At 43.4% G+C, this 144,179-nt stretch overlaps 1 long non-coding RNA gene, 25 other non-coding genes and 5 pseudogenes across 27 annotated transcripts; 25 read left to right on the top strand and 6 right to left on the bottom strand.

Annotated features, from left to right (window-relative positions):
- Nucleotides 1-40,736: 40,736 nt before the first annotated feature.
- On the top strand, nucleotides 40,737-40,809 carry trnar-acg (transfer RNA arginine (anticodon ACG)). Its single transcript has one exon. It is a non-coding gene; the product is annotated as a tRNA-Arg (tRNA).
- Nucleotides 40,810-53,510: 12,701 nt separating this feature from the next.
- LOC147263392 (uncharacterized) lies at nucleotides 53,511-66,290 on the top strand. 2 transcript variants are annotated; one of them, XR_015112623.1, is made up of 4 exons: nucleotides 53,511-53,634; nucleotides 53,863-53,976; nucleotides 54,120-54,192; nucleotides 65,977-66,290. It is a non-coding gene; the product is annotated as an uncharacterized LOC147263392 (long non-coding RNA). The 2 variants fall into 2 exon arrangements; XR_015112622.1 differs by lacking the exon at nucleotides 65,977-66,290 and having other exon boundaries at nucleotides 54,120-54,482.
- LOC147263413 (5S ribosomal RNA) lies at nucleotides 54,937-55,055 on the top strand. The gene has a single exon (XR_015113135.1). It is a non-coding gene; the product is annotated as a 5S ribosomal RNA (ribosomal RNA).
- Nucleotides 55,366-55,484, top strand: LOC147263412 (5S ribosomal RNA). The gene has a single exon (XR_015113224.1). It is a non-coding gene; the product is annotated as a 5S ribosomal RNA (ribosomal RNA).
- LOC147263411 (5S ribosomal RNA) lies at nucleotides 55,794-55,912 on the top strand. The gene has a single exon (XR_015115576.1). It is a non-coding gene; the product is annotated as a 5S ribosomal RNA (ribosomal RNA).
- On the top strand, nucleotides 56,641-56,759 carry LOC147263410 (5S ribosomal RNA; annotated as a pseudogene).
- LOC147263409 (5S ribosomal RNA) lies at nucleotides 57,070-57,188 on the top strand. The gene has a single exon (XR_015112985.1). It is a non-coding gene; the product is annotated as a 5S ribosomal RNA (ribosomal RNA).
- On the top strand, nucleotides 57,498-57,616 carry LOC147263408 (5S ribosomal RNA). The gene has a single exon (XR_015113607.1). It is a non-coding gene; the product is annotated as a 5S ribosomal RNA (ribosomal RNA).
- LOC147263407 (5S ribosomal RNA) lies at nucleotides 57,926-58,044 on the top strand. Its single transcript, XR_015114487.1, has one exon. It is a non-coding gene; the product is annotated as a 5S ribosomal RNA (ribosomal RNA).
- Nucleotides 58,355-58,473, top strand: LOC147263406 (5S ribosomal RNA). Its single transcript, XR_015115575.1, has one exon. It is a non-coding gene; the product is annotated as a 5S ribosomal RNA (ribosomal RNA).
- On the top strand, nucleotides 59,204-59,322 carry LOC147263405 (5S ribosomal RNA; annotated as a pseudogene).
- Nucleotides 59,634-59,752, top strand: LOC147263404 (5S ribosomal RNA). Its single transcript, XR_015113606.1, has one exon. It is a non-coding gene; the product is annotated as a 5S ribosomal RNA (ribosomal RNA).
- On the top strand, nucleotides 60,062-60,180 carry LOC147263403 (5S ribosomal RNA). The gene has a single exon (XR_015114486.1). It is a non-coding gene; the product is annotated as a 5S ribosomal RNA (ribosomal RNA).
- LOC147263402 (5S ribosomal RNA) lies at nucleotides 60,491-60,609 on the top strand. The gene has a single exon (XR_015115574.1). It is a non-coding gene; the product is annotated as a 5S ribosomal RNA (ribosomal RNA).
- Nucleotides 61,340-61,458, top strand: LOC147263401 (5S ribosomal RNA; annotated as a pseudogene).
- LOC147263400 (5S ribosomal RNA) lies at nucleotides 61,770-61,888 on the top strand. Its single transcript, XR_015112984.1, has one exon. It is a non-coding gene; the product is annotated as a 5S ribosomal RNA (ribosomal RNA).
- LOC147263399 (5S ribosomal RNA) lies at nucleotides 62,198-62,316 on the top strand. The gene has a single exon (XR_015113605.1). It is a non-coding gene; the product is annotated as a 5S ribosomal RNA (ribosomal RNA).
- On the top strand, nucleotides 62,626-62,744 carry LOC147263398 (5S ribosomal RNA). Its single transcript, XR_015113340.1, has one exon. It is a non-coding gene; the product is annotated as a 5S ribosomal RNA (ribosomal RNA).
- Nucleotides 63,055-63,173, top strand: LOC147263397 (5S ribosomal RNA). The gene has a single exon (XR_015115573.1). It is a non-coding gene; the product is annotated as a 5S ribosomal RNA (ribosomal RNA).
- LOC147263396 (5S ribosomal RNA) lies at nucleotides 63,904-64,022 on the top strand (annotated as a pseudogene).
- Nucleotides 64,334-64,452, top strand: LOC147263395 (5S ribosomal RNA). The gene has a single exon (XR_015115578.1). It is a non-coding gene; the product is annotated as a 5S ribosomal RNA (ribosomal RNA).
- Nucleotides 64,763-64,881, top strand: LOC147263394 (5S ribosomal RNA). The gene has a single exon (XR_015113309.1). It is a non-coding gene; the product is annotated as a 5S ribosomal RNA (ribosomal RNA).
- On the top strand, nucleotides 65,611-65,729 carry LOC147263393 (5S ribosomal RNA; annotated as a pseudogene).
- A 314-nt stretch (nucleotides 66,291-66,604) lies between the features above and the next one.
- Nucleotides 66,605-66,677, bottom strand: trnak-uuu (transfer RNA lysine (anticodon UUU)). Its single transcript has one exon. It is a non-coding gene; the product is annotated as a tRNA-Lys (tRNA).
- A 3,835-nt stretch (nucleotides 66,678-70,512) lies between these two features.
- Nucleotides 70,513-70,585, top strand: trnaf-gaa (transfer RNA phenylalanine (anticodon GAA)). Its single transcript has one exon. It is a non-coding gene; the product is annotated as a tRNA-Phe (tRNA).
- A 243-nt stretch (nucleotides 70,586-70,828) lies between these two features.
- On the top strand, nucleotides 70,829-70,901 carry trnak-uuu (transfer RNA lysine (anticodon UUU)). The gene has a single exon. It is a non-coding gene; the product is annotated as a tRNA-Lys (tRNA).
- Nucleotides 70,902-87,263: 16,362 nt separating this feature from the next.
- On the bottom strand, nucleotides 87,264-87,336 carry trnak-uuu (transfer RNA lysine (anticodon UUU)). Its single transcript has one exon. It is a non-coding gene; the product is annotated as a tRNA-Lys (tRNA).
- Nucleotides 87,337-90,018: 2,682 nt separating this feature from the next.
- On the bottom strand, nucleotides 90,019-90,091 carry trnaf-gaa (transfer RNA phenylalanine (anticodon GAA)). The gene has a single exon. It is a non-coding gene; the product is annotated as a tRNA-Phe (tRNA).
- Nucleotides 90,092-92,692: 2,601 nt separating this feature from the next.
- trnas-aga (transfer RNA serine (anticodon AGA)) lies at nucleotides 92,693-92,774 on the bottom strand. The gene has a single exon. It is a non-coding gene; the product is annotated as a tRNA-Ser (tRNA).
- Nucleotides 92,775-132,698: 39,924 nt separating this feature from the next.
- Nucleotides 132,699-132,771, bottom strand: trnaf-gaa (transfer RNA phenylalanine (anticodon GAA)). The gene has a single exon. It is a non-coding gene; the product is annotated as a tRNA-Phe (tRNA).
- A 2,592-nt stretch (nucleotides 132,772-135,363) lies between these two features.
- On the bottom strand, nucleotides 135,364-135,445 carry trnas-aga (transfer RNA serine (anticodon AGA)). The gene has a single exon. It is a non-coding gene; the product is annotated as a tRNA-Ser (tRNA).
- Between the last annotated feature and the right edge of the window lie 8,734 nt (nucleotides 135,446-144,179).

The following is a 144,179-nucleotide window of genomic DNA, read 5'->3' as shown; positions in this document are numbered from 1 at the left end:
GGAGATGATGATGTCAATAGTTTTAATTTCTAGAACTTTGGGGTTTTACTTTACAAGACTGAATACTTAAGAGTTTCCCCTGAAAAACTGGAGTTGTCAATATTGTAATATTTGGTTTGATAAGTTTGTTACTGTCCAATGTAATGTGATGTAATGCTGTAGTACCTTGATTCATATTTTTAAGTCTGCTACAATGTTCAACTCGGTCATCAAAGCAGATATGAAAATACAAAATAACAGTCATTAAAACCATCAGTCAATGAAAATGCCAGTTTGACAATGAGTTGGATTCATAGGATGGGACACAAATTCAAAAATAGTAAACCTTCTTCTTTATCAGTGTTTTTGTTTCACTGTTGTCCTTTGTAGTTTTGTTGAACTTTAACAGGAGCGCTTCTATGATGGAAAAGGGGGCTGAATATTTCTGTTCTATCAGACAAAGTCCAGGAGTGCAGTAAAACAGCCGGTCAAGGAAGCAACGGTGCTTCAAGCAAAAGGACCAGAGATCAGCAGCCATGTTGCCTCAGCAGCTTGAAGGTGACTCTTGTAGGGAGACCATTTCATTTCTTGTTCACTCTCCTGATGAAGCTGATGTGTTTCAAAAGATCAAGTTAGGAAGCAGCAAAATGCACCGAGTGACCTCAAGTTAATTTTAGGCTGGAGGAGCGGAGCTCTGGTTCCGCTGGTATCAGCCCGGTCCAGTGTTGTGGATTTCTCTCTCTTCTCTCTAACATTGTAGACCAGCAAAAGCAAGTTAAGAGCAAAAACAGGTTTCTATCTGGTCGTCTCTCTAAATGCTGCACGTCTGTGCTGATGAACGTCTCATGATAGTGGTTTGTCTCCACCGGACTCCCCCCTGCTCTCTATCAGCCTCTGACTCTGACTTTCACCAACTGTCCTCCCCTTCCTCCTGCTTCTACGGCTGAACAAAGATTTGTAGATTTGACACAAAAATACAAGCCTGTGGTGCAACGCTGCTTCTCACACAGAAATACATGGAAACACTTGGCCCTCAATCTGCTGGTCTGACCAACACATTCACTTGCAGGGTTCTTTTAACAGGCCTGAAATCACCAGTTCAGTTTCCCTGCTTTGAAATATGTGGTGACAATGTGTGAACATGACCAAGTTAAAGGTTGAAGTACTGCAGTTACTACAAGATAAGAAGTACCTGGATGATGAAGCCTCTTCAAGACATTCAAGCAAGTCCAGTTGCTTTTATCCTTTAAACTCAAATCTGATCCAGGATCAGTGAGTTGACACTCAGAACTATCATTAAAGTGAATTAACTTTTTTCCTGTCTGTTCTATTCATGATTCCTCTGGCAGGTTTGTGATTAATATTCCAGGAATGTGTGTCAGTTTTCAGTCTTTTTTTCCTGTTTCCTTCACAAAGATGGGGGATGAAGTCCTGAGTGACGATCAAGAAACTCCCTAAAAATGAGAAGTAACGACAGCAAGGAAATCACCTGAAGTCAGTAAAAGTGTCATTTTAATAAATGGATTTAAAAGTCAGATCAGAGATTTTGTCAGAGTTTACTTTTATGAAATGCCTGGGAAAAGCTTGCTTTCATCCTGAGCTCAGGAGGGTTCACTGTTTTGTTGTGCAGTGTTGTGTTTTTGCCTCTGGAATGAAATTTCATTCTTATGTACACTGCTTGTTCTCTCTCTCTCTCTCTCTCTCTCTCTCTCTCTCTCTCTCTCTCTCTCTCTCCTCTGACCTTCGTTAGCAGTCCAGTGAAACTCAGCTAATTTATCTGAGGACTTCACTTTGAAACCCTCTGTTTCAGACACGCTGTCGTCTGCCTCCTCAGATGCTGAAACTGTCAGAGGTCCTAAAAAATGTCTGGAGAATCATGGATGAGATTCACCTCTAGTAGGATTTAACAAAACATCTCTGTGTTGTTAAATGCAGTTGACATGAAATGTGTTAAGTTGGTCAGGCTTGTTTTATGAAGTAGGTGTCGTTTTACATCAGGAAACAGGAGATGTGGTGCTGACAATCTGATGCGTCTGCAGCAGTGAAGGAGAGGAAACTGCTCATCTGATCAGAAGATCATGAGTGTCGCAACTCTGATGTGGATGACGTGTCCGACCCTCAGCTTTATCTTTGTATCACTTCAGCACATCAGGAGCTGTTGACACGGACATGAAAAGCTGCACTTAAGAGTCCTGATGAGGAAATAAGAGTGAAGAAACTAGTAGCAGACGATCGGAGGAGCTTGACACTGGACATGGATGGCAGGGTGCTGCTGGTGCTGCTGGTGCTGCTGGTGCTGTGGAGCTCAGGTAGGCTTCCTGTTGGAGGTGTTGTTGATCTGCATGGTTCAGATAGACGTGTGTTTGAAACGGCTCAAATCAACTGGCTCATGTCCTGGAGGCAGCAGCTGCATTTCTGGATTGACTCCCTCACTGTTTGCTCCAGTCGGCCCTCAACTGCTCTGATGTTCTGTGTTCCGTATGTCAAGAAGTCAAATAAATGGACTGTTCTCCAGTTGTAGTGTGCTGGTACAAACACAGTAGTTCAATCACATGAGGTGGCTGAGCTGCTGCTAAACCCAGAGAGTGTCGGTCCTCCACAGTCTAACTAGTCTCAGCTTAGTTTCAGATCAACTTGAAAAATATTCTTTTAATTTACATGAAGCAGGAGAGACAAGATAACAGGAACGCTGAGAAAAGACTGAGTGTCAACAACTGAACCATGAAATAAGAGACAAGAATCAAAGACACTGAAGCCACATTTGCAGAAATTGTGTGTGTGTGTGTGTGTGTGTGTGTGTGTGTGTGTGTGTGTGTGTGTGTGTGTGTGGGGAGGGGGGGTCAGAACCAGAAAAGACTTTTTTGCCAATGTTGTGCATTGAGGAGCGATTTGGTCAAAATTATAATTGTCAATAATTATGAATATAATTTTTGATTATTGAATGAAATACAAATTAATATTGAATATTAAATAAAATAAAATGAATAAAAAAGAAATAAACTAAAAATAATTTCAACAAATCAATGATTCATTAATAATGAGAGACTAATATTGTGTCAGTGTTGTGTGTAAATTGATGGTGTGTGTGTTGTGTTCATTATCTTTGTATCTCAATCATATTAATAATGAATGATGAATATCTATCATGGTAGGCTGATGAATGACATCTGAAGAAGATCATTGTAAAAAGAAATAGAATAAATGAATGGGTAGAGAAATAAATCCTACTTTAAGGCCTTTTAACATTTGTAATTGAGAACCTCTGGTTTCTATCATACAGAAATATCAATAAAATATAATTCCACAATAATTTTGTACAGCAAAGAATAAACAAACACATAGGAGACAAAGAGTAGAAATATGTAATTAATGACTATCACCATAATAAGAAAAACAATAACCATAGTTGTGATATTAATATAAAGGTGATGTCATCATTAACAACGTTGTTAATGCCAGAACAATAATAGCAAGAGTAGTGATGAGAACCAGAAAACAGTGATGCCACAAAAACAGTGATAATAATAATAATAATAATAATAATAATAGTAATGAGAGAGAAGTGTCACATTTCATTAATAACTTGTGTTTGGTAATAATAATGGTGAATGAGGATAAATTGTTCATCTCTGGTTTGCTGTTCCTATTTTTTCCTCCTCCACTTGTAGAGATTCCTCATACAGGATTTGTAGCATTTCTACTGTCAAAAAATATATAAACAAGCAAGTGGACGAGGAGAAAGAGACCAGAACATAGTTATAATGTCTGAAATGATACATTATTAATAATAAAATAGAACAAAATATTGATTGAGTGAGAGTATTAATAATAATAACAATAATAATAATTTCATCATGCAGTAATTCTGTATTATTCAGAATCAATGGTATCCTTTTCAATGCTTTTGTTGTTATCACCACGATCAGTAGAAATGTTTCTAATACAGCAACAATAATATCAAATATAATATGATTATGATATTGTAATGAAAACAATAAATGTATGAACAAATAAAGACATTTGAAAAAGAATAAAGGGTGAATGGAGCTGGTGTGTGTGTGTGTGTGTGTGTGTGTGTGTGTGTGTGTGTGTATTGAATGTGTTGGGTGTTTGTGTGTTCAATGTCACTTTGAGGGTTGGAGGTCAGGCATCTCAGAGGTTCATTTATTGATGGTAGTGGACCAGGTTTTACTGAAGTTGGTGGTTTCATGGTTGATGGATGCAGACATTTTTCCAGGGATTTCTGCTCATCAGCAGCTTCTTCCACTGTAGGATGTTGAGGTTGTTTGGAGGTTTCCAGTCTAACAGGATGGACTTCTGGGTGATAGTGAGTGCTGGAGGGGAATGCTGGAAGATGGATGATGGAATGGTCGTTGCCTCCTGGCTCCAGTTTGAACTCTTCTCCAGTGCGACCTCCATCATTTTTCTGTCCTCAGTAACTGTGATAATTGTGTGTACGTGTGAGCATTTGACACCAGAAAAGACCACTGAGGCAGGTTCACTGGTCACCAGCACCTCTCCTCTCCTGTGACAGGTCTCCTGCTCCTCTCCTCCTCCACTGAGGGAGGGGGGAGGGGGGAGGGGGGGCACAGCCCCCTTCTATTTCCTTTAAGTTGGCTCATAGCACCGTAATTGAAAAGGTCCTGGAAACTCATCATGACACAGTTGTGAATCCAGGTCTGAGTGAACATGACCCTCTCAGAGTCTTGATACTCCAGTCTGGAATTTCAGTTTCTTTTTGGAGTCCTTTCTCTATAAACCCATCATGATACTGGTCCTCTTTGGTGATGTAACAGACTTAAATACTCTTGTAACTGTCATGTCCATGCATGTAGTGGTGTTCTTTGTTTGCCATGTGTCTATGTTGTGTCATGACGTCCTGTTTTATTTTGAAATTTAACCATCCTCCCAGTTTCTGGTAACTTCCACTTCCCCGTGGTGGATTTCCCACCAGTCTGATTGTCTTCCCCACCCCGACTGTGTCCTCCTGTTTCCGTCACCTCATGAGTTTATGTCGTCTGCATTTCTCTTTGTCTGGTGCGAGTTTGTCTTTTCCGTCAGTTCCAAACGTGCTACGTCATTTAATGCCTCATCAAGTTTGTGTTTTTGTTGAATCTTTGTCTAGTCAGGTTTTGTTTTCCATGCCATGCTCCTTACCTGATCTAACTTTGAGTTTCTTTGTCACTTTGTCGAGTCAGGTTCTCCTCAGTCGAGTGAGTTTGAGTTTTTGTAGTTTAGGCTTTTTTCCTCATAAGAGTGGTTTTGATTTGTACTTTAGTAATAAACTTTCTTCATCTGGCACCTTGCCTGGGATTCGTGGCTTTGGGTTCTCGTCCAAGCTCAAGTCATGACAGGAACAAAGATAAAGTGTGCACTTGATTTATTAGGTGGTACATAATTATTGAAGTGGTAAAATTGTTAAAATGTCAATAATCATATCATAAATCAAAATAATTCTTGGATAATATATCCTGGGAGACATGGTTGTGCAGTGGTCAGCACTGTTGCCTCACAGCGAAAAGGTTCCAGGTTTGAGCCCAAACTTGAGCACAGGATCTTTCTTTGTGGAGTCTGCATGTTCTCCCTGTGTCTGTGTGGGTTCTCTCTGGTACTCCAGCTTCCTCCCACAGTCCAAAGACATCAAGAGGGGACGAGGCTGATTGATACTCTAAATTGTCCGTAGGTGTGGCTTTGAGTGTGAATGGTTGTCTGTCTCTATGTGTTGGCCCTGTGATGGACTGGTGACCTGTCCAGGTTGAACCTGGCCTCTCACAGGAAGGCTGCTGTGATAGGCTCCAGCCCCCCGCCACCCTTAACAAGATAAGAGGTACGAAATTGATGGGATACATCAACTAACATAACGTGTTACTGTGACAGGTCTAATATACACTCGTAATTTTAGGAGGTGCACTTGTTCACCTGGTGCAATAAAAACATTTTCCACTGAATACTTACAAATAGCCTCGATGATGTATATTAAACATCAATTATAGATTCAAATTTGTCATTTTTCAGAGTACAAGTACTGACATGCAGCTAGCATCCAACCAGAAGTGCAAATCAACTGGAACGTGCAGATGAATCCAAGTATAAATGTGGAATAATGTTGTATTATACAGTTTAGGCAGGAGTGTCATGAGAATCACTCTATTAACTTGCTGTGTACATGAGGTTAGATCACATATAAACAAAGCTAGTATGTTTACTTCAAACCAGAGGTGCTGCCTGGAAATGTAGCATCAGTTTTTATGTATTTAGCTGCTTCTCAAGCACATTTTCTTCTCCCTCCCTGTTGGCTCCACCCTCCTCCAATTGCAGTACTTTTGAGTCCCAAAATGCTGAGGCAGGTGAAGGAAAAGTGCTCTCACTTGACTGGACCTGCAGTGAGCAGTAGAAAGTAAAATGTAAAACTCATCCAGGAAGGCCAATTAGAGGTTGGACTTTTTGGACCAGCAGAGTCTCCATTCTGGGCTCAGGTGTTCCAGTGTGAGGGCCATGAATCTTCCCTCCTGGACTGTGGACGCTCAGGGTCTGGAAACACCTGCTCACCTGGCAAATCAGTTGGACTCATCTGCTCAGGTGGAGCTTTGGTTCAGGTCCTCCTCCATCCTGTTGCATATTCATGTATTAATGATGCTCTTGTCTCTGCTCAGATGCTGATGATGTCAGGTTGGTGGGAGGACCAAACCACTGTGCTGGTAGACTGGAGGTGAAACACCTGGGAGAGTGGAGAGCAGCAGAGACAGACCGGTCCTGGACCCTGAAGGAAACAGCTGTGATATGTAGACGGCTGGACTGTGGTTCTGCTGTCTCAACACAGCAGAGAGACGAGTCCTCAGAACGACTCGTGTGGTTCATCGACTCTGAGTGTGTTCAGTCTACATCAACACTGAAGGAGTGTGTGAGATCATGGAACTCTCCTGGTTTCACCATCCTGGAAATCACCTGCTCAGGTAACATTATTGACACTAACAGTCATGTGACTGAGATCCAGGACAAGTTGTCTTTGGCTGTTTACATGAACACAAATATTCTTCTATTATTCTGACAATGATGATATTCCATTTTTTAACCTTTATTTAACCAGAAGAAACTCCCTGAGTGACTCACATTTGCAGCACCACTCTGATAATGTTCACAAAAACCAAATCAAGCTGCTCAGTTCATCTACTGAGGGCCTTGCTCAAGGGCACCTCAGTGGTGTTCATGAGGGAGGCAGCAGTGCTGCTTGTAGCTCAATCCTGGTGAGACAAAGGTGAAGTGTACTGATGTTTCCAGTAGCTTTTTAATCTGTTCAGCTTTCAGTTGTATTTTAACATAATTTACTGTCTCTCTGTTTCATTTTTGTGTTCAGAAAAAAACCTTCAGAGCTAAAAGACAGATAAATGAAATCAGTTCTGAATAAAAACACAAATTTTAAACGTCAGATGTGCAACATGAACAATCTTCAAAACAATGAATCACAAAAATGAGTCATGTTCACCCATAGTGTGCTCATGTGGTGAGGTAGAGAAGCTAACAAGACTGAGAAACAGTTGTGACCAAAGCTCATGGTTTTAGACTCCATTGGTTTCCATCAGTCTGCAGGTGAGCCCACTCACTGTCTCAGTCACACCCTCAACCTCGTCCTGTCGTATGGAATTGAAGCCGAATATCAAGTTGTATTTCCACAGAACTCTTTTTAATCCCCGTCCCAATCTGTCCATCAGTCTCTTCAACTTTCTCTCTGTCTTTACATCTGTCCCTCTCTTTCCTTCTGTTTATCTGTCTTCCTCCATTTTCTGTCTTGTCCTGCTCTCCTGCTCTCTTTCCCCCTGCTATTCAAAGCAGAAGGCCGTTCCTGTTGAGCCTGGATCTGCTCGACGTTCCTGCCTGTTAAAAGGAAGGCTTTTGTCACTGCTTTTGTGCCTGCTGATGGAGAATTGTTGGGTGTAGATTCATTGAAGAAGTTTGGTGCTGGACCTGCTGTACTTGTAAAGTGTCATGAGAGAACTTTTGTAGTGATTTGGCTCAATACAAATAAAAGTGACTTGACTTGACTGATGTCAGCATAGCCTTTACCTCAACACACAGATACAAAAACCCCACCCAAAACACAGAACATGGCATCAAACAGATCAATGACAGAAGACCTTGTTCTCATTCCAACTTGGCGCTTCAAAGTTTTGAATGATTCCTACATGTGAGTAGCCTCGACTAAAAAAGGCCTTAAGAAAATAAAAGCTCACAGAGTTTAACCTCAATAACAGCCTATCGGATTCATTTCCACTCCTTCTTCCTGCCTCTCCTGATGATTGAACTGACAACCCTCCCATCACAAGTTCACTTCTCTATGTGGTCAGGATGCTGATGTAAACCAGAGATTCCAGTTGAGTTCTCTGATTTAGAAATATGGGATATTAAATCCTGGGATATTAGGTTCAGTGAGAAATGAGCAGGAATATTGTTTCCCAGTTTCAACAATCACATGAATTTTTCCAAGGAGGATAAATTCCGAGGAAATCTTTTTTCCTGTCTCATTTACAGGATTTGCTAGTTAACATGTCAGAGGCATGAACAGGTGAGTTCATGTTGACATGAATTCATTCTCATCATGAATCTGCCTCTTGTTGTCTTTTTCAGAGTCTGTCAGGCTGGTGGACGGGTCGGACCTTTGCTCTGGCAGACTGGAGGTGAAATCTAACCAGCTGTGGTCCTCGGTGTGTGAAGAGGACTTTGACATGCAGGATGCAGAGGTGCTGTGTGGAGAGCTGAGATGTGGGACACCTTCAGTCCTGGAGGGGGCACTTTTTGGACCAGCAGAGTCTCCATTCTGGGCTCAGGTGTTCCAGTGTGAGGGCCATGAATCTTCCCTCCTGGACTGTGGACGCTCAGGGTCTGGAAACACCTGCTCACCTGGCAAATCAGTTGGACTCATCTGCTCAGGTGCAGCTTTGGTTCAGGTCCCCCTCCGTCCTGTTGCATATTCATGTATTAATGATGCTCTTGTCTCTGCTCAGATGCTGATGATGTCAGGTTGGTGGGAGGACCAAACCACTGTGCTGGTAGACTGGAGGTGAAACACCTGGGAGAGTGGAGAGCAGCAGAGACAGACTGGTCCTGGACCCTGAAGGAAACAGCTGTGATATGTAGACGGCTGGACTGTGGTTCTGCTGTCTCAACACAGCAGAGAGACGAGTCCTCAGAACGACTCATGTGGTTCATCAACTCTGAGTGTGTTCAGTCTACATCAACACTGAAGGAGTGTGTGAGATCATGGAACTCTCCTGGTTTCACCATCCAGGAAATCACCTGCTCAGGTAACATTATTGACACTAACAGTCATGTGACTGAGATCCAGGACAAGTTGATTTTGGCTGTTTACATGAACACAAATATTCTTCTATTATTCTGACAATGATGATATTCCATTTTTTAACATTTATTTAACCAGAAGAAACTCCCTGAGTGACTCACATTTGCAGCACCACTCTGATAATGGTCACAAAAACCAAATCAAGCTGCTCAGTTCATCTACTGAGGGCCTTGCTCAAGGGCACCTCAGTGGTGTTCATGAGGGAGGCAGCAGTGCTGCTTGTAGCGCAATCCTGGCCAGACAAAGGTGAAGTGTACTGATGTTTCCAGTAGCTTTTTAATCTGTTCAGCACTCAGCAGGATTTTAACATAATTTACTGTCTGTTTCATCCTTTTCTTCAGGAAAAACCCTCAAGTGCTAAAAGACAGATAAATGAAATTAGCTCTTTTTTTAAACGTCAGATCTGCAACATAAACAATCTTCACAACAACGAACCACAAAAATTAGTCATGTTCACCCATAGTGTGCTCACGTGGTGAGGTAGAGAAGCTAACAAGACTGAGAAACAGTTGTGAGAGAAGCTCCTGTTAGCATAGCCTTCATCTCAACACTCAATCAAGTTCATTGATTCCCATAAATTGACATCAAACAAATGAAACACAGAGTTCCTTGTTCCAGTTCCAGCCAGGAGCTTCAAATTGCTGCCTGCCAGATGTGCAGGAACTTAACTGGATGCTCTTCAATATAAAAGCCTCAACTCCTGAGAATTGCCTTAACAAAATAAAAGCCCACGGGAAATTTTCCCTCAGAAATGGACCGACATTAGAGTCATTTACACTGCTTCTTCCTGCAAATCCTGAGGATTGAACCAGCAACCTTCCAATCACAAGGCAATTTTCTTTCCTTTTGGTAACATGTTAGGGTTTAGGGTTGAGGATGGTGTGGGAGACCCAAATGCAGACAATTTTGGGGGGTGCACAAAAGAGGTTTATTGAAGCTGGGTGACTGGGGGCTGGACGTGGCGTGAGGGCGAAGGCTTGAGACGTGGCGTGAGGGCGGAGACGTGGCGTGAGGGCGGAGACAAGACGTGAGGCTGGAGGCTTGACCGGTGACTGATGAACTTGACAGTATACAAGACAGAACAATCAGCGACGACAGCGACATCATCAACAACGACAACATCAACAATGACCCAACAACCTAACAGGGGAAAACACACGGGTTAAATATGAGAGGGGAAACAAGACACAGGTGGTGCAATCAACCAGGTGAGACACATGAGGTAATCACAGGAGGGAGGTCAGGAAGACAGGACATGACTACAAAATAAAACAGGAAGCACGAGACAGGGATCGTGACATAACCAGTGCTCAATTTTGCAAGGGTCCAGAAGGTGATGAAAACCAGAGATTCCAGTTGTGTTCTCTGATTGACACATGTGGGATATTAGATGATATAAGATCATCAGGGCGGCTCTATGGGGAAGCAAGATCTGTCTCAAACAAATGTCCTGCCCCCTCAAATCAAAATTTTAGAAGTTAAAAAAAACACATTTTGATATACAGACAAGATTGATATATTATGAGTTGACAAAATTATCTGCAGTCGCGGAAAAAATGCAAAAAAAAGTGCGTGATACAGTCTCAGCTTCCTCTCATCTCCCTGTCACTCAGCTGCACGCACATCTGTATTTGTAGAGTCAACTGAGGACCAGCCCGTTGTTCTTCTCACTGTTTGACTCTGTAAGAGAAGTGTTTCTTTCTGGATCCCACAAGCACCACAGTGAGCTGGTCTGCTGCATGGAGCCAACTTGATTTTATTTATTTATTTATTTCCTATTGATCGGTTTTATTTTTCAAGACTTGGTGAAGGGATTTTTCTTTAATAACCTGGCCTACCCTTTTAGTTTTGTTGATATTGGCAATCATGATAAGTGTAATTGTTGGGTTTGAATATATTTGATACAGGCCATCCAATGAAGGTAGATGTCAAGATTTAGTTGTTGTCATCCGAAGAAATGTTTTTTTTTTTTTTTTAGTTTTTGTTCTTTTCTCTTTTTAATTTTGCCCCGAGGTATTGCCACCTCATCAGGGTCAGGGGGTTTGTGGGCCTCAGTGACCTGAAGAGTTACACCAGCAGAAGCTTAGCCTTCAGGTGGGACAAGTGGGACCAAGTGGGACCGGTCTTCGGGTAAAGGTCTGATAAAGAGCAATCAAACTACATGATAATATCAGTTATCCAGAGAACCACCTACCCCCCCCCCAACACCGCCACCACACCATTTCCCCACATCTGTTGCCGCCCTTTGCCCCCTTCACATTTCCATTTCATGGAAATCTATGTTTTCCTGTCTCATTTCCAGGGTTTGCTAGTTAACATGTCAGAGGCATGAACAGGTGAGTTCATGTTGACATGAATTCATTCTCATCATGAATCTGCGTCTTGTTGTCTTTCTCAGAGTCTGTCAGGCTGGTGGACGGGTCGGACCTTTGTTCTGGAAGACTGGAGGTGAAATCTAACCAGCTGTGGTCCTCAGTGTGTGAAGAGGACTTTGACATGCAGGATGCAGAGGTGCTGTGTGGAGAGCTGAGATGTGGGACACCTTCAGTCCTGGAGGGGGGACTTTTTGGACCAGCAGAGTCTCCATTCTGGACTGAGGTGTTCCAGTGTGAGGGCCATGAATCTTCCCTCCTGGACTGTGGACGCTCAGGGTCTGGAAACACCTGCTCACCTGGCAAATCAGTTGGACTCATCTGCTCAGGTGGAGCTTTGGTTCAGGTCCACTTCCGTCCAGTTGCATATTCATGTATTAATGATGCTCTTGTCTCTGCTCAGATGCTGATGATGTCAGGTTGGTGGGAGGAGCAAACCACTGTGCTGGTAGACTGGAGGTGAAACACCTGGGAGAGTGGAGAGCAGCAGAGACAGACTGGTCCTGGACCCTGAAGGAAACAGCTGTGATATGTAGACGGCTGGACTGTGGTTCTGCTGTCTCAACACAGCAGAGAGACGAGTCCTCAGAACGACTCATGTGGTTCATCGACTCTGAGTGTGTTCAGTCTACATCAACACTGAAGGAGTGTGTGAGATCATGGAACTCTTCTGGTTTCACCATCCAGGAAATCACCTGCTCAGGTAACATTATTGACACTAACAGTCATGTGACTGAGATCCAGGACAAGTTGATTTTGGCTGTTTACATGAACACAAATATTCTTCTATTATTCTGACAATGATGATATCCCATTTTTAACCTTTATTTAACCAGAAGAAACTCCCTGAGTGACTCACATTTGCAGCACCACTCTGATAATGGTCACAAAAACCAAATCAAGCTGCTCAGTTCATCTACTGAGGGCCTTGCTCAAGGGCCCCATGGTGGTGGTAGTGAGGGAGGCAGCAGTGCTGCTTGTAGCTCAATCCCGGTGAGACAAAGGTGAAGTGTACTGATGTTTCCAGTAGCTTTTTAATCTGTTCAGCTTTCAGTTGTATTTTAACATAATTTACTGTCTCTCTGTTTCATTTTTGTCTTCAGAAAAAAACCTTCAGTGCTAAAAGACAGATAAATGAAATTAGCTCTTTTTTTAAACGTCAGATCTGCAACATAAACAATCTTCACAACAACGAACCACAAAAATTAGTCATGTTCACCCATAGTGTGCTCACGTGGTGAGGTAGAGAAGCTAACAAGACTGAGAAACAGTTGTGAGAGAAGCTCCTGTTAGCATAGCCTTCATCTCAACACTCAATCAAGTTCATTGATTCCCATAAATTGACATCAAACAAATGAAACACAGAGTTCCTTGTTCCAGTTCCAGCCAGGAGCTTCAAATTGCTGCCTGCCAGATGTGCAGGAACTTAACTGGATGCTCTTCAATATAAAAGCCTCAACTCCTGAGAATTGCCTTAACAAAATAAAAGCCCACGGGAAATTTTCCCTCAGAAATGGACCGACATTAGAGTCATTTACACTGCTTCTTCCTGCAAATCCTGAGGATTGAACCAGCAACCTTCCAATCACAAGGCAATTTTCTTTCCTTTTGGTAACATGTTAGGGTTTAGGGTTGAGGATGGTGTGGGAGACCCAAATGCAGACAATTTTGGGGGGTGCACAAAAGAGGTTTATTGAAGCTGGGTGACTGGGGGCTGGACGTGGCGTGAGGGCGAAGGCTTGAGACGTGGCGTGAGGGCGGAGACGTGGCGTGAGGGCGGAGACAAGACGTGAGGCTGGAGGCTTGACCGGTGACTGATGAACTTGACAGTATACAAGACAGAACAATCAGCGACGACAGCGACATCATCAACAACAACAACAATGACCCAACAACCTAACAGGGGAAAACACACGGGTTAAATACGAGAGGGGAAACAAGACACAGGTGGTGCAATCAACCAGGTGAGACACATGAGGTAATCACAGGAGGGAGGTCAGGAAGACAGGACATGACTACAAAATAAAACAGGAAGCACGAGACAGGGATCGTGACATAACCAGTGCTCAATTTTGCAAGGGTCCAGAAGGTGATGAAAACCAGAGATTCCAGTTGTGTTCTCTGATTGACACATGTGGGATATTAGATGATATAAGATCATCAGGGCGGCTCTATGGGGAAGCAAGATCTGTCTCAAACAAATGTCCTGCCCCCTCAAATCAAAATTTTAGAAGTAAAAAAAAAACACATTTTGATATACAGACAAGATTGATATATTATGAGTTGACAAAATTATCTGCAGTAGCAGAAAAAATGCAAAAAAAGGTGTGTGATACAGTCTCAGCTTCCTCTCATCTCCCTGTCACTCAGCTGCACGCACATCTGTATTTGTAGAGTCAACTGAGGACCAGCCCGTTGTTCTTCTCACTGTTTGACTCTGTAAGAGAAGTGTTTCTTTCTGGATCCCACAAGCACCACAGTGAGCTGGTCTGCTGCATGGAGCCAACAAAGACCTTCAATGTTGTTGGTTGTCGAGATCTGGATGGATGTTTTATTTTATTCTTTATTTTATTTATTGAGTTATTTTCTATTGATTGGTTTTGTTTTTCAAGACTTGGTGAAGGGATTTTTCTTTAATAACCTGGCCTACCCTTTTTGTTTTGTTGACATTGGCAATAATGATAAGTGTGATTGTTGGGTTTGAATATATTTGATACAGGCCATCCAATGAAGGTAGATGTCAAGATTTAGTTGTTGTCATCCTAAGAAATGTTTTTTTGTTTTTTGTTTTTGTTTTTGTTTTCTTTTTTTAATTTTGCCCCGAGGTATTGCCACCTCATCAGGGTCAGGGGGTTTGTGGGCCTCAGTGACCTGAAGAGTTACACCAGCAGAAGCTTAGCCTTCAGGTGGGACAAGTGGGACCAAGTGGGACCGGTCTTAGGGTAAAGGTCTGATAAAGAGCAATCAAACTACATGATAATATCAGTTATCCAGAGAACCACCTACCCCCCCCCCCCAACACCGCCACCACACCATTTTCCCACATGTGTTGCCACCCTTTGCCCCCTTCACATTTCTATCTGCCCCCTTATCTGTGAGTGTCTAGAACCGGCCCTGTTGGATCACATGAATTATTTCAAGGAGGATAAATTCCTTGGAAATCTGTGTCTTCCTGTCTCATTTCCAGGGTTTGCTAGTTAACATGTCAGAGGCATGAACAGGTGAGTTCATGTTGACATGAATTCATTCTCATCATTAATCTGCCTCTTGTTGTCTTTTTCAGAGTCTGTCAGGCTGGTGGACGGGTCGAACCTTTGCTCTGGAAGACTGGAGGTGAAATCTAACCAGCTGTGGTCCTCGGTGTGTGAAGAGGACTTTGACATGCAGGATGCAGAGGTGCTGTGTGGAGAGCTGAGATGTGGGACACCTTCAGTCCTGGAGGGGGGACTTTTTGGACCAGCAGAGTCTCCATTCTGGGCTCAGGCGTTCCAGTGTGAGGGCCATGAATCTTCCCTCCTGGACTGTGGACGCTCAGGGTCTGGAAACACCTGCTCACCTGGCAAATCAGTTGGACTCATCTGCTCAGGTGCAGCTTTGGTTCAGGTCCTCCTCCGTCCTGTTGCATATTCATGTATTAATGATGCTCTTGTCTCTGCTCAGATGCTGATGATGTCAGGTTGGTGGGAGGAGCAAACCACTGTGCTGGAAGACTGGAGGTGAAACACCTGGGAGAGTGGAGAGCAGCAGAGACAGACAGGTCCTGGACCCTGAAGGAAACAGCTGTGATATGTAGATGGCTGGACTGTGGTTCTGCTGTCTCAACACAGCAGAGAGACGAGTCCTCAGAACGACTCATGTGGTTCATCAACTCTGAGTGTGTTCAGTCTACATCAACACTGAAGGAGTGTGTGAGATCATGGAACTCTTCTGGTTCCTCCATCCTGGAAATCACCTGCTCAGGTAACATTATTGACACTAACAGTCATGTGACTGAGATCCAGGACAAGTTGACTTTGGCTGTTTACATGAACACAAATATTCCTCTGTTATTCTGACAATGATGATATTCCCTTTTTTAACCTTTATTTAACCAGAGGAAACTCCCTGAGTGACTCACATTTGCAGCACCACTCTGATAATGTTCTTGAAAACAACACAAGCTGCTCAGTACAGCCACTGAGGGCCTTGCTCAAGGGCCCCATGGTGGTGGTAGTGAGGGAGGCAGCAGTGCTGCTTGTAGCTCAATCCCGGTGAGACAAAGGTGAAGTGTACTGATGTTTCCAGTAGCTTTTTAATCTGTTCAGCTTTCAGTTGTATTTTAACATAATTTACTGTCTCTCTGTTTCATTTTTGTCTTCAGAAAAAAACCTTCAGAGCTAAAAGACAGATAAATGAAAAAAATTTATCTCTTAGAAAAACAACAATTTTAAACGTCAGATGTGCAACATGAACAATCTACACAACAACGAACCACAAAAATTTGTCATGTTCACCCATAGTGTGCTCATGTGGTGAGGTAGAGAAGCTAACAAGACTGAGAAACAGTTGTGAGAGAAGCTCCTGTTAGCATAGCCTTCATCTCAACACACAATCAAGTTCACTGATTCCCATAAATTGATATCAAACAAATGAAACACAGAATTCCTTGTTCCAGTTCCAGCCAGGAGCTTCAGTGTCTTAAACAGGATCAGCACACATCAGGAAAACCCTGTTTAACCTCACTTCATTCTGTGAAGGCATCAAATTGCTGCCTGCCAGATGTGCAAAACAGGAATGTAACTGGATTCCCTTCAAAATAAAATTCTCAAATCCTGAAAATTACCTGAACAAATTAAAACCCCTCAGGAAATTTTCCCTCAGAAACAGACCTACATGAGAGTCATTTACACTGCTTCTTCCTGCAAATCCTGAGGATTGAACCAGCAACCCTCCAATCACAAGTTAATATTTCTTAACTTCAAGCCACCAGTGCTCAAATTTGACAAGGGTCAAGATGGTGATGAAAACCAGAGATTCCAGTTGTGTTCTCTGATTTACACGTGTGGGATTTCAGATGATATAAGAGCATGTGAATTATTTCAAAGAGGATAAATTCCTTGCAATTCTATATTTTCTTTTTCATTCTCAGGTTAAATTCCTTGGAAATCTGTGTTTTCCTGTCTCATTTCCAGGGTTTGCTAGTTAACATGTCAGAGGCATGAACAGGTGAGTTCATGTTGACATGAATTCATTCTCATCATGAATCTGCCTCTTGTTGTCTTTTTCAGAGTCTGTCAGGCTGGTGGACGGGTCGAACCTTTGCTCTGGCAGACTGGAGGTGAAATCTAACCAGCTGTGGTCCTCGGTGTGTGAAGAGGACTTTGACATGCAGGATGCAGAGGTGCTGTGTGGAGAGCTGAGATGTGGGACACCTTCAGTCCTGGAGGGGGGACTTTTTGGACCAGCAGAGTCTCCATTCTGGACTCAGGCTTTCCAGTGTGAGGGCCATGAATCTTCCCTCCTGGACTGTGGACGCTCAGGGTCTGGAAACACCTGCTCACCTGGCAAATCAGTTGGACTCATCTGCTCAGGTGCAGCTTTGGTTCAGGTCCTCCTCCGTCCTGTTGCATATTCATGTATTAATGATGCTCTTGTCTCTGCTCAGATGCTGATGATGTCAGGTTGGTGGGAGGACCAAACCACTGTGCTGGTAGACTGGAGGTGAAACACCTGGGAGAGTGGAGAGAAGCAGAGACAGACCGGTCCTGGACCCTGAAGGAAACAGCTGTGATATGTAGATGGCTGGACTGTGGTTCTGCTGTCTCAACACAGCAGAGAGACGAGTCCTCAGAACGACTCATGTGGTTCATCAACTCTGAGTGTGTTCAGTCTCCATCAACACTGAAGGAGTGTGTGAGATCACGGAACTCTTCTGGTTCCACCATCCAGGAAATCACCTGCTCAGGTAACATTATTGACACTAACAGTCATGTGACTGAGATCCAGGACAAGTTGTCTTTGGCTGTTTACATGAACACAAATATTCCTCTGTTATTCTGACAATGATGAGATCCTGAATTTGATGAGGGTCATGTTGATGATGTGAAATACGGAATCCAGATGTTTCACTTTAAGCAGAGAGACCAAGTTGTCTCAAATACGAGTGTGTGTGTGTGTGTGTGTGTGTGTGTGTGTGTGTGTGTGTGTGTGTGTGTGTGTGTGTGTGTGTGTGTGTGTGTGTGTTTTGGGGGTTCAGCCTCATCAAGCAATAACAAGAGGAAGGTGAGTCAGGAAGGGAAGTTTCATGGTTCTTGTTTTTTCCGATGAGTTTAAGCAGGATTAGTAGCTGAGAAAAATGGGTGAATATTAGAATGATGATTTCCTGATGTCTCCACAGAGTCTGTCAGGCTGGTGGGGGGGTCCAGTCTGTGCTCAGGCAGACTGGAGGTGAAGTCTAACCAGTCATGGTCCTCTGTGTGTGAGGAGGATTTTGGCCTGCAGGATGCAGAGGTGGTGTGTAGAGAGTTGGGGTGTGGGGCTCCGTCCCTCCTCCACGGGGGCCCGTATACAGACATGGAGACCCCAGTCATGGCAGCAAAGTTCCAGTGTGGTGGAGATGAATCTGCTCTGCTAAACTGTGGAAGGTCTGGCTCAGTGAGGAAGACCTGCTTACCTGGGAAAAGCGTTGGCCTCGTCTGCTCAGGTGAAGGTCATAGATCTGCTTCATCCCACTGCTTTGCTTCTACCACTCATGATTCCTGTGTCTGCTCAGAGCCTGATGGAGTCAGGATGGTGGGAGAGCCCAGTCGCTGTGCTGGGACCCTGGAGATCAAACACCAGGGAGAGTGGAGACCAGCGGCCCCTGGGGGTCCTGAATGGCTTTACCAGTCTGCCTCTGCAGTGTGTAGACGGATGAATTGTGGCTCTGCTGCTTTCACAAATAAAAGAAGGAACTCACGATCCAGGCCTGTGTGGTGGATCAGGTCTTCTTGTGTCCAGTCAGCATCTGGACTGCGGGAGTGTGTAGTGGAGACTGATGAAGTTCATAGTGCTACCAGTCTGATGGTGGTGTGCTCAGGTAAAACTGGACATTCCAAACAAGCTGCTGCTTCCTCGATGACACCAGCACATCTGCTGATTCAGCCTTTCTTCTGCTCCCCCCTCAACAGATTTGCTGGTCCAGCCAAACATCTCCTTCTCTGCCTTCACTGACGGCGTCTCTGAGGTGAGGCAGCAGGAGACTCTGCTGCTCCGGGGCTCCAACTTCACCATCAGTTGCTCTGTTGAACCACAGTACCCAGGAGGCCTGTTCCAGCTCATCTTCTCCACCTCCAGCACGGCACAGAACTACACCCTACCAGCGCTCAAGCACTCCGCCCAGTTCCTGTTCTCAGCAGCAGACCACACGCACCGAGGGAACTACAAATGTCTTTATCACCTGTCCCATGTTTTCCCCCATCACTTCTCCTCTGAGAGCCAGGAGCTCCACCTCATCATAGCAGGTGACAACAGGACCAGCTGGAGTCAGACAGAAGAATGTGACCCTGACTACATTTACATGCACTTTCTACTCCTCTGTTCTCCTGCTTCTTGTTTTTAGCCTGAAAATGACAACATTCTGATGAAGCTGTTTACATGACTATGGAAAATAGTCCAGCTAGCTAATTCTAACTAGCTAGGCTAGTCTGAGAGATGAAGGGCGGAGCTAAAGTTCACTGTCAAATTGATCATTTTCTTGATAGTCCAACAGGCTCCTTAAGAACAACTTTGGACTCAAATGCCCCGTTAAAAAAGAAATCTATAAGTCCAAGGAAACAAGCACCTTGGTACAATTCAGAAAGCAGACACCTGTAAAGTGTCATGAGATAACTTTTGTTGTGATTTGGCGCAATATAGATAAAACTGACTTGACTTGTCATTTGTTTGTCTCCCGTCCAGTTAAAGTGTCTCACACTGTGAGACTCTACAGTTTTAATTCCTCCTGAAGTTCATTCATGACAGAAAAGCCTCAAACCTAAATAATATTGGTCTGTCCTACGTTTTCATTGAGAAATGCTCAGTTTTGAAAACCCACCCAGAATAAACTCTTTCTAGAATCCTGATTAAATCTGGACTGTTGTCATTTTCAGAATAACAGTGGAACGATGGCGGACGTGTAAAAGTAGTCTGTGTTAAATGAATCCACCAACCTTCTGGGAAATATGCTTCTTGTCCATCATCCCCAGAACCAGACAAGGAGACAGAGACTCTTCTCTAGAGAGCTGAGACCCTCGTTAGTTAGCTTAGCACATTGAATTGTAGCGGTTGGGAAGTGTTAGCAAGTGTTAATAGTTTCTCCAGAAATATTTGTTCGTCCTATCATTTGCTCACGTGAAGGTCCCACTTCAAACTCAGTGTCAGAACGAACCTGACAGGAAACGATCTCGTTGCAAGAGGCCCCAGACTTGAACTGGACAGTTTGAACAAAAAGGAAACAAAGAGAGAGGAAACTGCATGAGGTTCAACACGTTGGTGAAATCAAACCAAGAATGTTGTAATTACATGTTCTGTGTGTCCATGAGGGAGCTGAGACCAGCAGAGACCAGCAGACCATGAGTTAGCTTAGCATAATGAATGGTAGTGAGTGGGAAGTGTTAGCATCAACTGTCTCAGGATCATGATGTTGGTTTGTCCTGCAGTCCTCCTCCTCCTCCTCCTCCTCCTCCTCCTCACCCTCTCTTCCAATGTCGGCCATGATCAGTAGCAGCAGTCGCTCTCCTGCTCCAACAAACATTTGGTTTTGGTGGCCAAATCACTGCTCCCAGTCAGGAAAGTAGTCCCAGCTATGTGTCTGATTCTAAAATTAGAATGTCTGTTAAAAGTGATCCACAAGCCCAGATATATGAATGCAGGTGTAGCGGCTCCAGACTGAGGGGTATCTGGACGCTACATGTGATACCCAGGATGAAGACTGAGGATCAATGAAGAGAGAAACGATGGATGAACGTCTTCTCAAGTCCGTTTGATATCTGACGCTTCGTTGGGCCTGTGGGAAAAATCTCTCAGCCTAACCCATGTAAGCGTCAGAGCTCCACCTACTGGTCAGGTGGAATAAATTCAAAAAATAGGGGGGTGTCTGTTTTATGTGAAAACACATTAAATAACATTTTCTGTCTGTTTATATTAAAACTTCTATTTTGTTTTTTTTTCAGTTCCTTCCACAGGCAACGACTGTTTGGGACTTTTATGCTAACACTTCCCACCTCCTACCATTCATTGTGCTAAGCTAACTAGCATGAGTCTCAGCTCCTAGAGAAGGGTCTCCATCTTCTAGTCTGGCTCTGGGGATGATGGACAATCAGAGACTTCTCCTAAAAGTTAGCGTGTTCCTTTAACATGCAGCCTTCCATCAAGAACCTTCAACCATCAACATGTCTGTGGTGGTCAGTGGTGATGTCATTGATCAAATGTGATGATTCTAAATGTTTTTCAGTGCCTTTAAGTGATTTCATCATCAGAGCGTCCATCCACCTTCTGATCCTGGGGTCATGTGCTGTCTTCTTCTACCGCTACTTCAAGGTAACACGACGTAGCTTCGTAGTCCTTGGCTATGAGCAGTTGTTTCAGCAGCAACTGGAGGTCTGAGCTGTCATGTCTTCCAGGCCAAAATGAAGCGGCAGGCAGGACACCAGGAGAACATTGAACTCAACGCTGGTGATGCTACAGAGGAAGGCTTGGTTGATGAAGAGGCTGGAGTTCACCACCAAGACACCACGGACGTGTGACTGCAGCGCCGCCACAACTGAGCTCCAGGCTTCTTCTGCTTTCACCGTGGTGATGTTTAAAGCAACAGGACGTCTCCTCATTGCAGTCTTGTGGTTTTTCTCATGTTTTCATGATCGTCCATCTCTGTTCTCAAGGTCAAGTCTCAGTTCTGGCCTGTTTTATCAGATAGATCAAAGGTTATTGAAGGTCCCTGAAATGAAAACTCCATGTTCTCAGTTCTGATCCTGCATCTCTGTGGTCATGGCTCATTTATCTCTCCACACATGACAAACCAAAAACTTTTACAGTGTTTTCACATCGAACTCCCGGTTTTTCTTTTTTTCTCTTCCTGTTAAAACAATCCAAACATTTGAGGACTCATCCTTCCCTCAGTGGTGTCGACTCATTTTCCATCCAATGGAAACCTCTCCTCAGATTTGGATGCCCCTCCCCCATCCACCACGTGATGCACTGTGGCCCCAAAATACTTTTTTCCCATAAACATCCAAGAAGAAGTGGCTGTAAAACATTGGATTCATTGTTTTAGTCTCTCCAGCCCAAACTGACTCGTTCCACTGACAGAATAAAACTGATGGAAAGTCTGAAGGGACCATGATTCCATTTTTGTACCCACTTTTGTTAGCAGCAAGCTAACCACAAGTAGCCAGAGCAGGTCAAGTGAACATGTTCTGCTGTGCAGGGGTGCGTTCACTGCTTCTGGCTCAAGTAGAGGTCACATCCTGTCACATGACCCATGAGGACAGAGGTTCTGTTCATCATCAGAACTGTTGAGGAGCTGTCTGAGCACATTTTGATGAAAAATAATCACAAAATCAACTTTAAACAAGTTCCCATCTACCAGCATAGCAGAGATCAGCTCATGGTCCAATACTGGGCCTCCTCCTGATTAGTAGGCTGGATTTTTACAGTGAACATTTGAAGTCACCAAATGAGAGATGGAAACAAAATGAAGTCCAGTTTGATGCTGGAAAACCACTTCTTTGACAAAACTGTGTTTTTCTCAGCTTTCGTTCAAAAAATGACAGTTTTTCATGAAACCATCCTTCATTCAGGTGTTGATGAAAAATATAATAGACTCACTGACAACAAATCTTTTGAAATGAAAACAGACACCTTGGTCTTTGTTCTGATGAGCTCTGATGTTGTTCAACTGTTGGTCTCTGAGCCTCAGCACCCCTGCCTGTTTGAAGGCGTATTCTGTCCAAGTAGAGCTCATGATGTGTTCATCTGACCAAAATAAAAATGGATGCAAATGTCAAGAACCTCCCTCCCAAATGTGATGTCTTCCACTGAAACACCTCTGGAACATTGAGAGGTTTCCTCCTCCAACAGTCCTGTCTTCTTACCAGCTTTGCTCTCTCACTGCTGTTTAGTGTTGGAGAGATTTTGTTCTGTGACACCTGTGAGGAAGAGACTTCTATTCTTCTTTATGATGTCATGACCTGATTTCTGGAGTGAAAGTAGTTAGTGTGATGTCATAATGAGCTCCATGATTTTCTGTTATTTTTGGTAAGAGTTTCACTGTTTCACCTGTACATGCGTAGTTACACCAGAAGGGGGCAGTTTAGCTCATAGAGTGCTTGGTGACATGAAAAATCTGTAAAAAAAAAAAGTGTTCTTTTTCTGCGGTGGTTCTGCTGATGCTTCCAGTTCTTGCCAATGCTGAAGTAATAAAAGAAGGTGTTGTCCAGCAATGCTGTCTGTCTTCATGGTGTCTCATTGACTCCTTCATCTACATATCAGGCCACAGCAACAGTGCTGTCCCTCACTACACAACATAGACACTGAGATTCCCACTAATGATGAGTCAGCACATCCTGACTGTTATGATGACCTCAGCCTGAATGCTCCTCCTTCTTGAGATGCCAGACCTCAAAGGACTCCAGTTTGACTCAGAGTCACTTCTTCTTCTCTTGGACAAATAAATGGATGAACAAACACTAACATATCAATCATGATTTAAACCCACTGGCAAAACCAATGTTTCCCCTTTGTTGATTTTTACAATTTCCTTTAATAAATACAAGTGGGTGGAGCCCAGATGGTCCAAACCTGTTTCCTGTCTCCTGTCATTGTGGAGAGTCTCTGTTCTGTCCTGCTGCTGTCCAGTTGTCTCAACTGAGCCAACTCAGACTCACACCCTCTTCTTCAAAACATGATGTTTGGTCGAGTCCTGTCACATCAACAGGTGACGTGGAGGAAGTCATCAGGAGACACGGCGATGTACAGCTATGTGACATCAGCAGAACTGTGGAAGTTTATACTGAGTCTCCTGATGACAAGTGGCAGTATAGAGATATTAAAGAGAGTCTGAGCTAAAACTGAACCTTGGGGAACTTCAACCTTTGATCTCAGAGTTTTGTGTTTGATCTTAGAATTCCTTCTTTGATCTCACCTTGATTTCTCAATGATTTCTTTGTGGACACAAATTGTCTTTGATCTCTCAGTCTTCTTCTGTAACCTCACCAGTTGAAGCTTTCTCACTGCTTGGATCTCATGTTTCTGACATCTCTGAGCTTGTTTCCTATCCCCCTGTCTCATATTGATGAGGTCATACAGCCTGATGATGTCTATGGTTCTCCTTTGAGTGGTTCCCTCTGGGAGAGTTCTCTCTCTGTAACTTGTGTGTGTGTTTGGTCGTATCCTGTTTCTCCTTGACAGCACTTTAGTGTTTTTACCACTGGTGTCTCATCTGTGATTCACCTTTTATTTTACTGTTTTGTCAAAGATGAAGGTGTGTTTGTTGTCATTCATTAATCATGTGATTGCTCATGTGACTGTGGTCACGTGTATGCCAGATGGCGCTGTTCTTTTCTTTTGCAGATGAAGCGCTTGTAACGTCTCTCACTCTGATCACTTCATGCTATTGAAGGTACTCAGATGTAGCCTAACTATCTCAGTCAGTAGAGCATGAGATGCTTAATCCCAGGATTGTGGGTTCAAGCCCCACGTTGGACGTTCATCTTGAACATCACTGCTTGTCCTCTCACTTTTTGCAGCTGTGGGAGCTTTGATTGTGAAAATTGATTCTGCAAAGACCTGCCGTGAGGCTGGGCTCTCCTCTGTATTTGGTTGCTAGGAACCTGAATCAGTCCTCAGTGGAGCGGTGCTGCTGAGGCTGAGTGAGGCTTGAGTGAGGGACTGAGCAGGAGCAAACAGGTTCAAGCAGGTTCAGGCAAACTCCACTCAGTCCACCAACATCAAAGCAGAGGAACTGAGTTCATCGAACAAAATGATTCATATCATCTCCACTTGGAATGCTCTGGAACTACAAGTACACTTAAAATGGCTGACTTATGACAACAGAAGGAACTTTGAAGTAGATTTGATTTATTTCAGTCAGTGACAGTTTTTTTTTCTTCAAGAATTTAGTTCAGGTAACTTCATTGTTTTACTAAGATGAGCTTTATGTTATAACATTGAAACAAGACATAAAATATAGTAAATATAGTGGAATATATTGGAAAATATCCTGCAATATATTAAATATTATATTTCCATCCATCCATGTTCTTCTGTCTCACACGTGAAAGCCACTGGGATAAGGGTTATTTTAAAGATCTAGAATATCTTGTGAATATCTGGAGCTTAATTCCAGCAGCAGACCTCCTCAGGTGATGGAATTTATATTTGACATGTTTAATGTTTACCATTAAATGAGACACATTTGCAGTCCATTGAAATCTACTTGTGTTCATGGTGAGTTGATTTCAAAACATGAGCTGACAGAATCTACATTTAGGTAGGAACCACCATATCCAGGGGTATGGAACTTTTTGTCGTCAGAGCCATCAAAGTAGCAGACATTAGCATTGAGAAGAAACTGACCAAACACCACCCTATTGCATTGTGGGAAATGCCAGCTTGGTTTGTGTCCATCGGTACACACCAGAAATTTGTCTCATGCTGCCGTGACCCGGATTTGAACCAGGGTTGCTGCAGCCACAACACAGAGTACTAACCACTATACAATCACGGCCTCCTCAACAGCAGCTTGAGCTTCCGTGTCTTTGTCTCAGGTGAGATCAAAGACAGATTTCTAAGATCAAACACAAAACTCTGAGATCAAAGGTTGATGTTTCCCAAGGTTCAGTTTTAGCTCAGACACTCTTCAAGGTGGAACCAGCAGAGGAGCTCAGTAGAGACAACTGGACAGCAGCAGGACAGAACAGAGGCTCTCCACAATGGCAGGAGACAGGAAACAGGTTTGGACCATCTGGGCTTCTGTCCACTTTAATGGTTTTTAAAACATTGAAGGAAATTGTAAAAATCAACATTGCGTTTTAATCATGATTTCTAGTTGAGAGTGTTTGCTCATCTGTTCCAGAAGCTTCTTCTAGAGTTGACACTGAATGAGTGGAGGGACCTTTTTGATCATCAGGACTGGTTTTTGATGCCCTGATGGTGCATCGGGTCATCATGGTCCTCCACCATCTGCAGGGGTTCCAGGACTGTTGTGGTGTTTGTGGGAACTGCAGGGAGAGGCTGAGACCTGGAGAGGAAGTCCTGGACACCAGCAGACCTCTCAACACCTGCAGCATTTTTTCAGCTCCACCAAACCCAACATTCACTGCCTCCTCATCATCTGGGCATCAAAAGCAGCTCAGACCTGCTGCAGCTCAGAGACCTCAGCCATTTTTAGGATGTCTCAATGATTCTCCTTCACATGATTTTCATTCAGAAACAATAGAATTGTCAAATACCACAACAGTTTTCAGCTTGCTGGTAAACAACACACACACACACACACACACACACACACACACACACACACACACAAATAGTTTGTGTTTATGAGAAGATTAAAAAAATCTACTGTGCTTCAATGAAGATAAATTGTTGAATATCAATCCTCTACTCATGTTAATGGGAGTGTAGTTGTTGTGGCCGAGTGGTTAAGGTGGCAGACTAGAAATCCTTTGGGGTCTCCCCGCGCAGGTTCGAGTCCTGCGAAAAACGATAAGCTCCTGTTCCAGAGGAGACAACATCTGCTCCTACTGTAGGTCCATGTGTCAAAGTTTTTCTTTCAAGGGCTGTAGCAGCTGATGATGAGGGAGAGAGAGAGAATTGGTCGCATGTTGTCTTGTCTCAACCATTCTGGTGTTGACCAAAATCTTTGTTGATACTCCAGTGGTGGTGAAGGTGATGGAAATGTTCCAAGTGGGACGGTTCCATGTTGAACCAGTTTCATCTGGAACTGAGGTGGAGCTTAGGGTTAAGTAGGAATTGGTTTGGTTTAGTCCCTGGGAATGTCAGTTGGTGTGTGTGTGTGTGTGTGTGTGTGTGTGTGTGTGTGTGTGTGTGTGTGTGTGTGTGTGTGTGTGTGTGTGTGTGTTACATGCAGACTTTCCCTTGTGACAGCTGATTTGGTTTGGAATCCATCTTAGTCAGGACATTTTGAGAAAATTCTATCATGTCGTTGTAGTTATTTTGATTTACAACACTGGAAAAAAAATCACCTCCCCTCCAAAAACCCTCCTCTTCAACTTTGTACCCAAGTTGTCTCCTCATCAGGCACCACAGGATCCAGTAGGTTCAGTTAAAACAAGTCATTAGAGATTTAAAAAATGTCCATCAAACACAAAATAAGGCTTCAAATAGGTTTCCAATTTCATTTCATGCTGACACATTTTGTCCATTTGACATCAGGACTGCTCCCAGATCATCTCAATGACCTCATTCCAGCACCAGAGTACGGCTTTCACCATGACAGTCAGACTCTTATCTGTCATTCATGTTCCCTCAAATGTGCAGTGTGGACCTCACACACTGAAATTTAGCCTGAAAACTCTTCATGAAAAGCAGGAGACTCAGAGTCTCTGTGGCTCAATCGGTCAGCGCGCTCGGCTGTTAACCGAGAGGCTGGTGGTTCGAGCCCACCCAGGGACGATGAACAGGCTCTACTGGTTCTTAGGACTCTGTTGATCAGCTGCTGAGTTGCTACTTGATGTCAACATTGGTCTGTTTCATCCTGAGTAGTTTGACCATAGCACAGTTGTTGCATCAATGATCTGAATGTGGACGGACTGATTGACCCTCCCCAGCAGATGCATGTGACAGACCTCTTGATGAGACACTTTGTGGTAAAGCCAGATTCTGCCAGTCCCACTGACATATTTCAGTCATACATGTTCAGAGATGATTTTGTTTTCCTGAATACATTTATTATTTTCTGATCACCTTGTGGATTTTTCATCATTCTCCTCATTACCATACTTTAGGTTGCAGTATGTACACCTGAGTTAGCCTTGGGTTGCAGAAATCATACAGCATTCAAATAATAGCAGGTTGAAACACATTTATTTAAAAGAATTTAACATGGTTACACACACACACACACACACACACACACACACACACACACACACAGCCTGTCTTTGGTATAAAATGGTCTGTCATGTTCTCTCACATTGCACAACAACAAAACAAACAAAGACGGCCATGTCCAGTGTGGTCCTGGATATGACGACTGGACTGCAGGGTCCCAGTATCACTGACAATTCTTTTACCAGCTATGACCTTGGACAAGAACTTCTCAGGAGGAAACTTATCATGGTGGCACAGTGAAGAAAACTGGACCTGAGCTGCCTGCTGAAATCTTGCAGGTGAAGGACAGAGCTCCACCTCTTTGACAGACACCACCACTGTTGGCTCATGTTGTCAGTTTTTGACACACACACATCTAAACACACACACATACACATGCATGTCCTTACACACAGAGACTTTTCCTCTGTTTTTGTTTTTTACTGGTTTTGAACCAGTAGTTGGTTTCTGTTGGTTTGACTTTCTTGACTGGTTGTTGTTTGTTTGTCTAGAGGCCCACATCAAAATATTCAAATCAATATTTCCATGGATAAGGAAGCCTAACAAGGTAACCAAGAGATGGGAAACAACATGGATGAAAGAAAATTGTTTTTAGTTTATTTGACAGCTGATTGAAGACGTGGGTCAAAACTGACCTGTTAACATCAGAGATGGGAACAGAAAGCTAACACAAGAGGAAGGTTGAAGCTATGAAAAAGGAGTTTGATAAAAATCTTGAACTGACAGTAGAAATATCCTTTTGTATGTTTACCTTTGTTGACAGAAGTCACTTTAGCTTGGCAGTGAAAAGAATCTCTGCTAGCTTGACAAATAAGTGGCACAAACTGGGTTCAAGCTGGACTTTGGACACTGGTATCTGCAACAACTCCCATCAACTCCTAATCTAGCATCTCTGCTGTGGTCAAACTATTTTACAGAACATTTGACAGACCTGTGGAGCAGTGAGGACAGACATTAGTTGATCCACATGATCCACTGAAGCACCATTTTACCCTGCCAATGAGGTCACCAACATGAGCTGGAGTTGGGAATCTTGAACTGAACCTGGTATCACAGCGACACCTACTGCTGCTAAATGGAACAGCAACATTGAACCCAATTACAGGATTGAAGGGAGACTGATGGTCGCTGTTTGGGTTTTTGAAGAACAAGGAGGGCGTTGGTTCAAGCTGGATTCTCAGAGACTATTTCCCCAACCTCTACATTGGCATCTACACTGTCATCCAGTCAGGTGACTGAAGTCATCCAGTCATGTGACTGAAGTCATCCAGTCATGTGACTGAAGTCATCCAGTCATGTGACTGAAGTCATCCATTCATGTCAGTGATGTCACTTGGCAGGACTGTCATTGCCGTCACATTCTAGAAAAGAATCCAGACTCCACATTTCCTCCTATCTATTATTGTGTCCCACCCTCCTGGTCCTTACTCTGAATTCTCAGAGTTTATATCCAGTTCAGTTCTCAAAACAGATGAAGTCATGAGTGTAGATAAATTTCCTTTTCTCCACTGATTATATGTCAAGGTTTGTGTGTGGGGGTGGAGCCTATCCAAGCAGCCTTTGGACAAGAGGCGGGGTTCATCCTGGATGTGTCACCAGTCCATCACAGGGCCAACACATAGAGACAGACAACCATTCACACTCACAGCCACACCTACAGTCAATTTAGAGTATCAATCAGCCTCGTCCCCTCTTGATGTCTTTGGACTGTGGGAGGAAGCTGGAGTACCAGAGAGAACCCACACAGACACAGGGAGAACATGCAGACTCCACAGCTGGGGCTCGAATCTGGAACCTTCTTGCTGTGAGGCCACAGTGCTGACCACTGCACCATTGTGTCCCCTGAAAATGCCACCAGATCGTTTGGATTTTCTATAAAATCAAGTACACATGAAGAGGTTTTCACAGGGCTGGTGGTGCAATGGATAGCATGACTGACTACTGTCAGAAGATTCTAGCTTCAACTCCTGGCTCGCTCACATAAAATTTTATACTGAGAAGCTTTCACACCTGAAGTGTGAACCACTGCTAAAAGTCCCTGAAATCCTCCAAGGTTTCCTCCTTGTCTGCTGTAAACATGAACACATGCATGGATCCTGCTACCTCTCACATGTTAAGCTGGCACTTGACAGTGACAGCAGGAGAACAAAAAATCCCAGTGTGTCATCAACATTTCCTGGAAACTAAATGATAGAAGCTGTTGAATTTCTGTATCAGAACAAGGAGAAAGGAGCCCCAATGAAAGAGTGATGATTCTTTATTTTGATTTTGTTCTTCACTCCTACACAAGAGAGGGAAAGTGTCGGCTGGCTGGGAGCAACTGCCTGCTTCAGAATGGGACGAGCCTCAGGACTTTCCAGTGAGAGCTGCAAAGCTTTCACTTTATCAATGGAATCATTGGGAAAAGAAACTCATCCTGTCAGATGAAGGCCAAATAGTTTTGCTTCACTGTGTTGAGGGAGGGTTTGTTCAGATGATTCTAGAAGAAGAAATCAAAACATCATCAATTAACATGAAGAAGAAGTGAATGCAGAGTTTTATTGATGGTTTCAGGAATCAGCCTCTGGGTTCGTGGTGCTCCAATCTTCAGACAACTGAAAGTGATGAAACCACCTGTGTTGAGTTGTCTTCCATCATGGAAAACTAAAAGGAAAAACTCACACAATTAAACATTCATTGGTTAACAGTTAGCTGAGCTACCAGTGGTCAAACCTGCAGCTGAGGGAACAAACAAGAGCAGGCTAACATTTGTATTTTAATTTTATGTATGCAAAGAATCAGAAAGACAGTTACAATGACATCATCAATACAAAACCTTGTGTTCACAAAGATGAAGTGAACAATTTCCACAATCAATCCCAAATTTAGGCCTGAAGTTAGAAAATAATATTAGCTAGCTAGCTAACGTTAGCTCGAAAATGTTAGCAAGCTGGATATTAAGCACCATCAAATAGTTCAAACAAGGTCAACAGCTGTTATAATGATGGTCACATGATTTAAAAGATTAAAAACAACTCTCTGTATCAATGTGAGATAGAGTTACATAAATGAATAGAACATTACTCACTGACTGAAAATTGAAAAAGCACCAGACTTTGGTCCAGAGCTTGGTTCTAACGTGACTTGACAGCACTTTTTAGGGCCTGAGCCAGAAGGAACTTCTGGCAAAGACTCCATTATTTTTTCCACTTTTTTTAGTTCTTGCAATCAACACTGCCCAGAGTTGATTTGAGGAAATAAGACTCACACATTTGATGAAGTTTGGTCAGACGGTGCAGACACACTTGACACCCAGAGAGGTGAGCAGGTTTTGGACCAAGTTGAAGCTTGTCAAGTATTTGAGACAGAAAATGACAGAAAGCTGTAGCTGTGTTCTGGTTCTGCATGTTTCAGATTTATTCCCCTCCCAGTAATGTCTTATTTCCAGCTCTGCTCTCCCTCAACTACTGTTTAGTGTCATATTTATTTTGCTGACTACTTCATTGACATGTGGTCAAAATGTCTTGTGTTTCCTGAAATTAACTGAGTGCTGCTCAGTAAAGTAGACATGACTTGAGATTCTATTCCTGCTTGGTCCATTTCAACATTCTTATCCTTCCTAGCATTGGAGATAAAGTATCAGTCAGGGCTGTACTTGATTAGTACTGCATATAGTACACATTAGTCACTGCCATTACACAGTGGAATGGAAGTTGAAATACTGTTGACCAGCAAGCTGAAAACTGTTGTGATATTTGACAATTCTATTGTTTCTGAATGAAAATCATGTGAAGGAGAATCATGGAGACATCCTAAAAATGGCTGAGGTCTGCTGAGCTGCAGCAGGTCTGAGCTGCTTTTGATGCCCAGATGATGAGGAGGCAGTGAATGTTGGGTTTGGTGGAGCTGAAAAAATGCTGCAGGTGTTGAGAGGTCTGCTGGAGTGCAGGACTTCCTCTCCAGGTCTCAGCTTCTCCCTGCAGTTCCCACAAACACCACAACAGTCCTGGAACCCCTGCAGATGGTGGAGGACCATGATGACCCCGATGCACCATCAGGGCATCAAAAACCAGTCCTGATGATCAAAAAGGTCCCTCCACTCATCCAGGGTCAACTCTAGAGGAAGCTTCTGGAACAGATGAGCAAACACTCTCAACTAGAAATCATGATTTAAACACAATGTTGATTTTTACAATTTCCTTCAATGTTTTAAAAACCCTCAAAGTGGAAAGAAGCCCAGATGGTCCAAACCTACAATTCTACAATTCTACAATTTAATTTAGCAGACGCTTTTGTCCAAAGTGACGTACAACAGGAAAAGTCCACAGGAAGCACAAAAGTGCTTCAGTTGTGATTTGGTCACAGCTACCGCCATCTAGTGGCAGAAGAAGTGTCGCCCCCCCCTCCCTTTTTTTTTTTCTTTTTTTTGAAAGATACAACATCACACAACACAGTTAGTGCTACATAATCACTAAGTGCTGGGTCTTGGACCCTCTGACTTATTCTACCCCACAGCACAAAGAGGAGAAGAGTCAGGTTAAGTGCCTCGGTGCTCTCTGAACAATTGAGTCTTCAATTGTCTCTTAAAAGTAGAAAGGGCTCGGTAGTTCGTTCCACCATTTGGGAACAACAGAAGAGAAGAGTCTGGCTAGGGATGGCAGTGTTGAGCAGGCGTCAGTCTGACAACGATGTCATATTAGTTTGTTATCACTTGACGAGACCCAAAAGTAGGCTCCAGGTGTCAGTTTCTTCTCAATGCTAATGTCTGCTAGCTTAGTCTGCTACTTTGATGGCTCTGACGACAAAAAGGTCCAGACCCCTGGATATGGTGGTTCCTCCCTAAACGTAGATTCTGTCAGCTCATGTTTTGAAATCAACTCACCATGAACACAAGTAGATTTCAATGGACTGCAAATGTGTCTCATTTAATGGTAAACATGTCAAATATAAATTCCATCACCTGAGGAGGTCTGCTGCTGGAATTAAGCTCCAGATATTCACAAGATATTTTATATCTTAAAATGAAGCATTTTTATATTTGATTTATTATTCATTAGCCTGCTTCATGTGGTGTGATTTTATGTGTCCTATATTAAATAGAACTTTGTAAACGATCGTCCCTGAGGATGTTGAATGATGTCAAAAAAGTGTTCTCTCAGCTCTCCTTTCCTCTAAATAGAGGAGTCTCTGCTGAGGTCGTTCCCTTTCAGAGTCCTGACGTCTATTCGGATGCACCGAGAGACTCAGGCAAACAGAAGACAAGGGCAAGTGAAGTAACCTGAAAATGAGAGGGGAGGTTCGACATCAAACTAAAACAGGAAGAACAGGACACAAATGGGATATCAAAATAAGAGAGACCATGAGACATGACCCCCCAGTTCCTGCTGCTTCCAACTCTTTATATTGAGCCCCTCGTACAGTGGTTGAGAGAGACCACAAATATTAAAGGTGTCTACATAAATGGAGAAGAACACAAGGTGGCGCTGGACGCTGATGATGTTTTAACATATTGAAGTGAGCCCCCTAACACAGGACCTGCATTAATAAAACTCTTTGAAACACTGGGAAGCTCTGCTGGATATTAATTCTCCGTTCTAAAACACAGGTTCTGACCTTTAATCACTCACCTCCAGAACACATGGAGGAAAACCTCCACCTGGATTGGGGCCAGAACTCCTTGAAGATGATAGAAGAAGATGGAACTCCATTTCCTTTCTGAGTCTGAGTCACAGGATTGATAGAGTAAAAATAAATGTCCTACCACAAGATCTCTTTCTAGTTCCAGGACCAACTGGAGAAATTGCCTTCAAAACCGTTTCTGAATTGAACAAAATGCTTTCCAGATTTATCTTGCAGGGGAAGAAACCCAGGCTCAAATTTAAACCACGACATGAATGAGCCCCAGTTCCTGCTGTACTGGCCCACCAAAATCTGGAAAAAATGTTTCCGTAATGTCCAAATCTCAATGAATAATTTGGAATGTTAACAGGAGAATATCACTACAAGTCATTTAATGATGTGCTTTTAATCCAGGGTTCAAGCCTCATGAAATGAACCCTAGATTTAAATCCTGGATTCAAAGAGAGTAACAACTTTCTACTCACTTGTGGAAAATGGAAATGTAAAAGATTTGAAAGCCTGAGAAGAGAATATCACTGAGAAAGTCGGACTTTTTAGAATCCTCTTAGGTGAGCAATTATTTTAGAACACGACATCAGAAATGAAACAGACTTTAATGATCCAATGCTGAAAATATTTTTGGCTGCCCATCAAGAAACAAGAAAAACCTCATATCGTATGTTGTTTTCCGTTTGACCTGATTCTTGGTTGTCAACTAACTGGCTCATTGGCTTTCTTGATGGAACAACAAAAGCAAAAGTTGAAGACTTTGAATATCCAGGCCTCTGGCGTGATTCTCAGCTGTCATTTAAATTTCACATGAACTCAGTGTCCAAGCAAATATCTGGTGGGCTAAAATTACTTTTGTCCTTCTGTTGACTTTTTCCACAAGAAGTATGGAAAAGTATTATCACACAGTTCATGTTCCCAATACTGGACTACGCTGGTGGTTTCTATGGGAACACTGGTGACGGCCCCAGGCCTGGGTCCTATGCAGCATGGTGTGTTCAACCTCCTGTTGGTGGGTGTTTTTGTGTCTTTGCAGGTCTGGTCATCAGGCTGACTGGGAGCACCGGGCCAGTGTTCCCAGTTAGGCCTGTTTAACCCCGCCTTCCCAGACATTTGTCTCCCTTCTGCGCTCAGCCGGCGTGCTGTTGTTGTCCTTTTGTTTTTCCTTGTTTTCCACCAACAACATGCAGCACACACTGACATCACATCACACACTCACCTCCACTGCTGACACTGACTTCCACACCTCACATGGTTGATTATTTACTTTAATAAATGGTGATTTGCTGCTACCAGGTTTTGCTGCACCTCTGAGCCGGTCCTAACACATTCAGACATCAATCTTTGTCCTCTCAATGTCTGATATAATAGTCTTTGTAGATTTGTGCTCAGGTGTTTGGATAGAACCCATCATTATTTAATGTAGGAGTCCCAAAGGCAACTCCATTGGTCAGTATTTATTTTCAAATGTGTCTACTTGATTTTCCCTTCATACTTGAAACAACTTTCAATTCCTTTCAGCTCACAATGCAACCTAGAGTGTAGAGATCATTTGTTTCTATGTCTGCCTAGAATCAGCAAAGAAACTGGTCATCGCACATTCATATTTTCCTCAAGTCAATTTTATCATTTGGAAACCATCTTGAGGACATTTGGAGAAAGTTCAATCATTCAGCTGCAGTTACAGTGACTTACAACACTGCAAAAAAAAAAAAAATCACCCCTCCACAAACACTCTTGTCCAACTTTTGTGCCCAAATTTTCTCCTCATGAGGCACCAAATCAAGTCGTCATTTTTATTTGTATGGAACCAAATCACAACAAAAGTTCTCTCATGACTCTTCACTAGTAGAGCAGGTCCAGCACCAAACTCCTTCAATGAATCTACACCCAACAATTCTCCATCAGCAAGCACATCCTGCAACAGCGGTGATGAAAACCTTCCTTTTTAACAAACAGGAATGTCGAGCAGATCCAGGATCAGTGGGGACGGCCTTCTGCTTTGACCAGTTGTATTTAAAGCCCCATCAGATTGGAACAACCTTTCCTCCTCACTTCGGTCTCTCACTTCCTTTCTCATCTTCAAATCATCAAGCATTTTCAAACATCTGCTCTTGTTTCTGATGCACCTCACCTTTTCTCTCCAGGATTCACTCTGTACTTGTTCTTGTTTGTTCTCTGTACTGTAAATATGTGGATATTTGTGTATGAATATGCATTGTGTACTTGGTGCATGTAAGCAGTATTTATTTAGATGGGTGTTTAAATGTTTGAGTATGGGTACACAGGCCCACTCCTATTTTGCAATGGGATCTCTGATCATACTTTGTATAATGCTGGATGGTGGCTCTGGGGAACATTGTTGACAGCATTCACCACTGGAGCCTACTTTGATTGCCAGTCAGGACAGGTGTAGTTCAGAATGGAAGAGATGACAGCTTTGGCAGGACAAGTTGCTCCACATTCACTTTCAGCCAAGCCAGGAGTTGAACCTAGAATCTTCTGAGCTGAAGTCAGATGCGTTGTCCATTGCACCACCAGCCCTACAGAGTGGAGGGGTCTTATACAAAAAGAGTCTACACATTCAGATGTATGACAGAAAATTTAAATGATATGGCGGCATTTTCTGTTTTGGTGCTGTCTGATTTTCTAAATATAACATTTATTATATATTTATTTATTTATAAATATTTGTAGGACGAAAATAAGAAAGGCAACCTGCATCATCACAGCCATGAAGACCTCAACACGGTTGAAGAGAAAGTCTTGGGTTGGATTCTTGTGTTTTGCAGCATCCTTGATGTGTCTGCATAGAAACATTGGTGTTGTGGACCCACATCCACAGAGAGAGGAACTCAACCAAAAATGCAAGTGGAGAATGTTTCTGGAGGAGCTGGAAATTCCCTGGTCAAGCCACACATTGAGGGAAGGGAACGGATGCCCCGAGACCCAGACGCTTCAGCCTTGCTCAGACGGCTGCAGAGCTCACCCAGCACTCCATCCATGCCATCAGCAACACAGAGCAACCACGCCAGCATCCTCCTCAGCAGCCCTGCCTCAACACCAACCAGAACAGCCACAGCCACAACCCACCAGATTCCAGAAGAAAGTAGGAGTCAGGTCTGCCCAAGCAGTCAGGACAGCAGGACAAACGGATTGTGGTTCAACTGCAAACGCACACACACGTTTTTGCACCAAGAGACTTTTCCTCAGTTTTTGTTTTTTACTGGTTTTGAACCAGTAGTTGGTTTCTGTTGGTTTGATTTGCTTGACAGGTTGTTTGTTTGACCTTGCAAATCCATATTTTGGGTTCTGGCTTGTTCTGCTTTTCATGTTGTGTTTGTATTAACGTTCTGTTGCTGAGAAAAAATATTTGTCTTTTTCTTGAAGTAAATATATGAGGGTGGAAACTGACTGTCACACCCCGGACACGGGTATGGGTAGTGCGAGACCCAGACATGAAACCATTGATGGCAAAACACGACAGAGTTGCATAAGTTGTAACAATATTTATTTCCCCAGTTGTGATACACAAATATAATAAAGCAGCTATATACAGAAGGGACCAGAGGTCTGTAATAAAAATCATCAAAACTAAATAACGAGCTCAAAACAAAAGCATAACTCAGATACAAAGTAATTTAGCAAAATGCAAATCAAAATATTTAACGTCGATCAAACGCGTACATTCTATGTTTTAGCAGTATACTTTCAACAAGAATAAATCAAATATGCATATTCTATGTTTTAGCAGTCACAATACTTTCAACAAGAATAAGTCAATGCACATATCAACCATGGTTTACTCTTAGCTTAATCAATAGAAAGAACATCATAACTTGGAAACAATAGAACTTTTGAGAAACAATATTCACCTCTGGACCTCTGCAATGAGGTCCCTAACCTAGCAGAGTTAACAGCAGACTGCCTTGTTAGCCCACTCTCATCCCTTATATACTCTCATGGCCCCTCCCACCAGACAGACCAAAGACCAGTTAAGGGGAGTTGTATTGTTTTCCCAAATTGTTCTGTGTACCTTAACATACAGCAAAGAAACACCATGTCCTTCAATGACCATATATATCTGCTACTTTGCAATAAGTAAATAAATGTCCAGTGTCCTTCATTGACCAAACCCATTCACATGTCCATGTACTGTTCGAGTTCCCCTGTCTCCGGACAGGGAATGGTTCGCCCCAATTTGGGCGTAGCCTTCGACGCCTACTTAATGGCTCCAGCCCCACCCTGACTCTTTTAGGATCCAGTTCAGAGCCCTGGTGAGGGAGAAGGCCGTAACCTGTTTGATGCATGGCCTTGCCGAACAAATGTCCTTCAACGTTGCTGGCCGTCTCCGGGTTTGTCCATGCCATCCCACCAAACAACTGTGCACTCATTGAGGTGGGCCAGGGACAAACAGTGACAGTGGGGTCTAGACTGTCACACTGACCCATAACACCATGGATGTTACAATAGTTAATAATATTAAAATGAATAATAAATCAAACCAATCCATGTCAGAGATGTGTTCTAACACCCCTCAGTAATGGTCAGGAAACACAACAACCTTTTGTTTATTTCTATTATTTTCTTGAGGTTCATTTGATAATTTTTTAAACTGAAATCGAGGGTTTACTGACAAAAAAAGGTCCAGAGGCCCACAACAAAATATTCAAATCAATATTTCCATGGATAAGGAAGCCTAACAAGGAAACCAAGAGATGGAAACAACTTGGATGATAGAAAATTGTTTTTAGTTTATTTTACAGCTGATTGAAGACGTGGGTCAAAACTGACCTGTTAACATCAGAGATGGGAACAGAAAGCTAACACAAGAGGAAGGTTGAAGCTATGAAAAAGGAGTTTGATAAAAATCTTGAACTGACAGTAGAAATATCCTTTTGTATGTTTACCTTTGTTGACAGAAGTCACTTTAGCTTGGCAGTGAAAAGAATCACTGTTAGCTTGACAAATAAGTGCACAAACTGGGTTCAAGCTGGACTTTGGACACTGGTATCTGCAACAACTCCCATCAACTCCTAATTTGTGTGTACAAAAAAATCATTGAGAAATCAAGGTGAGATCAAAGAAAGAATTCTAAGATCACCCAGGGACGATGAACAGGCTCTACTGGTGCTTAGGACTCTGTTGATCAGCTGCTGAGTTGCTACTTGATGTCAACATTGGTCTGTTTCATCCTGAGTAGTTTGATCATAGCAGAGTCGTTGCATCAATGAGCTGAATGTGGACGGACAGATTGACCCTCCACAGCAGACGCATGTGACAGATCTCTTGATGAGACGCCTCAGTCTTCAATTTAGTCGTCGTGTGTCATGCAGTGTTGAGGAGGCCGGCTGGCTGTGGGTAAAGTGGGGCTCAGAGTTTGTGGAGTCGGCTCTGGACTGAAGGGGGTCACTGATTTGTTCTCAGATGCTACAGCTCAGGTTAGCGAGGTGGTGGAGAAATGAGTGAGAACTCTGCCAGCTGGAGCCTCTTGGGTCCCGGGAGGCTTCACTCCTGGAGGTGGAAATGATGAGGAGTTTTAAAATCTGCTCCTCTTTCACGCTGACTTTTTTTTCTTGGGTTCCCTCTTTTATTCATGTGTGATTTTAATCTCAGCTCTCTAAACCTGAATGGAGCCAGAACCCATTTTAAAAGAGTTGCTCTTTTTAAACTCCTGGAGATCTAGAGGATCCCTGCCATGTTTGTCCAGGAGACCCACAGCACAACAGTCAGTGAATGGGGATGCAGGCAGGCTTTTAATGGAGGTCATTTGAAGTCCCAAGTCCAGTTGGAGCAGAGGGTGGAGTTTGATTCTCCAGGAGTTTTTTGTTGTTGTTTTTTCACCAGTTTCTTTTGATTTGGAGGAAATCGTTCCAGGTGTTTGAAAGAAGGTGAGAGCAACTTTGGAAAATCGAAGCGAAGTAAAATCTGGTCAACTGGACGTAAGTTTTAAACTACGGTACATAAACTTACGTCCAGTTGACCAGGTTTTACTTCGCTTCGATCTACGATGACCTGGATGAATGAGAACCTACACAGAAAACTTTGGAAAATGTTCAACTGGTGTTTTTAAATGTCTTTGCACCAACAAATGGTGGACAGGACAGCTTTTGAAACATTTTAATGCCACTGTTCAACACTGAATCTGCTGGTTTCCTGTTTTTAGGAGCTGATGGGAGCTGCACAGAGAAGCTCTTTTAGACAGGAACCATTCAGAGCTCCATCCTGCTTCTTCCAGCAGGATCCACAGATCCACCAACACACCAGCTGTTTGATGTGTGGAGGCTTTTTACCAGGATTCCTAGACAGCACAGCTGGACTCACTCAACAGCTAACTTGTTAGCACCGACGAGACAGGAGCGCTTCTATGGTTTTACTCAGTGGTTCAATATTTTTAAAAGATGTCCCATTCAGCCTGTGGGTTTTAGTGATCACTCTTCAGTCTCCTGTTCCGTTTTATTAAAATATTCATTTAAAGAGAGAGAGAGAGAGAGAGAGAGAGAGAGAGGGAGAGAGAGAGAGGGAGAGAGGATCAAACTGATCTCAAACTTGACTTCAAAATTCTCTGATTATAATAATTTGTACTCCTTGATAGATTCATCACTACAGTGTCATAGAGGGTCCATTACTATTGCAGTATATTAAAGAATATAAGAACGAGGTTTCCATCCATGGAAATATAATATTTCATGTATTGCAGTATATTTTCAAAGATATAACACTTTAATGTGAGACTTTAATGTCTGTCTTTGGTTTCTAAACTCTGACTCTCCTGTTATTGGTGCTGACTGAATTCTACCACCTGACAGACTGGGAAGGCTCATATTTGTGATGGATCCATCAACACATGAAGATCTTGTTTCAATTTTATAACATTAAAGCTCATCTTAGTAAAACAATGAAGTTACCTGAACTAAATTCTTGAAAAAAATGACTGTCACTAACTTAAATAAATCAAATCTACTTCAAAGTTCCTTCTGTTGTCTTAAGTCAGCCATTTTAAGTGTACTTGTAGTTCCAGAGCATTCCAAGTGGAGATGATATGAATCATTTTGTTCGATGAACTCAGTTCCTCTGCTTTGATGTTGGTGGACTGAGTGGAGTTTGCCTGAACCTGCTTGAACCTGTTTGCTCCTGCTCAGTCCCTCACTCAAGCCTCACTCAGCCTCAGCAGCACCACTCCACTGAGGACTGATTCAGGTTCCTAGCAACCAAATACAGAGGAGAGCTGAACCTTCTTGCTGTGAGGCCACAGTGCTGACCACTGCACCATTGTGTCCCCTGAAAATGCCACCACGTTGTTGGGATTTTCTGTAAAAGCAAGCACACATGAACATAGCAGCTTCTTCACAGGGCTGGTGGCGCAATGGATAACGCGTCTGACTACGGATCAGAAGATTCTAGGTTCAACTCCTGGCCAGCTCGCTTTAAACTTTATACTGAGAAGATGAAGTGAGAACCACTGCTAAAAGTCACTGACATCCTCCAAGGTTTCCTCCTTGTCTGCTGTAAACATGAACACATGCATGGATCCTGCTACCTCTCACATGTTAAGCTGGCACTTGACAGTGACAGCAGGAGAACAAAAATCCCAGAGTGTCATCAACATTTCCTGTAAACTAAATGACAGAAGCTGTTGAATTTCTGTGTCAGAACAAGGAGAAAGGAGCCCCAATGAAAGAGTGGTGTGTGTGTGAATGAGAGGACATTGTTCAGTCCACAGACCTGAGCATCGCTGCTCTGACTACCACGTTACCTCCTGGTTATCAGTGTGAAGTCAATGGTGAGGTAGTCAGTTGTTCCTTGAGTTTTATGCCAGAGGCCTGGTAGTTAAACGCTGAATTCAATAATTTTAATTCTTTACTTGAATTTTCATGCTGTTTTGCTGGAAATGTTTGACAACTTCTTGCATGTTGGTGCCCCATCACACAAAAAAGGTGCAGTTGTACTCTTTTCACCTCTGACCCACAAACATTCCACCAGTGAACGTCCAGAAATTGAAGCATAAACAGTTCAGCAACAACAAATTCTTCAAATCATCCTCTGAACCGAGAGCCACAGGCTCCTCCCAACATATGCAACACTGCCATTGAACTCTGCTTCAGTGTAACGGTGGTCGAAGGGTCAACATTGAACCTGTTGTATGACTTGAAAATTGTATCAGAGATCTGTGAGCAGGGCTAAATATATGAAAGTGTTGTCATTAACAGGTTGTGCATTTCTGTAGGTCCAAACATATCCTGGAGTCCACCAATGCCAGTTGTGACCTTGTGGGCTCCGGCTCCAGCGCTGTCAGTGAAAAATGACTGACAATCCATTGTCTCCTGGTGAGTCCTGCTGTGTTGGTAGGATGCATCAAATCACTGTGGGAACAAGAGACACAGTGACTGAACTGTAGCCCATCCATCCATCCATCCATCCATCCATCCATCCATCCATTTTCTTCCACTTATCCTGTTAAGGGTTGTGGGGTGGGGGGACCTGTCTCCCCAGCTTTCAGCGTGAAGTGGGTTCACCCTGGAGGGGTCGCCAGTCCATTGCAGGGCCAACACATAAAGACAGACAACCATTCACACTCACAGTCACACCTAGAGTCAGTTTAGAGTATCAATCAGCCTCGTCCTCATTCTCGTGTCTTTCCCACTGAAAAACTTTCACACCTGAAGTGTGAAGCATCGATAAAAGTGAATTTGACAGCACAACAGAAAATCCGAGTATATCACTGACATATTCTGTAAAAGAAATGATAGAAGCTGTTGAATTTTTAGAATGAGAAAAAATGTCCCCCAATGAAAGAGTGATGATTCTTTATTTTGATTTTGTTCTTCACTCCTACACAAGAGAGGGAAAGTGTCGGCTGGCTAGGAGCAACTGCCTGCTTCAGAATGGGAGGAGCCTCAGGACTTTCCAGTGAGAGCTGCAAACTTCCACCAGCGCCCACTGCCAGCACGTCTTCATGATGGAGCTGAGAAGAACACAACAACACAAGAGCACTGGAGAGGAGCACAACACTTCTTTGCTTCCTTGCCACTCTCATATCTGTCTGTACCACCTGGAGCTGGGGGGAGGAGCTTCACATGTTTTTTCTCTTGTTTTTTTTTCCAAAAGGGAATGACATGACTTCCTCTGTATATTAGTATATGAACTACTGAGAATGTTCATCCCCAGTTTTAAGTTAGAATTAAATGTTAAGTAGAAAAATCTTCCCTCTTCAATCCTGTCACTCAGTGTTGTAAACTGTTTCAAACAAATTCTACTGTTCAACAGTTCAAGTGTTTCTAATGAAGCTGAATGTGCTCTCTTCTACTTTCCTCAATTGTGTTTCTTTCATGTCCTCCTGAGATCAAAGACAGAATTCTAGGTACTGTCAAAGCCCTGATGACATCATCAGGAATTCTGACTTTGATCTGGAAACTCTTGCTTTAATCTGAATTTGATCTGACTGAAGTTTTAGTTTAGGTTGCATGAGACTGATGCCCCCCCCCCCCCCCCGTGACCCTTAAAGGATAAGAATAGAAAGTGGATGGAGGGATGGACTTAACACTGAAATCAGCTGATCTGATCCACATTCTAATTCTTCCTTTCCCTCTTTAGGAGTCATGGAGAATAGTAGTGTATATAATAATGTATATACAACCTTGGAGTATCTTTCCAAAGCTTTTAGTATTTCATCTTGTTTCTACTTGTAGTTTTAGTGTCTGGATCTTTTCTTTTTATATCCTGCTGACTGCTCTTTGCTTTTGGAGCTTCCTGCAACAACTACCAAGCCTCCTGGGTACTGTAGGAAACATGGTCAAGTTCTTCTTACTTTTGCAGTCACGTCCTGCTCACATTGGTCTGTCTTCATTTTGACTCCTCCCACTGCCACAATGACCAGCCTTTATACACTTGGTGACTGGGGCCCTGGTTGCTGCAGGCCTCAACACCAGCCTGTGGTTGTGAGCAGGGCAGAACAGAACTGACAGTATCTCACATGCAGGACCTGGGTCAGTGCCTGGTGCCAGCTGGGGCACCGCTTTAACCTGGACGCCCTGGAAGATCTTCTCCAGGAACTCGCCTTTTTGGTTCCATCAAGGCCTGTGAGGATGGTGAAGAGTGATCCACCACCAGGCAGCACAGTCAGCAGCAGCCATTTTGTTCCACTAAACTCATGTATGATAGTGAAAGACTGGTGAGTACTTGCTAACTAACACTTCCTGTTTTTATTGCTATTCTTCCATGAATGTGCTCATGTTGGCTTGTCCCCAACCACAGTTTCAAAGCCATGATGACATCTTTCATTAACAATCAGACTTATTTTTTCTCTATTTGGACAAATAAGGTTTCAACTGACACGGCTGGCCAACGTCCTGGAGTTAATTCAGCCTGTAGAACCAGGTGCTGGTTCCTTCTTTTACTAGGCAGGAACAGGCAGCAGATCCAAGATCAGTAGGCGAAGATGTCTGCTTTGACTGGTAGGAGGAAAGAGAGCAGGAGAGCTGGTCAGAGACAAAGACAGACAATGAAGAAGGAGTGCTGTATTCTGCTAGCACATGCTAGTCACAGTCAGAGATAATGAGTCTCAGCAGGTAAAGATTCATCACTGATTTCAGAAGATAATTGGACGTTCACTGGAAGATTATGAATGTTTGTGGGTCAGAGGTGAAAAGAGTACAAGTGCACCTGTTGTGTGTGATGGGGCACCAACATGCAAGAAGTTTTATACATTTTGAGCGAAAAAGCGTGAATCTTCAAGTAAAGAATTAAAATTATTTAAGTAACAATGAGGTCTCTGTAATAAAACAAAAGGGACAATGACTACCTCACCATTTCCACCCCTCTTTAACAGATTCACATTTCAAAACAACCAAGTTTATTTTATTCCCTTCTTTTAGTAGAGGATGGTTTTGATCCATCAACCTCTGGGTTCTGGGCCCAGCACGCTTCCTCTGTAAATCCATATTTTGGATTCTGGCCTTTTCTGCTTTTCATTTTGTGTTTGTATTAAAGTTCTATTGCTGAAAAAGTTTTTTTTGCCTTTTTAAACACACACACACACACACTTCCAGTGACTAATCCATATTTTCATCACTTAAACCACCACTGGAGTATTGAAAGAGATTCCACATGTTGGTCAACCAGAGAAGCTTCACCTGGTGACGCTCATCCAACCATGCATGAAGGTCAAGCTGCATTATCTGCTGTGCTCATTAGCAGGGGAATGAGCTGAAATGGTCAGTATCAGTAACAGGGTGACACTTTATCACAGCAGTGGACAAACATCAGCATTCATCACACAGCAGCTCCTCTGATCAACAGAACAAGCTGAAGTATTCTGGAGAATGAGGGCATTGATCCCTCTACCTCTCACATGCTAAGCTAGCACTCTACCATTGGAGCTAATTCCCCTGCTAATGAGCACTGCAAATAATGCAGCTTGACCTTCAGATTTGAGGGAAGAAAACCTTGAAACATTCATTCATCTTCTTCCACTTATTCCTGTTCAGGGTCTCGGGGGGCTGGAGCCTATCCCAGTGTCTACGGGCAAAAGGCAGCGTTCACCCTGGACCAGTCACCAGTCCATCACAGGGCCAACATACAGGGACCAACAACCATTCACACTCACATTCATACCTACAGTCAATTTAGAGAATCCAATCAGCCTTTTCCCCAAATTGCATGTCTTTAGACTGTGGGAGGAAGCCAGAGTACCAGAGAGAACCCACACAGGCACAGGGAGAACTTGCAGACACTACACAAGAAGATACTGCGCCCGAGCCGGTACTCGAACCCAGAACTTTCTTGCTGTGAGGCCACAGTGCTAACCACTGCACCACCGTGCAGCCCCCTTGAAACATGATGATGTTATTATTTATGTCTTTAATGCACCCAAACCTTTATTTTTCTGGGGTTTTGAGTGGTTCTGGGTCATGAATCAAAATTTGAATTGGACAAAAATTTCATGCAGGGTCACTGGGGCCACAGGTTTCATGTTCTCAACAGATTAAAACTGTAGAGTGTGTGACATGTGGTGTGTTTGTCAAGTTCATCAAGGACAGTAAACATGAGCAGGTCTAGATTCACCTCCATCTTTGGAGGTTGTTGAATTTCCTCCTGAGGACCGTCAGGCTGTTTCCTTACTTTGCTGTGACACAACAGCAGACAGCAACAAGGACTGCTGTAGTGCACTTGGAAAAATCACCATCTGTAGACTGGACCAATATGCTGATGTGATCCTTTGATTAGTTTCGGATCAGTCAGAGATCAAAGACTGAAGCAGGAGATTAATGCTCAGAATTCAGAGATCAAAGACTCCTGGAGCGTTGCCCTCTCTTGTCTTTGGGCCTGGATGTTAATGAATGTTTTACACATTTCTTTTGAAGAAAAAACTTGCATGACATTTCAAGGAGTTTTTCCTGCCAATACAGGACAACACCCACTCACAAACCAGTGCTGGACAAGTTCCTTCAAAGCTGTAATGCCTTATTTCTTACTTGTTACTGTCATTGTAAAATAATTGGTTCCATTACGATTGTGTCTGCCAGTTCTTGGTGACTGTACAGGAGGTCTGTGGACCGCAGGGCCACAACAAGCCCATTTCCTCAACTCTCCATTTAGTACAGAGGTCCCCAAGTATGGACCAGTGAGGATAAATGTGATCGTGGAGAAGTCTGTTTGTTCTTCAACTTGTCCAACTTGATGGTGAGATCTGTGACGCCATCTTGTGATAGTGGATTCATTCATCTGCTATTTCAACACATTCAAGTTCATTATCCCTACATGTCAAAACACATTTGGTGTGGAGTTTTAGTTTCTGGCCTCAATCATAATGTGTGCATTTATTCTTCATGAACATTTCTCAGCTTTGTAAGTTTATGATATTTTGTCTTCCTCTGTTTTCTATTCCATTGTTGTTGATGATTCTATTGCAGGTTTGAGTTCCCTGTTGACTGAAGCAGAAACAGGAACAAAAAGCTGGAGGTGGTCAGAGCTCCAAGTTGGGACGCTGATATTAAAGTAGGAGATGAACACATCCAGGTTAGCCATCACTCTCAGAACCTGCTACTTTACCTCTTCAGAATGTAGCAGCATAGCATAGCTTCATCTCACCAGTTAGTGGCCCACTTTGATGTCTGGGATATGAGGTTAAAGGTTCTTTACAGCTCTGAATGAAGGGTTTATAAAGTGTTTACAATGCCATGAATAACACAAGCATTCAGTAATTAAATAATTAATTAAATAAGTAGTAATAGTAATATTACTAATATTACTATTATATTAATAGTAAATAATAGTAATTAAATAAGGCATGACAGCTTTGAAGGAACTTGTCCAGCACTGGTTTGTGAGTGGGTGTTGTCCTGTATTGGCAGGAAAAACTCCTTGAAATGTTTTTTTCTTCAAAAGAAATGTGTCCTTCTCATGTTGAGCTGTGGACATCAGCTGACTGCTTTTCTTGCCACTGCCTTGCTGGCAGGAAAAGCCTGAGCAGAAATGAAGAGTGAGTTCAAGGCAGTAGATTTCACTCCATAGTTTAGGCCTTCATCCAGCAAGGAACCATAAATGATGATGTCAGCACTCCTCCAGCACTGCGATGCAGCTTAGAGAGGTCGGAGAATCACATGACTTCTCTCACTGGTTATTGATGTTTATCTGTGTCTATATATAATTTATGTCATGTATATATTTGTATATTAATGTTATTCATGTTACATAAAACATGTTAAACACGGAACGGCGTGGACAACAAATGAGCTGGTTCAGAGACACGAGGCAAAAAAAGCTGGATGAACTCTTCTTCATTCCAAAAATGACTTCACCCTTGAACACTGACGTCAGGTCATTTTATAGGGTCCTCCATTTTTTCAATTATGTGACGTTGCATATTGGGAAATAATTATAAAAAAAATATATATTTTGATGAAAACTATATTTGATCAGGAAAACTACATTGGGTCAAATAAATCCATCGTTCGTGACGGTGTTACTAATTTTAACTTTAGTGCTCTGGTGCTGATTGCCTCATTAAGATCTTCATGAAGAAATAAACTGAGATTTGTAAAAATGTTTTTTTTTTTTTTTTTTTTACAGAGTTGGCAGTTTGAGCATTGAATCTTTCTTTGTGTTGAGAACAAACCCTCAAAGCCTTCATGTTTCAGTTTGCTTCACAGCTAACAGACAAACACCTCTTAGCCTGGTTCTGGTAGTCCAGGTTTAAACACCAACACAAGGATTTTATGCTGATTTCTTCACATGCAGCTGAAATCTAGACTTCAAGTGTTCATGTGAGGTTACAGCTTCATGCCTATTTAGTTTTCAACAAATATTACGTCACTTTTATGCATTGAGCTTACTAACGAACTTTAGTCTGAGTAGCTGAATCTGTTAGGGGGAAGGCAGTGTGGACCGGCAGGAGCCTCCTACAAAATGCAATGGAGAGAAGAAGAAATCCTGAGGAGTCGCTATGAGATTGAAGTGTTAAAGACGTGGCTCCTTTGGTGGTGATAGGATTTGAGCTATTGACTCTATTTTTAGTTTATTTCAATGTTATTGCAAACATCAGCTGCTCACTTATCAGCTAGCAAGTAAACAACAGTATTGTTCAGTGTGCTAGCTGAAGTAGACCGAGCGGTCAGTTGAGTCTTTATTTCCATGTGTGCTCATGGTAGCAGGGGTTTAGATTTCTAAATGTAACCCTTTTACCACCGGCTCCAATATTAAAACCCACCTTAGGCTTACAGGGAACACTTTAACTCATTTCAAATATCTTGTATGGTAAAAGTCCCATCTGGAATAATTAATATCAATCTCGGGCAATGTATGATTCTCACTCTTAAATATTCAAATGGGGGCTATGGGGAGTACACTTGACCTTTAAACTCTGCTGTAAAGCTTCAGTAACAACACACAAATTCAATGAAACAACACAAGATTTCAGTTTAGAAAATGTATTAAAAGCTTGCAGAAAAACACATTCAACAAACAAGACTATAGAAAATAAGAACCCCGGGGTATATTGTTTGTCTTTTTTTCAACTGTCTAATTTTATTTCGAGTGCACTCTTGTTTACTTTCGTTGGCCCGCTTTAGTTGGAGCTCATGATGGAAACCTTTACCAGATCCCCCCGTGTGTCGGTGAAGTCAACAATACTGGACCGCAGCCGATGAATCCCTCGCTCGTTATGGCAGCAACCGTCCCGCTCGCAGCAGCCCGCAGCAACAGACCTCCGTGACTCGGCAGCAGCGGCACATCCTCCGGCTCCGTCGGCAGCAGTGACGCGTCCTCCATTAACGACTCTCTCCCGAGGCGACTATCCGAAGCTCCTGTCCCGTCCGTGCAGCGTCGTCTCCCTTCAGCGTGGACAGCGTTAGCCTAGCTCCCGCTAGCTTCTGTAACTGGACTTGCCTGGTGCTCAAAACACAATCGGTGGCGGAGAATCCGACTCACGCACTCCGATCACGTCGGTCAATTACAGTTCACAGTCCGTTACCGATAAAAACTCCTCTCCGACGACACAGTCTCCAAACTCCGATAACGTTACGCCATTCACACGATGCTCCTTCCTCGCGCTCGTTTCTCCCGGAAGTGTAAACACTAAAGGTCATGAACTCACGCACGTAACCTAACGTAAGAGAATTACTTTAACATTTTTGAAAGACATTCACACCCCATGAAATGATGTTTTTTTGAAAGTTACTAATTTTAAACAAATTTTATTTACATTTTAATATCTTCTTCATAATACTTATTTATGTAAATTTTATCTTAACCATGAACTGGCATTTTATTCTTAACTTATTCCTATAAAATCATGAAATAAGTACCACTGATTTCTCAGAGTATTACATCAACCTAGGATTAAATTAAAGCTGCAGTCAGCATTGTTTGGGCCTGAGCCTCCTCCCGCCCACCGGGGCCGAGTAGCAGGGGTCGTCCTGAATCCAGTGATGAATTTTATGAAAGCGGTGGGACTTGTAAATTTACAGCAATTGCTTGCAGTGTACTACAAGATTTCAATAGTATCACCGTTTATAAAAATACAGTACTTTGCCATTAATTCTAATAGGAATCTGTTAAATTACACCCCATGACTGTTTAACAGAACTATGCTGTAATGCTAAAATACAGTACTTCACTGTAAATAAATCAACAGTATCATGCAGTATCTTTGCCTTATGGACGCAAGGAGAATCTCCTGAGCTGCACGTGAGGCCAGAGCCTTGGTTATCATCCATCTCAATCACAGTCATTTGGTGAGTAGCGATTGCATTTATTGTAGACACTGGCGCAAAGTCTGTAGGCCAGTGGAGGCTAAGTGAAGTTTCCAGTTTGTGTGGCGACACACGAGTGGGGGGTGCACTTATTAAAATATAATAGTGACCAAAGCCGGACAACGCCACCTTAGGAATTTCGCCCAAGGAAATAGTTAACGTACCGACCAAAAGGCACTCACAGGTTCATTTACTAATTGGCAGGAGACGTGGTTCCATGACAAAAATTTATTGTAAACAGGCCAGCAGATTAAAAAGAGAACAAGAATAAATCTAAACAACTCTGGAGCTTACCAGTGGGGGTGAGGGATCCCAAGGCAGAAGACACCCTGATCAATTGGGACATCACATTTAAAAAACACACATGATTAAAGCAAAACAGGGGTGCACAGCACACAAGAGGAAAAGCGACGCCAGGACCGTGAGCTCCCAGTACCTGAAACGAAATGACAAGAATTATAATTTAACACCAAAACTAAAAAAAAAAAAAACACAAAAACCAGAACCAAACCAAAATTTAAAAATTAATTCGAGAAACAAGATTTAATTAACACAAATTAGCAAGGAAAAATAATACAACCCAAAATAACCAGAAACGAGTTCATTTCTCCATTGCTAGACCAGGGAGCTAACAGATAGCCGTCCAGCAGCTTGCTGCACCCTGAAGCCCAAGCGGAGGAATGGGAAACAATGCAGATCCAAACCTTCAGAGCACCATGAAGTACAGTTCAGTGGCGCCACACGGTGGACATCAGGATCTGGCAGACCCTGGTTAAACAAGGTGAATTACTGAAACAACCTCCAGTTCAACACACAGCGGATTCCAATTCGTTAACACAGAAGCAGAGCACTCCAGTGAACACAGTAAACAGTGAACAAACAAACAAGCAAAACATGTGTAGATGGCCAGTAGGTCGCAGAACAGGCTAGTAGCAGAGCAGGAGCCTGTAACAATGCAGGGTAGTCTGTAGCAAAACAGCAGCCAGCGCAAAGCAGGGTAGTCCTTAGCAAAACAGTAGCCCGAGCAAAGCAGGGTAGTCCTTAGCAAAACAGCAGCCAGAGCAAAGCAGGGTAGTCTGTAGCAAAACAGCAGCCAGAGCAAAGCAGGGTAGTCTGTAGCAAAACAGCAGCCACAGCAAAGCAGGGTAGTCTGTAGCAAAACAGCAGCCACAGCAAAGCAGGAGCATCTAGCAAAGCAGGGTAGTCTGGCAAGACAGCGCCCGGTAGCAAAGCAGCAGCTAGTTCTTCCTCAGTGTCACGGCTCACCAGCTGTGCCAATCAGGTGTAGATCGCACGCATGCAGAGCAAAGGGTTTCACAGCTAGTATGCTGTGGCAAACAGCCTCTGCACGTCAGATCGGGGGGGGGGGGGGGGGGTTTCCCCACTAGCGGCGATTAAGGGACCGTGTCCCAAAAGCCGGACGCCTACAATTAAACACGTGAACATGAAAAACTTGCATGATCAGCATGCAACACGAGCTACAGGGAGCTACTGCTACATACCAGCACAGACGGTGGCGAGAAGGCAGGCGTGAGGCGATCAGAGGCGGAAGCGATGTGACCAGGAAGTGGGAGGACCCCGAACCCCAAGAGCAAGAGATTGACCAGGTAGATGCTGCCCCTATTTATAGAGCAGCGCCACACACTGGTTGGCTAATGATGGTACAAGCCAAGTCAGGCATCACCAACCAGTCTCACTGCTAGGGTGGGACCTCTCATCCTGCCACATTTGCATTGATAATTACACTCGGTGCACATCATGCTAGCCAGATTTAGCAGCTAGCCAAAATGTTGAAAATGCTTGCAAATTAATCCAAAAAACACAGAGAGTCGACTTTACTTTTTACATCTCGAGCCTCCACAAATTAATGTGTGCGACATCTGTATTTTGCCTGTGAATTCATGAAGCTTTATGATAGACTGAACCATTTTACAGTACACACAATATACGTGTCACACAACAGTTAAGTCGGTTCATATTAAGATGAGTGCACACTGACTGTGTTTACATGCAATTACGTTCCTCCATCTTGTGCTAGGCTACTGCTCTGGCATGAGTCTGTCTGATGGCATGATTACAGTGTAGTTAAGGCCATAGAGCAGAAGCTGTGGTTGTATTTGTTTAAAAAAGAGTGGTTTTAGCATCGTTCAAGTGCCTGCTCATTTGTGTTGATTTTTCTTTGTCTCTGATATTGCCTACAGATGCAGGAGCCTATTTTCCAGCTGCCCTGATCCTAGTAAGTACTTGCCTGTCCATCACATTTCACAGTTAATCAGTTATTTTTTCAGACCTCAAACATTGAAATAGACAACTATGTTATCTGGTCAAAGAAGCTGTTTTTTTCTTCTTCTTCTTCTCTTCTCTTTTCTCCCTGTTTTCTTGGATCTCCAACACTACATCTACATGTATATATTTGATGGCTTATAATGTCTCATTCATCTGAGTTAGTTCCAACACTCCTTTTTTAGGCGCTTCATTGGAATAAATCCTGAGAGTGTCTGCATGTTTTCCCTGTGCTGGTTCTCTCCAGGTACTCCAGCTTCCTTCCACAGTCCAAAGACATGCAAATGGAAATGCAACTCTAAATTGACCGTAGGTATGGCTGTGAGTGTGAATGGTTGTCTGTCAATATTTGTTGGCTGCGGTGGACTGCGATGGACCACTGACCTGTCCAAGGTAATGTCCCCTCTGGGATAGGCTCCAGCCCCACCCAGTGACCCTTAACAGGATAAGCGGAAAAAATGGATGGATGGATGGATGGATGGACGAATGGATAGATGGATGGATGGATGGATGGATAGATGGGTGGGTGATCACTCACAGGACTGTGAGTCTCTCACTCTGACCGCTTCATGCTATGGGATTTACACTGACGTAACCTGATTAGCTCAGTCAGTCGAGCATGAGACTTTTAGTCTCAGGGTTGTTGGTTCAAGCCCCATGTTGGGTGTTGATCTTAAACACCACTGCTTGTCCTCTCAGTTTTGAAAGCTTTGTTTGTAAATTGTCAGAAAAATCAATGAATAAACAATACAAACTTAGGCTTTGTCAGAAATTCCATGCTTCCAAACTAACCAATATGAAAAAAACAAGAGGTGAGACTTTTTCGTGCATTCGAAAAATTTGTATGCGCTTCATTGTATCCGCTTTCTATACTTCCATGCATCCCAGCTTATTTCTGTTAAGGGTTGCAGGGGGAGGCTGGAGCCTTTCCCAGTGGCTTTCAGGTGAGAGGCAGGTTTCACCCTGGACAGGTAGCCAGTCCATTGCAGGGCCAACACAAATAGACAGACAACCCATGCAGACACGGGGAGAACATGCACACACCACACAGAAAGAACCTGTGCTCGAGCCAGGACTTGAACTTGCTTTTAGGCGACACTGTTAACCACGGTACCACCGTGCCACCCATTGACTGTGACACATTGTAAACAATATACACTCTTGTTATCATACAACACGTAGCCCTGTAAAAAAATCAAATAAATTACATAGCATAAAAAGCATAAAAGATGTGTTAAAAAGTTCATAAATAAATAGAGTTCATAATCGTTAAAATTGGTTATAATGTGAGCAGGTTGAAAGCATAAATATAATATGTAACATTTAAAAAGTAAAACTATTTACAGTTAAAAAATAAATTCATATAAAGGTCTTTAAGTTCTCTGAGTCTGGAAAAGATCAGTGATCTGAGAATAAGGAGAGCGGAAGAAGCCGTGTTTATATGTAACCTCAATTGTTACCTGTCAATCATTTCATTCCTGTCTTATCTTTGGGTGTATTAGACCGCAAAAGCCAATCAGAGGAAAGTTCCTGTGTAAGGGGTGGGACTAGTGGCGCAGGTTTGTGAGGTGAGTAGTTAGCGCGCATGGGGAGAGAAACAGAGGCAATGATCAGAGAGTTAAGAGGGGAGGCATCATTTGTGTGGAGAGCATTTAAGTTTATTTTGGAGGTCGACGACTGGTGGTCCTGATGTAAACTTCTGTGTGACCTTCGAGAGGTGAATATTTATGCCTGTATTTGCGCTTTATCTAACTGTTATAGTGAAAAGAGACTGGATGTGTACATGGTTAGCGACGTGCTAGCTAGGGATATCATTCCGTGCTAATGTGCATGCAAATCGTAGCTTTAGCGTTGTAATATTTTTGGAGCTAAAGTAAAGGTAATGCGAATTCGACACGAGATAATGTTTGATAATTGCGGCTAAATTAAGATAATATGCTTGAAGGAGACGGACATTGGAGAGAGAGAGACGGGTTTCCATCCGATGGCTCTGCTGTTCTGCTGTGCCTTGTCCTGCTGTGTTTTCTTCTTCGTGACTTTCGCTGTCCCGCCATTGCTTGTGAGTGTTTGGATTGTGACTGCCACCGCCATTGCCATTACCATTCAGACTCTCATCCTCCATTCCCGTTCTCCCCCTTCTAATAAAACCCTGGATTTGTGAGGACTAACATACACATGCACTTGCTTTTATTGTGTGCTCAGCTGCGAGTGAAGCGGCCATTACAGTTGTGAAGCCCCGACCGCACACGAGCTTCAATAAACAGGCCTGAAACAGGTAAAAATCAAATTTAAGGTGTTTCATATGAATGTGTGTGTGCCAACAGGTAAAATATTGAGTTTTAGTTGTTGTAAATTAAAGAATACCGTTTTAGAAAGTAACTTAAGGATTCTGAAAGGGATTAAATATGATGTATATTTAAAAAAAACCAAAAAGGTTATCTTTTGTAGAGTAAACTTTTTTCCTTACAATTGAGGTGTTAAGGATGACTTGAGGGTATTTTATGTGAAACTATCTAACTAAAAAAGATTTTTATTTTCAGTGAAACGAAAGTTCAGAACCAAGAAAGACACTGTTTGTTTTGTTTTGAAAATCCTCTTACTCATTGCTAATAGTTTTGTTAATTGGATTTTTATAATTCTAGAATATATTCAATTTTTATTTCATCCATCTCTGTGAACAAGTACCTGTGAAGGATTAATTTGCAATTCTTTTAACTTCAGCTTGAGGAAAGGGCAGCTTTGAGTCTTTGGGGACCAGCATGAGCGAGCTTCCCTCACACACCTTTTCTTGAAGCGCCTTTCCGCAGCTTTGAAATTGAATGTCATGCAGCGTGTAATTTAAAGTACACAGATGGCAGATGCAGTACTTTTCTCTAGATGAAATCAACATTCTTTTCTTTTATTGACAGGACACCTATTTGGTGTGTGAAAAGACCGTGAGGCTGTTGCACATCACTTTTTTTCTGAGGTTGTAAAGTGAGTGAAATGGATATAGAGCCCATGTGTGTCAGAGTCAAGGGCTTACGGCCATACCACTCTGGACACGCCTGATCTCGTCTGATCTCGGAAGCTAAGCAGGGTCGGACCTGGTTAGTACTTGGATGGGAGACCGCATGGGAATACCAGGTGCTGTAAGCTTTTTTGTTTCATTGTGAGGAAAGGGCAGCTTTGAGTGTTTGGGGACCAGCATGAGCGAGCTTCCCTCACACACCTTTTCTTGAAGCGCCCTCCACAGCTTTCGAATGGAATGTCATGCAGTGTGTAATTTGAAGTAGACAGATGGCAGATGCAGTACTTTTCTCTAGATGACATCAACATTCTTTTCGTTGTATTGACAGGACAACTATTTGGTGTGTAAAAAGACCGTGAGGCTGGTACACATCACATTTTTTTTGAGGTTGTAAAGTGAGTGAAATGAATATAGAGCCCATGTGTGTGAGAGTCAAAGGCTGACGGCCATACCACTCTGAACACGCCCGATCTCGTTTGATCTCGGAAGCTAAGCAGTGTCGGGCCTGGTTAGTACTTGGATGGGAGACCGCCTGGGAATACCAGGTGCTGTAAGCTTTTTTTTTTCATTGTGAGGAAAGGGCCGCTTTGAGTCTTTGGGGACCACCATGAGCGAGCTTCCCTCACACACCTTTTCTTGAAGCGCCCTCCGCAGCTTTGGAAAGGAATGTCATGCAGTGGTTAATTTGAAGTAGACAGATGGCAGATGCAGTACTTTTCTCTCGATGACATCAACATTCTTTTCTTTTATTGACAGGACACCTATTTCGCGTGTGAAAAGACCGTGAGGCTGTTGCACATCACTTTTTTTCTGAGGTTGTAAAGTGTGTGAAATGGATATAGAGCCCATGTGTGTCAGAGTCCAGGGCTTACGGCCATACCACTCTGAACACGCCCGATCTCGTCTGATCTCGGAAGCTAAGCAGGGTCGGGCCTGGTTAGTACTTGGGTGGAAGACCGCCTGGGAATACCAGGTGCTGTAAGCTTTTTTGTTTCTTTGTGAGGAAAAGGCAGCTTTGAGTCTTTGGGCACCAGCATGAGCGAGCTTCCTTCACACACCTTTTCTTGAAGCGCCTTTCTGCAGCTTTGAAATGGAATTTCATGCAGCGTGTAATTTGACGTAGACAGATGGCAGATGCAGTACTTTTCTCTAGATGACATCAACATTCTTTTCTTTGTATTGACAGGACACCTATTTGGCGTGTGAAAAGACCGTGAGGCTGTTGCACGTCACTTTTTTCTGAGGTTGTAAAGTGAGTGAAATGGATATAGAGCCCATGTGTGTAAGAGTCAAGGGCTTACGGACATACCATTCTGAACTCGTCTGATCTAGGAAGCTAAATAGGGTCGGGCCTGGTTAGTACTTGGATGGGAGACCGCCTGGGAATACCAGGTGCTGTAAGCTTTTTTGTTTCATTGTGAGGAATGGGCCGCTTTGAGTCTTTGGGGACCAGCATGAGCGAGCTTCCCTCACACACCTTTTCTTGAAGCGCCCTCCGCAGCTTTGGAATGGAATGTCATGCAGTGGTTAATTTGAAGTAGACAGATGGCAGATGCAGTACTTTTCTCTCGATGACATCAACATTCTTTTCTTTTATTGACAGGACACCCATTTGGTGCTTGAAAAGACCCTGACGCTGTTGCGCATCACATTTTTTCTGAGGTTGTAAAGTGAGTGAAATGGATATAGAGCCCATGTGTGTGAGAGTCAAGGGCTTACGGCCATACCACTCTGAACATGCCCGATCTCGTCTGATCTTGGAAGCTAAGCAGGGTCGGGCCTGGTTAGTACTTGAATGGAAGACTGCCTGGGAATACCAGGTGCTGTAAGGTTTTTTTTTTTCTTTGTGAGGAAAGGGCAGCTTTGAGTCTTTGGGGACCAGCATGAGCGAGCTTCCCTCACACACCTTTTCTTGAAGCGCCTTTCTGCAGCTTTCAAATTGATTTCATGCAGCGTGCAATTTGAAGTAGACAGATGGCAGATGCAGTACTTTTCTCTAGATGACATCAACATTCTTTTCTTTTATTGACCGGACACCTATTTGGCGTGTGAAAAGACCCTGAGGCTTTTGCGCATCACTTTTTTTCTGAGGTTGTAAAGTGTGTGAAATGGATATAGAGCCCATGTGTGTCAGAGTCAAGGGCTTACGGCCATACCACTCTGAACACGCCCGATCTCGTCTGATCTCGGAAGCTAAATAGGGTCGGGCCTGGTTAGTACTTGGATGGGAGACCGCCTGGGAATACCAGGTGCTGTAAGCTTTTTTTTTTCATTGTGAGGAAAGGGCAGCTTTGAGTCTTTGGGGACCAGCATGAGCGAGCTTCCCTCACACACCTTTTCTTGAAGCGCCCTCCGCAGCTTTGAAATTGAATGTCATGCAGCGTGTAATTTGAAGTAGACAGATGGCAGATGCAGTACTTTTCTCTCGATGACATCAACATTCTTTTCTTTTATTGATAGGACACCTATTTGGCGTGTGAAAAGACCCTGAGGCTGTTGCGCATCACTTTTTTTCTGAGGTTGTAAAGTGTGTGAAATGGATATAGAGCCCATGTGTGTCAGAGTCCAGGGCTTACGGCCATACCACTCTGAACACGTCCGATCTCTTCTGATCTCGGAAGCTAAGCAGGGTCGGGCCTGGTTAGTACTTGGGTGGAAGACCGCCTGGGAATACCAGGTGCTGTAAGCTTTTTTGTTTCTTTGTGAGGAAAGGGCAGCTTTGAGTCTTTGGGGACCAGCATGAGCGAGCTTCCCTCACACACCTTTTCTTGAAGCGCCTTTCTGCAGCTTTCAAATTGATTTCATGCAGCGTGCAATTTGAAGTAGACAGATGGCAGATGCAGTACTTTTCTCTAGATGACATCAACATTCTTTTCTTTTATTGACCGGACACCTATTTGGCGTGTGAAAAGACCCTGAGGCTTTTGCGCATCACTTTTTTTCTGAGGTTGTAAAGTGTGTGAAATGGATATAGAGCCCATGTGTGTCAGAGTCAAGGGCTTACGGCCATACCACTCTGAACACGCCCGATCTCGTCTGATCTCGGAAGCTTAATAGGGTCGGGCCTGGTTAGTACTTGGATGGGAGACCGCCTGGGAATACCAGGTGCTGTAAGCTTTTTTTTTTCATTGTGAGGAAAGGGCAGCTTTGAGTCTTTGGGGACCAGCATGAGCGAGCTTCCCTCACACACCTTTTCTTGAAGCGCCCTCCGCAGCTTTGGAATGGAATGTCATGCAGTGTGTAATTTGAAGTAGACAGATGGCAGATGCAGTACTTTTCTCTAGATGACATCAACATTCTTTTCGTTGTATTGACAGGACACCTATTTGGCGTGTGAAAAGACCCTGAGGCTGTTGCGCATCACTTTTTTTCTGAGGTTGTAAAGTGTGTGAAATGGATATAGAGCCCATGTGTGTCAGAGTCCAGGGCTTACGGCCATACCACTCTGAACACGCCCGATCTCGTCTGATCTCGGAAGCTAAGCAGGGTCGGGCCTGGTTAGTACTTGGGTGGAAGACCGCCTGGGAATACCAGGTGCTGTAAGCTTTTTTGTTTCTTTGTGAGGAAAGGGCAGCTTTGAGTCTTTGGGGACCAGCATGAGCGAGCTTCCTTCACACACCTTTTCTTGAAGCGCCTTTCTGCAGCTTTGAAATGGAATGTCATGCAGCGTGTAATTTCACGTAGACAGATGGCAGATGCAGTACTTTTCTCTAGATGACATCAACATTCTTTTCTTTGTATTGACAGGACACCTATTTGGCGTGTGAAAAGACCGTGAGGCTGTTGCACGTCACTTTTTTTCTGAGGTTGTAAAGTGAGTGAAATGGATATAGAGCCCATGTGTGTCAGAGTCAAGGGCTTACGGCCATACCATTCTGAACTCGTCTGATCTCGGAAGCTAAGCAGGGTCGGGCCTTGTTAGTACTTGGATCGAAGACCGCCTGGGAATACCAGGTGCTTTAAGCTTTTTTGTTTCATTGTGAGGAAAGGGCCGCTTTGAGTCTTTGGGGACCAGCATGAGCGAGCTTCCCTCACACACCTTTTCTTGAAGCGCCTTTCTGCAGCTTTCAAATTGAATGTCATGCAGCGTGCAATTTGAAGTAGACAGATGGCAGATGCAGTACTTTTCTCTAGATGACATCAACATTCTTTTCTTTTATTGATAGGACACCTATTTTGCGTGTGAAAAGATTCTGAGGCAGTTGCGCATCACTTTTTTTCTGAGGTATTAAAGTGTGTGAAATGGATATAGAGCCCATGTGTGTCAGAGTCAAGGGCTTACGGCCATACCACTCTGAACACGCCTGATCTCGTCTGATCTCGGAAGCTAAGCAGGGTCGGACTTGGTTAGTACTTGGATGGGAGACCGCTTTGGAATACCAGGTGCTGTAAGGTTTTTTGTTTCTTTGTGAGGAAAGGGCAGCTTTGAGTCTTTGGGGACCAGCATGAGCGAGCTTCCCTCACACACCTTTTCTTGAAGCGTCTTTCTGCAGTTTTGAAATGCAATGTCATGCAGCGTGTAATTTGAAGTAGACAGATGGCAGATGCAGTACTTTTCTCTAGATGACATCAACATTCTTTTCGTTGTATTGACAGGACACCTATTTGGCGTGTGAAAAGACCCTGAGGCTGTTGCGCATCACTTTTTTTCTGAGGTTGTAAAGTGTGTGAAATGGATATAGAGCCCATGTGTGTCAGAGTCCAGGGCTTACGGCCATACCACTCTGAACACGTCCGATCTCTTCTGATCTCGGAAGCTAAGCAGGGTCGGGCCTGGTTAGTACTTGGGTGGAAGACCGCCTGGGAATACCAGGTGCTGTAAGCTTTTTTGTTTCTTTGTGAGGAAAGGGCAGCTTTGAGTCTTTGGGGACCAGCATGAGCGAGCTTCCCTCACACACCTTTTCTTGAAGCGCCTTTCTGCAGCTTTCAAATTGATTTCATGCAGCGTGCAATTTGAAGTAGACAGATGGCAGATGCAGTACTTTTCTCTAGATGACATCAACATTCTTTTCTTTTATTGACCGGACACCTATTTGGCGTGTGAAAAGACCCTGAGGCTTTTGCGCATCACTTTTTTTCTGAGGTTGTAAAGTGTGTGAAATGGATATAGAGCCCATGTGTGTCAGAGTCAAGGGCTTACGGCCATACCACTCTGAACACGCCCGATCTCGTCTGATCTCGGAAGCTTAATAGGGTCGGGCCTGGTTAGTACTTGGATGGGAGACCGCCTGGGAATACCAGGTGCTGTAAGCTTTTTTTTTTCATTGTGAGGAAAGGGCAGCTTTGAGTCTTTGGGGACCAGCATGAGCGAGCTTCCCTCACACACCTTTTCTTGAAGCGCCCTCCGCAGCTTTGGAATGGAATGTCATGCAGTGTGTAATTTGAAGTAGACAGATGGCAGATGCAGTACTTTTCTCTAGATGACATCAACATTCTTTTCGTTGTATTGACAGGACACCTATTTGGCGTGTGAAAAGACCCTGAGGCTGTTGCGCATCACTTTTTTTCTGAGGTTGTAAAGTGTGTGAAATGGATATAGAGCCCATGTGTGTCAGAGTCCAGGGCTTACGGCCATACCACTCTGAACACGCCCGATCTCGTCTGATCTCGGAAGCTAAGCAGGGTCGGGCCTGGTTAGTACTTGGGTGGAAGACCGCCTGGGAATACCAGGTGCTGTAAGCTTTTTTGTTTCTTTGTGAGGAAAGGGCAGCTTTGAGTCTTTGGGGACCAGCATGAGCGAGCTTCCTTCACACACCTTTTCTTGAAGCGCCTTTCTGCAGCTTTGAAATGGAATGTCATGCAGCGTGTAATTTCACGTAGACAGATGGCAGATGCAGTACTTTTCTCTAGATGACATCAACATTCTTTTCTTTGTATTGACAGGACACCTATTTGGCGTGTGAAAAGACCGTGAGGCTGTTGCACGTCACTTTCTTTCTGAGGTTGTAAAGTGAGTGAAATGGATATAGAGCCCATGTGTGTCAGAGTCAAGGGCTTACGGCCATACCATTCTGAACTCGTCTGATCTCGGAAGCTAAGCAGGGTCGGGCCTTGTTAGTACTTGGATCGAAGACCGCCTGGGAATACCAGGTGCTTTAAGCTTTTTTGTTTCATTGTGAGGAAAGGGCCGCTTTGAGTCTTTGGGGACCAGCATGAGCGAGCTTCCCTCACACACCTTTTCTTGAAGCGCCTTTCTGCAGCTTTCAAATTGAATGTCATGCAGCGTGCAATTTGAAGTAGACAGATGGCAGATGCAGTACTTTTCTCTAGATGACATCAACATTCTTTTCTTTTATTGATAGGACACCTATTTTGCGTGTGAAAAGATTCTGAGGCAGTTGCGCATCACTTTTTTTCTGAGGTTGTAAAGTGTGTGAAATGGATATAGAGCCCATGTGTGTCAGAGTCAAGGGCTTACGGCCATACCACTCTGAACACGCCTGATCTCGTCTGATCTCGGAAGCTAAGCAGGGTCGGACTTGGTTAGTACTTGGATGGGAGACCGCTTTGGAATACCAGGTGCTGTAAGGTTTTTTGTTTCTTTGTGAGGAAAGGGCAGCTTTGAGTCTTTGGGGACCAGCATGAGCGAGCTTCCCTCACACACCTTTTCTTGAAGCGTCTTTCTGCAGTTTTGAAATGCAATGTCATGCAGCGTGTAATTTGAAGTAGACAGATGGCAGATGCAGTACTTTTCTCTCGATGACATCAACATTCTTTTCGTTGTATTGACAGGACACCTATTTGGCGTGTGAAAAGACCCTGAGGCTGTTGCGCATCACTTTTTTTCTTAGGTTGTAAAGTGAGTGAAATGGATATAGAGCCCATGTGTGTCAGAGTCTAGGGCTTACGGCCATACCACTCTGAACACGCCCGATCTCGTCTGATCTCGGAAGCTAAATAGGGTCGGGCCTGGTTAGTACTTGGATGGGAGACCGCCTGGGAATACCAGGTGCTGTAAGCTTTTTTTTTTCATTGTGAGGAAAGGGCAGCTTTGAGTCTTTGGGGACCAGCATGAGCGAGCTTCCCTCACACACCTTTTCTTGAAGCGCCCTCCGCAGCTTTGAAATTGAATGTCATGCAGTGTGTAATTTGAAGTAGACAGATGGCAGATGCAGTACTTTTCTCTCGATGACATCAACATTCTTTTCTTTTATTGATAGGACACCTATTTGGCGTGTGAAAAGACCCTGAGGCTGTTGCGCATCACTTTTTTTCTGAGGTTGTAAAGTGTGTGAAATGGATATAGAGCCCATGTGTGTCAGAGTCCAGGGCTTACGGCCATACCACTCTGAACACGTCCGATCTCTTCTGATCTCGGAAGCTAAGCAGGGTCGGGCCTGGTTAGTACTTGGGTGGAAGACCGCCTGGGAATACCAGGTGCTGTAAGCTTTTTTGTTTCTTTGTGAGGAAAGGGCAGCTTTGAGTCTTTGGGGACCAGCATGAGCGAGCTTCCCTCACACACCTTTTCTTGAAGCGCCTTTCTGCAGCTTTCAAATTGATTTCATGCAGCGTGCAATTTGAAGTAGACAGATGGCAGATGCAGTACTTTTCTCTAGATGACATCAACATTCTTTTCTTTTATTGACCGGACACCTATTTGGCGTGTGAAAAGACCCTGAGGCTTTTGCGCATCACTTTTTTTCTGAGGTTGTAAAGTGTGTGAAATGGATATAGAGCCCATGTGTGTCAGAGTCAAGGGCTTACGGCCATACCACTCTGAACACGCCCGATCTCGTCTGATCTCGGAAGCTAAGCAGGGTCGGGCCTGGTTAGTACTTGGATGGGAGACCGCCTGGGAATACCAGGTGCTGTAAGCTTTTTTGTTTCTTTGTGAGGAAAGGGCAGCTTTGAGTCTTTGGGGACCAGCATGAGCGAGCTTCCCTCACACACCTTTTCTTGAAGCGCCCTCCGCAGCTTTGGAATGGAATGTCATGCAGTGTGTAATTTGAAGTAGACAGATGGCAGATGCAGTACTTTTCTCTAGATGACATCAACATTCTTTTCGTTGTATTGACAGGACACCTATTTGGCGTGTGAAAAGACCCTGAGGCTGTTGCGCATCACTTTTTTTCTGAGGTTGTAAAGTGTGTGAAATGGATATAGAGCCCATGTGTGTCAGAGTCCAGGGCTTACGGCCATACCACTCTGAACACGCCCGATCTCGTCTGATCTCGGAAGCTAAGCAGGGTCGGGCCTGGTTAGTACTTGGGTGGAAGACCGCCTGGGAATACCAGGTGCTGTAAGCTTTTTTGTTTCTTTGTGAGGAAAGGGCAGCTTTGAGTCTTTGGGGACCAGCATGAGCGAGCTTCCTTCACACACCTTTTCTTGAAGCGCCTTTCTGCAGCTTTGAAATGGAATGTCATGCAGCGTGTAATTTCACGTAGACAGATGGCAGATGCAGTACTTTTCTCTAGATGACATCAACATTCTTTTCTTTGTATTGACAGGACACCTATTTGGCGTGTGAAAAGACCGTGAGGCTGTTGCACGTCACTTTTTTTCTGAGGTTGTAAAGTGAGTGAAATGGATATAGAGCCCATGTGTGTCAGAGTCAAGGGCTTACGGCCATACCATTCTGAACTCGTCTGATCTCGGAAGCTAAGCAGGGTCGGGCCTTGTTAGTACTTGGATCGAAGACCGCCTGGGAATACCAGGTGCTTTAAGCTTTTTTGTTTCATTGTGAGGAAAGGGCCGCTTTGAGTCTTTGGGGACCAGCATGAGCGAGCTTCCCTCACACACCTTTTCTTGAAGCGCCTTTCTGCAGCTTTCAAATTGAATGTCATGCAGCGTGCAATTTGAAGTAGACAGATGGCAGATGCAGTACTTTTCTCTAGATGACATCAACATTCTTTTCTTTTATTGATAGGACACCTATTTTGCGTGTGAAAAGATTCTGAGGCAGTTGCGCATCACTTTTTTTCTGAGGTTGTAAAGTGTGTGAAATGGATATAGAGCCCATGTGTGTCAGAGTCAAGGGCTTACGGCCATACCACTCTGAACACGCCTGATCTCGTCTGATCTCGGAAGCTAAGCAGGGTCGGACTTGGTTAGTACTTGGATGGGAGACCGCTTTGGAATACCAGGTGCTGTAAGGTTTTTTGTTTCTTTGTGAGGAAAGGGCAGCTTTGAGTCTTTGGGGACCAGCATGAGCGAGCTTCCCTCACACACCTTTTCTTGAAGCGTCTTTCTGCAGTTTTGAAATGCAATGTCATGCAGCGTGTAATTTGAAGTAGACAGATGGCAGATGCAGTACTTTTCTCTAGATGACATCAACATTCTTTTCGTTGTATTGACAGGACACCTATTTGGCGTGTGAAAAGACCCTGAGGCTGTTGCGCATCACTTTTTTTCTTAGGTTGTAAAGTGAGTGAAATGGATATAGAGCCCATGTGTTTCAGAGTCAAGGGCTTACGGCCATACCACTCTGAACACGCCCGATCTCGTCTGATCTCGGAAGCTAAGCAGGGTCGGGCTTGGTTAGTACTTGGATGGGAGACCGCCTGGGAATACCAGGTGCTGTAAGCTTTTTTCTTTCTTTGTGAGGAAAAGGCAGCTTTGAGTCTTTGGGGACCAGCATGAGCAAGCTTCCCTCACACACCTTTTCTTGAAGCGCCTTTCTGCAGCTTTGAAATTGAATGTCATGCAGCGTGTAATTTGAAGTAGACAGATGGCAGATGTAGTACTTTTCTCTAGATGACATCAACATTCTTTTCTTTTATTGATAGGACACCTACTTGGCGTGTGAAAAGATCCTGAGGCTTTTGCGCATCACTTTTTTTCTTAGGTTGTAAAGTGTGTGAAATGGATATAGAGCCCATGTGTGTCAGATTCCAGGGCTTACGGCCATACCACTCTGAACACGTCCGATCTCGTCTGATCTCGGAAGCTAAGCAGGGTCGGGCCTGGTTAGTACTTGGGTGGAAGACCGCCTGGGAATACCAGGTGCTGTAAGCTTTTTTGTTTCTTTGTGAGGAAAGGGCAGCTTTGAGTCTTTGGGGACCAGCATGAGCGAGCTTCCTTCACACACCTTTTCTTGAAGCGCCTTTCTGCAGCTTTGAAATGGAATTTCATGCAGCGTGTAATTTCACGTAGACAGATGGCAGATGCAGTACTTTTCTCTAGATGACATCAACATTCTTTTCTTTGTATTGACAGGACACCTATTTGGCGTGTGAAAAGACCGTGAGGCTGTTGCACGTCACTTTTTTTCTGAGGTTGTAAAGTGAGTGAAATGGATATAGAGCCCATGTGTGTAAGAGTCAAGGGCTTACGGCCATACCATTCTGAACTCGTCTGATCTAGGAAGCTAAGCAGGGTCGGGCCTTGTTAGTACTTGGATCGAAGACCGCCTGGGAATACCAGGTGCTTTAAGCTTTTTTGTTTCATTGTGAGGAATGGGCCGCTTTGAGTCTTTGGGGACCAGCATGAGCGAGCTTCCCTCACACACCTTTTCTTGAAGCGCCCTCCACAGCTTTCGAATGGAATGTCATGCAGTGGTTAATTTGAAGTAGACAGATGGCAGAAGCAGTACTTTTCTCTCGATGACATCAACATTCTTTTCTTTTATTGATAGGACACCTATTTTGCGTGTGAAAAGATTCTGAGGCAGTTGCGCATCACTTTTTTTCTGAGGTTGTAAAGTGTGTGAAATGGATATAGAGCCCATGTGTGTCAGAGTCAAGGGCTTACGGCCATACCACTCTGAACACGCCTGATCTCGTCTGAACTCGGAAGCTAAGCAGGGTCGGTCTTGGTTAGTACTTGGATGGGAGACCGCTTTGGAATACCAGGTGCTGTAAGGTTTTTTGTTTCTTTGTGAGGAAAGGGCAGCTTTGAGTCTTTGGGGACCAGCATGAGCGAGCTTCCCTCACACACCTTTTCTTGAAGTGTCTTTCTGCAGTTTTGAAATGCAATGTCATGCAGCGTGTAATTTGAAGTAGACAGATGGCAGATGCAGTGCACTGTGCTTCTCTCCACTCCTCTCTCTCCTCCTATATGTGTCATACATTAATTATACTCATAGGTATTACTAACTTGTCTCCTTCTCAGGAGCCTTTTAGGCTCCCCTCATTCCAGATCTGGGTGCTGCTGGAGGAGGCTGCAGAGCTGAAGAGGCTCAAGCTGCCACCCGTAGCTCCACCTACTCACATCACCGTCTGTCCATCAGTCTCTCTCTCTCTTTATCTCTGTCCCTCTCTTTCCTTCTACATAGCCGTCTTCCTCCATTATCTGTTTTGTTCCTGTTCTCTTTCCCCCCAACCGGTCAAAGCAGAAGGCCGTCCCCATTGAGCCTGGATCTGCTCGATGTTCCTGCCTGTTAAAAGGAAGGTTTTTGTCGCCGCTGTTGCAGGATGTGCTTGCTGATGGAGAATTGTTGGGTGTAGATTCATTGAAGGAGTTTGGTACTGGACCTGCTCTACCTGTAAAGTGTCATGAGATAAGTTTTGTTGTGATTTGGTGCAATATGAATAAAATTAACTTGACCAGTGTTATTTGTGGTCTTTCGTTAATTGCATGCCACATGAAATTATTATTAGTCACTTTTATCTCACATTTGACCTGCAGCTACAGTCTCACAGTGGCAAGATGAGAACACTTCTACTTCTGATGATAACAGTTTGTTCAACAATGAACTTCATCCAGTACCATGTTGTTAAACACTGGAACACCAGCACAGCACCTGAACAGGGACTTGAACCCTGGACCCTCAGATTAAAAGTCTGATGCTCTACCGTCTGAGCTACTCAGGCTCTTCCTACAGCATTTAGACAGGAAAAGAAACACCTGTGAAGGTCAAACTGCTGCTTTCTTGACTTGTTCAATCCTCCATGTTCAAGTCCACCATGCTTTTGATTGGCTCTGATTCTCTGTGGCAAAATCCAGCAAGAGGCTCCAAAAATGTCTTGAATGTCATCAGAATGCACAGGACAAGATGTTCGTTTCCTTCATGTCTGCAGTTCCTCCACTGTAAAGTAAAGTCAATGCTGTTCCTCTGCTGAAACCTGGGATCGGACCAGGGACCTTTAGATCTTCAGTCTAACGCTCTCCCAACTGAGCTGTTTCAGCTCTGAGTGAGGGCCCTGCTTCTCTCATTTTATAATCTCTTCCACTCTCACTAGAACTTAGAGAGGATTTGAGCTTCTGAAGTCATGACACATTGAACAGTTCTACAGGACCATTTTTGATGAATGTCTGAATCACACAAGCCTCTTTTGTTTGTCTTCTTCCCAGTTGCCTCAACATTGTGAGAGCCAATAATTCCACATCTGTACCAGACACACCTCTTGTTGGTGGGTTTTCTGGATCTTTCTGTTCTAAGAGTGTCTTTTATCTTAAATATGCCACTTTCACATGAAAACATCAATAACAGGACAATATCGATACTATTATTGCTGCTGTTGCTGTTGCTGTTGTTGGTTGTCTGTCTGTCTTCCATCCCCCTGTCTTTCTCTCTGCTTGTCTTTCACCCTCATCTTGTTCCCATCTTTTTGTCATTCTCTCCCTCATTTCTCTCTGTCTTTTGTCTTTTCTTCTCTATATTTGTCTTCTGCTGCCCCAGGATCAGCTTCTGTCACTCAGTGGTCCAGAACCATTCTGAAGCCTGATCATGAATGTGAGCCCAGCTCTTGGAACAGGCCTGCTGCCACCACAACTAAGATCCTGCAGGTCACTAGAAACTCCAGTGTCCAGCTGACAAGTGGACTTTCCTCTGATCTGTGGTGGTGCTGAGTTTAGCAAACATCTCCAACAAGAAGATGAAGGAGGCCATCAACTCCTCCAAGCTCAACATCTATGCTGGCTTTACTGGGAGATCAGGAGGTCAAAGCAGATCTTCACCCTCCACCTCAGATGGTTTCTACTCACAGAGATGAGGGACCAGTTCAAACCAGTTACCTGGAGCTCCCTTAAGCCATTGTCCCGTCTCCCCACCCCCCCCCCCCCACCCCCCCCCACACACACAGCCTGTCTTTGGTATAAAATGGTCTGTCAGGTTCTCTCACGTTGGAAGATTTCTCTGACTCCATTGTGAATAAAGAGATTCTTCATCTGACACCTGAGTCTTGATCCACTGATTCCTCTGATCCACCTCTTTCTGCTCCAACAAGGCTGACATGGATCAGGTGGGTCCATGTCATCCAATCAGTAGGTTTCTCTTCTCAATTAATTTTCTACATCCCAGTTTTGATTGATTCTTCTCAGCCTCATGAAGGAGCATCTGATCAGGTGTTTGACTACTTGTTAGTTGTAATTCCATAGATTTTAATCTCAGGTTTTATTGAATTAATAAGAACATCTTAAAGACCTTTGTCCAACACTTGAAACTCACCTGTCTGTCGAGGCCCAACTGGCCTTTGGTAGTGAGGTGGTGGATGCATGTGAATGAAATGAGGCTCTGTTGCTGTGAGGAGCCACTAGAGGGAGACACCTGTCGTTCCTCCCAGCTGACAATGAGGCTTCACAGCTGCATTTGAAGCTGTCCTTTATTAGTCACAACTGTCTTGAGCTCAGGAGCCAAACTCACCAAAAACACTTCATCTTGGTCATGTGGTCTGTTTGTCAGGAGATTCCAAATCCAAAATTGTTGACACACAAGAGAAGAAAACACGTCAAAGTTTGTTCATTTTTATGAATCAAACTGAAAATGAACAGAAGAGTGACAATGAAAATGGATTCAAAAATAATAAATAACAATAAATAATGAATAAATACTCAGAATTTACTGGCATTTGACTGCATTTTGTGGTTAATACGTAGATAAAAGAGTAACATATATATTCTATACATGTGAGAAACGTACATGGCTTTGGACAAAAGCATTTGCTCAATGAAATTGTAGGATATTAGAATTCTATAAATATAGAATATAATTGTATAAATGCTCTCTATCACCACCCCAACGTCTGTGCCAGGGTCTCTGGCCAGTTGTCAATGGCTCATATCACCTGCCCAGGATGGATCAAGCTTGCTTGTCTTTGTAATTCTGCACTTATTAGAGACCTGGAAACAAAGGAATGCTGAAAAAGAGAAAATAGGACCTCACACAAATGGGCTTGTGACAGAAATTAAGATAATTTTGTGAATATCCATCCTCTACAAATGTGTGTCAATGTGGTTGTGGCCGAGTGGTGAATGCGATGGACTAGAAATCCATTAGGGTCTCCCTGCTCAGGTTGGAGTCCTGCCAACAATGTTAAGCTGTTGATGTTCTATGTCAGGGTGAACGTCATACCTGTGCCTGATTCAGTGTGGTGGCTCATACCTGAATTTATCCAAACCAGCTAACTTCTTAACGCCAATCTACACAGTTTCAATCATCCAAACTGCAGTAAGAAATTTTCAATTCTCTCATCCACCAACAATCCTCATCAATAAAATCTGGAAGATGGAACCGCAGAAAGTCTGCGGGAGAACGTAGACGAGTGCTACCACTGACCCGTCATGGGTAAGACCGGTAACGCGGCCACCCCACTTCCCAAAAGAAGCCGACCGTCCAGCGCACCCTGATCACCCAATAAGGACCTCGGGGACATCCTGGACTCAATTGAAAGGGAAACTAACAAGTTTCCATGCTGGACTCTCTCGTGGAAATCCTCCACAAAGAGCCTCCATGAGTCTCTGGGACTCAGCCAGCAAAAGGTGGCTTCACTGGCCGCTAAAAATCAAGCCCTTAAAGCCTCCAGCCTCCCATCACTGTTTCCTCCCTCTCAAATATGTATCCTTAAATATACATTTGAGTCTTTAGATGCTGTAACGTCCAAAGATCATATTCTTATTGACCCTCCCCCTTCTTTGTTCCACCATGGAAAGAGGAGAACTTTATTCTAGTTTAGTGGATGAACATAGAGGGACTACACCTGGATCTCTGTGTTTAACAAATAATTGTGTTAAACATCAGGAGTCATGAGTTTGCTCAAAACTAATGACTTGGAGTGAGTTCAATGAGTTTATAGCCTACAATTCTCCATCAGCAAGCACATCCTGCAAAAGCAATGATGACAATTTTCCTTTTAAAAAGCAGGAACGTTGCGCAGATCCAGGATCAGTGGGAACGGCTGTTTGCTTTAAACGGTTGGGGGGAAAGAGTCGATTTATTGTTGAGTCAATGTTATTTATATTGTGCCAAATCACAACAAAAGTTATCTCAAGACACTTGACAGGTAAAGCAGGTCTAGAACCACACTCCTTCAATGAATTCACGTATGTGAAGATGTTCAACTGATGTGACAAATTCTCATGACAATGAGTCCAGAGAACCTGTCAGTGTTGACATTCCCCTGGTGTCAGTGAAGTCATGTCAACGAACCTGGGGCCTGTAGTTGGTGTCCATCCTTGATATCCTCCAAACAGGTCATCAAACTTGGCCCTCGTCAGCTTGAAGGACAGCTGGAAACGGCCTTCGTCCAGGCACAGTTTTTGGAGAAAGCGAGTTAAGAAGTTTAGAGTTCCAAGAAGCTTCTTCAGTTCATTCAGTTTCGTCCTGTAGAACTGTTCAATGTGTCGTGACTTCAGAAGCTCAAATCCTCTCTAAGTTCGAGTGAGAGTGGAAGAGATTATAAAATGAGAGAAGCAGGGCCCTCACTCAGAGCTGAAATAGCTCAGTTGGGAGAGCGTTAGACTGAAGATCTAAAGGTCCCTGGTCCGATCCCAGGTTTCAGCAGAGGAACAGCATTGACTTTACTTTCCAGTGGAGGAACTGCAGACATGAAGGAAACTACCATCTTGTCCTGTGCATTCTTATGACATTCAAGACATTTTTGGAGCCTCTTGTTGGATTTTGCCACAGAGAATCAGAGCCAATCAAAAGCCTGGTGGACTTTAACATGGAGGATTGAACAAGTCAAGAAAGCAGCAATTTGACCTTCACAGGTGTTTCTTTTCCTGTCTAAATGCTGTAAAAAGAGCCTGAGTAGCTCAGATGGTAGAGCATCAGACTTTTAATCTGAGGGTCCAGGGTTCAATTCCCTGTTCAGGCGCTGTGGATGTTCCAGTGTTTGACACCATGGTACTGGATGAAGTTGAGTGTTGAACAAACTGTTATCATCAGAAGTAGAAGTGTTCCTGTTTTTCCACTGTGAGACAGTTAGTAGAAAAGTGACCAATAATAATTTCATGTGGCATGCAATTAACAAAACACCTACATTAATGGTTGCAGGGGGGCTGGAGCCTATACCGGCATCTACAGGTGAGAGGCAGGGTTCACCCTGGACAGGTTGCCAGTCCATCACAGGGCCAACAATACAGAGATGAAAAACCATTCACAAACACATTCATACCTACGCGCAATTTAGAGTGTCCGATCAGCCTCTTCTTTGGACGGTGGGAAGAAGCCTGAGTACCTGGAGAGAACCCACGAATGCATGGGGAGAACATGCAGACTCTACACAGAAAGATTCTGCACCCGAGCCTGGACTCAAACCCAGAACCTTCTTGCTGCGAGGCAACAGTGCTAACCACTGCATCATCATGCCGCCGTGGTCTTATATACTTTTCTCAATTGTGTTTCTGTCATGTCCTCCTGAGATCAAAGACAGAATTCTAGTTACTGTCAAAACCCTGATGACATTATCAGGAATTCTGACTTTGATCTGGAGACTCTTGCTTTAATCTGAATTTGAGCTGACTAATGTCTTAGTTTCGGCCACCTAATTTCTCCTGATGGACTGGTGACCTGTCCAGGGTGAACCCTGCCTCTTGCCCAATGTCACCTGGGATCGCCCCCCCCCCCCCCCCCTGTGACCCTTAAAGGATAAGAACAGAAAGTGGATGGAGGGATGGACTTAACACTGAAATCAGCTCATATGATCCACATTCTAATTCTTCCTTTCCCTCTTTAGGAGTCAATGAGAATAGTAGTGTATATAATAATGTATATACAACCTTGTAGTATCTTTCCAAAGCTTTGAGTATTTCATCTTGTTTCTACTTGTAGTTTTAGTGTCTGGATCTTTTCTTTTTATATCCTGCTGTCTGCTCTTTGCTTTTGGAGCTTCCTTCAACAACTACCAAGCCTCCTGGGTACTGTAGGAAACATGGTCAAGTTCTTCTTACTTTTGCAGTCACGTCCTGCTCACATTGGTCTGTCTTCATTTTGACTCCTCCCATTGCCACAATGACCAGCCTTTATACACTTGGTGACTGGGGTCCTGGTTGCTGCAGGCCTCAACACCAGCCTGTGGTTGTGAGCAGGGCAGAACAGAACTGACAGTATCTCACATGCAGGACCTGGGTCAGCGCCTGGTGCCAGCTGGGGCACCGCTTTAACCTCGACGCCCTAGAAGATCTTCTCCAGGAACTCGCCTTTTTGGTTCCATCAAGGCCTGTGAGGATGGTAAAGAGTGATCCACCACCAGGCAGCACAGTCAGCAGCAGCCATTTTGTTCCACTAGACTCAAAATATGACAGTGAAAGCCTGGTGAGTGCTTGCTAACAAACACTTCCTGTTTTTATTGCTATTCTTCCATGAATGTGCTCATGTTGGCTTGTCCCCAACCACAGTTTCAAAGCCATGATGACATCTTTCATTAACAATCAGACTTATTTTTTTACTATTTGGACAAATAAGGTTTCAACTGACACGGCTGGCCAACGTCCTGGAGTTAATTCAGCCTGTAGAACCAGGTGCTGGTGTAGCTGAGTAGATAACCAATTAAAAAAAAGAAATTGTTTCACATTATATTATTTTGGTGAACCTTCTCAAAACCTGTCTTGCAAGAGTAACTCTTTCAATGTGCCTTTATCCTGTCATGTGATAGATTTTTGGTTATAGATTATTTCGTTCCGCATCACTTGTCACTGGCAGTGTTGCATATACTGGGAGGAGCCTGTGGCTCTGGTTACACTGTGCCCATGTTGTTGGTTTGAAGGCAGCTCAGCGTTACCGCACATTGTTGTTTTGGAGAGTTCAAGATGAGGAGAACTCCTCAAGTTCAGGACATTTTCTTCCCACGAGTGATAAAAGCAGCCAACCCCTCCAGCACAGAGAGGCTGTGAGAGACCTGCCACACCTCTCCAGTGACCTAGGATACGATGGCAGTGGTGGGATTTGAACCCACACCTCCTCAGAGACTAGAGCCTTAATCCAGCGCCTTAGATCACTCGGCCACACTACCTCACTGAGCTGTTTAGTGAGTTGGTCTGTGAAAGGCATGTTGAAGCGGAAGTAACAATGCTATAAAACTTATTCTGAAGGGGGACCCCTTTCCCTCCCACTGTCACAGGAAGTGACGACAGCGCTGCCAGAAGCAGCCAGGAAAGAAATGGTAAAAGGACTCAATTTGTACAGCTCCTTTCTACCTCAGCAGGCCACGCTAGCAAACCCCCTTTTTTTTGTTTGGTTGTTGTTTAGTGACTGTGGATGAACACACAGGAGAAGTTGTGCATGAATTTGTGTTCCCTGTTCACTTGAATATATGCAGGAGTATGAGGTGGAAATAATACTGTTTATTTTTGTTCTTATTTCAGAACTGTTGACACAACAGTGTCAGATTAAAGCATCTTCACCTTCCAGATGCTGGTCTCCTTCTGGTGTCCTGACTGACACCCATCTTGTGTTCTGGATCCACCTGAACGAAGCAGCTCCAGATCCCTGAACTCCCTTACAGGTAAAGAAAATGGATGGCTGGATGGAAGTCCCCCAACTGTGGCTGTTCTGAAACTCTTCTCCTCAATCACTCCTGAGTTGACACTCTGAGATGGGAAACTCTGAGTATCTGGTTCCAGAACAGCTGATCTGAGTTGCTTCAATCAACTGTGAGTACGTTCACCTTGAGTTGCACACGTGCACAACCACGACAAAATGCCATCGTCAATGGAGCCCCGACACCACGAGTCACCATGACAACCACAAACAAAATAACAAGTTATCTCACACGAATTCATTGAAACAAGACCTTCCTATATTGATGGATCCATCACAAATATGAGCCTTCCCAGTCTGTCAGGTGGTAGAATTCAGTCAGCACCAATAACAGGAGAGTCAGAGTTTAGAAACCAAAGACAGACATTAAAGTCTCTCTGATAAAACAAAAATATAGTGTAATATACTGGAAAAGAATATTGCAATATGTTAAATATGATATTTCCATGGAGGGGCAGTTTTACATTTTTATTCTTGGATGCATTATATTTTAGAATCAGAAAGGCAGTTACAATGACATCATCAAGACAAAACCTGGTGCTGACAAAGGTGAGGTGAACAATTTTAACAATCAATCCCAAATTTAGGCCTGAAATTGGAAAATAATATTAGCTAGCTAGCAACGTTAGCTAGTTAATGTTAGCAAGCTGTCAATATTTAGCACCATCAAATAGTTCAAACAAGGTCAACAGCTGTTATAATGATGGTCACATGATTTCACCTTCCTCCTGTGTGACCTGTTTGGAGGTTTTAAATGCATCAAAGAAGCACATGAATTTGTTCATTGCTTTTTGACTTTGTCAGGAAGCTCCAGTTCAAAAAAATAAAGCAAAACAAATTTTGTCACTAAATTATAAAAGAGTAAGTGTGAAATAATTTATGTTTGTGAGAAGATTAAAAAAATCTACTACTATCCTCTACTAATGTGCACGGGAGTGTAGTTGTTGTGGCCGAGTGGTTAAGGTGATGGACTAGAAATCCATTGGGGTCTCCCCGCGCAGGTTGGAGTCCTGCTAACAACGTTAAACTGCTGTTCCAGAGTGTGTGTGTGTGTGTGTGTGTGTGTGTGTGTTTACATGCAGACTTTCCCTTGTGACAGATGATTTGGTTTGGAATCCATCTTAGTCCGGACGTTTTGAGAAAATTCTATCATGTAGTTGGAGTTATTTTGATTTACAACAATGGAAAAAAAATCATCTCCCCTCCAAAAACCCTCCTCTTCAACTTTGTACCCAAGTTGTCTCCTCATCAGGCACCACAGGATCCGGCAGGTTCAGTTCAAACAAGTCATTAGAGATTTAAAAAACATTTTGTCCATTTGACATCAGGACTGCTCCCAGATCGTCTCAATGAGCTCATCCTTGCACCAGAGTACCGCCTAAGTTCATCAAGGACAGCAAACATGAGCAGGTCTAGATTCACCTCCATCTTTGGAGGTTGTTGAATTTCCTCCTGAGGACCGTCAGGCTGTTTCCTTACTTTGCTGTGACACAACAGCAGACAGCAACAAGGACTGCTGCAGTGCACTTGGTAAAATCACCATCTGTAGACTGGACCAATATGCTGATGTGATCCTTTGATTAGTTTAGAATCAGTCAGAGATCAAAGACTGAAGCAGGAGATCAATGCACAGAATTCAGAGATCAATGCACAGAATTCAGAGTTCAAAGACAGAATTCAGAGATCAAAGACTCCTGGAGCGTTGCCTTCTCTTGTCTTTGGTCCTGGATGTTTCTGAATGTTTTACACATTTCTTTTGAAGAAAAAACTTGCATGACATTTCAAGGAGTTTTTCCTGCCAATACAGGACAACACCCACTCACAAACCAGTGCTGGACAAGTTCCTTCAAAGCTGTAATGCCTTATTTCTTACTAGTTACTGTCATTTTAAAATAATTGGTTCCATTACGATTGTGTCTGCCAGCGCTTGGTGACTGTACAGGAGGTCTGTGGACCGCAGGGCCACAACAAGCCCATTTCTTCAACTCTCCATTTAGTACAGAGGTCCCCAAGTATGGACCAGTGAGATAAATGTGATTGTGGAGAAGTCCTTTTGTTCTTCAACTTGTCCAACTTGATGGTGAGTCTCCTTTTATCAAGGATTACTGAATGCTTGTGTTATTCATGGCATTGTTAACACTTTATAAACCCTTCATTCAGAGCTGTAAAGAACCTTTAACCTCATATCCCAGACATCAAAGTGGGCCACTAACCGGTGAGATGAAGCTATGCTATGCTGCTACATTCTGAAGAGGTAAAGTAGCAGGTTCTGAGAGTGATGGCTAACCTGGATGTGTTCATCTCCTACTTTAATATCAGCGTCCCAACTTGGAGCTCTGACCACCTCCAGCTTTTTGTTCCTGTTTCTGCTTCAGTCAACAGGGAACTCAAACCTGCAATAGAATCATCAACAACAATGGAATAGAAAACAGAGGAAGAAAAAATATCATAAACTTACAAAGCTGAGAAATGTTAATGAAGAATAAATGCACACATTATGATTGAGGCCAGAAAGTAAAACTCCACACCAAATGTATTTTGACATGTAGGGATAATGAACTTGAATGTGTTGAAATAGCAGATAAATGAATCCACTATCACACAACAAGATGATGACCCACTACCACAAGATGGCGTCACAGATCCTGATGCTCTGTGCAGGAAACACCGAGCAAAACATGACTAAAACGCTCCTGCTGTTCCCTCCATGAAAAACTGTGGCACTGATGAGAAGAAGGATCCCAGCGTCCTCTGAGGAACCATCGCCGCACCATTCGGTAGAAGGATGATAGGGTCGGCACCAGGAGAAACCCTTGTGTCTCCGATGCAGGAAAGGTGGAGCACTGAAGAGGCCACATTGTGGCGTCCTGAAGAGGACATTTGGTGGAGCCTGAGACAGCAAACATCATGCCACCCTTCATCAGAAGAACCACAGCACTTCAGTCACGTGACTGAAGTCATCCATTCATGTCAGTGATGTCACTTGGCAGGACTGTCATTGCCGTCTCATTCTAGAAAAGAATCCAGACTCCACATGTGGCTCCCATGATAACTGATGGACCTCTGGTTGGAGGCTGGACGATGATGTTTGGTCTGGGGGGGTTAAGATTGTGGGGGCTGTTTCAGTTCTAGTGCTGAAGGCTTTCACCATGACAGTCAGACTCTCATCTGTCCTTCATGTTCCCTCAAATGTGCTGTGTGGACCTCACACTCTGAAATTTAGCCTGAAAGCTCTTCATGAAAAGCAGGAGACTCAGAGTCTCTGTGTCTCAATCGGTCAGCGCGCTCGGCTGTTAACAGAGAGGCTGGTGGTTCGAGCCCACCCAGGGACGATGAACAGGCTCTACTGGTTCTTCGGACTCTGTTGATCAGCTGCTGAGTTGCTACTTGATGTCAACATTGGTCTGTTTCATCCTGAGTAGTTTGATCATAGCAGAGTCATTGCAACAATGATCTGAATGTGGACGGACAGATTGACCCTCCACAGCAGACGCATGTGACAGATCTCTTAATGAGACACTTTGTGGTAAAGCCAGATTCTGCCAGTCCCACTGACATATTTCAATCACACATGTTCAGAAATGGTTTGTTTTCCTGAATACATTTATTATTTTCTGATCACCTTGTGGATTTTTCATCATTCTCCTCATTACCATACTTTAGGTTGCAGTATGTACACCTTAGTTAGTCTTGGGTTTCAGAAATCATACAGCATACAAATAATAGCAGGTTGAAACACATTTATTTAAAAGAATTTAACATGGTTACACACACACACACACACACACACACACAGAGCCTGTCTTTGGTATAAAATGGTCTGTCACGTTCTCTCACATTGCACAACAACAAAACAAACAAAGACGGCCATGTCCAGTGTGGTCCTGGATATGACGACTGGACTGCAGGGTCCCAGTATCACTGTGACAATTCTTTTACCAGCTATGACCTTGGACAAGAACTTCTCAGGAGGAAACTTATCATGGTGGCACAGTGAAGAAAACTGGACCTGAGCTGCCTGCTGAAATCTTGCAGGTGAAGGACAGAGCTCCACCTCTTTGACAGACACCACCACTGTTGGCTCATGTTGTCAAAAAATGAAGTGTGTCAGTTTTTGACACACACGCATCGAAACACACACACATACATACACATGCATGTTCTTACACACAGAGACTTTTCCTCTGTTTTTGTTTTGTTCTGGTTTTGAACCAGTAGTTGGTTTCTGTTGGTTTGATTTGCTTGACTGGTTGTTGTTTGTTTGACCTTGCAAATCCATATTTTGGGTTCTGGCTTGTTCTCCTTTTCATTTTGTGTTTGTATTAAAGTTCTGTTGCTGAAAAAGAGACTTTTTTTCCTTTTTCTTGAAGTAAATATATGAGGGTTGAAACTGACCCATAACACCATGGATGTTACAATAGTTAATAATATTAAAATGAATAATAAATCAAACCAATCCATGTCAGAGATGTGTTCTAACACCCCTCAGTAATGGTCAGCAAACACAACAACCTTTTGTTTATTTCTATGATTTTCTTGAGGTTCATTTGATCATTTTTTAACTGAAATCGAGGGTTTACTGACTAAAAAAAGGTCCAGAGGCCCACAACAAAATATTCAAATCAATATTTCCATGGATAAGGAAGCCTAACAAGGTAACCAAGAGATGGGAAACAACTTGGATGATAGAAAATAGTTTTTAGTTTATTTTACAGCTGATTGAAGACGTGGGTCAAAACTGACCTGTTAACATCAGAGATGGGAACAGAAAGCTAACACAAGAGGAAGGTTGAAGCTATGAAAAAGGAGTTTGATAAAAATCTTGAACTGACAGTAGAAATATCCTTTTGTGTGTTTACCTTTGTTGACAGAAGTCACTTTAGCTTGGCAGTGAAAAGAATCTCTGCTAGCTTGACAAATAAGTGCACAAACTGGGTTCAAGCTGGACTTTGGACACTGGTATCTGCAACAACTCCCATCAACTCCTAATCTAGCATCTCTGCTGTGGTCAAACTATTTTACAGAACATTTGACAGACCTGTGGAGCAGTGAGGACAGACATGAGTTGATCCACATGATCCACTGAAGCGCCATTTTCCCCTGCCACTGAGGTCACCAACATGAACTGGAGTTGGGAATCTTGAACTGAACCTGGTATCACAGCGACACCTACTGCTGCTAAATGGAACAGCAACATTGAACCCAAGTACAGGATTGAAGGGAGACTGATGGTCGCTGTTTGGGTTTTTGAAGAACAAGGAGGGCGTTGGTTCAAGCTGGATTCTCAGAGACTATTTCCCCAACCTCTACATTGGCATCTACACTGTCATCCAGTCAGGTGACTGAAGTCATCCAGTCATGTGACTGAAGTCATCCATTCATGTCAGTGATGTCACTTGGCAGGACTGTCATTGCCATCACATTCTAGAAAAGAACCCAGACTCCACATTTCCTCCTATCTATTATTGTGTCCCACCCTCCTGGTCCTTACTCTGAATTCTCAGAGTTTATATCCAGTTCAGTTCTCAAAACAGATTCAGTCATGAGTGTTGATAAATTTCCTTTTCTCCACTGATTATATGTCAAGGTTTGTGTGGGGGGGTGGAGCCTATCCCAGCAGCCTTTGGACAAGAAGCGGGGTTCACCCTGGACGTGTCACCAGTCCATCACAGGGCCAACACACATAGACAGACAACCATTCACACTCACAGACACACCTACAGTCAATTTAGAGTATCAATCAGCCTCGTCCCCTCTTGATGTCTTTGGACTGTGGGAGGAAGCTGGAGTACCAGAGAGAACCCACACAGACACAGGGAGAACATGCAGACTCACACAGCTGGGGCTCGAATCTGGAACCTTCTTGCTGTGAGGCCACAGTGCTGACCACTGCACCATTGTGTCCCCTGAAAATGCCACCAGATCGTTTGGATTGTCTATAAAATGAAGTACACATGAACATTAAGAGGTTTTCACAGGGCTGGTGGTGCAATGGATAGCATGACTGACTACTGTCAGAAGATTCTAGGTTCAACTCCTGGCTTGCTCACTTAAAATTTTATCCTGAGAAGCTTTCACACCTGAAGTGTGAACCACTGCTAAAAGTCCCTGAAATCCTCCAAAGTTTCCTCCTTGTCTGCTGTAAACATGAACACATGCATGGATCCTGCTACCTCTCACATGTTAAGCTGGCACTTGACAGTGACAGCAGGAGAACAAAAAATCCCAGTGTGTCATCAACATTTCCTGGAAACTAAATGACAGAAGCCAGTGGTGGCACGTGAAAAAAATTCTTGGTGGGGCTGGTGTGCCAAAAACATTTCCGTGCCTAGTCTAGTATAATCATTCAAAAAGAGCAGCCGGACAATTATTCAATGTTTTAAAATAGTATTTACTTTCCTTCTTAAAATCGACAGTTTCAAAGACAAAAAAAAACAACAACAATTTACAACTACAGTAAATTTTATGCGATCAAATATTATACAATGATGTTAACTTTACAGAAGGTGATTTGAGCTCAATCTATACAATACAAATCAACAATGTGTGTGTGTGTGTCTCTCTCTGTCTCTCTCTTTGTTCATCTGTGTCTGTCTCTGTCTCCTTCTCTGTGTCTCCGTCTTTGTGTCCTTTTCTCTGTGTCTCTATCTCTGTTTGTCTGTCTCTTAGTGTGTGTGTCTCTCTCTGTCTCTCTCTCTTTGTGTCCGTCTCTCTTTCTCTCTTCGTCTACCTGTCTCTGTCCCTCTGTCTCTCTGTCTATTTGTTTCAGTCTTTCTGGGTGTGTGTTTGAATTCAGCAGTTATTTGTACAGGAACTTTGCTCGTCTCTCTTTCTGGGAGGCAAATTTCTCAATGACCCTGGTGTTGAAACCAGGAATGTTTCGTGTCAGTTTTTTCTCAGTGGAGAGCATAGCCAGAGCGTTGAGCCGATCTTGTGCCATTGTATTTGTAAGAAAAGTTTTTATCCTCTTCAAAGTCGAGAAGCACCTCTCAGATTCTGACGTTGTCATTGGTGTGGTGATGAGGATGTTGAGCAGACTTACAGTTTCAGTGAACGTGTCTTGAAGGTTATTTTCCATCAAAACCTGATAGAGAGCCAGCGCACCACTGCAACTCTGAAACTCTTCGTTCCCGTAGATCAGAGACAGCTCTGTTTGAAGTCTGGCCTTGTCCAATGAGGGATAGGCTTCCACTGTGGTTTTCAGTGCTGAATCTGGGAACTTTCGGCTGTGCTGTGGGAACAGGTCTCCTTGCAGGAGTGTGGCGCTGACAAGATGCTTGGTGAAACTAAATCTCTCCTTGGCATGGCTCACAATGGTGTCACATACCTATGCAATGATATAATTATACAAAATAGGAATTATTGCATCTTCACTTGTCTTCATACATTGACCTGATGAGCTAGCCTATATTATGTAATAAACATACTGTAATGATTCATATCATCATAAAACAATATACATTTAAGTCTGGACCACTGTATCATATGGCCAACATCTTATTTTGATTTTATTTAATAATGTGATTCAAATCACACTAAGAAGCAAGTTCTTACCTCCAGTGCCAAATGGTGCAGTGTGTCTTCTCCCAAGGTTCTGCGTCTCTTTGCGGGTGGCTCCTGAGCAGGTCCCCTGAACTCCTCATCCTCAGCCAGAGTAGGCACATCCTCCCTGACCCAACACATAAGTTTCATGAGTAAGTTCTAAAAACTGGTTAGGGATACATTAACAAAACCAAAGGTGGATATCATTACTGTCAATTATATTATACAGATAAATCAATGCTTTAAATAAGGTGATATATAAGCATTTAAGTCTACATATACAGAGAAATTTAGGTTAGGCTACAAATTAATTAATTTAGCATACCTGATAGCCTGCATGTGGTCAATGAATGTCTGGGTGACTCCTGCCATGTAGACAGCATCAATGTTTCTCTTCTGCAGCTGGTTGTAAAGGATGTCCACATGTGGCATGATTTTGTGGAACAGGGCCAGTAAAAAACAAAAAGTTTCATCTTCCAGCATTCTCACATAGCCACCAGCTTCTCTCTTTGTCTGGCTATCAAACCCTTCACTGTTCCGGATAGCCTGAAAGCAATTCACCAGATCCTTCTTGTGCTCATAAACTGTGTTAACACGACTGTTGAAGTTCCAACGTGTTGATGATGCACTTGGAAGTCGGTGCGCAAACTTCTCATCAAGCACTGCAGTTCTCTTGCTTGACTTAGAGAAAAGAGAAGCAAATCCCCCCATGTCAGAAAAAAAGTGACTGATCTGAGGGATGTGGGAGGTTGCTTCCTGCAGTATCAGGTTTAACTGATGGGCATAGCAGTGAACATAGTGAGCGTTTGGATAGATGTCTTGTACCTTTCGCTGCACTCCTCCTTTGGCACCCCTCATCACAGCTGCCCCATCACAGGCCTGGGCAATCAGCTTCTTTTCTTGTCCCTCAGAAAGGATGCTGTGCAGCCTCTCCAATAAGGCACTGGCTATTGCATCCGCACAGGTGTTGGGCAGTTTCAAAAATTCAAAGAACCGCTCTTGAATATTGTGGCGGTCGTCAATGTATCTCAGAACTAAGACTAACTGACACTGTGTTGAAACGTCAGTAGTTTCATCAGCCTGGATCGCTAAAAAGTCTGCCGATTTAACTTCATCCAGGATCTGTTCTCTCAAAACTGCCAGCATACAGTCCACGAGCTCGTTCTGTACTGTCTTCGAGGTGCCTTTAAAAACGGTTGCATTTTCAAGGTGCTCCCTCAAGTCCCGATCAATGGATGCCATCAAGTCAACTGGACCTCTGAATATTCCAGCGTTGTCAGAGGAATCACTTTCGTCATGTCCCCGCAGAGCCAGTTCAAAAGCACCACAGAATTTAACAGTTAATTATCTTAGATAAGATGTTACGGTTCTTATCTACGTCATCATTGTGCTTCCTTACAGCGATGCGGTGACTGTCATCGAGCTGCGTTGCTATGCTAATCTTCCCAAGAACCGCTAGCTTCACGCAGTTTTCCATGTGAATTTTCGCTCTTTCGTGTTTCTTAATCCGCTCGGAGAGGTGCTTTAGGTCAGTGATTCCTGTCTGTGTCCATGCTGAATCACACCGGTCACTCCTGAAAGGGATGCCACTTGCCACTGTGAGACTGTCACTAGAACTGTCACCCTGTTCAGGTACTGTGGATGTTCCACTCAGAATTCAGAGTAAGGACCAGGAAGGTGGGACACAATAATAGATAGGAGTAAATGTGGAGTCTGCATTCTTTTCTAGAATGTGAAGGCAATGACAGTCCTGCCAAGTGACATCACTGACATGAATGGATGACTTCAGTCACATGACTGGATGACAGTGTAGATTCCAATGTAGAGGTTGGGGAAATAGTCTCTGAGAATCCAGCTTGAACCAACGCCCTCCCTTTTCTTCAAAAACCCAAACAGCGACCATCAGTCTCCCTCCAATCCTGTACTTGGGTTCAATGTTGCTGTTCCATTTTGCAGCAGTAGGTGTCGCTGTGATACCAGGTTCAGTTCAAGATTCCCAACTCCAGCTCATGTTGGTGACCTCAGTGGCAGGGGAAAATGGCACTTCAGTGGATCATGTGGATCAACTCATGTCTGTCCTCACTGCTCCACAGGTCTGTCAAATGTTCTGTAAAATAGTTTGACCACAGCAGAGATGCTAGATTAGGAGTTGATGGGAGTTGTTGCAGATACCAGTGTCCAAAGTCCAGCTTGAACCCAGTTTGTGCCACTTATTTGTCAAGCTAGCTGAGATTCTTTTCACTGCCAAGCTAAAGTGACTTCTGTCAACAAAGGTAAACACACAAAAGGATATTTCTACTGTCAGTTCAAGATTTTTATCAAACTCCTTTTTCATAGCTTCAACCTTCCTCTTGTGTTAGCTTTCTGTTCCCATCTCTTATGTTAACAGGTCAGTTTTGACCCACATCTTCAATCAGCTGTAAAATAAACTAAAAACAATTTTCTATCATCCAAGTTTTTTCAGTTAAAAAATGATCAAATGAACCTCAAGAAAATAATAGAAATATACAAATGTTGTTGTGTTTGCTGACCATTACTGAGGGGTGTTAGAACACATCTCTGACATGGATTGGTTTTATTTATTGTTTCATTTTAATATTATTAACTATTGTAACATCCATGGTGTTATGGGTCAGTTTAGACCCACATATATTTACTTCAACAAAAAGGAAAAAAAGTGTCTTTTTCAGCAACAGAATTTTAATACAAACACAAAATGAAAAGCAGAACAGGCCAGAACCCAAAATATGGATTTGCAAGGTCAAACAAACAACAACCAGTCAAGCAAATCAAACCAACAGAAACCAACTACTGGTTCAAAACCAGTAAAAAACAAAAAAAGAGGAAAAGTCTCTGTGTGTAAGAACATGCATGTGTATGTGTGTGTGTTTAGATGCGTGTGTGTCAAAACCTGACACATTTTTTTTTGGACAACATGAGCCAACAGTGGTGGTGTCTGTAAAAGAGGTGGGGCTCGGTCCTTCACCTGCAAGATTTCAGCAGGCAGCTCAGGTCCAGTTTTCTTCACTGTGCCACCATGAAAAGTTTCCTCCTGAGAAGTTCTTGTCCAAGGTCATAGCTGGTAAAAGAATTGTCACAGTGATACTGGGACCCTGCAGGGGGGAGGGGGCCCTGGGCTCTGGTGCCGGGGATTCGCGCCGGTCCCCCGGTGGGGTCCTGCGGTGGGGTCCTGCTGTGGGGGGGCTGTGGTCGCCAGGTCACCGGGCACTGGCGGGGCGTGCTGGGGCCTGCCCTGGCGGCTGGGGCATATTTGCCCCCAGACGATGGGAGGAGGGTGGGGAAGGAAGGTTAGGTGGGGTTTGACTGGGAGGGGGGTCGGGGGGGGAGGGGGAGGGGGGTCGGGAGGGAGGGAGGTAAGGGGCTGGAGAGTGAGGTAGAGGTGGATTGCTTGGCGCCTGGGACTTGCTGGCCTGGGGCCCTGCCGCTCCCCCGGGGGGGGGGGGGGTCGCACCCACATTTGGGAGGGGTTTGCTAACCTCGGCCCATCCTCGGGCGGGCTGGGCCCTGGCGCGGTGTCCTGGACTGCCGCCACTCCGGACAAAGGGAGGATGCTGGGGGACGTCTGAGGGATGGGGGCTGACCTCCTTGATGCTGATCGAACTGGGGGCACTGACCACGGGCTGCTGGCTGGGGGTTCTGCTGTGCACTGGGGGCCTGGGCCCTCCCTGCCCTTGCACTGCACGGTGGTGGGCCCTCTGCCCAGATCTCCGGACAGTGCCCCTTGGTGCTCCAATCTGACCCCTGGACCAGGGAGGCTAGACTCCCTTTCGGCTGGTTGCAGTGGTGACGGGGTGGTCAGCGGGGCCAGTCTGGAAGTTGGCCCCCTGCAGGTCTGGCCCATTCCTCAGCTCCTCTCATTGCCTCTCTGTCCCATCACATCACATCTTATGTATCACTAGGCCTTGAGGGGCTGGACCCCCCAATTTTAATCACATCGTAGACATTTAGGGCTTGGGGGAGTGCATGAGGATGTACTGGGAAACTCTGCCGTCTGCAACCGGCGGGGCTCCCATGCCCTGGGTGCCTCCGCCAATTTTAACTACATTCTAGTCATCCACATCATCACATCTACATTCCCATGCACAACACGCACCCTGCACCATGTTGGGATGGGGGGGCAGCTGTGGCAGGGAGTGGGTCCAGTGCTGCCTCCTTTGCTAACTGCACCATTGCAGGCCTGGGGGCCTGGCCGGGGCTCTTTGGGGGGGGTGGTCCTCTGTTCGGAGGCGGTGGGCCTGGTCGTTGTGGTGGGCTGTGGCTGCCCCGCCTGGGTGTGGGGTGTGGGTGGGTGTCGGCCTCGCCGCTGGCGGACCTCTTGGGGGGCTCTGGTCGGGTCTCGGGCCAGAGGGGCCCTGTGCCCCTGGGCTCTGCTCATGCTGTGTGTGTGTGTGGGGGGGGAGCCCGGCGGGAACAGGGTCATCTCTGCCCCGTCTCTCTGTGGGTTGCTTCTGAGTGGGGGTTGCTGCTCCTATGCTTTCCTATGGGTCCTGGCATGGGTTGGGCCTGTGGCTGTTTCCTGGGGAAGGGGTGGCCGGGGGCTCCCCATGTTCTGGGGGTTTCTGGGTGCTCTGGTGACCTGGTCCTGACCTACCTGCTATCCTGGACTGGGGGTGCGAATGTCCTGGCCCCTCACATCAGCTACAGCCAGCCATGCACAGCATCCAAGACAAACCGTAGCACACACACATACACATACACACGCGTATACACACGCGTATACACACGCGTATACACACGCGTATACACACGCGTATACACACGCGTATACACACATACATGCATGGAGCGCACAACTGACCCATAAACACACACTCAGACATTTATCTTAAAATTATATTAAACCAAATGGTAAGCCTGCACCGGAAATTCTGCAACCAATGTTTTTTCTTTCTTTTTCTTTTGTTGTTGTTACTTTTTCTTTGTTTGTTTATTTGGTTTTTGTTTGTTTTTTGTTAGTTTTTGTTTGTTTGTTTGTTTTGTGTTTTTTTATTGTTGTTTTCTGCTATTGCTGTTGTTGTTTTTGTCTCCCCCCTCCCCCTTATCTTCGCTGTCCTGTCCCTGTTCTCTCTTCCTGTCCACTCCTGAGCCTCAGTCCGGTAGCTTTATCAATGAACCAACACCATTCCTAATAAAATTAAACATAAATGGCGATAGGAGGAGTTTATCAGATTCCTCCTATGCAGAATAAAACTGCTTCAGTACAACAAGGCACCAGGAACACTGATGCTGCTTGCCTCAGCTACTGAACAGGACAGGTTAAAAAAAATTTTGAAAATAAAAAATAAACAGTATTATTTCCACCTCATACTCCTGCATATATTCAAGTGAACAGGGAACACAAATTCATGCTCAACATCTCCTGTGTATTCATCCACAGTCACTGAACAACAACCAAACCAAACAAAAGGGGGTTTGCTAGCGTGGCGTGCTGAGGTAGAAAGGAGCTGTACAAATTGAGTCCTTTTACCATTTCTTTCCTGGGTGCTTCTAGCGGCGCTGTCGTCACTTCCTGTGACCGCGGGAGGAAAGGGGTCCCCCTTCAGAGTAAGTTTTATATCATTATGTTACTTCCTCTTCAACATGCCTTTCACAGACCAACTCACTAACTAGCAAATTGAGGTAGTGTGGCCGAGCGGTTTAAGGGGCTGGATTAAGGCTCCAGTGTCTGAGGAGGTGTGAGTTCAAATCCCACCACTGCCATCATATCCCAGGTTACTGGAGAGGTGTGGCAGGTCTCTTACAGCCTCTCTGTGGGGGAGGTGTTGGCTGCTATATTCACTTGTGGGAAGAAAATGTCCTGAACTGGAAGAGTTCTCTTCATCTTGAACTCTCCAAAACAACAATGTGCAGTCATGCTGAGCTACCTTCAAGCCAGTTTGGTACTGGACCTGCTCTACCTGTAAAGTGTCATGAGATAAGTTTTGTTGTGATTTGGTGCAAAATAAATAAAATTAACTTGACCAGTGTTATTTGTGGTCTTTTGTTAATTGCATGGCACATGAAATTATTTTTGGTCACTTTTCTAGTGACAGTCTCACAGTGGCAAGACAAGAACACTTTTACTTTTGATGATGACAGTTTGTTCAACACTAAACTTAATCCAGTGCCATGTTGTCAAACACTGGAACATCCACAGCACCTGAACAGGGACTTGAACCCTGGACCCTCAGATTAAAAGTCTGATGCTCTACCGTCTGAGCTACTCAGGTTCTTTCTGCAGCACTTAGACAGGAAAAGAAACACCTGTGAAGGTCAAACTGCTGCTTTCTTGACTTCTTCAATCCTCCATGTTAAAGTCCAGCATGCTTTTGATTGGCTCTGATTCTCTGTGGCAAAATCCAACAAGAGGCTCCAAAAATGTCTTGAATGTCATAAGAATGCACAGGACAAGATGGTAGTTTCCTTCATGTCTGCAGTTCCTCCACTGGAAAGTAAAGTCAATGCTGTTCCTCTGCTGAAACCTGGGATCGGACCAGGGACCTTTAGATCTTCAGTCTAACGCTCTCCCAACTGAGCTGTTTCTGCTCTGAGTGAGGGCCCTGCTTCTCTCATTTTATAATCTCTTCCACTCTCACGAGAACTTAGAGAGGATTTGAGCTTCTGAAGTCATGACACATTGAACAGTTCTACAGGACCATTTTTGATGAATGTCTGAATCACACAAGCCTTTTTTGTTTGTCTTCTTCCCAGATGCCTCAACATTGTGTGAGCCAATAATTCCACATCTGTACCAGACACACCTCTTGTTGGTGGGTTTTCTGGATCTTTCTGTTCTAACAGTGTCTTTTGTCTTAATTATGCCACTTTCACATGATACAAACACAAAATGAAAAGCAGAACAAGCCAGAACCCAAAATATGGATTTGCAAGGTCAAACAAACAACAACCAGTCAAGCAAATCAAACCAACAGAAACCAACTACTGGTTCCAAAACAATGACAATGAGAGGGAGGTTCGACATCAAACTAAAACTGGAAGAACAGGACACAAATGGGATATCAAAATAAGAGAGACCATGAGACATGACCCCCCAGTTCCTGCTGCTTCCAGCTCTTCATATCGAGCCCCTCGTACAGTGGTTGAGAGAGACCACAAATATTAAAGGTGTCCACATAAATGGAGAAGAACACAAGGTGGCGCTGGACGCTGATGATGTTTTAACATATTGAAGTGAGCCCCCTAACACAGGACCTGCATTAATAAAACTCTTTGAAACACTGGGAAGCTCTGCTGGATATAAATTCTCCATTCTAATCACTCACCTCCAGAACACATGGAGGAAAACCTCCACCTGGATTGGGGCCAGAACTCCTTGAAGATGATAGAAGAAGATGGAACTCCATTTCCTTTCTGAGTCTGAGTCACAGGGTTGATAGAGTAAAAACAAATGTCCTACCACAAGATCTCTTTCTATTTCCAGGACCAACTGGAGAAATTGCCTTCAAAACCGTTTCTGAATTGAACAAAATGCTTTCCAGATTTATCTTGCAGGGGAAGAAACCCAGGCTCAAATTTACACCACTACATGAATGAGCCCCAGTTCCTGCTGTACTGGCCCATCAAAATCTGGAAAAATGTTTCCGTAAAGTCCAAATCTCAATGAATAATTTGGAATGTTAACAGGAGAATATCACTACAAGTCATTTAATGATGTGCTTTTAATCCAGGGTTCAAGCCTCATAAAATGAACCCTAGATTTAAATCCTGGATTCAAAGACAGTAACAACTTTCTACTCACTTGTGGAAAATGGAAATGTAAAAGATTTGAAAGCCTGAGAAGAGAATATCACTGAGAAAGTCTGACTTTTTAGAATCCTCTTAGGTGAGCAATTATTTTTGAACACGACATCAGAAATGAAACAGACTTTAATGATCCAATGCTGAAAATATTCTTGGCTGCCCGTCAAGAAACAAGAAAAACCTCATATCGTATGTTGTTTTCCGTTTGACCTGATTCTTGGTTGTCAACTAACTGGCTCATTGGCTTTCTTGATGGAACAACAAAAGCAAAAGTTGAAGACTTTGAATATCCAGGCCTCTGGCGTGATTCTCAGCTGTCATTTAAATTTCACATGAACTCAGTGTCCAAGCAAATATCTGGTTGGCTAAAATGACTTTTGTCGTTCTGTTGACTTTTTCCATGAGACGTCTGGAAAAGTATTATAACACAGTTCATGTTCCCAATGTTGGACTACGCTGGTGGTTTCTATGGGAACACTGGTGACGGCCCCAGGCCTGGGTCCTATGCAGCGTTGTGTGTGCAGGGTCCTGTTGGTGGGTGTGTTTGTGTCTTTGCAGGTCTGACGTCCTCAACAGTCAGGTTCCTTCATACCTGACAGAGCTCACAGGTGAACCCCGCCTCTCGCCCGTAGATGCTGGGATAGGCTCCAGCCCCCCTGCAACCATTAATGTGGGGGTTTCGTGAATTGCATGCCACATGAAATTATTTTTGGTCACTTTTCTAGCAACAGTCTCACAGTGGTAAGACAAGAACACTTCTACTTTTGATGATGACAGTTTGTTCAACACTAAACTTCATCCAGTACCATGTTGTCAAACACTGGAACATCCACAGCACCTGAACAGGGACCTGAACCCTGGACCCTCAGATTAAAAGTCTGATGCTCTACCATCTGAGCTACTCAGGCTCTTTCTACTGCATTTAGACAGGAAAAGAAACACCTGTGAAGGTCAAACTGCTGCTTTCTTGACTTGTTCAATCCTCCATGTTCAAGTCCACCATGCTTTTGCTTGGCTCTGATTCTCTGTGGCAAAATCCAACAAGAGGCTCCAAAAATGTCTTGAATGTCATAAGAATGCACAGGACAAGATGTTAGTTTCCTTCATGTCTGCAGTTCCTCCACTGGAAAGTAAAGTCAATGCTGTTCCTCTGCTGAAACCTGGGATCAAACCAGGGACCTTTAGAGCTTCAGTCTAACGCTCTCCCAACTGAGCTATTTCAGCTCTGAGTGAGGGCCCTGCTTCTCTCATTTTATAATCTCTTCCACTCTCACTAGAACTTAGAGAGGATTTGAGCTTCTGAAGTCATGACACATTGAACAGTTCTAAAGGACCATTTTTGATGAATGTCTGAATCACACAAGCCTCTTTTGTTTGTCTTCTTCCCAGTTGCCTCAACATTGTGTGAGCCAATAATTCCACATCTGTACCAGACACACCTCTGGTTGGTGGGTTTTCTGGATCTTTCTGTTCTAACAGTGTCTTTTGTCTTAAATATGCCACTTTCACATGACACAAACACAAAATGAAAAGCAGAAGAAGCCAGAACCCAAAATATGGATTTGCAAGGTCAAACAAACAACAACCAGTCAAGCAAATCAAACCAAAAGAAACCAACTACTGGTTCAAAACCAGGAAAAAACAAAAATAGAGGAAAAATCTCTGTGTGCAAGAACATGCATGTGTGTGTGTGTGTGTGTGTGTTTAGATGCGTGTGTGTGTGTGTGTGTGTGTGTGTGTGTGTGTTTAGATGCGTGTGTGTCAAAAACTGACACACTTTTTTTGACAACATGAGCCAACAGTGGTGGTGTCTATAAAAGAGGTGGAGCTCTGTCCTTCACCTGCAAGATTTCAGCAGGCAGCTCAGGTCCAGTTTTCTTCACTGTGCCACCATGATAAGTTTCCTCCTGAGAAGTTCTTGTCCAAGGTCATAGCTGGTAAAAGAATTGTCACAGTGATACTGGGACCCTGCAGTCCAGTGGTCATATCCAGGACCACACTGGACATGGCCGTCTTTGTTTGTTTTGTTGTTGTGCAATGTGAGAGAACGTGACAGACCATTTTATACCAAAGACAGGCTCTGTGTGTGTGTGTGTGTGTGTGTGTGTGTGTGTGTGTGTGACCATGTTAAATTCTTTTAAATAAATATGTTTCAATCTGCTATTATTTGTATGCTGTATGATTTCTGAAACCCAAGACTAATTAAGGTGTACATACTGCAACCTAAAGTATGGTAATGAGGAGAATGACGAAAAATCCACAAGGTGATCAGAAAATAATAAATGTATTCAGGAAAACAAAACCATCTCTGAACATGTGTGATTGAAATATGTCAGTGGGACTGGCAGAATCTGGCTTTACCACAAAGTGTCTCATCAAGAGATCTCTCACATGTCTGCTGGGGAGGGTCAATCTGTCCGTCCACATTCAGATCATTGATGCAACGACTCTGTTATGATCAAACTACTCAGGATGAAACAGACCAATGTGGACATCAAGTAGCAACTCAGCAGCTCATCAACTGAGTCCTAGGTAGAGCCTGTTCATCATCCCTGGGTGGGCTCGAACCACCAGCCTCTCTGTTAACAGCTGAGCGCGCTGACCGATTGAGCCACAGAGACTCTGAGTCACCTGCTTTTCATGAAGAGTTTTCAGGCTAAATTTCAGTGTGTGTGGTCCACATTGCACATTTGAGGGAACATGAAGGACAGATGAGAGTCTGACTGTCATGGTGAAAGCCTTCAGCACTAGAACTGAAACAGCCCCCACCATCTTAACCACCCCAGACCAAACATCATCGTCCAGCCTCCAACCAGAGGTCCATCAGTTATCATGGGAGCCACATGTGGAGTCTGGATTCTTTTCTAGAATGAGACGACAATGACAGTCCTGCCAAGTGACATCACTGACATGAATGGATGACTTCAGTGCATCCAATTACCAAGTGCACTGCAGCAGTCCTTGTTGCTGTCTGCTGTTGTGTCACAGCAAAGTAAGGAAACAGCCTGACGGTCCTCAGGAGGAAATTCAACAACCTCCAAAGATGGAGGTGAATCTAGACCTGCTCATGTTTGCTGTCCTTGATGAACTTGGGTGGTACTCCGGTGCTGGGATGAGGTCATGGAAACGATCCGGGAGCAGTCCTGATGTTAAATGGACAAAATGTGTCAACATGAAATGAAATTGGAAACCTATTTGAAGCCTTATTTTGTGTTTGATGGACATTTTTTAAATCTCTAATGACTTGTTTTAACTGAACCTACTGGATCCTGTGGTGCCTGATGAGGAGACAACTTGGGTACAAAGTTGAAGACGAGGGTTTTTGGAGGGGAGGTGATTTTTTTTTCCAGTGTTGTAAATCAAAATAACTCCAACTACATGAGAGAATTTTCTCAAAATGTCCTGACTCAGATGGATTCCAAACCAAATCAGCTGACACAAGGGAAAGTCTGCATGTAAACACACGCACACACACACACACACACACACACACACACACACACACACACACACACACACACACACACACCAACTGACATTCCCAGGGACGAAACCAAACCAATTCCTACTTAACCCTAAGCTCCACCTCAGTTCCAGATGAAACTGGTTGAACATGGAACCGTCCCACTTGGAAAATTTCCATCACCTTCACCACCACTGGAGTATCAACAAAGATTTTGGTCAACACCAGAATGGTTGAGACAAGACAACATGCTACCAATTCTCTCTCCCTCATCATCAGCTGCTAAAGCCCTTGAAAGAAAACCTTTGACACATGGACCTACAGTAGGAGCAGATGTTGTCTCCTCTGGAGCAGCAGTTTAACGTTGTTGGCAGGACTCGAACCTGCGCGGGGAGACCCCAATGGATTTCTAGTCCATCGCCTTAACCACTCGGCCACAACAACTACACTCCCATGAACATGAGTAGAGGATTGATATGCAGCAATTAATCTTCTACACAGCACAGTAGATTTTTTAAATCTTCTCACAAACACAAACTATTTGTGTGTGTGTGTGTGTGTGTGTGTGTGTGTGTGTGTGTGTTGTTTACCAGCAAGCTGAAAACTGTTGTGGTATTTGACAATTCTATTGTTTCTGAATGAAAATCATGTGAAGGAGAATCATGGAGACATCCTAAAAATGGCTGAGGTCTGCTGAGCTGCAGCAGGTCTGAGCTGCTTTTGATGCCCAGATGATGAGGAGGCAGTGAATGTTGGGTTTGGTGGAGCTGAAAAAATGCTGCAGGTGTTGAGAGGTCTGCTGGTGTCCAGGACTTCCTCTCCAGGTCTGAGGGCTTCTCCCTTTAGTTCTAACAAACACCACAACAGTCCTGGAACCCCTGCAGATGGTGGAGGACCACGATGACCCTGATGCACCATCAGGGCATCAAAAACCAGTCCTGATGATCAAAAAGGTCCCTCCACTCATTCAGGCTCAACTCTAGAAGAAGCTTCTGGAACAGAAATCAGAAATCATGATTTAAACACAATGTTGATTTTTACAATTTCCATCAATGTTTTAAAAACCATCAAAGTGGACAGAAGCCCAGATGGTCCAAACCTGTTTCCTGTCTCCTGCCATTGTGGAGAGCCTCTGTTCTGTCCTGCTGCTGTCCAGTTGTCTCTACTGAGCTCCTCTGCTGGTTCCACCTTGAAGAGGGTCTGAGCTAAAACTGAACCTTGGGAAACTTCAACCTTTGATCTCAGAGTTTTGTGTTTGATCTTAGAAATCTGTCTTTGATCTCACCTGAGACAAAGACATGGAAGCTCAATCTGGTGTTGAGGAGGCCGTGATCGTATAGTGGTTAGTACTCTGTGTTGTGGCCTCAGCAACCCCGGTTTGAATCCGGGTCACGGCAGCATGAGACAAATTTCTTGTGTGTAGTGATGGACACAAACCAAGCAGAAATTTCCCACAATGCAATAGGGCGGTGTTTGGTCAGTTTCTTCTCAATGCTAATGTCTGCTAGCTTAGTCTGCTACTTTGATGGCTCTGACTACAAAAAGGTCCAGACCCCTGGATATGGTGGTTCCTCCCTAAACGTAGATTCTGTCAGCTCATGTTTTGAAATCAACTCACCATGAACACAAGTAGATTTCAATGGACTGCAAATGTGTCTCATTTAATGGTAAACATGTCAAATATAAATTCCATCACCTGAGGAGGTCTGCTGCTGGAATTAAGCTCCAGATATTCACAAGATATTCTAGATCTTTAAAATAACCCTCATCCCAGTGGCTTTCACGTGTGAGACAGAAGAACATGGATGGATGGAAATATAATATTTAATATATTGCAGGATATTTTCCAATATATTCCACTATATTTACTATATTTTAGGTCTTGTTTCAATGTTATAACATTAAGCTCATCTTAGTAAAACAATGAAGTTACCTGAACTAAGTTCTTGAAAAAAATGACAATGTCACTGACTGAAATAAATCAAATCTACTTCAAAGTTCCTTCTGTTGTCATAAGTCGGCCATTTTAAGTGTACTTTTAGTTCCAGAGCATTCCAAGTGGAGATGATATGAATCATTTTGTTCGATGAACTCAGTTCCTCTGCTTTGATGTTGGTGGACTAAGTGGAGTTTGCCTGAACCTGCTTGAACCTGTTTGCTCCTGCTCAGTCCCTCACTCAAGCCTCACTCAGCCTCAGCAGCACCGCTCCACTGAGGACTGATTCAGGTTCCTAGCAACCAAATACAGAGGAGAGCCCAGCCTCACGGCAGGTCTTTGCAGAATCAATTTTCACAATCAAAGCTCCCACAGCTGCAAAAAGTGAGAGGACAAGCAGTGATGTTCAAGATGAACGTCCAACATGGGGCTTGAACCCACAATCCTGGGATTAAGCATCTCATGCTCTACTGACTGAGCTAGTCAGGCTACATCTGAGTAGCTTCAATAGCATAAAGTGATCAGAGTGAGAGACGTTACAAGCGCTTCATCTGCAAAAGAAAAGAACAGCGCCATCTGGCATACACGTGACCACAGTCACATGAGCAATCACATGATTAATGAATGACGACACACACACCTTCATCTTTGACAAAACAGTAAAATAAAAGGTGAATCACAGATGAGACACCAGTGGTAAAAACACTAAAGTGCTGTCAAGGAGAAACAGGATACGACCAAACACACACACAAGTTACAGAGAGAGACCTCTCCCAGAGGGAACCACTCAAAGGAGAACCATAGACATCATCAGGCTGTATGACCTCATCAATATGAGACAGGGGGATAGGAAACAAGCTCAGAGATGTCAGAAACATGAGATCCAAGTGGTGAGAAAGCTTCAACTGGTGAGGTTACAGAAGAAGACTGAGAGATCAAAGACAATTTGTGTCCACAAAGAAATCATTGAGAAATCAAGGTGAGATCAAAGAAGGAATTCTAAGATCAAACACAAAACTCTGAGATCAAAGGTTGAAGTTCCCCAAGGTTCAGTTTTAGCTCAGACCCTCTTTAATATCTCTATACTGCCACTTGTCATCAGGAGACTCAGTATAAACTTCCACAGTTCTGCTGATGTCACATAGCTGTACATCGCCGCGTCTCCTGATGACTTCCTCCACGTCACCTGTTGATGTGACAGGACTCGACCAAACATCATGTTTTGATGAAGAGGGTGTGAGTCTGAGTTGGCTCAGTTGAGACAACTGGACAGCAGCAGGACAGAACAGAGACTCTCCACAATGACAGGAGACAGGAAACAGGTTTGGACCATCTGGGCTCCACCCACTTGTATTTATTAAAGGAAATTGTAAAAATCAACAAAGTGGAAACATTGGTTTTGCCAGTGGGTTTAAATCGTGATTGATATGTTAGTGTTTGTTCATCCATTTATTTGTCCAAGAGAAGAAGAAGTGACTCTGAGTCAAACTGGAGTCCTTTGAGGTCTGGCATCTCAAGAAGGAGGAGCATTCAGGCTGAGGTCATCATAACAGTCAGGATGTGCTGACTCATCATTAGTGGGAATCTCAGTGTCAATGTTGTGGAGTGAGGGACAGCACTGTTGCTGTGGCCTGATATGTAGATGAAGGAGTCAATGAGACACCATGAAGACAGACAGCATTGCTGGACAACACCTTCTTTTATTACTTCAGCATTGGCGAGAACTGGAAGCATCAGCAGAACCACCGCAGAAAAAGAACACTTTTTTTTACAGATTTTTCATGTCATCAAGCACTCTATGAGCTCAACTGCCCCCTTCTGGCTTAACTACGCATGTACAGGTGAAACAATGAAACTCTTACCAAAAATAACAGAAAATCAAGGAGCTCATTATGACATCACACTAACTACTTTCACTCCAGAAATCAGGTCATGACATCATAAAGAAGAATAGAAGTCTCTTCCTCACAGGTGTCACAGAACAAAATCTCTCCAACACTAAACAGTAGTGAGAGAGCAAAGCTGGTAAGAAGACAGGACTGTTGGAGGAGGAAACCTCTCAATGTTCCAGAGTTGTTTCAGTGGAAGACATCACATTTGGGAGGGAGGTTCTTGACATTTTCATCCATTTTTATTTTGGTCAGATGAACACATCATGAGCTCTACTTGGACAGAATACGCCTTCAAACAGGCAGGGGTGCTGAGGCTCAGAGACCAACAGTTGAACAACATCAGAGCTCATCAGAACAAAGACCAAGGTGTCTGTTTTCATTTCAAAAGATTTGTTGTCAGTGAGTCTATTATATTTTTCATCAACACCTGAATGAAGGATGGTTTCATGAAAAACTGTCATTTTTTAACGAAAGCTGAGAAAAACACAGTTTTGTCAAAGAAGTGGTTTTCCAGCATCAAACTGGACTTCATTTTGTTTCCATCTCTCATTTGGTGACTTCAAATGTTCACTGTAAAAATCCAGCCTACTAATCAGGAGGAGGCCCAGTATTGGACCATGAGCTGATCTCTGCTATGCTGGTAGATGGGAACTTGTTTAAAGTTGATTTTGTGATTAATTTTCATCAAAATGTGCTCAGACGGCTCCTCAACAGTTCTGATGATGAACAGAACCTCTGTCCTCATGGGTCATGTGACAGGATGTGACCTCTACTTGAGCCAGAAGCAGTGAACGCACCCCCGCACAGCAGAACATGTTCACTTGATCTGCTCTGGCTACTTGTGGTTAGCTTGCTGCTAACAAAAGTGGGTACAAAAATGGAATCATGGTCCCTTCAGACTTTCCATCAGTTTTATTCTGTCAGTGGAACGAGTCAGTTTGGGCTGTAGAGACTAAAACAATCAATCCAATGTTTTACAGCCACTTCTTCTTGGATGTTTATGGGAAAAAAGTATTTTGGGGCCACAGTGCATTACGTGGTGGATGGGGGAGGGGCATCCAAATCTGAGGAGACGTTTCCATTGGATGGAAAATGAGTCGACACCACTGAGGGAAGGATGAGTCCTCAAATATTTGGATTGTTTTAACAGGAAGAGAGAAAAAGAAAAACAGGGAGTTTGATGTAAAAACACTGGAAAAGGGATGTTTTTGGTTTGTCATGTGTGGAGAGATAAATGAGCCATGACCACAGAGATGCAGGATCAGAACTGAGAACATGGAGTTTTCATTTCAGGGACCTCCAATAACCTTTGATCTATCTGATAAAACAGGCCAGAACTGAGACTTGACCTTGAGAACAGAGATGGACGATCATGAAAACATGAGAAAAACCACAAGACTGCAATTAGGAGACGTCCTGTTGCTTTAAACATCATCACGGTGAAAACAGAAGAAGCCTGGAGCTCAGTTGTGGTGGCGCTGCAGTCACACGTCCGTGGTGTCTTGGTGGTGAACTCCAGCCTCTTCATCAACCAAGCCTTCCTCTGTAGCATCACCAGCGTTGAGTTCAGTGTTCTCCTGGTGTCCTGCCTGCCGCTCCATTTTGGCCTGGAAGACATGACAGCTCAGACCTCCAGTTGCTGCTGAAACAACTGCTCATAGCCAAGGACTACGAAGCTACGTCGTGTTACCTTAAAGTAGCGGTAGAAGAAGACAGCACATGACCCCAGGATCAGAAGGTGGATGGACGCTCTGATGATGAAATCACTTAAAGGCACTGAAAAACATTTAGAATCAGCACATTTGATCAATGACATCACCACTGACCACCACAGACATGTTGATGGTTGAAGGTTCTTGATGGAAGGCTGCATGTTCAAGGAACAAGCTAACTTTTAGGAGAAGTCTCTGATTGTCCATCATCCCCAGAGCCAGACTAGAAGATGGAGACCCTTCTCTAGGAGCTGAGACTCATGCTAGTTAGCTTAGCACAATGAATGGTAGGAGGTGGGAAGTGTTAGCATAAAAGTCCCAAACAGTCGTTGTCTGTGGAAGGAACTGAAAAAAAAAGAAAATAAAAGTTTTAATATAAACAGACAGAAAATGTTGTTTTTTAATGTGTTTTCACATAAAACAGACACCCCCTATTTTTTGAATTTATTCCACCTGACCAGTAGGTGGAGCTCTGACGCTTACGTGGGTTAGGCTGAGAGATTTTTCCCACAGGCCCAACGAAGCCTCAGAAATCAAACGCCCTTGAGAAGACGTTCATCCATCGTTTCTCTCTTCATTGATCCTTAGTCTTCATCCTGGGTATCACATGTAGCGTCCAGATACCCCTCAGTCTGGAGCCGCATTCATATATCTGGGCTTGTGGATCACTTTTAACAGACATTCTAATTTTAGAATCAGACACATAGCTGGGACTACTTTCCTGACTGGGAGCAGTGATTTGGCCACCAAAACCAAATGTTTGTTGGAGCAGGAGAGCGACTGCTGCGACTGATCATGGCCGACTTTGTAAGAGAGGAGGAGGAGGAGGAGGAGGAGGACTGCAGGACAAACCAACATCATGATCCTGAGACAGTTGATGCTAACACTTCCCACTCACTACCATTCATTATGCTAAGCTAACTCATGGTCTGCTGGTCTCTGCTGGTCTCAGCTCCCTCATGGACACACAGAACATGTAATTACAACTTTCTTGGTTTGATTTCACCAACGTGTTGAACCTCATGCCGTTTCCTCTCTCTTTGTTTCCTGTTTGTTCAAACTGTCCAGTTCAAGTCTGGGGCCTCTTGCAACGAGATCGTTTCCTGTCAGGTTCGTTCTGACACTGAGTTTGAAGTGGGACCTTCACGTGAGCAAATGATAGGACGAACAAATGTTTCTGGAGAAACTATTAACACTTGCTAACACTTCCCAACCGCTACTATTCAATGTGCTAAGCTAACTAGCGTGGGTCTCAGCTCCCTAGAGGAGAGTCTCTGTCTCCTTGTCTGGTTCTGGGGATGATGGACAAGAAGCATATTTCCCAGAAGGTTGGTGGATTCATTTAACACAGACTATTTTTACACGTCCGCCATCGTTCCACTGTTATTCTGAAAATGACAACAGTCCAGATTTAATCAGGATTCTAGAAAGAGTTTATTCTGGGTGGGTTTTCAAAACTGAGCATTTCTCAATGAAAACGTAGGACAGACCAATATTATTTAGGTTTGAGGCTTTTCTGTCATGAATGAACTTCAGGAGGAATTAAAACTGTAGAGTCTCACAGTGTGAGACACTTTAACTGGACGGGAGACAAACAAATGACAAGTCAAGTCAGTTTTATCTATATTGCACCAAATCACAACAAAAGTTATCTCATGACACTTTACAGGTGTCTGCTTTCTGAATTGTACCAAGGTGCTTGTTTCCTTGGACTTATAGATTTCTTTTTTCACGGGGCATTTGAGTCCAAAGTTGTTCTTCAGGAGCCTGTTGGACTATCAAGAAAATGATCAATTTGACAGTGAACTTTAGCTCCGCCCTTCATCTCTCAGACTAGCCTAGCTAGTTAGAATTAGCTAGCTGGACTATTTTGCATAGTCATGTAAAAAACAGCTTCATCAGAATGTTGTCATTTTCAGGCTAAAAACAAGAAGCAGGAGAACAGAGGAGTAGAAAATGCATGTAAATGTAGTCAGGGTCACATTCTTCTGTCTGACTCCAGCTGGTCCTGTTGTCACCTGCTATGATGAGGTGGAGCTCCTGGCTCTCAGAGGAGAAGTGATGGGGGAAAACATGGGACAGGTGATAAACACATTTGTAGTTCCCTCGGTGGGTGTGGTCTGCTGCTGAGAACAGGAACTGGGCGGAGTGCTTGAGCGCTGGTAGGGTGTAGTTCTGTGCTGTGCTGGAGGTGGAGAAGATGAGCTGGAACAGGCCTCCTGGGTACTGTGGTTCAACAGAGCAACTGATGGTGAAGTTGGAGCCCCGGAGCAGCAGAGTCTCCTGCTGCCTCACCTCAGAGACGCCGTCAGTGAAGGCAGAGAAGGAGATGTTTGGCTGGACCAGCAAATCTGTGGAGGGGGGAGCAGAAGAAAGGCTGAATCAGCAGATGTGCTGGTGTCATCGAGGAAGCAGCAGCTTGTTTGGAATGTCCAGTTTTACCTGAGCACACCACCATCAGACTGGTAGCACTTTGAACTTCATCAGTCTCCACTACACACTCCCGCAGTCCAGATGCTGACTGGACACAAGAAGACCTGATCCACCACACAGGCCTGGATCGCGAGTTCTGTCTTTTATTTGTTAAAGCAGCAGAGCCACAATTCATCCGTCTACACACTGCAGAGGCAGACTGGTGGAGCCATTCAGGACCCCCAGGGGCCGCTGGTCTCCACTCTCCCTGGTGTTTGATCTCCAGGGTCCCAGCACAGCGACTGGGCTCTCCCACCATCCTGACTCCATCAGGCTCTGAGCAGACACAGGAATCATGAGTGGTAGAAGCAAAGCAGTGGGATGAAGCAGATCTATGACCTTCACCTGAGCAGACGAGGCCAACGCTTTTCCCAGGTAAGCAGGTCTTCCTCACTGAGCCAGACCTTCCACAGTTTAGCAGAGCAGATTCATCTCCACCACACTGGAACTTTGCTGCCATGACTGGGGTCTCCATGTCTGTATACGGGCCCCCGTGGAGGAGGGACGGAGCCCCACACCCCAACTCTCTACACAGCACCTCTGCATCCTGCAGGCCAAAATCCTCCTCACACACAGAGGACCATGACTGGTTAGACTTCACCTCCAGTCTGCCTGAGCACAGACTGGACCCCCCCACCAGCCTGACAGACTCTGTGGAGACATCAGGAAATCATCATTCTAATATTCACCCATTTTTCTCAGCTACTAATCCTGCTTAAACTCATCGGAAAAAACAAGAACCATGAAACTTCCCTTCCTGACTCACCTTCCTCTTGTTATTGCTTGATGAGGCTGAACCCACAAAACACACACACACACACACACACACACACACTCGTATTTGAGAGAACTTGGTCTCTCTGCTTAAAGTGAAACATCTGGATTCCGTATTTCACATCATCAACATGACCCTCATCAAATTCAGGATCTCATCATTGTCAGAATAACAGAGGAATATTTGTGTTCATGTAAACAGCCAAAGACAACTTGTCCTGGATCTCAGTCACATGACTGTTAGTGTCAATAATGTTACCTGAGCAGATGATTTCCAGGATGGTGGAACCAGAAGAGTTCCATGATCTCACACACTCCTTCAGTGTTGATGGAGACTGAACACACTCAGAGTTGATGAACCACATGAGTCGTTCTGAGGACTCGTCTCTGTGCTGTGTTGAGACAGCAGAACCACAGTCCAGCCGTCTACATATCACAGCTGTTTCCTTCAGGGTCCAGGACCAGTCTGTCTCTGCTTCTCTCCACTCTCCCAGGTGTTTCACCTCCAGTCTACCAGCACAGTGGTTTGCTCCTCCCACCAACCTGACATCATCAGCATCTGAGCAGAGACAAGAGCATCATTAATACATGAATATGAAACAGGACGGAGGAGGACCTGAACCAAAGCTCCACCTGAGCAGATGAGTCCAACTGATTTGCCAGGTGAGCAGGTGTTTCCAGACCCTGAGCGTCCACAGTCCAGGAGGGAAGATTCATGGCCCTCACACTGGAACGCCTGAGTCCAGAATGGAGACTCTGCTGGTCCAAAAAGTCCCCCCTCCAGGACTGAAGGTGTCCCACATCTCAGCTCTCCACACAGCACCTCTGCATCCTGCATGTCAAAGTCCTCTTCACACACTGAGGACCACAGCTGGTTAGATTTCACCTCCAGTCTGCCAGAGCAAAGGTTCGACCCGTCCACCAGCCTGACAGACTCTGAGAAAGACAACAAGAGGCAGATTCATGATGAGAATGAATTCATGTCAACATGAACTCACCTGTTCATGCCTCTGACATGTTAACTAGCAAACCCTGGAAATGAGACAGGAAAACACAGATTTCCAAGGAATTTAACCTGAGAATGAAAAAGAAAATATAGAATTGCAAGGAATTTATCCTCTTTGAAATAATTCACATGCTCTTATATCATCTGAAATCCCACACGTGTAAATCAGAGAACACAACTGGAATCTCTGGTTTTCATCACCATCTTAACCCTTGTCAAATTTGAGCACTGGTGGCTTGAAGTTAAGAAATATTAACTTGTGATTGGAGGGTTGCTGGTTCAATCCTCAGGATTTGCAGGAAGAAGCAGTGTAAATGACTCTCATGTCGGTCTGTTTCTGAGGGAAAATTTCCTGAGGGGTTGTAATTTTCAGGATTTGAGAATTTTATTTTGAAGGGAATCCAGTTACGTTCCTGTTTTGCACATCTGGCAGGCAGCATTTTGAAGCTCCTGGCTGGAACTGGAACAAGGAACTCTGTGTTTCATTTGTTTGATGTCAATTTATGGGAATCAGTGAACTTGATTGAGTGTTGAGATGAAGGCTATGCTAACAGGAGCTTCTCTCACAACTGTTTCTCAGTCTTGTTAGCTTCTCTACCTCACCACATGAGCACACTATGGGTGAACATGACTAATTTTTGTGGTTCGTTGTTGTGAAGATTGTTTATGTTGCAGATCTGACATTTAAAAAAAAAGCGAATTTCATTTATCTGTCTTTTAGCACTTGAGGGTTTTTCCTGAAGAAAAGGATGAAACAGACAGGAAATTATGTTAAAATCCTGCTGAGTGCTGAACAGATTAAAAAGCTACTGGAAACATCAGTGCACTTCACCTTTGTCTGGCCAGGATTGAGCTACAAGCAGCACTGCTGCCTCCCTCATGAAAACCACTGAGGTGCCCTTGAGCAAGGCCCTCAGTAGATGAACTGAGCAGCTTGATTTGGTTTTTGTGAACATTATCAGAGTGGTGCTGCAAATGTGAGTCCCTCAGTTAGTTTCCTCTGGTTAAATGAAGGTTAAAAAATGGAATATCATCATTGTCAGAATAATAGAAGAATATTTGTGTTCATGTAAACAGCCAAAGACAACTTGTCCTGGATCTCAGTCACATGACTGTTAGTGTCAATAATGTTACCTGAGCAGGTGATTTCCAGGATGGAGGAACCAGAAGAGTTCCATGATCTCACACACTCCTTCAGTGTTGATGTAGACTGAACACACTCAGAGTCGATGAACCACATGTGTCGTTCTGAGGACTCGTCTCTCTCCTGTGTTGAGACAGCAGAACCACAGTCCAGCCATCTACATATCACAGCTGTTTCCTTCAGGGTCCAGGACCGGTCTGTCTCTGCTGCTCTCCACTCTCCCAGGTGTTTCACCTCCAGTCTACCAGCACAGTGGTTTGCTCCTCCCACCAACCTGACATCATCAGCATCTGAGCAGAGACAAGAGCATCATTAATACATGAATATGCAACAGGACGGAAGTGGACCTGAACCAAAGCTCCACCTGAGCAGATGAGTCCAACTGATTTGCCAGGTGAGCAGGTGTTTCCAGACCCTGAGCGTCCACAGTCCAGGAGGGAAGATTCATGGCCCTCACACTGGAACACCTCAGTCCAGAATGGAGACTCTGCTGGTCCAAAAAGTCCCCCCTCCAGGACTGAAGGTGTCCCACATCTCAGCTCTCCACACAGCACCTCTGCATCCTGCATGTCAAAGTCCTCTTCACACACTGAGGACCACAGATGGTTAGATTTCACCTCCAGTCTTCCAGAGCAAAGGTCCGACCCGTCCACCAGCCTGACAGACTCTGAAAAAGACAACAAGAGGCAGATTCATGATGAGAATGAATTCATGTCAACATGAACTCACCTGTTCATGCCTCTGACATGTTAACTAGCAAATCCTGGAAATGAGACAGGAAAACATAGATTTCCATGAAATGGAAATGTGAAGGGGGCAAAGGGCGGCAACAGATGTGGGGAAATGGTGTGGTGGCGGTGTTGGGGGGGGGGGGGGGTAGGTGGTTCTCTGGATAACTGATATTATCATGTAGTTTGATTGCTCTTTATCAGACCTTTACCCTAAGACCGGTCCCACTTGGTCCCACTTGGCCCACCTGAAGGCTAAGCTTCTGCTGGTGTAACTCTTCAGGTCACTGAGGCCCACAAACCCCCTGACCCTGATGAGGTGGCAATACCTCGGGGCAAAATAAAAAAAAGAAAACAAAAACAAAAACAAAAAACAAAAAACATTTCTTAGGATGACAACAACTAAATCTTGACATCTACCTTCATTGGATGGCCTGTATCAAATATATTCAAACCCAACAATAACACTTATCATGATTGCCAATATCAACAAAACTAAAAGGGTAGGCCAGGTTATTAAAGAAAAATCCCTTCACCAAGTCTTGAAAAACAAAACCGATCAATAGAAAATAAATAAATAAATAAAATAAAGAATAAAATAAAACATTCATCCAGATCTTGACAACCAACAACATTGAAGGTCTTTGTTGGCTCCATGCAGCAGACCAGCTCACTGTGGTGCTTGTGGGATCCAGAAAGAAACACTTCTCTTACAGAGTCAAACAGTGAGAAGAACAACGGGCTGGTCCTCAGTTGACTCTACAAATACAGATGTGCGTGCAGCTGAGTGACAGGGAGATGAGAGGAAGCTGAGACTGTATCACGCACCTTTTTTTGCATTTTTTCCGCTACTGCAGATAATTTTGTCAACTCATAATATATCAATTTTGTCTGTATATCAAAATGTGGTTTTTTTAACTTCTAAAATTTTGATTTGAGGGGGCAGGACATTTGTTTGAGACAGATCTTGCTTCCCCATAGAGCCGCCCTGATGATCTTATATCATCTAATATCCCACATGTGTCCATCAGAGAACACAACTGGAATCTCTGGTTTTCATCACCTTCTGGACCCTTGCAAAATTGAGCACTGGTTATGTCACGATCCCTGTCTCGTGCTTCCTGTTTTATTTTGTAGTCATGTCCTGTCTTCCTGACCTCCCTCCTGTGATTCCCTCATGTGTCTCACCTGGTTGATTGCACCACCTGTGTCTTGTTTCCCCTCTCATATTTAACCCGTGTGTTTTCCCCTGTTAGGTTGTTGGGTCATTGTTGTTGTTGTCGTTGTTGATGATGTCGCTGTCGTCGCTGATTGTTCTGTCTTGTATACTGTCAAGTTCATCAGTCACCGGTCAAGCCTCCAGCCTCACGTCTTGTCTCCGCCCTCACACCACGTCTCCGCCCTCACGCCACGTCTCAAGCCTTCGCCCTCACGCCACGTCCAGCCCCCAGTCACCCAGCTTCAATAAACCTCTTTTGTGCACCTCCCAAAATTGTCTGCATTTGGGTCTCCCACACCATCCTCAACCCTAAACCCTAACATGTTGCCAAAAGGAAAGAAAATTGCCTTGTGATTGGAAGGTTGCTGGTTCAATCCTCAGGATTTGCAGGAAGAAGCAGTGTAAATGACTCTAATGTCGGTCCATTTCTGAGGGAAAATTTCCCATGGGCTTTTATTTTGTTAAGGCAATTATCAGGAGTTGAGGCTTTTATATTGAAGAGCATCCAGTTAAGTTCCTGCACATCTGGCAGGCAGCATTTTGAAGCTCCTGGCTGGAACTGGAACAAGGAACTCTGTGTTTCATTTGTTTGATGTCAATTTATGGGAATCAGTGAACTTGATTGAGTGTTGAGATGAAGGCTATGCTAACAGGAGCTTCTCTCACAACTGTTTCTCAGTCTTGTTAGCTTCTCTACCTCACCACGTGAGCACACTATGGGTGAACATGACTAATTTTTGTGGTTCGTTGTTGTGAAGATTGTTTATGTTGCAGATCTGACGTTTAAAAAAAGAGCTAATTTCATTTATCTGTCTTTTAGCACTTGAGGGTTTTTCCTGAAGAAAAGGATGAAACAGACAGTAAATTATGTTAAAATCCTGCTGAGTGCTGAACAGATTAAAAAGCTACTGGAAACATCAGTACACTTCACCTTTGTCTCACCAGGATTGAGCTACAAGCAGCACTGCTGCCTCGCTCATGAACACCACTGAGGTGCCCTTGAGCAAGGCCCTCAGTAGATGAACTGAGCAGCTTGATTTGGTTTTTGTGAACATGATCAGAGTGGTGCTGCAAATGTGAGTCACTCAGGGAGTTTCTTCTGGTTAAATAAAGGTTAAAAAATGGAATATCATCATTGTCAGAATAATAGAAGAATATTTGTGTTCATGTAAACAGCCAAAGACAACTTGTCCTGGATCTCAGTCACATGACTGTTAGTGTCAATAATGTTACCTGAGCAGGTGATTTCCAGGATGGTGAAACCAGGAGAGTTCCATGATCTCACACACTCCTTCAGTTTTGATGTAGACTGAACAAACTCAGAGTCGATGAACCACACGAGTCGTTCTGAGGACTTGTCTCTCTGCTGTGTTGAGACAGCAGAACCACAGTCCAGCCGTCTACATATCACAGCTGTTTCCTTCAGGGTCCAGGACCAGTCTGTCTTTGCTGCTCTCCACTCTCCCAGGTGTTTCACCTCCAGTCTACCAGCACAGTGGTTTGCTCCTCCCACCAACCTGACATCATCAGCATCTGAGCAGAGACAAGAGCATCATTAATACATGAATATGCAACAGGATGGAGGAGGACCTGAACCAAAGCTCCACCTGAGCAGATGAGTCCAACTGATTTGCCAGGTGAGCAGGTGTTTCCAGACCCTGAGCGTCCACAGTCCAGGAGGGAAGATTCATGGCCCTCACACTGGAACACCTGAGCCCAGAATGGAGACTCTGCTGGTCCAAAAAGTGCCCCCTCCAGGACTGAAGGTGTCCCACATCTCAGCTCTCCACACAGCACCTCTGCATCCTGCATGTCAAAGTCCTCTTCACACACTGAGGACCACAGCTGGTTAGATTTCACCTCCAGTCTGCCAGAGCAAAGGTCCGACCCGTCCACCAGCCTGACAGACTCTGAAAAAGACAACAAGAGGCAGATTCATGATGACAATGAATTCATGTCAACATGAACTCACCTGTTCATGCCTCTGACATGTTAACTAGCAAATCCTGTAAATGAGACAGGAAAAAAGATTTCCTAGGAATTTATCCTCCTTGGAAAAATTCATGTGATTGTTGAAACTGGGAAACAATATTCCTGCTCATTTCTCACTGAACCTAATATCCCAGGATTTAATATCCCACATTTCTAAATCAGAGAACTCAACTGGAATCTCTGGTTTACATCAGCATCCTGACCACATAGAGAAGTGAACTTGTGATGGGAGGGTTGTCAGTTCAATCATCAGGAGAGGCAGGAAGAAGGAGTGTAAATGAATCCGATAGGCTGTTATTGGGGTTAAACTCTGTGAGCTTTTATTTTCTTAAGGCCTTTTTTAGTCGAGGCTCCTAACATGTAGGAATCATTCAAAACTTTGAAGCACCACGTTGGAATGAGAACAAGGTCTTCTGTCATTGTTCTGTTTGATGCCATGTTCTGTGTTTTGGGTGGGGTTTTTGTATCTGTGTGTGGAGGTAAAGGCTATGCTGACATCAGTCAAGTCAAGTCACTTTTATTTGTATTGAGCCAAATCACTACAAAAGTTATCTCATGACACTTTACAAGTACAGCAGGTCCAGCACCAAACTTCTTCAATGAATCTACACCCAACAATTCTCCATCAGCAGGCACAAAAGCAGTGACAAAAGCCTTCCTTTTAACAGGCAGGAACGTCGAGCAGATCCAGGCTCAACAGGAACGGCCTTCTGCTTTGAATAGCAGGGGGAAAGAGAGCAGGAGAGCAGGACAAGACAGAAAATGGAGGAAGACAGATAAACAGAAGGAAAGAGAGGGACAGATGTAAAGACAGAGAGAAAGTAGAAGAGACTGATGGACAGATTGGGACGGGGATTAAAAAGAGTTCTGTGGAAATACAACTTGATATTCGGCTTCAATTCCATACGACAGGACGAGGTTGAGGGTGTGACTGAGACAGTGAGTGGGCTCACCTGCAGACTGATGGAAACCAATGGAGTCTAAAACCATGAGCTTTGGTCACAACTGTTTCTCAGTCTTGTTAGCTTCTCTACCTCACCACATGAGCACACTATGGGTGAACATGACTCATTTTTGTGATTCATTGTTTTGAAGATTGTTCATGTTGCACATCTGACGTTTAAAATTTGTGTTTTTATTCAGAACTGATTTCATTTATCTGTCTTTTAGCTCTGAAGGTTTTTTTCTGAACACAAAAATGAAACAGAGAGACAGTAAATTATGTTAAAATACAACTGAAAGCTGAACAGATTAAAAAGCTACTGGAAACATCAGTACACTTCACCTTTGTCTCACCAGGATTGAGCTACAAGCAGCACTGCTGCCTCCCTCATGAAAACCACTGAGGTGCCCTTGAGCAAGGCCCTCAGTAGATGAACTGAGCAGCTTGATTTGGTTTTTGTGAACATTATCAGAGTGGTGCTGCAAATGTGAGTCACTCAGGGAGTTTCTTCTGGTTAAATAAAGGTTAAAAAATGGAATATCATCATTGTCAGAATAATAGAAGAATATTTGTGTTCATGTAAACAGCCAAAGACAACTTGTCCTGGATCTCAGTCACATGACTGTTAGTGTCAATAATGTTACCTGAGCAGGTGATTTCCAGGATGGTGAAACCAGGAGAGTTCCATGATCTCACACACTCCTTCAGTGTTGATGTAGACTGAACACACTCAGAGTCGATGAACCACACAAGTCCTTCTGAGGACTCGTCTCTCTGCTGTGTTGAGACAGCAGAACCACAGTCCAGCCGTCTACATATCACAGCTGTTTCCTTCAGGGTCCAGGACCAGTCTGTCTTTGCTGCTCTCCACTCTCCCAGGTGTTTTACCTCCAGTCTACCAGCACAGTGGTTTGCTCCTCCCACCAACCTGACATCATCAGCATCTGAGCAGAGACAAGAGCATCATTAATACATGAATATGCAACAGGATGGAGGAGGACCTGAACCAAAGCTCCACCTGAGCAGATGAGTCCAACTGATTTGCCAGGTGAGCAGGTGTTTCCAGACCCTGAGCGTCCACAGTCCAGGAGGGAAGATTCATGGCCCTCACACTGGAACACCTGAGCCCAGAATGGAGACTCTGCTGGTCCAAAAAGTGCCCCCTCCAGGACTGAAGGTGTCCCACATCTCAGCTCTCCACACAGCACCTCTGCATCCTGCATGTCAAAGTCCTCTTCACACACTGAGGACCACAGCTGGTTAGACTTCACCTCCAGTCTGCCAGAGCAAAGGTTCGACCCGTCCACCAGCCTGACAGACTCTGAAAAAGACAACAAGAGGCAGATTCATGATGAGAATGAATTCATGTTAACATGAACTCACCTGTTCATGCCTCTGACATGTTAACTAGCAAACCCTGGAAATGAGACAGGAAAACACAGATTTCCAAGGAATTTATCCTGAGAGTGAGAAGGAAAATATAGAATTGGAAGGAATTTATCCTCTTTGAAATAATTCATGTGATTATTGAAGCTGGGAATCATGATTCCTGCTCTTTCCTCCCTAAACCATCTAATATCCCACATGTGGATACCAGAGAACACAACTGGAATCTCAAGTTTACGTTATCATCACCACCATTTTCAGATCCTAGCAGTGGCAGCCTAAAGTTGTGATTCTCAAACTGTGGAAAACCCAAATATCTTTTGGAAAGTTAAACAAGTCAAAATTGTTTTGAAACAATGAATACTATAGAAAAAATAGCAAACAATTTTGAAAGAAAATACATATCTGTATCAATCAAGGATGGTTCCAAGTCTGCTTTCAGACAGGAGGTGGAGCAGCTGGTCCACTGGGGCAGTCTGAACCTGGAGCTGAACCTGCTCAAGAATGTGGAGATGACAGTGGACTTCAGGAGAAGCCCACCCACACTCTCCCCCCTCACCATCCTCAACAACACAGTGTCTCCTGAGGACATGTTCAAGTTCCTGGGAACCACAATCTCCAAGAACCTGAAGTCCACCTCTAACAGGCACATTGTCCAGAAAAAAAGCTCAGCAGAGGTTGGACTTCCTGTGACAGCTCAGGAAGTTGAACCTGCCACAGGAGCTGCTGATCATCTTCTATACTACAATCATTCAGTCATTCCTGTTCACAGCCATCACTCTGGTTTGGATCGGCCACCAAACAAGACAGGATCAGACTGCAACGAACAATCGGGTCAGCAGAGAGAATCATGGGGGCCGACCTACCTGTCATCCAGGACCTTTATCGGTCCAGGGTCAGGAAACGGACAGGCACCATCTCTGCTGACCCATCACACCCCAGTCACAAACTGTTTGATCCCCTCCCCTCTGGAAGATGCTACAGAGCCCTGGATGCTGAGACCACCAGGCTAAAAACAGTTTCTACCCTCAGGCTTTCAGTCTGATGAACGGGAAATAGTCAGAGTGTCAGGAAATAAAAACAAACATCTGCTACACCAGCAGCTCAATAGCAGGTGATCTGACAGGAGGGAACTGCAAATCATAACATGGTGATGAAGGTAAAGCCGGCCCTGGTGTTGTTCAGTGTGAAAACCCTGGAAGAGATCGTCATGAGGCCACAGCTCCTGGAGGAGCTGAATGATTCCCAACTCCTGTGTTGTCCTGAGGATGAACTCACGTCACTGCTGCTCGCCTCCACAGAAGAACCAGAGCCAGCGTTTCCCTGATTGATGCTAAGATACATTCTGATGTGTGTGATTCTACAACTGTCTGGTGTGCGTCTCAGTCAAACAGCAACAGTGTGTTGGCCTACCTGTGCTGGACCCTGAGCAGCACACACTGGGTCTTCTATTGGAACCTGTGCTCAGTGTGTATTGCTATCAAAGGTGATTCCAACAGAGGCTCCAGCTGACTGCTGCATCAGAGCACTGATACCAAAGACACTGCCCAGCTCCTTACTTTCAAATATTCTCAAACACTATTTCTAATATAATTTACTGTATTTCATCAGTGATCAATGCATCATTTATAGCAGTAATTGGCAACAAGTGGATCTTTTCACTGGAACCTCAGAGTTCACCAGATTGACACACACACTTGAAAACAAGTTCAGATTCATAAAATATTCCAGTGTTTCATGTTTCTCTATGGTTGTCTGATGGTTGGCCTCTGACTCACTCTGACTCTGAGAAAACATGCTGTGCACCTCTGATGCAGCTGAACAGAGGCACTATGACACTGTTCCATGCTCATCATGGAGGTACTTGCTTCAAGAGTTAGACAACCACATGCCTGAAGGACAGAGAAGTGAACTTGAAACTAAAAGGTTGTTGGTTCAATCCTCAGGACTGGTAGGAGGAAGCAGCCACACTCATTAACACCACCAAGATGCCCTTGAGCAAGGCTCTCAGAGGTGGTACTGAGCAGCTGCTGTTCTATGACTGTGAATGTGATCAGGGTGCTCCTGCAAATGTGAGTCACTCTCAGTGAGTTTCCTTGGACTAAATAAAGGTAAAAAATAAAAACACTGGAGTTTTGTGAATATTTGTGTGCATGTAAAAAAACAAAGTCACTTGTACTGGATCACAGTAACATGACTGCATTACTGTGTACCAAATCACATACTTCCATACTGCATATGTAAAATTTTCAAACTGAGTATTCTAAGCAAAGTATGTACTCAATCGCGCAGTGCGCGTGTTTCGAGGGTGCAGTGCTGTCCCAAACCACATCCTGCCGTGCGGTGCACTCTTCAAAATGATGACGTGATGTCTTCTTCTTCTTCTACACAGATTTGTGACTGGCGAGCACCGCATCAGCATCAGCTAATTACCGCCTCCTTTTGCCTGTGCTTGTTTGTCAATTTCTGAAGCAGTAAAAAAGCAAAATGGAGGGTCATCGCACATTGTTACACCACAATAGGCGCCAACAACACGATGTCCTCCTTCTACTGGCTGAAGATGCAACTGTCTGTAGAGTTTAATTGTGTGATTTATTTAGCACAACATTTTGGTGACAAGTTATTTTATCTTTTCAAACCCGTGTCCACACAGAATTTCCTACTTGTCCCTGTTATTTCATGTAAAGATGACTCTATACAAGTCAGTGTTGGCCGACTCTCACCACAAGTGTACACAGTTGCACACTCAAAATCTTAACTGATTGGAGTACGTCATCCAGGAACTTTTGTATTCTCAATTTTTGAAAACTATCCATACGTTTTTCCATTTTCAGTTGAGCAGACTTAAAATTTTAAGTATGCAGTATAGAAGTATGCGATTGAGAAAACACGCAGTGAGAGTCTTCTGGCGAGATGAAGGTTAAAAAAATTGTTATGTTATTGTCAGAATCATAGAGGAACATTTGTGTTCATGTAAACAGCCAAAGACAGCTTGTCCTGGATCTCAGTCACATGACTGTTAGTGTCAATAATGTTACCTGAGCAGGTGATTTCCTGGATGGTGGAACCAGAAGAGTTCCATGATCTCACACACTCCTTCAGTGTTGGTGTAGACTGAACACACTCAGAGTAGATGAACCACATGAGTCGTTCTGAGGACTCGTCTCTCTCCTGTATTGAGACAGCAGAACCACAGTCCAGCCGTCTACATATCACAGCTGTTTCCTTCAGGGTCCAGGACCAGTCTGTCTCTGCTGCTCTCCACTCTCCCAGGTGTTTCACCTCCAGTCTACCAGCACAGTGGTTTGCTCCTCCCACCAACCTGACATCATCAGCATCTGAGCAGAGACAAGAGCATCATTAATACATGAATATGCAACAGGACGGAGGAGGACCTGAACCAAAGCTCCACCTGAGCAGATGAGTCCAACTGATCTGCCAGGTGAGCAGGTGTTTCCAGACCCTGAGCGTCCACAGTCCAGGAGGGAAGATTCATGGCCCTCACACTGGAACACCTGAGCCCAGAATGGAGACTCTGCTGGTCCAAAAAGTCCAACCTCTAATTGGCCTTCCTGGATGAGTTTTACATTTTACTTTCTACTGCTCACTGCAGGTCCAGTCAAGTGAGAGCACTTTTCCTTCACCTGCCTCAGCATTTTGGGACTCAAAAGTACTGCAATTGGAGGAGGGTGGAGCCGACAGGGAGGGAGAAGAAAATGTGCTTGAGAAGCAGCTAAATACATAAAGACTGATGCTACATTTCCAGGCAGCACCTCTGGTTTGAAGTAAACATACTAGCTTTGTTTATATGTGATCTAACCTCATGAACACAGCAAGTTAATGGTGTGATTCTCATGACACTCCTGCCTAAACTGTATAATACAACATTATTCCACATTTATACTTGGATTCATCTGCACGTTCCAGTTGATTTGCACTTCTGGTTGGATGCTAGCTGCATGTCAGTACTTGTACTCTGAAAAATGACAAATTTGAATCTATAATTGATGTTTAATATACATCATCGAGGCTATTTGTAAGTATTCAGTGGAAAATGTTTTTATTGCACCAGGTGAACAAGTGCACCTCCTAAAATTACGAGTGTATATTAGGCCTGTCACAGTAACACGTTATGTTAGTTGATGTATCCCATCAATTTCGTACCTCTTATCTTGTTAAGGGTGGCGGGGGGCTGGAGCCTATCACAGCAGCCTTCCTGTGAGAGGCCAGGTTCAACCTGGACAGGTCACCAGTCCATCACAGGGCCAACACATAGAGACAGACAACCATTCACACTCAAAGCCACACCTACGGACAATTTAGAGTATCAATCAGCCTCGTCCCCTCTTGATGTCTTTGGACTGTGGGAGGAAGCTGGAGTACCAGAGAGAACCCACACAGACACAGGGAGAACATGCAGACTCCACAAAGAAAGATCCTGTGCTCAAGTTTGGGCTCAAACCTGGAACCTTTTCGCTGTGAGGCAACAGTGCTGACCACTGCACAACCATGTCTCCCAGGATATATTATCCAAGAATTATTTTGATTTATGATATGATTATTGACATTTTAACAATTTTACCACTTCAATAATTATGTACCACCTAATAAATCAAGTGCACACTTTATCTTTGTTCCTGTCATGACTTGAGCTTGGACGAGAACCCAAAGCCACGAATCCCAGGCAAGGTGCCAGATGAAGAAAGTTTATAACTAAAGTACAAATCAAAACCACTCTTATGAGGAAAAAAGCCTAAACTACAAAAACTCAAACTCACTCGACTGAGGAGAACCTGACTAAACAAAGTGACAAAGAAACTCAAAGTTAGATCAGGTAAGGAGCATGGCATGGAAAACAAAACCTGACTAGACAAAGATTCAACAAAAACACAAACTTGATGAGGCATTAAATGACGTAGCACGTTTGGAACTGACGGAAAAGACAAACTCGCACCAGACAAAGAGAAATGCAGACGACATAAACTCATGAGGTGACGGAAACAGGAGGACACAGTCGGGGTGGGGAAGACAATCAGACTGGTGGGAAATCCACCACGGGGAAGTGGAAGTTACCAGAAACTGGGAGGATGGTTAAATTTCAAAATAAAACAGGACGTCATGACACAACATAGACACATGGCAAACAAAGAACACCACTACATGCATGGACATGACAGTTACAAGAGTATTTAAGTCTGTTACATCACCAAAGAGGACCAGTATCATGATGGGTTTATAGAGAAAGGACTCCAAAAAGAAACTGAAATTCCAGACTGGAGTACCAAGACTCTGAGAGGGTCATGTTCACTCAGACCTGGATTAACAACTGTGTCATGATGAGTTTCCAGGACCTTTTCAATTATGGTGCTATGAGCCAACTTAAAGGAAATAGAAGGGAGCTGTGCCCCCCCTCCCCCCTCCCCCCTCCCTCAGTGGAGGAGGAGAGGAGCAGGAGACCTGTCACAGGAGAGGAGAGGTGCTGGTGACCAGTGAACCTGCCTCAGTGGTCTTTTCTGGTGTCAAATGCTCACACGTACACACAATTATCACAGTTACTGAGGACAGAAAAATGATGGAGGTCGTACTGGAGAAGAGTTCAAACTGGAGCCAGGAGGCAACGACCATTCCATCATCCATCTTCCAGCATTCCCCTCCAGCACTCACTATCACCCAGAAGTCCATCCTGTTAGACTGGAAACCTCCAAACAACCTCAACATCCTACAGTGGAAGAAGCTGCTGATGAGCAGAAATCCCTGGAAAAATGTCTGCATCCATCAACCATGACACCACCAACTTCAGTAAAACCTGGTCCACTACCATCAATAAATGAACCTCTGAGATGCCTGACCTCCAACCCTCAAAGTGTCATTGAACACACAAACACCCAACACATTCAACACACACACACACACACACACACACCAGCTCCATTCACCCTTTATTCTTTTTAAAATGCCTTTATTTGTTCATACATTTATTGTTTTCATTACAATATCATAATTATTATATTTGATATTATTGTTGCTGTATTAGAAACATTTCTACTGATCGTGGTGATAACAACAAAAGCATTGAAAAGGATACCATTGATTCTGAATAATACAGAATTACTGCATGATGAAATTATTATTATTGTTATTATTATTAATACTCTCACTCAATCAATATTTTGTTCTATTTTATTATTAATAATGTATCATTTCAGACATTATAACTATGTTCTGGTCTCTTTCTCCTCGTCCACTTGCTTGTTTATATATTTTTTGACAGTAGAAATGCTACAAATCCTGTATGAGGAATCACTACAAGTGGAGGAGGAAAAAAATAGGAACAGCAAACCAGAGATGAACAATTTATCCTCATTCACCATTATTATTACCAAACACAAGTTATTAATGAAATGTGACACTTCTCTGTCATTATTATTATTATTATTATTATTATCACTGTTTTTGTGGCGTCACTGTTTTCTGGTTCTCATCACTACTCTTGCTATTATTGTTCTGGCATTAACAACGTTGTTAATGATGACATCACCTTTATATTAATATCACAACTATGGTTATTGTTTTTCTTATTATGGTGATAGTCATTAATTACATATTTCTACTCTTTGTCTCCGATGTGTTTGTTTATTCTTTGCTGTACAAAATTATTGTGGAATTATATTTTATTGATATTTCTGTATGATAGAAACCAGAGGTTCTCAATTACAAATGTTAAAAGGCCTTAAAGTAGGATTTATTTCTCCACCCATTCATTTATTCTATTTCTTTTTACAATGATCTTCTTCAGATGTCATTCATCAGCCTACCATGATAGATATTCATCATTCATTATTAATATGATTGAGATACAAAGATAATGAACACAACACACACACCATCAATTTACACACAACACTGACACAATATTAGTCTCTCATTATTAATGAATTATTGATTTGTTAAAATTATTTTTAGTTTCTTTTTCCCCCCAGATAATTCTTTTAATTTTAGCATTTCAATTCATGAATTAATCTTGTTCATTGTTTCCTCCAATTTCCTGCCTCTCCCTTTCCAGTTTGTCCAGTCCTCTTTAAAGAGAAAACACACAAAATGACTTTCAACTGTCCGATTGCTCAACTACTTGAATAAATGAATCATAAATAAATGAGACAAATATGTCATGAGCAGACGCCCTGACATTGGGTCTGGGGGTTGAACTGGGAGGAGATGGAATAGCGGCTGGTGGCTTCCATCAGCAGCTTCCTCCTTTCGTTTGGTTCCACACCCGACGCTGCTAACTAGTGGCTAGCCAGCCTCAGCTGTGAGCCTCTGCTGCTGATGCTGACTGGACAGGTTCCCCCCTCCTCCTTCTCTCTTTGGGACACTCATACATACACACACACACACTCACACACACACACACACGTTATCACTTTGTATCTTTTGGTTCGATTGAACTGTTATACCAACGTGTTGCTGATTGATTGATGCATTGTGTTTAATAAACATTTTTAATCATAAGAGAGAAGTCGCAGTGTCTTTTGTGTCCAAAACTGTGGTCACGTGTCTCAGTGATAGGCAGCGCTCTGATCTCACCCTTCTAAGATCAGAGTTGTCCCTGTTTAGTTGATATTACAGAATATTGACTGTTTAGTGGATAAACTCTGTTTGAGACTGACAATTTTTACAAATTTGGTCAACATTTTAGTTTCCCTGAACTCATCAGGGTGGTGCCCCGATTGATTAATATTCAATCTTAATTAGTATTTCATTCAATAATCAAAAATTGTATTCATAATTATTGACAATTATAATTTTGACCAAATCGCTCCTCAACGCACAACATTGGCAATAAAGTCTTTTCTGGTTCTAACCCCCCTCCCCAAAGACACACACACACACACACACACACACACACACACACACACACACACACACACACACAATTTCTGCAAATGTGGCTTCAGTGTCTTTGATTCTTGTCTCTTATTTCATGGTTCAGTTGTTGACACTCAGTCTTTTCCCAGCGTTCCTGTTATCTTGTCTCTCCTGCTTCATGTAAATTAAAAGAATATTTTTCAAGTTGATCTGAAACTAAGCTGAGACTAGTTAGACTGTGGAGGACCGACACTCTCTGGGTTTAGCAGCAGCTCAGCCACCTCATGTGATTGAACTACTGTGTTTGTACCAGCACACTACAACTGGAGAACAGTCCATTTATTTGACTTCTTGACATACGGAACACAGAACATCAGAGCAGTTGAGGGCCGACTGGAGCAAACAGTGAGGGAGTCAATCCAGAAATGCAGCTGCTGCCTCGTGGACATGAGCCAGTTGATTTGAGCCGTTTCAAACACACGTCTATCTGAACCATGCAGATCAACAACACCTCCAACAGGAAGCCTACCTGAGCTCCACAGCACCAGCAGCACCAGCAGCACCAGCAGCACCCTGCCATCCATGTCCAGTGTCAAGCTCCTCCGATCGTCTGCTACTAGTTTCTTCACTCTTATTTCCTCATCAGGACTCTTAAGTGCAGCTTTTCATGTCCGTGTCAACAGCTCCTGATGTGCTGAAGTGATACAAAGATAAAGCTGAGGGTCGGACACGTCATCCACATCAGAGTTGCGACACTCATGATCTTCTGATCAGATGAGCAGTTTCCTCTCCTTCACTGCTGCAGACGCATCAGATTGTCAGCACCACATCTCCTGTTTCCTGATGTAAAACGACACCTACTTCATAAAACAAGCCTGACCAACTTAACACATTTCATGTCAACTGCATTTAACAACACAGAGATGTTTTGTTGAATCCTACTAGAGGTGAATCTCATCCATGATTCTCCAGACATTTTTTAAATCAAGATCCTGGGGGTGGACTGTCTTTGGGAAGCTGAGGTGTCTGGTGGTCTTGGTGGACCCTCTGTAGCTCAACTGAGACCACCAGAGTCAGTGTGACTGTAAGCCTTCAAAGCCAGCATGAAGGAGCTGGTTTTATCTTTGAAGGGGAAATCACACACACAGCTACTCTCAGTTCCCAAATGTGTGTGTCCTCACTCCTCTGTCCTCCTGCTGCCCTCAGAATACAGACACAATTCAACCTGGTAGGTCTGGTGCATAGAAGTGCTCCTGAAAAGATTTGTGTCAGCCCACAGCTGGCTGTTCTTACCTGGAACCTCAAGATGAAACTGCTTCCACAGACTGGAAATGAATCTGATGTTGACTTTTGGACAAATCACCTGTTCATCAGTTCAACCATCACTTCCATCCATTTTCTACTTCTTATCTTATGATAGAAAGGAGTCTATCTGCTGTGTGACGGAGGCAGTTACTGTGAGCTGCTGCATGTCTCAGCTGTGTGTGTGTGTGTGTGTGTGTGTGTGTGTGTGTGTGTGTGTGTGTGTGTGTGTGTGTGTGTGTGTGTGTGTGTGTGTGTCAGTGACGTGCGGTCAGGGGAGGCAAGTGAGGCTTTGGAAAGATACTACAAAATTTTATATACATGATTATATACACTACTTTTTCAATTAGAATGTGGATCAGATCAGCTGATTTTAATGTTAAGTCCATCCCTCCATCCACTTTCTATTCTTATCCTTGAAGGGTCACGGGGGGGGGGGGCGATCCCAGGTGACATTGGACAAGAGGCAGGGTTCACCCTGGACAGGTCACCAGTCCATCAGGAGAAATGAGGTGGTCGGTATCATGCAACCTAAACTAAAAGATTAGTCAGATCAAATTCAGGTTAAAGCAAGAGTCTCCAGATCAAAGTCAGAATTCCTGATGATGTCATCAGGACTTTGACAGTACCTAGAATTCTGTCTTTGATCTCAGGAGGACATGAAAGAAACACAATTGAGGAAAGTAGAAGAGAGCACATTCAGCTTCATTGGAAACACTTGAACTGTTTAACAGTAGAATTTGTTTGAAACAGTTTACAACACTTAGTGACAGGATTGAAGAGGGAAGATTTTTCTACTTTAAATTTAATTCTAACTTCAAAGTCAAGTCAAGTCAAGTCAATTTTATTTATAAATGCCAAATCACAACAGAAGTTATCACATGACACTTTACAAGTTTATCTACTGAGATCGGTACCCTGGAAGGTATCACCTTGGCCCCCAGCACGACCCTAAGGAACCTTGGAGTTCTCTTTGATGAGGATCTGTCCTTTAATGCCCACATTAAGCAAATTTCTAGGACTGCTTTCTTTCATTTGTGAAACATTGCTGAGATCAGACACATCCTGTCTCAAAAAGATGCAGAAAAACTAGTCCATGCCTTTGTCTGCCTTTTGCCTTGCCTTTGAGAATTCAAAATTCTCCTTCTAACATACAAAGTCCTCAACAGTCAGGCTCCTTCATACCTGACAGAGCTCCTAGTCTCCTATTATTCAGCTAGAACCCTTCGCTCCCAGGATGCAGGATTACTGGTGGTTCCTAGAGTTCTAAAAGTACACTGGGAGCCAGAGCCTTCAGCTATCAGGCTCCCCTCCTGTGGAACCGTCTCCCAGTTTCGGTCCAGGATGCAGACACCCTCTCGACCTATAAGAACAGACTAAAGACCTTCCTTTTTGATCAGGCTTATAGTTAGGCTGCTTAGGCTGGCCCTTAGATATGCTGCTATAGGCTTAGGCTGCTGGGGGATCTCCCATGGTGCACTGGGCTTCTCTCTCCTCCTCTCTGTCCTCCTGTATGTGTCATACATAAATCATACTCATACGTATTACGAACTCGTCTCCTTTTCCGGAGCCTGAGTTTATTGACTGATTGACTGAAAACGAGCAAACATAATAGGGTCTTCGCCTGAAGTACCTTCAGGCTCAGGCCCTAACAAATCATGTCAGAGATGTGTTCTAACACCCCTCAGTAATGGTCAGGAAACACAACAACCTTTTGTTTATTTCCATGATTTTCTTGAGGTTCATTTTACCATTTTTTTAAACTGAAATCGAGGGTTTACTGACTAAAAAAAGGTCCAGAGGCCCACAACAAAATATTCAAATCAATATTTCCATGGATAAGGAAGCCTAACAAGGAAACCAAGAGATGGGAAACAACTTGGATGATAGAAAATTGTTTTTAGTTTATTTGACAGCTGATTGAAGACGTGGGTCAAAACTGACCTGTTCACATAAGAGATGGGAACAGAAAGCTAACACAAGAGGAAGGTTGAAGCTATGAAAAAGGAGTTTGATAAAAATCTTGAACTGACAGTAGAAATATCCTTTTGTATGTTTACCTTTGTTGACAAAAGTCACTTTAGCTTGGCAGTGAAAAGAATCTCTGCTAGCTTGACAAATAAGTGGCACAAACTGGGTTCAAGCTGGACTTTGGACACTGGTATCTGCAACAACTCCCATCAACTCCTAATCTAGCATCTCTGCTGTGGTCAAACTATTTTACAGAACATTTGACAGACCTGTGGAGCAGTGAGGACAGACATGAGTTGATCCACATGATCCACTGAAGCGCCATTTTCCCCTGCCACTGAGGTCACCAACATGAGCTGGAGTTGGGACTCTTGAACTGAACCTGGTATCACAGCGACACCTACTGCTGCTAAATGGAACAGCGACATTGAACCCAAGTACAGGATTGAAGGGAGACTGATGGTCGCTGTTTGGGTTTTTGAAGAACAAGGAGGGCGTTGGTTCAAGCTGGATTCTCAGAGACTATTTCCCCAACCTCTACATTGGCATCTACACTGTCATCCAGTCAGGTGACTGAAGTCATCCAGTCATGTGACTGAAGTCATCCAGTCATGTGACTGAAGTCATCCATTCATGTCAGTGATGTCACTTGGCAGGACTGTCATTGCCATCACATTCTAGAAAAGAACCCAGACTCCACATTTACTCCTGTCTATTATTGTGTCCCACCCTCCTGGTCCTTACTCTGAATTCTCAGAGTTTATATCCAGTTCAGTTCTCAAAACAGATGAAGTCATGAGTGTAGATTAATTTCCTTTTCTCCACTGATTATATGTCAAGGTTTGTGTGTGGGGGTGGAGCCTATCCAAGCAGCCTTCGGACAAGAGGCGGGGTTCATCCTGGATGTGTCACCAGTCCATCACAGGGCCAACACATAGAGACAGACAACCATTCACACTCACAGCCACACCTACAGTCAATTAAGAGTATCAATCAGCCTCGTCCCCTCTTGATGTCTTTGGACTGTGGGAGGAAGCTGGAGTACCAGAGAGAACCCACACAGACACAGGGAGAACATGCAGACTCCACACAGAAAGATCCTGTGCTCAAGTTTGGGCTCAAACCTGGAACCTTTACGCTGTGAGGCAACAGTGCTGACCACTGCACAACCATGTCTCCCAGGATATATTATCCAAGAATTATTTTGATTTATGATATGATTATTGACGTTTTAACAATTTTACCACTTCAATAATAATGTACCACCTAATAAATCAAGTGCACACTTTATCTCTGTTCCTGTCATGACTTGAGCTTGGATGAGAACCCAAAGCCACGACTCCCAGGCAAGGTGCCAGATGAAGAAAGTTTATTACTAAAGTACAAATCAAAACCACTCTTATGAGGAAAAAAGCCTAAACTACAAAAACTCAAACTCACTCGACTGAGGAGAACCTGACTAGACAAAGTGACAAAGAAACTCAAAGTTAGATCAAGTAAGGAGCATGGCATGGAAAACAAAACCTGACTAGACAAAGATTCAACAAAAACACAAACTTGATGAGGCATTAAATGACGTAGCACGTTTGGAACTGACGGAAAAGACAAACTCCAGAAGAAAGAAACTCCAAAAAGAAACTGAAATTCCAGACTGGAGTACCAAGACTCTGAGAGGGTCATGTTCACTCAGACCTGGATTAACAACTGTGTCATGATGAGTTTCCAGGACCTTTTCAATTATGGTGCTATGAGCCAACTTAAAGGAAATAGAAGGGAGCTGTGCCCCCCCTCCCCCCTCCCTCAGTGGAGGAGGAGAGGAGCAGGAGACCTGTCACAGGAGAGGAGAGGTGCTGGTGACCAGTGAACCTGCCTCAGTGGTCTTTTCTGGTGTCAAATGCTCACACGTACACACAATTATCACAGTTACTGAGGACAGAAAAATGATGGAGGTCGTACTGGAGAAGAGTTCAAACTGGAGCCAGGAGGCAATGACCATTCCATCATCCATCTTCCAGCATTCCCCTCCAGCACTCACTATCACCCAGAAGTCCATCCTGTTAGACTGGAAACCTCCAAACAACCTCAACATCCTACAGTGGAAGAAGCTGCTGAGCAGAAATCCCTGGAAAAATGTCTGCATCCATCAACCATGAAACCACCAACTTCAGTAAAACCTGGTCCACTACCATCAATAAATGAACCTCTGAGATGCCTGACCTCCAACCCTCAAAGTGACATTGAACACACACACACCCAACACATTCAACACAACACACACACACACACACACACACACACACACCAGCTCCATTCACCCTTTATTCTTTTTAAAATGTCTTTATTTGTTCATACATTTATTGTTTTCATTACAATATCATAATTATATTATATTTAATATTATTGTTGCTGTATTAGAAATATTTCTACTGATCGTGGTGATAACAACAAAAGCATTGAAAAGGATACCATTGATTCTGAATAATACAGAATTACTGCATGATGAAATTATTATTATTGTTATTATTATTAATACTCTCACTCAATCAATATTTTGTTCTATTTTATTATTAATAATATTATTATTTCAGACATTATAACTATGTTCTGGTCTCTTTCTCCTCGTCCACTTGCTTGTTTATATATTTTTTGACAGTAGAAATGCTACAAATCCTGTATGATGAATCACTGCAAGTGGAGGAGGAAAAAATATGAACAGCAAACCAGAGATGAATAATTTATCCTCATTCACCATTATTATTACCAAACACAAGTTATTAATGAAATGTGACACTTCTCTCTCATTATTATTATTATTATTATTATCATTATTATTATCACTGTTTTTGTGGCATCACTGTTTTCTGGTTCTCATCACTACTCTTGCTATTATTGTTCTGGCATTAACAACGTTGTTAATGATGACATCACCTTTATATTAATATCACAACTATGGTTATTGTTTTTCTTATTATGGTGATAGTCATTAATTACATATTTCTACTCTTTGTCTCCTATGTGTTTGTTTATTCTTTGCTGTACAAAATTATTGTGGAATTATATTTTATTGATATTTCTGTATGATAGAAACCAGAGGTTCTCAATTACAAATGTTAAAAGGCCTTAAAGTAGGATTTATTTCTCTACCCATTCATTTATTCTATTTCTTTTTTCAATGATCTTCTTCAGATGTCATTCATCAGCCTACCATGATAGATATTCATCATTCATTATTAATATGATTGAGATACAAAGATAATGAACACAACACACACACCATCAATTTACACACAACACTGACACAATATCATTCTCTCATTATTAATGAATTATTGATTTGTTGAAATTATTTTTACTTTATTTCTTTTTTATTCATTTTATTTTATTTAATATTCAATCTTAATTAGTATTTCATTCAATAATCAAAAATTGTATTCATAATTATTGACAATTATAATTTTGACCAAATCGCTCCTCAACGCACAACATTGGCAATAAAGTCTTTTCTGGTTCTGACCCCCCCTCCCCACACACACACGCACACACACACACACACACACACACACACACACACACACAATTTCTGCAAATGTGGCTTCAGTGTCTTTGATTCTTGTCTCTTATTTCATGGTTCAGTTGTTGACACGCAGTCTTTTCCCAGCGTTCCTGTTATCTTGTCTCTCCTGCTTCATGTAAATTAAAAGAATATTTTTCAAGTTGATCTGAAACTAAGCTGAGACTAGTTAGACTGTGGAGGACCGACACTCTCTGGGTTTAGCAGCAGCTCAGCCACCTCATGTGATTGAACTACTGTGTTTGTACCAGCACACTACAACTGGAGAACAGTCCATTTATTTGACTTCTTGACATACGGAACACAGAACATCAGAGCAGTTGAGGGCCGACTGGAGCAAACAGTGAGGGAGTCAATCCAGAAATGCAGCTGCTGCCTCCAGGACATGAGCCAGTTGATTTGAGCCGTTTCAAACACACGTCTATCTGAACCATGCAGATCAACAACACCTCCAACAGGAAGCCTACCTGAGCTCCACAGCACCAGCAGCACCAGCAGCACCAGCAGCACCCTGCCATCCATGTCCAGTGTCAAGCTCCTCCGATCGTCTGCTACTAGTTTCTTCACTCTTATTTCCTCATCAGGACTCTTAAGTGCAGCTTTTCATGTCCGTGTCAACAGCTCCTGATGTGCTGAAGTGATACAAAGATAAAGCTGGGGGTCGGACACGTCATCCACATCAGAGTTGCGACACTCATGATCTTCTGATCAGATGAGCAGTTTCCTCTCCTTCACTGCTGCAGACGCATCAGATTGTCAGCACCACATCTCCTGTTTCCTGATGTAAAACGACACCTACTTCATAAAACAAGCCTGACCAACTTAACACATTTCATGTCAACTGCATTTAACAACACAGAGATGTTTTGTTGAATCCTACTAGAGGTGAATCTCATCCATGATTCTCCAGACATTTTTTAAATCAAGATCCTGGGGGTGGACTGTCTTTGGGAAGCTGAGGTGTCTGGTGGTCTTGGTGGACCCTCTGTAGCTCAACTGAGACCACCAGAGTCAGTGTGACTGTAAGCCTTCAAAGCCAGCATGAAGGAGCTGGTTTTATCTTTGAAGGGGAAATCACACACACAGCTACTCTCAGTTCCCAAATGTGTGTGTCCTCACTCCTCTGTCCTCCTGCTGCCCTCAGAATACAGACACAATTCAACCTGGTAGGTCTGGTGCATAGAAGTGCTCCTGAAAAGATTTGTGTCAGCCCACAGCTGGCTGTTCTTACCTGGAACCTCAAGATGAAACTGCTTCCACAGATTGGAAATGAATCTGATGTTGACTTTTGGACAAATCACCTGTTCATCAGTTCAACCATCACTTCCATCCATTTCCTACTTCTTATCTTATGATAGAAAGGAGTCTATCTGCTGTGTGACGGAGGCAGTTACTGTGAGCTGCTGCATGTCTCAGCTGTGTGTGTGTGTGTGTGTGTGTGTGTGTGTGTGTGTGTGTGTGTGTGTGTGTGTGTGTGTGTGTGTGTGTGTGTGTCAGTGACGTGCGGTCAGGGGAGGCAAGTGAGGCTTTGGAAAGATACTACAAAATTTTATATACATGATTATATACACTACTTTTTCAATTAGAATGTGGATCAGATCAGCTGATTTCAGTGTGAAGTCCATCCCTCCATCCACTTTCTATTCTTATCCTTGAAGGGTCACGGGGGGGGGGGGGCGATCCCAGGTGACATTGGACAAGAGGCAGGGTTCACCCTGGACAGGTCACCAGTCCATCAGGAGAAATGAGGTGGTCGGTATCATGCAACCTAAACTAAAAGATTAGTCAGATCAAATTCAGGTTAAAGCAAGAGTCTCCAGATCAAAGTCAGAATTCCTGATGATGTCATCAGGACTTTGACAGTACCTAGAATTCTGTCTTTGATCTCAGGAGGACATGAAAGAAACACAATTGAGGAAAGTAGAAGAGAGCACATTCAGCTTCATTAGAAACACTTGAACTGTTGAACAGTAGAATTTGTTTGAAACAGTTTACAACACTTAGTGACAGGATTGAAGAGGGAAGATTTTTCTACTTTAAATTTAATTCTAACTTCAAAGTCAAGTCAAGTCAAGTCAATTTTATTTATAAATGCCAAATCACAACAGAAGTTATCACATGACACTTTACAAGTTTATCTACTGAGATCGGTACCCTGGAAGGTATCACCTTGGCCCCCAGCACGACCCTAAGGAACCTTGGAGTTCTCTTTGATGAGGATCTGTCCTTTAATGCCCACATTAAGCAAATTTCTAGGACTGCTTTCTTTCATTTGTGAAACATTGCTGAGATCAGACACATCCTGTCTCAAAAAGATGCAGAAAAACTAGTCCATGCCTTTGTCTGCCTTTTGCCTTGCCTTTGAGAATTCAAAATTCTCCTTCTAACATACAAAGTCCTCAACAGTCAGGCTCCTTCATACCTGACAGAGCTCCTAGTCTCCTATTATTCAGCTAGAACCCTTCGCTCCCAGGATGCAGGATTACTGGTGGTTCCTAGAGTTCTAAAAGTACACTGGGAGCCAGAGCCTTCAGCTATCAGGCTCCCCTCCTGTGGAACCGTCTCCCAGTTTCGGTCCAGGATGCAGACACCCTCTCGACCTATAAGAACAGACTAAAGACCTTCCTTTTTGATCAGGCTTATAGTTAGGCTGCTTAGGCTGGCCCTTAGATATGCTGCTATAGGCTTAGGCTGCTGGGGGATCTCCCATGGTGCACTGGGCTTCTCTCTCCTCCTCTCTGTCCTCCTGTATGTGTCATACATAAATCATACTCATACGTATTACGAACTCGTCTCCTTTTCCGGAGCCTGAGTTTATTGACTGATTGACTGAAAACGAGCAAACATAATAGGGTCGTCGCCTGAAGTACCTTCAGGCTCAGGCCCTAACAAATCATGTCAGAGATGTGTTCTAACACCCCTCAGTAATGGTCAGGAAACACAACAACCTTTTGTTTATTTCCATGATTTTCTTGAGGTTCATTTTACCATTTTTTTAAACTGAAATCGAGGGTTTACTGACTAAAAAAAGGTCCAGAGGCCCACAACAAAATATTCAAATCAATATTTCCATGGATAAGGAAGCCTAACAAGGAAACCAAGAGATGGGAAACAACTTGGATGATAGAAAATTGTTTTTAGTTTATCTGACAGCTGATTGAAGACGTGGGTCAAAACTGACCTGTTCACATAAGAGATGGGAACAGAAAGCTAACACAAGAGGAAGGTTGAAGCTATGACAAAGGAGTTTGATAAAAATCTTGAACTGACAGTAGAAATATCCTTTTGTATGTTTACCTTTGTTGACAGAAGTCACTTTAGCTTGGCAGTGAAAAGAATCTCTGCTAGCTTGACAAATAAGTGGCACAAACTGGGTTCAAGCTGGACTTTGGACACTGGTATCTGCAACAACTCCCATCAACTCCTAATCTAGCATCTCTGCTGTGGTCAAACTATTTTACAGAACATTTGACAGACCTGTGGAGCAGTGAGGACAGACATGAGTTGATCCACATGATCCACTGAAGCGCCATTTTACCCTGCCACTGAGGTCACCAACATGAGCTGGAGTTGGGACTCTTGAACTGAACCTGGTATCACAGCGACACCTACTGCTGCTAAATGGAACAGCGACATTGAACCCAAGTACAGGATTGAAGGGAGACTGATGGTCGCTGTTTGGGTTTTTGAAGAACAAGGAGGGCGTTGGTTCAAGCTGGATTCTCAGAGACTATTTCCCCAACCTCTACATTGGCATCTACACTGTCATCCAGTCAGGTGACTGAAGTCATCCAGTCATGTGACTGAAGTCATCCAGTCATGTGACTGAAGTCATCCATTCATGTCAGTGATGTCACTTGGCAGGACTGTCATTGCCATCACATTCTAGAAAAGAACCCAGACTCCACATTTACTCCTGTCTATTATTGTGTCCCACCCTCCTGGTCCTTACTCTGAATTCTCAGAGTTAATATCCAGTTCAGTTCTCAAAACAGATGAAGTCATGAGTGTAGATTAATTTCCTTTTCTCCACTGATTATATGTCAAGGTTTGTGTGTGGGGGTGGAGCCTATCCAAGCAGCCTTCGGACAAGAGGCGGGGTTCATCCTGGATGTGTCACCAGTCCATCACAGGGCCAACACATAGAGACAGACAACCATTCACACTCACAGCCACACCTACAGTCAATTTAGAGTATCAATCAGCCTCGTCCCCTCTTGATGTCTTTGGACTGTGGGAGGAAGCTGGAGTACCAGAGAGAACCCACACAGACACAGGGAGAACATGCAGACTCCACACAGCTGGGGCTCAAATCTGGAACCTTCTTGCTGTGAGGCCACAGTGCTGACCACTGCACCATTGTGTCCCCTGAAAATGCCACCAGATCGTTTGGATTTCCTTTAAAATCAAGTACACATGAACATGAAGAGGTTTTCACAGGGCTGGTGGTGCAATGGATAGCATGACTGACTACTGTCAGAAGATTCTAGGTTCAACTCCTGGCTTGCGCACTTAAAACTTTATACTGAGAAGCTTTCACACCTGAAGTGTGAACCACTGCTAAAAGTCACTGAAATCCTCCAAGGTTTCCTCCTTGTCTGCTGTAAACATGAACACATGCATGGATCCTGCTACCTCTCACATGTTAAGCTGGCACTTGACAGTGACAGCAGGAGAACAAAAGAGCTTGTTTCTAACATTACTTGACAGCACTTTTTAGGGCCTGAGCCAGAAGGAACTTCTGGCAAAGACTCCATTATTTTTTCCACTTTTTTTTCTTCTTGCAATCAACACTGCCCAGAGTTGATCTGCAGGAAATAAGACTCATACAATTGATGCAGTTTGGTCAGACGGTGCAGACACACTTGACACCCAGAGAGGTGAGCAGGTTTTGGACCAAGTTGAAACTTGTGAAGTATTTGAGACAGAAAATGACAGAAAGCTGTGGCTGTGTTCTGGTTCTGCATGTTTCAGATTTATTCCCCTCCCAGTAATGTCTTATTTCCAGCTCTGCTCTCCCTCAACTACTGTTTAGTGTCATATTTATTTTGCTGACTACTTCATTGACATGTGGTCAAAATGTCTTGTGTTTCCTGAAATTAACTGAGTGCTGCTCAGTAAAGTTGACATGACTTGAGATTCTATTCCTGCTTGGTCCATTTCAACATTCTTATCCTTCCTATCATTGGAGATGAAGTATCAGTCAGGGCTGTACTTGATTAGTACTGCATATAGTACACATCAGTCACTGCCATTACACAGTGGAATGGAAGTTGAAATACTGTTGACCAGCAAGCTGAAAACTGTTGTGGTATTTGACAATTCTATTGTTTCTGAATGAAAATCATGTGAAGGAGAATCATTGAGACATCCTAAAAATGGCTGAGGTCTGCTGAGCTGCAGCAGGTCTGAGCTGCTTTTGATGCCCAGATGATGAGGAGGCAGTGAATGTTGGGTTTGGTGGAGCTGAAAAAATGCTGCAGGTGTTGAGAGGTCTGCTGGTGTCCAGGACTTCCTCTCCAGTTCTCAGCTTCTCCCTGCAGTTCCCACAAACACCACAACAGTCCTGGAACCCCTGCAGATGGTGGAGGACCATGATGACCCCGATGCACCATCAGGCCATCAAAAACCAGTCCTGATGATCAAAAAGGTCCCTCCACTCATCCAGCGTCAACTCTAGAAGAAGCTTCTGGAACAGATGAGCAAACGCACTCAACTAGAAATCATGATTTAAACACAATGTTGATTTTTACAATTTCCTTCAATGTTTTAAAAACCATCAAAGTAGACAGAAGCCCAGATGGTCCAAACCTGTTTCCTGTCTCCTGCCATTGTGGAGAGCCTCTGTTCTGTCCTGCTGCTGTCCAGTTGTCTCTACTGAGCTCCTCTGCTGGTTCCACCTTGAAGAGGGTCTGAGCTAAAATTGAACCTTGGGGAACTTCAACCTTTGATCTCAGAGTTTTGTGTTTGATTTTAGAATTCTTTCTTTGATCTCATCTGAGACAAAGACATGGAAGCTCAATCTGATGTTGAGGAGGCCGTGATCGTATAGTGGTTAGTACTCTGTGTTGTGGCCGCAACAACCCCGGTTCGACTCCGGGTCACGGCAGCATGAGACAAATTTCTTGTGTGTATTGATGGACACAAACCAAGCAGAAATTTCCCACAATGCAATAGGGCGGTGTTTGGTCAGTGTTGAGCAGGCGTCAGTCTGACAATGATGTCATATTATTTTGTTATCACTTGACCAGACCCAAAAGTAGGCTCCAGGTATCAGTTTCTTCTCAATGCTAATATCTGCTAGCTTAGTCTGCTACTTTGATGGCTCTGACTACAAAAAGGTCCAGACCCCTGGATATGGTGGTTCCTCCCTAAACGTAGATTCTGTCAGCTCATGTTTTGAAATCAACTCACCATGAACACAAGTAGATTTCAATGGACTGCAAATGTGTCTCATTTAATGGTAAACATGTCAAATATAAATTCCATCACCTGAGGAGGTCTGCTGCTGGAATTAAGCTCCAGATATTCACAAGATATTTTATATCTTAAAATAAAGCATTTTTATATTTGATTTATTATTCATTAGCCTGCTTCATGTGGTGTGATTTTATGTGTCCTATATTGAATCGAACTTTGTAAACGATCGTCCCTGAGGATGTTGAATGATGTCAAAAAAGTGTTCTCTCAGCTCTCCTTTCCTCTAAATAGAGGAGTCTCTGCTGAGGTCGTTCCCTCTCAGAGTCCTGACGTCTATTCAGATGCACCGAGAGACTCAGGCAAACAGAAGACAAGGGCAAGTGAAGTAACCTGAAAATGAGAGGGAAGGTTCGACATCAAACTAAAACAGGAAGAACAGGACACAAATGGGATATCAAAATAAGAGAGACAGAAGATGGAACTCCATTTCCTTTCTGAGTCTGAGTCACAGGATTGATAGAGTAAAAATAAATGTCCTACCACAAAATCTCTTTCTAGTTCCAGGACCAACTGGAGAAATTGCCTTCAAAACCGTTTCTGAATTGAACAAAATGCTTTCCAGATTTATCTTGCAGGGGAAGAAACCCAGGCTCAAATTTAAACCACGACATGAATGAGCCCCAGTTCCTGCTGTACTGGCCCATCAAAATCTGGAAAAACGTTTCCGTAAAGTCCAAATCTCAATGAATAATTTGGAATGTTAACAGGAGAATATCACTACAAGTCATTTAATGATGTGCTTTTAATCCTGGGTTCAAGCCTCATGAAATGAACCCTAGGTTTAAATCCTGGATTCAAAGAGAGTAACAACTTTCTACTCACTTGTGGAAAATGGAAATTTAAAAGATTTGAAAGCCTGAGAAGAGAATATCACTGAGAAAGTCTGACTTTTTAGAATCCTCTTAGGTGAGCAATTATTTTAGAACACGACATCAGAAATGAAACAGACTTTAATGATCCAATGCTGAAAATATTCTTGGCTGCCCATCAAGAAACAAGAAAAACCTCATATCGTATGTTGTTTTCCGTTTGACCTGATTCTTGGTTGTCAACTAACTGCTCATTGGCTTTCTTGATGGAACAACAAAAGCAAAAGTTGAAGACTTTGAATATCCAGGCCTCTGGCCTGATTCTCAGCTGTCATTTAAATTTCACATGAACTCAGTGTCCAAGCAAATATCTGGTGGGCTAAAATTACTTTTGTCGTTCTGTTGACTTTTTCCATAAGACGTCTGGAAAAGTATTATAACACAGTTCATGTTCCCAATGTTGGACTACGCTGGTGGTTTCTATGGGAACACTGGTGACGGCCCCAGGCCTGGGTCCTATGCAGCGTTGTGTGTGCAGGGTCCTGTTGGTGGGTGTGTTTGTGTCTTTGCAGGTTTGACGTCCTCAACAGTCAGGTTCCTTCATACCTGACAGAGCTCACAGGTGAACCCTGCCTCTCGCCCATAAATGCTGGGATAGGCTCCAGCCCCCCTGCAACCATTAATGTGGGTGTTTTGTTAATTGCATGCCACATGAAATTATTATTGGTCACTTTTCTAGCAACAGTCTCACAGTGGCAAGACAAGAACACTTCTGCTTTTGATGATGACAGTTTGTTCAACACTAAACTTCATCCAGTACCATGTTGTCAAACACTGGAACATCCACAGCACCTGAACAGGGACTTGAACCCTGGACCCTCTGATTAAAAGTCTGATGCTCTACCGTCTGAGCTACTCAGGCTCTTTCTACAGAATTTAGACAGGAAAAGAAACACCTGTGAAGGTCAAACTGATGCTTTCTTGACTTGTTCAATACTCCATGTTAAAGTCCACCATGCTTTTGATTGGCACTGATTCTCTGTGGCAAAATCCAACAAGAGGCTCCAAAAATGTCTTGAATGTCATAAGAATGCACAGGACAAGATGGTAGTTTCCTTCATGTCTGCAGTTCCTCCACTGGAAAGTAAAGTCAATGCTGTTCCTCTGCTGAAACCTGGGATCGGACCAGGGACCTTTAGATCTTCAGTCTAACGCTCTCCCAACTGAGCTATTTCAGCTCTGAGGGAGGGCCCTGCTTCTCTCATTTTATAATCTCTTCCACTCTCACTAGAACTTAGAGAGGATTTGAGCTTCTGAAGTCATGACACATTGAACAGTTCTATAGGACCATTTTTGATGAATGTCTGAATCACACAAGCCTTTTTTGTTTGTCTTCTTCCCAGTTGCCTCAACATTGTGTGAGCCAATAATTCCACATCTGTACCAGACAAACCTCTGGTTGGTGGGTTTTCTGGATCTTTCTGTTCTAACAGTGTCTTTTGTCTTAATTATGCCACTTTCACATGATACAAACACAAAATGAAAAGCAGAAAAAGCCAGAACCCAAAATATGGATTTGCAAGGTCAAACAAACAACAACCAGTCAAGCAAATGAAACCAACAGAAAACAACTACTGGTTCAAAACCAGTAAAAAACAAAAACAGAGGAAAAGTCTCTGTGTGCAAGAACATGTGTGTGTGTGTGTGTGTGTGTGTTTAGATGCGTGTGTGTGTGTGTGTGTTTAGATGCGTGTGTGTCAAAAACTGACAACATGAGCCAACAGTGGTGTTGTCTGTCAAAGAGGTGGAGCTCTGTCCTTCACCTGCAAGATTTCAGCAGGCAGCTCAGGTCTAGTTTTCTTCACTGTGCCACCATGATAAGTTTCCTCCTGAGAAGTTCTTGTCCAAGGTCATAGCTGGTAAAAGAATTGTCACAGTGATACTGGGACCCTGCAGTCCAGTCGTCATATCCAGGACCACACTGGACATGGCCGTCTTTGTTTGTTTTGTTGTTGTGCAACGTGAGAGAACGTGACAGACCATTTTATACCAAAGAGAGGCTCTGTGTGTGTGTGTGTGTGTGTGTGTGTGTGTGTGTGTGACCATGTTAAATTCTTTTAAATAAATGTGTTTCAACCTGCTATTATTTGTATGCTGTGTGATTTCTGAAAACCAAGACTAACTAAGCGCGCTGACCGATTGAGCCACAGAGACTCTGAGTCTCCTGCTTTTCATGAAGAGTTTTCAGGCTAATTTCAGAGTGTGAGGTCCACACTGCACATTTGAGGGAACATGAGGGACAGCTGAGAGTCTGACTGTCATGGCGAAAGCCTTCAGCACTAGAACTGAAACAGCCCCCACCATCTTAACCCCCCCAGACCAAACATCATCGTCCAGCCTCCAACCAGAGGTCCATCAGTTATCATGGGAGCCACGTGTGGAGTCTGGATTCTTTTCTAGAATGAGACGGCAATGACAGTCCTGCCAAGTGACATCACTGACATGAATGGATGACTTCAGTGCATCCAATTACCAAGTGCACTGCAGCAGTCCTTGTTGCTGTCTGCTGTTGTGTCACAGCAAAGTCTTTGGTGCTGGGATGAGGTCATGGAGACGATCTGGGAGCAGTCCTGATGTTAAATGGACAAAATGTGTCAACATGAAATAAAATTGGAAACCTATTTGAAGCCTTATTTTGTGTTTGATGGACATTTTTTTAAATCTCTAATGACTTGTTTTAACTGAACCTACTGGATCCTGTGGTGCCTGATGAGGAGACAACTTGCAACTCTCTTCTGGCAGGCCTCCCTGCATGCTCATTCAAGCCTCTGCAGATGATCCAGAATGCAGCAGCACGCCTGGTGCTTCCAGCCCAGCGCTGCTCCAAATCTCTAGCCAGACTCTTCTCTTCTGTTGTTCCCAAATGGTGGAACAAACTACCCAACTCTGTGCGTTCTGCTGAGTCCCTTTCTACTTTTAAGAGACAATTGAAGACTCAATTGTTCAGAGAGCACCGAGGCACTTGACCTGACTCTTCTCCTCTTTGTGCTGTGGGGTAGAATAAGTCAGAGGGTCCAAGACCCAGCACTTAGTGATTATGTAGCACTAACTGTGTTGTGTGATGTTGTATGTCTGTCAAAAAAAAAGAAAAAAAAAAAGGGAGGGGGGGGCGACACTTCTTCTGCCACTAGATGGCGGTAGCTGTGACCAAATCACAACTGAAGCACTTTTGCGCTTCCTATGGACTTTTCCTTAATTAAGTCTAAATTCTTGCTTGTGTTGTACGTCGCTTTGGACAAAAGCGTCTGCTAAATGAAATTGTAGAATTGTAGAATTGTAGAACTTGGGTACAAAGTTGAAGAGAAGGGTTTTTGAAGGGGAGGGGATTTTTTTTCCAGTGTTGTAAATCAAAATAACTACAACGACATGATAGAATTTCTCAAAATGTCCTGACTAAGATGGATTCCAAACCAAATCAGCTGTCACAAGGGAAAGTCTGCATGTAAACACACACACACACACACACACACCAACTGACATTCCCAGGGACTAAACCAAACCAATTCCTACGTAACCCTAAGCTCCACCTCAGTTCCAGATGAAACTGGTTGAACATGGAACCGTCCCACTTGGAACATTTCCATCACCTTCACCACCACTGGAGTATCAACAAAGATTTTGGTCAACACCAGAATGGTTGAGACAAGACAACATGCTACCAATCCTCTCTCTCTCCCTCATCATCAGCTGCTACAGCCCTTGAAAGAAAACCTTTGACACATGGACCTAAAGTAGGAGCAGATGTTGTCTCCTCTGGAACAGCAGTTTAACGTTGTTGGCAGGACTCGAACCTGCGCGGGGAGACCCCAATGGATTTCTAGTCCATCGCCTTAACCACTCGGCCACAACAACTACACTCCCATGCACATGAGTAGAGGATTGATATTCAACAATTAATCTTCTACACAGCACAGGAGATTTTTTTTTATCTTCTCACAAACACAAACTATTTGTGTGTGTGTGTGTGTGTGTGTGTGTGTGTGTGTGTGTGTGTGTGTGTGTGTGTGTGTTGTTTACCAGCAAGCTGAAAACTGTTGTGGTTTTTGACAATTCTATTGTTTCTGAATAAAAATCATGTGAAGGGACTTCCGGTGACGCCATGATGTAGAAGACACGAGGGAGAATTTCTCTGAGAGAAAACTTATGTAAAAATAGCTCTTTAACGTGATATTAGCAGCAGAAAGGGGTCGAGGACGCGGATAATCAGAGACTAAAGATAAGAGAAATAAAATGGACAAAAAAGGGAAGTCAGCTAAGAAAGAAAATGCGAATGATACAGGCGCCGGCGGAGCGCGGAGCGCCGCACCGGGGATGGCGATGTCCGGAGACGAGGTATCGATGATATTAGCGGAGCTCCGTAAACTACGCCAAGAACATGCAGACGCGGTGACGGAAAACAAAGGAGCCTTTGCAAGACTAGAAGCTAAAATAGCTGAAATGGGGGAGAAAATGGCTAAGTTGGAGCAGCGGTCAGATGAGATGGAAGAGAGGATTAACGACACGGAAGGCCGGACGGCGAGGCTGGAAAGAATGGTCACTTTTCTACTTCAACACGAGGCAAGGCTGTCCGCGAAATGCGAGGACTTGGAATCAAGATCAAGAAGAAACAACATCAGAATACACGGAATCCCAGAGGGTGCTGAGAAAAACGACACCATAGGATTTGTGACTCATTTTATTCAGTCCTCAATGAACTTCCCTGATAAAATGGCAGTTCATTTCGAGAGAGCGCACCGATCACTGACTACGAAGCCGAGAGAAAACACGGCCCCCCCGCGAGCAATAATTGTTCGCTTCCTCAACTACAGGGTGAAAGAACGGCTGATTCAAGAAGCATGGAAGAAAAAGCTCACGTATGAGGGACGTAACGTCTACTTTAACCAGGATTACACAAATGAAGTACAAAAAAAGAGGAAACAAGTAAGGGAAGTTATAAAGAAACTGAAGGAGAAGAACGTGAAGGCACAATCTCCATATCCTGCACAGCTGAAAGTCTTTCTGGAAGACGGGACAAAGACGTTTGCCACATTAATGGATGCTGCACCCATGCTGAGGAATATGGGGATTCAGGTGGAGGAGGAGGACGAGACCGAGAGACTACAGAGAGTGATGGCGCAAGGCAGCTGGACCATAATGACGGGACAGAGGGGGAGAAGACAGCAGCCAAACATCACAGAGACGGATCTACGGGCCCTTATCAAGTGAAGTATTTCATACGAAGAGGATGCCCTGAAATATACATGATCAATAAAAGTGTCTGTTAAAAAGGACATACACGAAGACAAATGGAGCTGGTTAAGAGGTAATTTACTACTTATAAAAAAAAAAAAAAAAACAACAGACAAAATATTGTTTTGGTTCTATTTTGGAGCAAAATCACTGCTTTTGTGGAGCAAATGGCAACTTTACACAACATCCGAGAAGTTGCAAGTGCACATAGTGCGAACCACCAGAGGGCCTTCGTCACAACTCTCTGGTCAGGGGACAGTTGGGAGTCTTGTTTTTCTTGTTTTTCTTGTTATTGTGTATTCGTTCTTGAGGAGATGCAGACTTGTCTTTTTCGCTGTGCTACTTTTTGCACAGTTATATTAGTTAATAAGAGATGTAAAGTTACTGGGTTTCCACTTAAACAAATATGAGTAGGCTAAACCTTGTGTCATATAATGTCCATGGGTTGAATCACCCCATAAAGAGAAAGAAAATACTGAGTCAATTGAAAAAAATGCAATGTTCAATAGCTTTGATACAAGAAACACATCTGGATGACAACGAATGTAACAAAGTGAAAAGGGAATGGGTAAACCAAGTATTTCATGCTTCTTTTGGAAAAAGAAGGGGAGTAGCCATATTAATAAATAAATCCCTGCAATTTCATACAGAGAAAGTGATAAAAGATCATCTGGGAAGATATATAATGATGGTTGGTTCCATAAGCGATATGACAATATCCATACTAAATGTTTATGCCCCAAATGAGGAAAATGCGGCATTCTTTAAAAATATAGCCAACGTAATTGCCAACAATGGGAAAGGGATGATAGTGATTGGGGGTGATTTTAACACAGTGCAGAATGGTAAGCTGGATAGATTGCCTCCAGAACAGGGACCAAGTGCAAAAAAATCTAAGGTACTAAATAATGTCATAAGAGAGCGAGGTCTTACTGATCCATGGAGAAGAAATAACCCTAGAGGGAAGGATTTGACTTTTTACTCAAACCCACACGGGAGTTATTCAAGGATAGATTTTTTCTGCGTTTCACAACAACATATGCATAAAGTGCTGGACTGTGGCACAGACTCCATAACTATAAGTGATCATGCTCCTATTACGCTAACGGTAGATATGGGTAATGAATCTTTTTTCAAATACTGGAGACTTCATGTATCTCTGTTATCAGATGAGAGTGTGGTAAAGGAACTAAAACAAAATTTAAAGGAATACTTTCAAACTAATGACAATGGGGAAGTTTCACCTTCAATTTTATGGGACGGGGGGAAGGCAGTTATTAGAGGGAAAATAATAGAGATATCTTCCAGAATGAGAAAGGCCCGATTAAAGCAACAAAATATGTTGGAGAATAAAATTAGAGAGTTGGAATTGGAACACAAAAGAACATCAAGTAACTCAACACTTATCGAACTGAAAAAAATCAAACAACGGCTCGATGAACTATTAACTTACAAAGCAGAGGGGGCTTTAAGGTTTACGAATCAGAGATATTATGAGATGGGGAATAGAGCCAGCAGATTATTAGCATTTCAACTTGGAAAAGCCCAGGCAAATAGGACGATAAATAAAATAAGACATCCTAACTCTAAAAAATATATGATAAAGCCAACGGAGATAGCAGAAGCCTTTGCAGAATATTATAAAAATCTATATGATGACCCTGACTCGCAATCACTAGAAAATAAAACACTGGCATTCCTCAAAAGATTGCACTTACCGTCATTATTAACAGAGGAGGCATCTGAAATGGTTCGGCCAATCTCAGTACAGGAAATAGCTAATACAATTAAGGTACTTAAAAATAATAAATCCCCTGGCACGGATGGGCTCTCGGGAGAATTTGATAAGTGTTTTGCGAAGGAGATTACACCAGCCCTTTTCAAAGGATTTAATTATGCCCTGACATCAGGTGACCCAGCAACATCTTGGTCAGAAGCCATTATCTCAGTCATACATAAAGAAGGAAAGGACCCAACCACATGTGAAGGATACAGGCCTGTCAGCTTGTTATGTAGTGATCTGAAGATATTGACTCATATTTTAGCACATAGGATACAGATATATATATAACAAAATTAATCAAACCAGATCAGACAGGGTTCATCCCTGGTAGACAAGGAGCTAACAATATTAGGAGAACATTAAATCTTATATCATGTACTAAAAACAACAGACAGCCCGCTTTGATGCTCAGTTTAGATGCACAAAAGGCATTTGACCGGGTAAAATGGAGCTTCCTATATCGGACATTAGAAGTTTTTGGGTTTCATTCAACATTTATAGATTGGGTAAAATTGGTTTATAAAAACCCCAAATCACGGATTCGAGTTAACGGATGCTGTTCAGATTTCTTTCCCCTCAAAAGAGGGGTCAGACAAGGGGATTGTCTGAGTCCATTGCTGTTGGCATTAAGTACTGAACCATTAGCCGAATCAATAAGACAAAATAAGGATATTAAGGGAATAAGAGATGAAGGGGGAGTGGAGCATAAAATATCTTTATTTGCTGACGATATATGAACATATCTAAGTGAACCCTCCTTAACTATACCAGCTTTATTGAACAATCTGAATGAATATGGAGAATTATCAGGTTATTTAACTAATGAATCTAAGTCAGTAGCAATGATGCTTTCAGGCAAATATCCAACTGAATTAGAGGGAAAGTTCAATTTCAAATGGACCACCACAGGGTTTAGATATCTTGGCATCATTATTACTCCCATTATATCACAGCTATTAAAAGAAAATTATGGAAAACTGATTACAGAAATAAAGAAGGATTTGGCCAGATGGGAGATATTGCCCCTGTCGATGGTGGGAAGAATCGAAACAGTGAGAATGAACATTGTACCCAGATTGTTGTTTCTGTTCGAGTCACTGCCAATTATGGTCTCTAGTTCAACTTTTAAGATGTTAGACAAAATCATATCTAAATTTGTTTAGCAAAATAAAAAAGCTAGAATCAAATACAAAATCCTTCTTTGCCCAAAAGAGAAGGGAGGGTTAAATTTACCTGGTCTAAAAAATTATTATTGGGCAGCACAACTTAGAGCGATTATTACGTGGATCACGAAGGAGACAGACACAATGTGGGTGGGAATGGAACAAAATTCCTGTCAGAAAACACCTTTGGAGGTACTCCCGTTTTTGAAAGAGAAGATGCAGAAAAAAGAGGGGCTGCGTAATGACTGGATTAGGGTAACAATAAAAGTATGGTCAATAGTGCGAAAAAAACGGAAAATATCTAAGTCAATAAGTAGAATCACCAAAAAAGCAGGAAATCCAGACTTTTTACCATCTGTTATGGATGCAGGGTACAACAAATGGAGAAGTAAGGGGTTAATTTATATTGCACAAGTTTTCAATGGACAGTATATGAAGTCGTTTGAGCAACTTAAAAAAGAGTTTAACTTACCGAACCATGACTTCTACAAATTTCTACAATTAAGACACTACCTTCAGAAGCACAGAGAGTGGGAAAATATTTGTAGAACACCATCTAAGCTGGAGGAATTGCTGTTGTCGTATTTGGAGGGGGAGACTAAAAAGGGGTTAATATCAAAAATCTATAGAGTACTACAACATGAATGTAAGGACAACAATTTGGATGTTAAGGAAAAATGGGAATTAGAAACAAATACGATTATACCAGATGAAAATTGGGAGGAAACATTCAGAGCAGGACACAAATTAACAAGCAGCCCAATGTGGAGGGAGTTTGACTGGAAGGTGAAGATGAGATATTTCAACACTCCATCTAAGACTTCAAAATATAGCAACACATCTGAACTGTGTTGGAGAGGATGTCAGTTAATAGGAGATTTTACGCACATATTCTGGGATTGCCCACAGCTGTTGAACTTCTGGGAGAATGGTCGGAAGGAGATTGGGCAAATTTTGGACATTAATTTTGCTTTGGACGCAGCAATGTTTATCCTTGGCATACCACCTGAGAATCTGACAGACAGAAACCTGATTGCTTTGTGGAGGATTTTGATTCTGATCGCTAAAAAGACAATAACAGCCTGCTTGCTAAAGCCAGAACCTCCAAACATATCACAATGGAGGAATAGAGTAAAAAATGTATACATCATGGAAAAAATCACAGCAAGGTTACAGCTGAAAACAGGACAGTTTGCTGAAAGATGGGCACCAGTGAAAACAGTATTGGAATTATAAACATCAACATTTTTTAAAATTTTTTTATTTATTTTTTTTTTTTCATGTGTATCTTGGAATAAGTATCTGAACACTTGTCTGGAATATTTGTCTGCGCATCTCTGTCATGTTCTATCTGTGCTGTATGTATGTTAAATAAAAAATAAGTTCCAAAAAAAAAAAAAGCCTCACAGTAATTCAATAATCTAGAAGTAGAAACCAGAGTCACTTGGGACAAAGATGGGATTAAAACCCATGCTTGCAGAGCACAATGGATTAGCAGTCCATCGCCTTAACCACTCGGCCACCTCGTCTGCTTATGGAAACCCTCACCTTTTAAACACCTGAACTCTTTGGAGCCTATTTGTCAGAAATGGACCCAGCAGGAGCCACTGAACACAACTCTGACATAATCAGGCTTCTTCCCAGCAGCATCGTGCTACAGAAGGCAGAATACAGACCATCGACACATCATCAGAGTGAACACCAGCTGATGTTTACAAGTTTAATTCACCTTTTACTACAAAATGACATCCAAGCTCAGATTCTCTTGTCCTGATTGAACAAGTAAATGTTTAAGAAGATGAGAGTACCAGACTTTTTCATCCAAGGAAACAAGCATCCTATCACTGTCCTATGCAGAGTTTCTATGAAAAAAAGTGACACAACCCCAAGATTTTCTTTTTCCTCTTGTTGGATTTTGCCACAGAGAATCAGAGCCAATCAAAAGCTTGTTGGACTTTAACGTTGGAGGACTGAACAAGTCATGACATCATCAGTTTTACCTTCACAGGTGCTTCATTTACTTTACTTTCAATTTTACAGAGGTAGAACCTGAAATCAAAGCTGTCTGTCAAAAGAAGTGAAAGCTTCCCAGGCTGTGATGTTCTTGTCTACAAACTGTCTTGTATGGAGCTTCAATCTTTAATAAAAAGAATAAAAAGAGGATAACATTTGTTGTGATTTGGCGCTTTAAAAATAAAACTTACGACTTACATGGAAACTGTGGGGGGGGGGGGTGGAGCCTCCATCAGGTATGTGTTTGATGTCTGAATTCTGTCTCTGATGTCTGAATTCTGTCTTTGATCTCTGGGTTCTGAGCATTGGTCTCCTGCTTCAGTCTTTGATCTCTGACTGATCCTAAACTAATCAAAGGATCACATCAGCATATTGGTCCAGTCTACAGATGGTGATTTTACCTATTTGAAGCCTTATTTTGTGTTTGATGGACATTTTTAAAATCATTAATGACTTTTTGACTGAACATCCTGGACACTGTGGTGCCTGATGAGGAGACAACTTGGGTACAAAGTTGAACAGGAGGGTTTTTGGAGAAGGGATATTTTTGCAGTGTTCCAAGTCAATAATAACTGTGGCAAAATGTCATCATTTTTAAAAATGTCCTCACGAAGATGGTTTGAAATTCTGTCTCTCCCTCATCCTCAGCTGCTGCAGCACTTTAAAGAAAACCTTTGACTCGTGGATCTAAAAAGATCAGATGTTGTCTCCTCCAGAACATCAACACTTTAACGTTGTTGGCAGGACTCCAACCTGAGCAGGGAGACCCCAATGGATTTCTAGTCCATCACCTTCACCACTCAGCCACAACAACCACATTCACACACAAATTTGTAAAAGATTCACATTGACACAATTCTTTAAAATTATGTTACAAGCCCATTTGTGTGAGGTCCTATTTTCTTTTTTTCAGCATTCCTTTGTTTCCAGGTCTCTAATAAGTGCAGAATTACAAAGACAAGCAAGCTTGATCCATCCTGGGCAGGTGATAGGAGCCCATTGACCACTGGCCAGAGACCCTGGCACAGACGTTGGGGGTGGTGATAGAGAGCATTTCTACAATTATATTATACATTTATAGAATTCTACAATCCTACAATTTCATTGAGCAGACGCTTTTGTCCAAAGCCACTTGCATATGTTTTTGGTGAGTTTGGCTCCTGAGCTCAAGACAGTTGTGACTAATAAAGGACAGCTTCAAACGCAGCTGTGAAGCCTCATTGTCAGCTGGGAGGAACGACAGGTGTCTCCCTCTAGTGGCTCCTCACAGCAACACAAGCCTCATTTCATTCACATGCATCCACCACCTCACTACCAAAGGCCAGTTGGGCCTCCACAGACAGGTGAGTTTCAAGTGTTGGACAAAGGTCTTTAAGATGTTCTTATTAATTCTATAACATCTGAGATTAAAATCTATGGAATTACAACTAACAAGCAGTCAAACACCTGATCAGATGCTCCTTCATGAGGCTGAGGAGAATCAATCTAAACTGGGATGAAGAAAATGAATTGAGAAGAGAAACCTACTGATTGGATGACATGGACCCACCTGATCCATGTTAGCCTTGTTGGAGCAGAAAGAGGTGGATCAGAGGAATCAGTGGATCAAGACTCAGGTGTCAGATGCAGAATGTCTTTATTGACAATGGAGTCAGAGAAATCTTCCAATGTGAGAGAACGTGACAGACCATTTTATACCACAGACAGGCTGTGTGTGTGTGTGTGTGTGTGTGTGTGTGTGTGTGCGTGTGTGTCCTAACTGACTGGAAACTGGATAATAACCAGACTAACTTTTATTATTGACCAAGTCTGGGTGACTCACTTAATTCATAACTGAAGTGATTATTTAATTAATAAACAGAACATTTGTCCAAAAGTCATGATCAAATTCATGTAAAATCTGAGCAACGAGGGTTTGAAAATGTTCAAATGAGCCAAAACAATGTCCTGGGATCCAACCAGGGACCTTTAGATCCACACCAATCTTCCCTGACCTCATAGAAACTGGAACATTTCAACAAATAAATTCAAATTCAACTAAGCAGCAACTCTAGAACAGTCAGAGCACTTGCTAATTCCCCTGTTAGCTCCAGATCAGACAATGCAGGCTCACCTTCACGCTTGGTTGTACGACCGTCACCAGTTGAATCTTCTCTGGTTCAACAAACTCTGGGGACTCAAGACACAAATCAGCACCGGTGCAGGTCCAGATCCAGATGTTAGCTGATGGGGACAATGGCTTAAGGGAGCTCCAGGTAGCTGGTTTGAACTGGTCCCTCATCTCTGTGAGGAGAAACCATCTGAGGTGGAGGGTGAAGATCTGCTTTGTCCTCCTGATCTCCCAGTAAAGCCAGTATCAGTAGCGGCTGGCTCATAGGGGGTGCTGGGGCGCCGCCCC

This window comes from Aulostomus chinensis, chromosome 4, assembly GCF_037954235.1.
Source record: "Aulostomus chinensis isolate RoL2024-O1b breed Wild chromosome 4, RoL_Achi_v1.0, whole genome shotgun sequence".
Classification (NCBI taxonomy): domain Eukaryota; kingdom Metazoa; phylum Chordata; class Actinopteri; order Syngnathiformes; family Aulostomidae; genus Aulostomus; species Aulostomus chinensis.
The sequence above is the reverse complement of the archived record's forward strand: the minus strand, read 5'-3'. Positions and strand labels throughout refer to the sequence as shown.